This window comes from Ostrinia nubilalis, chromosome 6, assembly GCF_963855985.1.
Source record: "Ostrinia nubilalis chromosome 6, ilOstNubi1.1, whole genome shotgun sequence".
In the NCBI taxonomy this organism is placed as follows: Eukaryota; Metazoa; Arthropoda; class Insecta; order Lepidoptera; family Crambidae; genus Ostrinia; species Ostrinia nubilalis.
In genome coordinates, this window is record NC_087093.1 from 6,833,980 (window position 1) to 6,954,354 (window position 120,375).

General features: G+C 37.7%; 11 protein-coding genes and 1 long non-coding RNA gene across 22 annotated transcripts; 7 read left to right on the forward strand and 5 right to left on the reverse strand.

Moving 5' to 3' along the window:
• Positions 1-8,725: 8,725 nt before the first annotated feature.
• On the forward strand, positions 8,726-21,982 carry LOC135072796 (uncharacterized). Its single transcript, XM_063966832.1, has 14 exons — positions 8,726-9,681; positions 10,903-11,067; positions 15,101-15,276; positions 15,588-17,589; positions 17,746-18,137; positions 18,224-18,433; positions 18,622-18,762; positions 18,925-19,115; positions 19,161-19,280; positions 19,326-19,445; positions 19,491-19,610; positions 19,656-19,768; positions 20,051-20,378; positions 20,512-21,982. Exons 1-14 carry the CDS (start codon positions 8,856-8,858, stop codon positions 20,618-20,620), a joined length of 5,013 nt encoding a protein of 1,670 aa, XP_063822902.1. The 5' UTR covers positions 8,726-8,855; the 3' UTR covers positions 20,621-21,982.
• Positions 21,983-21,990: 8 nt separating this feature from the next.
• Positions 21,991-26,005, reverse strand: LOC135072480 (uncharacterized). Its single transcript, XM_063966405.1, has 3 exons — positions 25,834-26,005; positions 23,096-23,186; positions 21,991-22,825 (listed from the first exon to the last, which is right to left on the reverse strand). Exons 1-3 carry the CDS (start codon positions 25,910-25,912, stop codon positions 21,991-21,993), a joined length of 1,005 nt encoding a protein of 334 aa, XP_063822475.1. The 5' UTR covers positions 25,913-26,005.
• Positions 26,006-30,932: 4,927 nt separating this feature from the next.
• Positions 30,933-35,054, forward strand: LOC135072481 (protein abrupt-like). Of its 4 annotated transcripts, none has more exons than XM_063966406.1 (8): positions 30,933-31,811; positions 32,048-32,110; positions 32,183-32,323; positions 32,414-32,545; positions 32,662-32,795; positions 32,931-33,097; positions 34,350-34,545; positions 34,843-35,054. In XM_063966406.1, the coding sequence occupies exons 1-8, from the start codon at positions 31,728-31,730 to the stop codon at positions 34,973-34,975; spliced, it is 1,050 nt and encodes a 349-aa protein (XP_063822476.1). In that variant the 5' UTR covers positions 30,933-31,727; the 3' UTR covers positions 34,976-35,054. The 4 variants fall into 4 exon arrangements, with proteins under 4 accessions (XP_063822476.1, XP_063822477.1, XP_063822479.1 ...); XM_063966409.1 differs by lacking the exon at positions 30,933-31,811 and adding an exon at positions 31,818-31,944; XM_063966407.1 differs by lacking the exon at positions 32,048-32,110.
• Positions 35,055-38,069: 3,015 nt separating this feature from the next.
• LOC135072483 (RNA polymerase II transcriptional coactivator) lies at positions 38,070-39,152 on the forward strand. The gene is made up of 3 exons (XM_063966410.1): positions 38,070-38,228; positions 38,315-38,395; positions 38,808-39,152. Exons 2-3 carry the CDS (start codon positions 38,333-38,335, stop codon positions 39,063-39,065), a joined length of 321 nt encoding a protein of 106 aa, XP_063822480.1. The 5' UTR covers positions 38,070-38,228; positions 38,315-38,332; the 3' UTR covers positions 39,066-39,152.
• A 171-nt stretch (positions 39,153-39,323) lies between these two features.
• On the reverse strand, positions 39,324-43,819 carry LOC135072484 (uncharacterized). Its single transcript, XR_010257447.1, has 2 exons — positions 43,406-43,819; positions 39,324-42,677 (listed from the first exon to the last, which is right to left on the reverse strand). It is a non-coding gene; the product is annotated as an uncharacterized LOC135072484 (long non-coding RNA).
• An 824-nt stretch (positions 43,820-44,643) lies between these two features.
• On the reverse strand, positions 44,644-57,241 carry LOC135072797 (ethanolaminephosphotransferase 1-like). Its single transcript, XM_063966833.1, has 10 exons — positions 56,986-57,241; positions 56,727-56,795; positions 56,256-56,448; positions 49,704-49,830; positions 48,524-48,653; positions 47,699-47,856; positions 46,033-46,121; positions 45,781-45,784; positions 45,511-45,691; positions 44,644-45,048 (listed from the first exon to the last, which is right to left on the reverse strand). Exons 1-10 carry the CDS (start codon positions 57,034-57,036, stop codon positions 44,710-44,712), a joined length of 1,341 nt encoding a protein of 446 aa, XP_063822903.1. The 5' UTR covers positions 57,037-57,241; the 3' UTR covers positions 44,644-44,709.
• Positions 57,242-67,211: 9,970 nt separating this feature from the next.
• On the forward strand, positions 67,212-83,343 carry LOC135072485 (alpha-aminoadipic semialdehyde synthase, mitochondrial). Its single transcript, XM_063966411.1, has 20 exons — positions 67,212-67,392; positions 71,202-71,348; positions 71,575-71,751; positions 74,043-74,195; positions 74,647-74,793; positions 74,874-74,952; positions 75,292-75,419; positions 75,889-76,040; positions 77,002-77,124; positions 77,493-77,664; positions 78,173-78,243; positions 79,220-79,344; positions 80,029-80,263; positions 80,478-80,614; positions 80,697-80,809; positions 80,889-81,057; positions 81,146-81,240; positions 81,589-81,790; positions 82,224-82,400; positions 82,800-83,343. Exons 1-20 carry the CDS (start codon positions 67,318-67,320, stop codon positions 82,916-82,918), a joined length of 2,796 nt encoding a protein of 931 aa, XP_063822481.1. The 5' UTR covers positions 67,212-67,317; the 3' UTR covers positions 82,919-83,343.
• A 649-nt stretch (positions 83,344-83,992) lies between these two features.
• LOC135072486 (kelch-like protein 10) lies at positions 83,993-97,128 on the forward strand. Of its 6 annotated transcripts, none has more exons than XM_063966415.1 (13): positions 83,993-84,253; positions 87,052-87,215; positions 87,440-87,691; positions 87,819-88,083; positions 88,167-88,331; positions 88,413-88,499; positions 88,581-88,727; positions 88,796-88,988; positions 89,063-89,208; positions 89,372-89,589; positions 93,661-93,847; positions 94,607-94,773; positions 96,817-97,128. In XM_063966415.1, exons 1-12 carry the CDS (start codon positions 84,230-84,232, stop codon positions 94,727-94,729), a joined length of 1,971 nt encoding a protein of 656 aa, XP_063822485.1. In that variant the 5' UTR covers positions 83,993-84,229; the 3' UTR covers positions 94,730-94,773; positions 96,817-97,128. The 6 variants fall into 6 exon arrangements, with proteins under 6 accessions (XP_063822485.1, XP_063822482.1, XP_063822484.1 ...); XM_063966412.1 differs by having other exon boundaries at positions 94,607-94,766; XM_063966414.1 differs by having other exon boundaries at positions 94,607-94,762.
• A 75-nt stretch (positions 97,129-97,203) lies between these two features.
• Positions 97,204-98,900, reverse strand: LOC135072487 (mitochondrial basic amino acids transporter-like). Of its 2 annotated transcripts, none has more exons than XM_063966419.1 (3): positions 98,703-98,900; positions 98,317-98,382; positions 97,204-98,239 (listed from the first exon to the last, which is right to left on the reverse strand). In XM_063966419.1, the coding sequence occupies exons 2-3, from the start codon at positions 98,348-98,350 to the stop codon at positions 97,392-97,394; spliced, it is 882 nt and encodes a 293-aa protein (XP_063822489.1). In that variant the 5' UTR covers positions 98,351-98,382; positions 98,703-98,900; the 3' UTR covers positions 97,204-97,391. The 2 variants fall into 2 exon arrangements, with proteins under 2 accessions (XP_063822489.1, XP_063822490.1); XM_063966420.1 differs by lacking the exon at positions 98,703-98,900 and adding an exon at positions 98,492-98,652.
• Positions 98,901-103,726: 4,826 nt separating this feature from the next.
• On the forward strand, positions 103,727-113,836 carry LOC135072488 (zinc finger protein OZF-like). Of its 2 annotated transcripts, XM_063966421.1 has the most exons (13): positions 103,727-104,838; positions 105,000-105,163; positions 105,264-105,325; positions 105,412-105,502; positions 105,576-105,601; positions 105,690-105,769; positions 105,846-106,029; positions 106,534-106,699; positions 107,219-107,386; positions 107,872-108,002; positions 108,496-108,616; positions 110,809-110,936; positions 113,232-113,836. In XM_063966421.1, the coding sequence occupies exons 1-13, from the start codon at positions 104,584-104,586 to the stop codon at positions 113,792-113,794; spliced, it is 2,139 nt and encodes a 712-aa protein (XP_063822491.1). In that variant the 5' UTR covers positions 103,727-104,583; the 3' UTR covers positions 113,795-113,836. The 2 variants fall into 2 exon arrangements, with proteins under 2 accessions (XP_063822491.1, XP_063822492.1); XM_063966422.1 differs by lacking the exon at positions 103,727-104,838 and having other exon boundaries at positions 105,080-105,163; positions 105,241-105,325.
• Positions 113,837-113,959: 123 nt separating this feature from the next.
• LOC135072489 (protein SCO1 homolog, mitochondrial) lies at positions 113,960-115,888 on the reverse strand. The gene is made up of 5 exons (XM_063966424.1): positions 115,477-115,888; positions 115,045-115,168; positions 114,875-114,956; positions 114,544-114,670; positions 113,960-114,205 (listed from the first exon to the last, which is right to left on the reverse strand). Exons 1-5 carry the CDS (start codon positions 115,747-115,749, stop codon positions 114,056-114,058), a joined length of 756 nt encoding a protein of 251 aa, XP_063822494.1. The 5' UTR covers positions 115,750-115,888; the 3' UTR covers positions 113,960-114,055.
• A 1,890-nt stretch (positions 115,889-117,778) lies between these two features.
• LOC135072798 (pro-resilin-like) lies at positions 117,779-119,290 on the forward strand (the record flags this gene model as incomplete). The annotated part of the gene is made up of 4 exons (XM_063966835.1): positions 117,779-118,119; positions 118,256-118,369; positions 118,733-118,909; positions 119,180-119,290. Coding segments are annotated over exons 1-4 (420 nt in total), but the record flags the coding sequence as incomplete, so codon positions are not given.
• Positions 119,291-120,375: the final 1,085 nt, after the last annotated feature.

Genomic DNA, 120,375 nt, shown 5'->3' on the forward strand with positions numbered 1-120,375 from the left:
CACTGTCTTGCACTGTGTAATCTAGCCACGATCGAATTGAGGTAATGCTTTCGGGCTGCACACTTGCTTGCTGTTCACTAGACACCACGTCGGATGTTGTATTCACAATTCGCGCACTAACTTTTTTACGGAAAAAGTCCCTTTCGCGTAAACAAGCACTCATCTGTCCAAATCACACTGTAGGTATGTACCTAGGTAGACTTCCGCAATAACCATCGATAGAACTAGGTCGCGGTCGTGGCCCTCTGGCAACAACTCCTTGATAAGGCATTCCGTATTTTTACGCAAAAGCCGCCGTCTGCGGCGCTCGCATCTGGGTACCGCCAGCACTGTGCCGGTGATTGAAATTGAAATCCAGAACTTCGTCCTCGAAGCGCACGGAATCTCGTCAAGTCAGGATACGGCTGCGCTCCCTGAAGCGCTGCGCGGCTCCAAACAAGCAAGGTATGAAGGTTTTCGACTCGTCAATGTTTCTCGTCGGCCAGTTAGTGTGCCCGAAACATAATTTCACCTGCGTTTTGTTATTGATCAAGCGCGGCATTGTAATAAACCACACATACACTGCAATACGTTTGGGCGCATTGGACGGACTGGGACGATTATTTATGTTGTTGCGCTCCCGCATGCCGATCGGCGGCTCGGCGCGGGCTGTGGGCGCGGAGCGACTGGCAGCGATATCAATATGGCCGACTCACGCGGCGCGGCACGTGGCAGTGGTCGTTGCCCTCGGCCGGCTACTACGATAGTGCGTACAAACGAATACTCACCGCGCTCAAAGGATGATTTATTTTTTATTTTTTTCGAAACATTCTTTGTCGTTTTACTCGAAAACTAGCCTGAATTTTTTTTTAAAAACACTTGGGTTGTATTTGTATGATTTTATTAGATGCGTTGGTAAAGTATGATCAGTACAAAAAATAACACCTTATATTTATGTAAAAATGATTTCCTGGACTGGACTTGGTATTACATGGATCTCACAACTTTTTACCGTAGAACAACTGAGTAGTGAGACTTGGTTTTTTGGCAAGTATTGTTTTTGATGGGTTTGTATTACAGAACGCATGTGTACCTAATGGGATAACTGTTTAAAAATACGATTAGATAAATTTTGCTCTAAGGATAAAAATTTTAAAGTTACCTCCGATTTTTTAGCAATATACGACCGTGGTTTATAATAATAAATTCTATAAAATCACAATGATATCAGTATTTACCTCTTTGATTTCCTGACTTGTTTAGATTTACAAAAACTAAATATTTATTATTAACTTTTAGATAATAATTTGAATGGCGCTTACGATGTTTAGTTACGAGCTCTTTGATGGACACAGATATTATAGATAACGTTTAAAAAATGGCACGCTCGTTTTCATACATTTCATTCTATTTATTTAACCTATCCATATTTATGTGCGGAAACGTCACAAAATCAGAATAAATTTTAATTTTTCCATCCCGCATCATAAAAACTAAAAAGTCAAAAGTAAAATTTAAATAGTAAATATTTTCAACCGACTTCAAAAAAGGAGGAGGTTCTCAATTCGACCCGTATGTTTTTTTTTTTTTTTTTTTTTTCTATGTTTGTTACGCGATAACTCCGCCAATTATGAACCGATTTGAACAAATCTTTTTTCGGCGTATAGGTAATACCTCAAGGGTGGTCCCATTTAAATTTAATAATAAAAAAACAACCCCCAAGGGTGGAAAATTGGGGATGAACTTTTTTATACGCAATATCTCCGCCGATTATAAACCAATTTGAACGATTATTTTTTTGTTGAATAGGTATTATCAAAAGGGTGGTTTCATGCTAATTTGAAGAAAATATTTCACCCCCAAGGGTGGAAAATTGGGGATGAACTTTTTTATATGCAATATCTCCGCCAATTATGAACCAATTTTTTTTGGTCTCAGTGTACTGCCTACCTTCAGTGGTAACATCAAGGTAATAATTAGTTAACTAAAAAGCAAGAAATAAGTAAATTTTTATAAAAAAAAATAAAACCGACTCCAAAAAACCTACACTAAAACGTAGAAAAATAATTACTAATTACCTACTTATTTATTAGGACGAATTATTAATATTTATGTAGGTATACCATGATTGATACTTTTGGAGTCGGTGCAGGCAAACTTTACATGTTTCATAATCTTGGCACCGACTCCAGAAGTATCAATCATGGTATACCTACATAAATATTAATAATTCGTCCTAATAAATAAGTAGGTAATTAGTAATTATTTTTCTACGTTTTAGTGTAGGTTTTTTGGAGTCGGTTTTATTTTTTTTTATTCATAAACAAGCTTTTGATGCTGTAAAAAGAATAAAATAAAACATGAATTCTTTCAAACCCATCAACTTATTACTTTACTCAATTTAAAGATTAAAAACTTGTCGCGGGATTTACTAGTGTAAAAAATACATTAATTACGTAACTTGATTTTGCTAAAAGTCTGATCTGAGAAAAAATCAAATAGGTAAATTATACATTATTTCTTTATTATTATGTATGATGTACTGTCTTAGGTACGATATAACTACGGATTAAGATCGTTTAGTCGACGCAGCGTTGAAATTGTACAGATAAATGCAGTTTGCGCACTCACTACGCGACGTCAAGCAATAAAAACCTAAAATTCGAACGCCAACTTTTTGCTACAACGCTCTTAAGGTCCTCTTTTATTTGTACTGAAACATCTTCCAATGTTAATATTATACGATTTTAAAATATGGTGCACGTAGCAACTTTTAAATCAAATGATTAAGATATGTGTTTGGAGTTTACATAATTATGTTAATAAAATTAAAAGAGCTAAGTAGGTAAGAAACATTAGGTACGAAGCTATATTTAGTCATAGAAGGCGATTTTGATACGAGCTTTTCTTTTAGGTAGCTGCGTGTAAACACAGATGGTAAGGAAAATTTCATACCAAGAATAGGAAGCACCAAAAGAAAATAGAAAGTACCTAGTGAATACCAACATAGATAACAAAGAGGAAATATGATGTGATACAGGATGCAGCATGATTTACTCTTTGAAAGAAAGTCAGAAGGCGAAAGTTAAGAAAGATACAAAGACTTGAAAAATTCGCGTAACAGATCATATACCTCTTACCTACTTCAAAAATATAAATGATCGGTCTAGGTACATGTCAGTAGAACTGGAAACAAAAGTTACTCAGGTACTCGTAGTAAGTTCTGGTAGAACTGTAGCAAAGCTAAGTTTTTGATATTTTTACCCTGTACTTGACTAGGAAGATTATTTTAGTGGAAAGATTCGAGAAATATCATTAGGTTACCCTTGCCATTTGGATAGGACCGAAAACTGTAGGACCGTGAAATAAATGTCGTTTTTACACGTTTGCGTTTTCAATAAATGAGACGACCGAGGCCCAAAGAAATTCGATTTGGCCTCTTGATAAACGTGACAGGTATGTAAAATTGAATGTGGAGCGTGTCGAGACGCGGAATCTTAACTAAATCTTCGTTGGTACACAATCTAATTATTTAAGGCACTAATATTATTTCACTTTGAGATTTTATTAAAAAAACTGTTGGCTTCTTTCTACTAGAATTGCCTATCTACGTCCTCATCATCGTCATTTCCATGATCATTTTAATAATCGTTTCCCAACTGAAATCATGGAAATGACTCGTAGGGGATCGTACCTTTACTCTTCAATATTAATAGATTGTAGTTACAATACAAATAAGACATAACTAAGTGTAGACACTACGATATACAAGTTTCCAAAGAACAAGACAAGGAAGACTCTTAACAGCCCATAAATATTTAAGTATCTAGTTATTGTATTTGCTTCTTCGTGAATTGAATATTTTACTCGTATATTGATCTAACTGAGGCATAATAGTAACAGTAGGTGAATGAGCGCCTGAGGGATCCCAGAGCCAGCCTCGGTGGTAATTCGCTTCTTTGCAGAGCACCTTCCTTGGGGGGCGATAAAAGAAAACAATTGAAACAATTTCCCTCACAAAAAGCTTTTTCATTCCAGAAGGCGTAAGATATGAAACATGCCCTCACAATTCATATTCGTACTCACACTTACATAAGATATAATGTAACGAAAATTGAGGATTGTGTTCATCATGAAAATCTGCTTTTTAATGAACGTGAAAAAATGACAAAAATAGTTCTGTTTAGGTTAGGACATACAGGTTTTGGCCGACCATTGTGACCATGTATTTTTCAACTCCAAATCCCAAAACAATAAATTGTGCCAAATACCTACTATTTGGCCGCTTTATTAAACGGTCGTGTTTATGTTTTTTTATCCACATCACTAGAAGCGCTGATATTGTTCCGTATTAATGATACATCATGGCAGCAATTATTCTATTTTCAAAAGAAAATATATAGGAAATAAAAATGTCGTTTCAATGTTTTTAACTACTTAAAAGTCACTCGAAAAACGAGCGCAACGTTTATTAGCAACTAGCTGACCCGGCGAACTTTGTTCCGCCTTAATGGCAATAAATAAGCAGACTTTTTTTTTATTTCGAACGGGATAAAAAGTATCCTATGTCCTTCTCCTGGCTCTAAACTACCTCCCTGACAATTTTCAGCTAAATCGGTTCAGCCGTTCTTGAGTTATAAGTGGTGTAACTAACACGACTTTCTTTTATATATATAGACTAGCTGACCCGGCGAACTTTGTTCCGCCTTAATGGCAATAAATAAGCAGACTTTTTTTTATTTCGAACGGGATAAAAAGTATCCTATGTCCTTCTCCTGGCTCTAAACTACCTCCCTGACAATTTTCAGCTAAATCGGTTCAGCCGTTCTTGAGTTATAAGTGGTGTAACTAACACGACTTTCTTTTATATATGTTACGGTTAATGTGATAAATTGAAAATTATTAATAATAACCGGTTATTATGAATAATTACCGACAGCCGCGGTAAAAGTGATAAATTAATCACATTTAACAGTGATTATTTAATAATTCAAGCTTAGTACTAACAAATTTCATAAAAGAGAACAACATCTTGTGTACGTGCTCGTGTACAGCCAAACTTTTGAACGTTTTGATATCATAATAGATTAATATAATTTGGCAAAATGAGTTTGGAGTGTTTCTTGCATAATATTACTTTTCCATGATGCATATAACATAATGTTTTGATTTAAAGTGAAAATTGGTTAAGGTGCGGCGGGGGTGGCCCTTGGGCCACCCCTAAGCCGCCTATTTAGTTTTATACACACATAAATGACCTCATATTAATCACATTTACCAAATCATGCGGTAATTATTCACAATAACCGGCGATTATTCATAATTTTCACATTTATCACTTTGACCGTAACATATATATAGATAGAGAGAGTTCGAAACGTTTTTCACAGGCAGGTAAGCTAAGTAGGTTTATGCAGACAGTTCAAACTGCAAGCCAGCTACTAGGATTTACAAAAGCAATATGTTAAACGTATTTACATAGTTATATTAAGTTGCTTTTTCCTTTATATTTTTACTTAAAACTCCATTTTACGTTATAATAGAATTTATGGAATGTGAATAAGTACCGAGACCGACGACAGTGGCACATGAAGTCTTATACTTATGTATCAGTATAAGCGCCTTAATCTATACTTATAATAAATCTGTAGAGAGGTCAATTCTGTAGGTAACTACCTACATGAAATATATTTTCAAAATAACTAATAGGGGGTGATTAGTGATCGATACTGATGCCAAAAATGCAATCAGTAAAATTTTTGTCTGTCTGTCTGTCTGTCTGTCTATCTGTCTGTCTGTCTGTATGTTCCTTATAGAAACAAAAACTACTCGACGGATTTTAACGAAACTTGGTACAATTATTCTTCATACTCTTGGGCAGGTTATAGGATACTTAAGAATTCCCGCGGGAACGGGAAAATCCTTTTGTATGAAAAATCTAAACCGCTTAAGTTAGACGCTTGAAATTTGGCATGCAGGTACCTTAGTAAACTAAAATCTTAGTCACAACAGGATATTGCAAAATTCTCACGGGAATGGGAGTTAGCGGGAAAAAACATTTGTATGAAAAACTCTAAAACGCGTAAGATAGACGCTTGAAATTTGGCATGCAGGTACCTTAGTAAACTCCAAGCTTAGTTACAACAGGATATTGCAAAATTCATACGGGAACGGGAGTTAGCGGGAAAAAACATTTGTATGAAAAACTCTAAACCGCGTAAAATAGACGCTTGAAATTTGGCATGCAGGTACCTTAGTAAACTCCAAGTTTAGTTACAACAGGATATTGCAAAATTCCCACGGGAACGGGAGTTAGCGGGAAAAAAATTTGTATGAAAAAATCTAAGCCGCGTAAGATAGATGAGGTAAAACGGGATCCACGCGTACGAAGTCGCGGGCGGCCGCTAGTTATACCTAAATGCAATTAACTGTTTCATTTAATTAGTCGGACACTTAAACACTCATGCAATGATCATCATTTGGCTACAATAGATGGTAAGTTGTGGTAATTTTTTATAGAGACTTTTTGTCGGTCGATAAATACTCATAATATGTAGGTATCTGTCGATTCTTCATACAAATTAGAATCGGGCCCAACAAAGTCTGTAGGTAGTCTGCGGGGAGTCCAAGCCAATTTATGACACAATTTCAAGACTATAAGCTGTTAAAATAAAGCTTGGCGACTCTACTCCCAAAAAGTCAAACACTAAAATAATTTTACGTAAGACGTTTATTTTGTACAAAATGATTGCTACGAGGATTACGAAACGTGACGCTCGGGATTTGGCGATTTTCAAGGAAAGTGAAGTGGTAATCTGTCAAAATTTGCTTTTAAAATTATTTGACTAGACAGAGGCATATTTAATATAATTTAAATACCTAGTTAAGTGATTACAATTACTCTACACAAAGAAAATCTTGTTTTCTGTTCTTAAAAATCCACGTGGATTTTTCTTAACATTGTTTTATTTAATAGCTGTATTAACGTTGTTTTATTTAAACTCGTCGGGTAGTTTTAATGTCATCCATCAACCTCAACAGCCTCACAAACTTTCAAGTTTAATTATAGATAGATACCTACTCTCTTACTAGATTTTTAACTTCAATAACTTCAAACTCCATATTTCCATTTTACACACCTTTGATCTCTACAATTGTGAAAATCAGCGGTGGTTAGTAGTAGGTACGTATTAAGGATTTAGATAGGTATTTACTCGAGTAACTATCGTTTACAGCCATACTCTAGCTGATAAGGGCAACCGGGAATTCGCAAATGTACCTACATAGGTATCGATTCCCAAATATTGGTGTTTGACTCCCAAATATTGGTATTATTTTTATAAAGAATACAAATAAACGTTCTGATTCGTTTATTTGATTTTGTTCCTCATATTTTCCGGGAAAAACCAGACAATGGCCAAACTACGCCCGAATGCTACAAGCTATTAATTAGGCAGTTCCCGATTGAATCACTGTAATATGTTACTTAGGTGTTCTGTTTGTGTACGATATCAATGCGTAGAGCTATGGACTATAGGCAGATTCATAATGTTATTTAACGTTAAATTCTTTACAACATAACAAAGTACCATTAGAAAAAAAATGTTTCAATAAATATTTTTAAAATTCATAGCCGAAATCTAATTAAAATACTTTATACCTACCTATATCTACCTTTACATAGGTATTCAAAGAAAATAATGGACTTGATAGACTATCATCAGTGTAATTGGACCGATAAAATGTAACCCTCGTTTTTATTTTCAAAAGTTAACAATACTTACATAATGAGATGTTTTAAAAACAACAATAAGTCCTGCCCTTTGTATTTAAAATTTAACCATAAATAACGAGTTACCAATTTAATTTCGTTTCTGACCCTGATGGTGTCATATTTCGTTATTCATTATCTGAAAACGAAATGGGTTTCACTTGAAATATCTAAATATTTATTGAAGATGCTCTGAGAGAACAATAATAATAGAAAATATCCCCTTTTAATATGCCTGCACACAATAAATAAGATAACTTTAGCCAGAGTGTGAGGCAATAAAAGGCATGTCTATTTCCGGTTGGGACCCTGCACAAAACTTTCCTGTTATTATAGAACGTATTTTATATTAAGTGCCATTTTAGCGTTTGTGATGTTAATTAACTTCGGATTAACTATCTTATGTTTTCAGCTGCTTTACTTCCTTTAAATGAGCAACTCCGTAAGAAACCGCTGAATTTACATCCGTAATTACAGCAAACATTGAGATCTTGAAAAATGATTACCTAGTTTTACCAAATATCTTCAAGAAAGTTAAATAAGCAATTAAGGGTTTCAAAAAGATTAATTGGTATACTTCTACCGGTAATTACCTAGGTTGGTAGAGTTCCGTAAACATCGACAACTATTAGCGACATCTGCCGTTACCTGAAAAAAAAATATAACAAACTGTTCCCACGTAAGAGGTAAGAGCTTTTAGCGGCACCTGTCGACATAACCTGCAAATAAATTTCAGGCTGAGGTTCTCCACTAACTTCTATTCATCCATCCCAGTGGCATCAGCTAATAATGCATAAACAAAACCGTTTAAATTGTATTAATTAAAATCACAATTTCCGACGTTATTGGAAGGGGCCAATCCTCTTAAGTTTTAACTTTAATACTATGTTGGTACTCATCTAAAGATATTGATTAGATGATACTACTGCGCATGCTTGGTCACAGCTAAAGCCGCTCCTGTCTGCCGACTTCTTCAATGGGCTGTGAGTTTGCAAATACTACTAGTCCTGTAGTTTCAGTCTAAATTCAGTTTTATAACGCTACGGGATACGAAGATGTCTTCCAAAAGTCAGTTCTAAAATAATTGATTAAGCCCCATTTAAAAATGGGTAACATTCAAGGTAATGAGAAACAACCTAAAACTGGAAAATCACCTGCAAAAAGTAAACATTTCATAAGGAACCTAAACAGAAAATCACCAGGTAGAGACAGTAAAAAACATGGGAAGAAAAAGGGTGATGCAAAACGCGAGACGATCGATAGGGAGTTTGATAAAACGCCAGATTCCGATAACAATGAAGCGATCGAAACATCCGATAACGATACGGTCGAGTGCGTGTTGTCAACATCGCGGCGGGATGCGGAGGGCGAGTCGGCGAGCGTGCACTCCGAGGTAACGGTGACCAGGTGCGAGTCGCGCGCGGGGCCGCGGTCACCGACCCGCGACCACTCCGCCCCGGCTGCCTCGGAGAACGACTCCCCGTCCGAGTCAGTGTTCACGGACCCGCTCACGCCGCTCGCCGTCGAGCTCAACCAGTGCTACTACTCCGCGGAGAGCGACAGCGCGCTCGACGAGCCTCCGCGCACCCTCACGCCCTCGCTGTCGGCGGCCGCCGCGCGCTCCGGCTCGCAGCTCGACATGCCGCACGACGACGCCGCCTCCTCGCTGTCAACGGATGACATGGAAAAAGAAGAAAAAAGCGACGTATTTGATGACACTAGTGACAGGGGCGATGAAAAGGTTATGGGCGCTATAATTTCGGGGTTTCGCGGCGACCACATAGACCGCAGTGCGCACGAGTGCAGCCATGACTTCCGCGACAACCGGCTGAAGGCTTGTCCAGGGCAAACGTCGTTTACCCTCTCCAAGCACCGCAAGGTGGAGCTGACTCCCGTCGCCTGTGAAGCTTCGCTCAGTATGCTTGATAACGGTTCGTATTATGAATTATTTTCCAACATAATCTTACCAAGTATTCCAAATTTAGCTACTGGTTTACCTACATATCACTGAACCTGATACGACTACGAATTTAATTTCATACCTATCTGAAATATTGGACTAATAGTTACAGAAACTGTTTCAATACTTATTGGAAACTGTACGATAAGTACTTGTTGCTGTTTCTTGTTTGCGTTCGTGGAGTACTCTTCACAATGTTTGAAACCAGTTTGTTGATACTGGCTCTACGGTTCAGCACACTTTGATTAAGGAGTACTCGATTATGAATCTTTGTACACCGCAATAAGAACTGCTATAAACTTCATCACAAACACAATCACCATAACAGTTGCTCTTTTTTGTAACAATTAAGGTCGAAAGAAACTATTTTTATTCACAACAAAAGGTTTCTGGCATACATACATATCGCCTTTACCATGGAAGGCTGACAGGCATTACTTAAACGTTATTTTATTGTACACTTTACACTTAGTAATAACGTTCTTTCTTTCTGTCTAGATTAAATGGTATCCTAGGCTAGCCTTATGACTCTAATATAGGTAAAATAAACATCAATATTTACCGCTACGTTATCTAAATACGGACAACATGTCTTTTCACAAGATACCTACCTATTCAACATCACCTTTGGCCAAATTACTGTTAAATGACGCATGTAGCAAAAACTAACACCAAAGACCTTACTTGTTTTTTTGTAAACTTTGTAAACATTATTTGCTAGATAAACTTTTACAAGCTGTTATATGGAAATTCTTCAATGATCTTAAATAAAATTAAGACACAAATGTAATGAACTTAATGAATATTCATGAATAAAATTAGTAAAAGTTTTCATCTATGTTACAATTCCACATACAGAGTAAAATTAGAATAGATTAAGATAAAGTTTTGTAATTCTCGTAATGTTTCTTAAAACTCAACACCAAATAATTCCATACCGATTTTCAGGATACTTGAGGCACTATCTTACTAATTTACACAAACACAAATCAGATTTTTATCAAGCTCATTTAGCAAAAGGTCGTGGGTTCAATTTCCATCTGAGGTTATCGATTGTTTCAGATTTATTTCTGTTTTTATTACAAGCAGTAGGTATCTACGATTGGTTTTGCAATTTCATAGGACAACAAATCCACGGTAGTGCTCTACTATTTACGCACCTGACATTTACAAAACTTTGTTACAATTACAGAAAAAGACCGAAGGCACTCGAGTGTCAGCGACATGCCCATGGGAGAGTCGAACGTGCTGCGCAAGGTGGCGTCGCTGACTCTGGATAAGCACGCCGAGAACAGGGTGCTGCGCCCCCGGTTCGTGCCGGAGAAGCTCGACTTCCAACTGTACGAGAAGTTTGAAGGTAAACGATACTGGCTTCTTAGGCTTTCTACTAAGAGTGTGTTATGTGTTATGAAACTATGAAATTAACACACTCAAATCCCCTATTTCTGTACGTGGAAAATCTTTTACAAACCATAGGGACTTAGGACTAGGATTTTGAATTTACGCGTGCGTATTAAAAACAAGTCAACACACATCACAAACACTTCCTAAATTAAGAATTAAAGTACCTAAATCAAACCCAGAACCTTTTGTGCTTAGGAAACGCTGTAACATACCGTACCGGATTATCAATTCACGACTTTTGGATAGGTAGACCGTTAGGTTTTTGTCTTGACTAACCAAAGCTAAGTAACCTAACCTAGGATAAACCTTAAGATGTTTTTCATGTCATATCCAGTACTTTTCTATTGTGACTTATGGTTTGCACAACAAATACATACATCCATCAGACATCTTTAACTGGTTAGAGTTTACCTATATTGCTTCAAGGCACTTGCGATAAGATAAGGACGAACACAAATCACATGCAGAGTTATCTCGAGCAAAGTGCAGATTTTATTTCGTCACACTCGTGCACAATATTGTCCGCCACCGCCGAGCCAAGTGATATTATTTACCAATTTCATTAAGCTGATTCAAAGAAAACCTGCATGATTAAATTTAGAATTCGTAAAACCCCCGATTGTGAGCCGAGGGACTACAACACCACTCCTTAAGCATAAAAAGCATTAGGTCAATTAGAATCGTTCAAATAAAGTTTTTCAATTAATAAACACGCTTGCTATTTGCAAAAAATAGCAACTGATCGTACCTACCTGAAAAGTAAAAATGATAAACAACGCACGCTATAAATACATGAATGAACAGCTTGATAAGAAAATGATAAGAATAATTGAATTATCTATTATCAGCAAAGACTGCCCCCTAATTCTTATCTGCATTATTACGAGCCATTAGCGACCTGTATACGTGACTTACTGGTTAGTTTAGTCTATTAATAAAGTGGTGAAGATGCAAATCTCAACCAACCGCGTTAATTTCACCAATTCGTCGGTGGCACACTTCAACTATGTCAAGTTTCTTGGCCAGCATCGCATTGCGGATAAAGGAGTTCAAGATATCGTGACTATACTGGGTCTACATACAGATGAAATTACTATAAACACCGGTTTGGTATCCGCAGCGAGACGGTTTCGTTCCGCTTCAAGGCGAGCGAAAAAATGCGCCTGGGTATTAGTGCCATTGAAGAAACTAAGTTATAGAATTGAAAGAACAACACAGTGGTGTAAAACAGTGATATTAGTAATGAACAGTGAACGTCAAAGGATCAAAGTTGAAAGTGATTTGGCAATAGGCGTTTTAACAATGGAATACGAAGTCACATCTTCATACGTCATCAGTATACGAAATAGTATGTTGCAAAAAGTGATGTCTTACCGAAGTAAGTTTTTTTGTCTATTTTTCACGATAGCTCAAATCTTATCAAATCAGCTGGTACCTAACCTAATCCTAATCATAGTACCTACCTACATAGTGTGTGGCTCTTTTTTTATGTCGCGAAATGCTTTGGTATGGACATTCACTGGCCGATGGGGATGAACAGTGGGCTATGTGCTATTCTCTCCGCTAGAAGGGCGGGGCCTACTCACTAAAACCCAACCATGTCCTCCGGAGCCCAATGAAATGGAGCTGCGAGTTACTGTCCAAGCTAGGACATTCATCCGCTCGCAACTCCATCTCAGTCCTCAGGCTATGGCTTGTACTCGATCGAGTCTCTCCAGCTTCAAGGGTCCTAAACACACACTATTCCTCTGGTTGTTTTTTGTAAGGGGATTTTCTCCTACACACTTACTACTTAAACATGTTAACAGGACTGGCCCGCCATAGCGGGTTACAGTCTGATCTATGCCGCTGTTTTTTTTCGTCAGGAAAATACATGAGTTTTATGTGGGGTTCTCCCTGGTAGGCAGAGCCTACCCACTAAGTAAAAACGACGTTGCCCTCGGTAAGCCATATGAGTCGGGAACGCGGGACATCGCTATCGGCGTTTTGCCTCAAGCATTCATCCGCGTTCCCTACTCAGTATTCGGCTCGCTTAATGCGCAGCCCCAAACCAAGGTAGGCGTCTTTACGCCTTCTCAGCCTCCAGCGCCACCAGACACCCCCGTATCTGATGGCCGAGGTCTATTATGAAGGGGCTCTATGCCCCTGCTGAGTTAAGTCTGCTAATTAGAAAAATATCACGTGCGGCCCTCCAAAAAAATGGGCCGGCAGATGTCCAGACGGCCACGGACATCCTCTATTGAGGAAGAGCACAACCCAACCTTTGTTAGATTGAAATGCTCCGTTTTGATCAAAGAACTCATAAATGCATGTGCTAAAATGTATGGTTTCCATAAAGAACGTAACCTAATAATCTTTATTAAATTCTCATAAATACAGGGTGTTAGGTAAATGGGTATATGAGCCGACACTAGCCCATATTGACATACGCATATAAATAGTATGGTGAAGTCAGAATTTTGATATCATCATTTTATTTTTTTTAATTTTCATACAAAATAAATTTTATAAAATTCGATTTGTATGAAAATTAAAATAATTAAAATCAAGATATCAATTTTCTGACTTCACCATACCATTTATATGCCCATGTTAACATGGGCTAGTGTCGGCTCATATACCCATTTACCTAACATCCTGTATATTAACGTACCTATGTCTATTTTGCAACACGAGGGCCTAGCCAAGCGATCTCGATCTCGGATCGATATCGAATTTGATTCACAATAAAGAAGGTAAACTAGATATTATTGTTAGGATGTTGGAGTTTTTCAGCCTAAAGGTTCTGAGTTTGATTCCCAAGTATGAACTTTGAAACTAGGACTGCAATGGTGGCTACTTACCGGAGTAAGAACTCGCACAATACCGAGTTACAAATATTTCTCGCGGTTGATTTGAATAAAACACTAGATGTTACATTCTTCTTCTTATATGATAATCTAGGGCTGTTGGAGGGAAAATAATCATGACTTAACTTTTAAAATCCCGGTGATGAAAATACCTAGCTAGGTAACTACTTAAAGATTATTTTCTATTCGTTTTACGTAGATACCATTTTTTTTTTAATATTCTAATAATCTACTTATCCCAACTATATATAATATATATATATATCCCAACTAATATTATAAATGCGAAAGTAACTCTGTCTGTCTGTCTGTCTGTTACGCTTTCCCGCTTAAACCTCGCAACCGATTTTGATGAAATTTGGCATAGAGATAGTTTGAGTCCCGGGAAAGAACATAGGATAGTTTTTATCCCGGTTTTTGAAACAGGGACGCGCGCGATAAAGTTTTTCTGTGACAGACAAAAAAAGTTTGGATGTATGGATGTTTGTTACTCTTTCACGCAAAAACTACTGAACGGATTTTGATGAAACTTTGCAGTATTATTGTTTATAACCCAGAATAACATATAGGCCAATGATATTATATAACTTTAATATCATTGATATAGGCTATAGTTTATGACGATCTGTGACAAACGAAATTTCACGCGGGTGAAGCCGCGGGCAAAAGCTAGTTCTAATATAAATCATCATTCAGAGTGAGACAGACACTGAATCAAAAAAAAACCTAACTTCCCGCCAAACAGTGAGTGACAGATACATCCCAAAGTTTAATAACCGTTCAGTAATCAACGTAACCTATAAATAAATTTAAGAGCCTATAATATAATTTACTTAAAGACAAAAAATTAAAGCACCAATAACGCAAACAATTAAATAATCAAATCAATCAAGCTTACAATGGGTAGGTATGTTTTTCGTTTGAGCGAAAAAAACATCTCTCACATGAACTTACATCTCAGTCCTGTCACTGTCACTGTGACAGATAAATAATAAACTTTGACATTTTCTTATAGTGTGTGTAAAAGTTTGTATGGTTTGTATTTTAACTTTGTAGAAAACAATATTTATGAAACTAATAATCCATTTTGCCAGCGACAAATCATTAAAGTAAAATACATCTTTTCTTACCTTTCAGGACAGATGCTTTTAAATTGGTTTCTATCATCGATTTCTGAGAATAATCACTTGAAAAACTTGTTGAACCCACAAGATCTGAAAAACCTTGGAATTCAATATTGTACTCACCTATTAGCAGCTGGAGTTCTGAGGCAGATTTCAGACAAAGATGCACCTACCGAAAACATATTCAAGGTAATATTATTTACTTACTTACCTTCTGCACAATAACTACACAACTGCATAACATAGTAATAATATTCCATAAAGTGATATAATTTAATCGTCAAAAATAATGAAAAGACCTTAAAAAAATAGTAACTCACCAGTAAAAATTCACCCTAACCAACTTTCTGGTTACTAATGTTAGTGACATTTTGAAGTAATCTGGTTTCAACTTAGAATTTAACTTAGGTTTTAACCTTGGATTGCTCAATTTACAGTAAATAAGAAATGGTCTGTGAATTATTTATCTTTATGACTATCAATGTAATGTTTACTTCTAGCCGAATCTGATGTACTACTGGGCACATATGGAGACACCAGCATCCCAGCCCGTGACCCCGGGACGCCTACACATGGCTGCTTGGCCTCCTGACAAAGAGTTACTACCGCAAATAACTCAAGATCAACTTATTGTAACTAATCGTTGCAATGTAGACAATAAATTCTTTAATCAAAATAATAATGAAGAAATAAGTGACATCAATGAAGCAAAAGTAACCATTTCACAGCTAAAACAAAAACTTCAAGAACTGGAATTCCAATTAGAAAAATATAAGATTAATGCTCAAATAGATGCTCTAAACAAAAATTTAGGAAAGAGTTTTGACTCACCTTCTCAAGTGGTAGCTAAGACTAAAGTAGAACTAACGAATAAAGAAGTACAGACATCTTATGAAATTAATAAACTCTCCTACAGGCCTTTGATAATACCTGACCCACATTCAAAGTCAAATGTAAATATTGATAATTCAGTAGTAGTAAGTAGTTGCCTAAAAGATATAGAATTGAAAACTGAAAATAGATCTGATAAAATTGAAAACTATTGTAAGTTAAATAAAAGTAGAGATTATAATGAAGCAATTAGAAAAATGGATGTTCCTAAAAATGCAGAAGATAATGCAAACAGCTCAAGGGATGTAAAGGATGATAATACAATAGCTGTAAATAGGAATATCAATAAATGTGCACATCATCCTAATAATAGTGCAACATGCATAATTTCTTGCTGTTGCTGTTCCTCTGATGCATCATTTCTTAGTGCATTAACTTCAAGTGAGTCAATGAGCAACCAAACAGAATGTGCTTTGGAATCAGATGAACTGGCATTGAAAAATAACACTGATTTGAAAAACACTCCTATCACTGAAATGTTATTTACAAGCATTAAGAAGAATGTTACATCGGAAACTAGTCAACATTCAGCAATTAATACGTCCAGTGCACCATCATCAGAAATAAAAGACGAAAATTCTTATTCTAAATTGGAACAGAACATTCCAGAAGAAGACAGTAGTATTCATCTAGCTAGTCTATCCCCACCGACATCTAGTATTTCTACAAGTGAGACGCCGTCAGTATTAATTTGCCCAAAGCCACCGTCTCCCACTAGTCAACCCTCGACGCAGCCGCCTCCGCCGCTGCCGGGCGCGGCGCCGTCCCCGCCGCCCACGCCAGGGACGAAGGAAGCCACAGCGGCTACTTCAGCGCCGTCATTGTCTGAATTAGTTTTGTCTGAACATGAACAACCACATACACCTGATGTACCAACTGGCACTTCAGCGCCAGAAATGTCTTCTGCCCCACCGCCAATTCCTCCACCACCATCAGCTGAATTATTAATACCTTCATCTCCAGTGGCTGGACTAGGTCCACCCCCACCTCCAATGCCAGATTTGGGGCCACCCCCACCTCCAATGCCAGATATGGGGCCACCTCCACCCCCTATGCCTAATATGGGTCCTCCTCCTCCGCCAATGCCTGAAATGGGGCCACATCCTCCCCCAATGCCAGGAATGGGACCTCCCCCTCCCCCTATGCCTGTAATGGGGCCTCCACCTCCCCCTATGCCGGGTATGGGACCACCTCCTCCCCCTATGCCCGGAATGGGCCCTCCACCTCCTCCAATGCCTGGAATGGGCCCTCCTCCTCCTCCAATGCCTGGAATGGGGCCTCCCCCACCGCCAATGCCTGGAATGGGGCCTCCCCCACCGCCAATGCCTGGAATGGGGCCTCCCCCACCGCCAATGCCTGGAATGGGGCCTCCCCCACCGCCAATGCCTGGAATGGGGCCTCCCCCACCGCCAATGCCTGGAATGGGGCCACCGCCACCTCCTTTGCCTGGAATGCCGGGAGCAAGCCCCCTGCCGCCGCCTATGCCAGGGATGGGCCCCCCACCACCGCCGCCGATATCAGGCCCGCCGCCGCCGCCGGGTCAAATGCCGTACTCAGGACCAGTGCCGTTCCCCGCCCCGCCTGTTGGTGGTTGGAGCATGCAACGATCGAGTAAGTTATGAGCAACGATCAGTGATTCACTCATGAAGGGCGAATCGTGATATATTTATAGATAAATATCAATTCCCTGGAAGAGTTTGTCGCCCTTTCAAGATCATCTGGTAAAGTTAGTTGGCTTTTAAAATATTTTTCTATGTATCATTTTAGCTCTAAGAAAAACACCTGTGAAACCTGCTGCGCCTATGAAGCCGTTATATTGGACACGAATTCTAGCAAATCAAGTAGCGCCTCCCTGCCAGGGCGAATCAGATTCTGTACTTTTAAAGCCTCTGTGGCTTGAAATCGAAGAAACGAACTTAGACAACATCGAAGAGTTTACAGATCTGTTTTCGCGGCAAGTTGTAAAAGCACCGGTTAAGAAGAAAGTTGAAGTTAAAACTAAGATTCAACCAGTGAAGATATTAGATAGTAAAAGGTCCCAAAACGTGGGTATTCTTGCTCAAAGCTTGCACGTCGAGTTTTCGGAAATAGAAAATGCTATATATAATTTTGATACTTCTGTCGTAAGTTTAGAAGCTCTACAGCAAATATATGAGTTGGTAAGTAAAAAATATTTTTCATTTTCTCCTCTTTGTGTATGCTTAAAATTATTGTATTTGTATTCAAACATGTCTGTCTTTTATAGCGTGCTACCGACGAGGAATTGGCTATGATAAAAGAACACTTGAAGAGCAAATCCGATGTGCCACTAGATAGACCAGAGGCATTCTTACACGACTTATCTGGGATCCCCAATTTTGCGGAGAGGATATCATGCTTCATGTTCCAAGCCGATTTCGAGGATGCTGCCAGCACAACAATGCACAAGTTAGACAATTTGAAACACACGTGTGAGGTAAGTTATGTTTCATTTGTCTGCAATTTTCAGCTATTTTCTTGCGCATGAGTGAAAGGCAGTCATTAGTTTTGTATTAGATCGTTATTTCTTACGTTTCGCGTTACTCGCCATTAATTAAACTCATTTATTTACTTGATTTTTAGTAACATTAATAGATATTTTCCTAATCATATTTTTTATTTCAGTTTCTAATGACCAGTGAATCTCTAAAGAAATTATTTGCTATTATATTAACACTCGGTAATTATATGAATGGTGGAAATGGGCAAAGAGGACAAGCTGATGGCTTTGGGTTGGAGATTCTTTCAAAACTGAAAGATGTAAAGGTAACAACACTATTTTTTTTTTCTTTATTTGACGATTCCAAAGCAGCGATACTTTCCAATTTGAATAATTTAAGAAATTTAAATATATTGCAGAGACAATAAACGATGTAGACTCGTATTAATCTCCTAAACTCCTAACGTCTCATCCCGTCTTGTCCCCAGTCGAAGCAATCGAACGTGACTCTGCTGCACTTCATCGTGCGCACTTACATGCGCGCATGCGGCGGCGCCCTGGCGGCCGCGTGCGCGCTGCCCGTGCCCGAGCCCGGCGACGTGGCGCGCGCCGCCGCGCTCGACTTCCAGGACGTCGCCGCCGGCCTGGCCGCGCTCACGCACAACTTGGAAGGTGAGCGGTGACGCGACAAGCGACATGCGGCCTTGTGTGTATGACGCTACAGCACTTCATCGTGCGCGCTGCCCGTGCCCGAGCCCGGCGACGTGGCGCGCGCCGCCGCGCTCGACTTCCAGGACGTCGCCGCCGGCCTGGCCGCGCTCACGCACAACTTGGAAGGTGAGCGGTGACGCGCCAAGCGACATGCGGCCTTGTGTGTATGACGCTACAGCACTTCATCGTGCGCGCTGCCCGTGCCCGAGCCCGGCGACGTGGCGCGCGCCGCCGCGCTCGACTTCCAGGACGTCGCCGCCGGCCTGGCCGCGCTCACGCACAACTTGGAAGGTGAGCGGTGACGCGACAAGCGACATGCGGCCTTGTGTGTATGACGCTACAGCACTTCATCGTGCGCGCTGCCCGTGCCCGAGCCCGGCGACGTGGCGCGCGCCGCCGCGCTCGACTTCCAGGACGTCGCCGCCGGCCTGGCCGCGCTCACGCACAACTTGGAAGGTGAGCGGTGACGCGACAAGCGACATGCGGCCTTGTGTGTATGACGCTACAGCACTTCATCGTGCGCGCTGCCCGTGCCCGAGCCCGGCGACGTGGCGCGCGCCGCCGCGCTCGACTTCCAGGACGTCGCCGCCGGCCTGGCCGCGCTCACGCACAACTTGGAAGGTGAGCGGTGACGCGACAAGCGACATGCGGCCTTGTGTGTATGACGCTACAGCACTTCATCGTGCGCGCTGCCCGTGCCCGAGCCCGGCGACGTGGCGCGCGCCGCCGCGCTCGACTTCCAGGACGTCGCCGCCGGCCTGGCCTACTAATAAGACTACTTACTTACTCATGATGTATCCCCAAATATGAGACAAATCCAATGAGTTAAAATGGCCATAATTAAAACTATGCTAAACCGTTTTAATCATAAATAATGAAACATCTTTTCAATTTTTGTTTCAGCTTGCAAGGAAAAAACCAAGAAAATCCTTGACTCAGGTGCGCATTTAGAGGAGTCTCCTTCGGGCGAAGGACCAAAGAGGCTCGAAGTGTTCAGAGAAAAAATGTCTACTTTCTTAAATGCAGCCGAAGAAAAACTTAAGACTGAATACGAAAACTTAGAAGATTGTCGTAGTAAATTTATAGCAACGATAAAATTTTACCAGTACACCCCAAAATGTGGCAAAGTTGAAGACTGTGAGCCTAAGGAATTCTTCAGTCTGTGGACATCATTTTGCAGTGACTTCAAAGATATTTATAAAAAGGAAGAACAGATTGCTATAAAAGAAAAGTAAGTAATAACAGTTAAATTATAGAACTTATTTACAATTTATAATGCTCAACATTTTCATCATTTTTTGCTACTGGCGACGATCGTCAATATTTTCCACTTGGTTGTCTTGATAACTAGTGGCTTGTTGCAGGTTAAAAGAAGCCAAAAAAATGCAAGAGGAACGAAAATCATTAACCCAGCCGAAAAAAGAAGGAGGCCTAAAAGCACGACTGCAGAAGTTATCAAGTACCAGAAAATAATTATATTCTCTGCCATTGCTTAAGCACAAATAATTCAAACATTTGCCATTTAATTTAAATATTTTTATAATATTTATCGGTAATTATAAGTTATGTTTATTCTCTAGACTGCAATCTAAGATTAAGCGTTACAATTGCCACCACTTTTAATATTGGTACATTGATAGTTTACAAAATACATCTAAACAAAATTGGCACCTGTTTCAAACAGAACCCAACTGAGCTTAAAATTAGATTGAAGTCTAGAGATGATGTGCAGTACATTAATATTAATTAATTTAACTTATAAAGTGCATTTCAGTGATCAACGAAAATTAAATACATTCCATTTAAAAATACTGTATTGTGGTTTATGCATCTTTTGTGAATTAATGTCGATTTCAGTTACAAAAATGCTTTGTTTTTTAAACTTGCATAATGTTAAAAGAATGTAGGCATAAAAGTCAATAAATAGGCATATAATTAAACTTGAACTATTTCGCTTTTCTCATATAATCTGGTTAATAAAATCAATTTTGATATACCCAATTGAACAAATTATGTTATTGTTAGAGTTCAATTTCATTAAGTTGAAAGTATTAACTGAAAAGAATATGTATCAACAAACCTGTTTTTTGTGTATTCAACATTATTTAACCCAATTGAGATTTATTATAAAAACCATAATGCTTAAATTACAATGTATAATGAGCAACACTTTGCTAGAATGTTATAAAATTTTTGGAGAAAAAAATAATATTATAAAAGTTAATGGTGCATGCAGCTTAATGCACACTCGGCCGATAGCAATGTACCATTTACGTCGTTTTTAAAATAAAAAACAATTTCAGCAATCATTAATTTTATGTATTAAAATTAATTATCTTAAATCATTAGTAAATTAGATTTTCCCTGCTCAATCAACTTATGCGTTATTTCAATTACACATTGTATAAAATATATTTTATCTTCATAATGAAACTAAGATTATGCAAATTACTACTGTAGGTAAAGCTAGAACATTGAAGTATATCAATATGAATATGTGTGCAGTTCACATTCAGCTGATGTTTAATATTTGAGTACATATTAACTAATATTCTCAGCTGAACATTTAACAATAATTGGCTTTAACTTCAACAGTTTTTATGGCCAAAGCTAATTTTAAAAAGTATCACCTATAACTAAGACCTAAACAGGCTTGTTTATTATCTTTTATTTAGGGCATATAAAAACAAAAATATTATGAATAATTTATTGTACCTGATCTAACTATGTATAAAATCAACATATGATTTTAGGATATCTTTATCTACACAAATGGTGCTGTACTGTAACATTTATATTGTAAATAACTATGAAATATACTACTGTAATTGTAAATTTTAATTTCATTTATAATCTAAACATTTCTCTTTCCATAGTTTTTGGAATTTTCTTTCAATTTTTCTATTTTTGCTAAGTGATTCTTTTAAATTCAATAAACTGGTTCTTAAAGATTGCCATTGCATAAAACTAAGATGTTTTGTTAATGCCAAGTCACTATCTTCATTCCTGTACTTTTCCTCTGTATTAATAAATTTATCCAGGGATTGATTGCTTGTGACATTGTCTGCACTATGTTTTGATTCCTTTTCATTCATTTTATCTGTTGGCTTATTGACGAAGAATGATTTAAAATATTCTCTTGATATTTTTTCTCCTTGATTAGACTCCTTTTCATTAATTTGCATAGTTTGCTTACTGATCAATGACTTGAAATGCTCTCTGGATATGATTTCACCTTGATCCACTTCTTTTTTTATCATATCAGTTGTAGTTATACTATTTTCTTTTGGAGATATAAAATTAGATACAACTGACATTTTTGCATTTTCTTGTACGCTTTCCACATCATTTATATCATTAACATATTCTAAAATAGTGTCAATAGTTGAGTCATCTTCAGACAAATTCATATTGAGTACATTGCCTTTTTTGTGTGTCCATTCAAACCTGCCACAGTCATCCAAGTTTTTTAAATCAATCCATTTTCTCAAGTCCATTGGAAGTGCGTAATTTGGTGGTAAAAACTGGACACCTTTGAATATCAACTTATTTAGATACGGATATAGTCCTGAGTACCAGGTGCAGCTGTGTTGCAACAAAACTGAACTAATGGACCAAATCCGACTTAATAGAGCATAGGGCATCAGGGACATCCAGTGGCTTTCACCCCTTTTCACTCTGTCCAAATAAAAAACAGATGATTGTTTTGAACACAAACATATTCTCTTCTTTACTTTAGCAAAAGAAATGATCCGAACCAAAACATATTCCAACATTTGTCTTGTGGGCAAATATTTATTTTGATTATCAACAGGTATGACTGCTGCAAAACTTTCAACATCTTTCCATAAATTTACGCCTAAATATATACGTAGGGCTGTATTTAATTTTTTTAAATGCCTATATCCAATATCATTCCGAAACTTTTTATCAAATTTATAGACAAACCTTGAAAGCAAAGCGCTTTCTTGGTGTAAGGGAGACTGATTGGCTAAAACCTTATTGATATTATTACACAAATGTAAAATATCTCGCGCATCTGCAACAAAAAGTAACACAATAACAAAAAAATGTATAACCTACTATGATCCTACTATTATTCTAAATCCGTACCGCGCGGGAATAACTTGACATCTCGACCTGCACTTTTTTTTTTTTATTAGCTTAAACGTTTCCTCTACCTTATACCCTTCTGGTATAAAAAACTCAACTCGAAATACCCAAAAATACTTGAAACATAGCTCTTGTTCATAAGTAAATATCTCTAATTTAGGCAATAAATATTTGACATAACGATATAGCCAATTAATATTATTCGTACAAACATTTATATTTCGATTTATCAATGTATGTCAGAACATGTATTTGTTAATATCTCGACTTATACATTTATGGATTTTCGTTTTTAATTTGACAAAAACAGTTATCAAGTTATGATCCCCTCTGAGTACTAAACATATCCATGATATGTGCAGTTGTCTAGTTATGCACACTGTCAAGAGTTTGGATATTTGGAGTTATCCAGCTATTACATTCGTATAATCATATTTTTATATGTGTCATTAGCAGTTTTTAAAATATAACATTGTCAGGATTTCGAGTGTCTTTAAATATTTTTTACTTAGCAACCCCTGAAAATATATTTTTAATATATTTAAGCGTTAATTATTACTTTTATTACTATTTTCAATAGTTTAAAACTAAATTAACGTTTAAATAGCAAGTTGAAAGTAGAAGGATAAGTTTAGTCAATAGGTAGGTACTATCTACTAATGTTTTTTCATAACAGACTAAGATTTCGTTTGACAACCGAATATAAGTAAAAAATCTATTAATAAACTTTTAGGTCAACTTTAAGTTCCGGATATTTTTTATAGTCTATTGACATCAATGACATTAATTAGGAATAATGATGAGGTAAGTAGGGTCGATACGCCAGATCTCGTCCATTTAGTGAGTTGGTAGATTTGAGGAATAAAAATAATATACAATTTTTCGTAATCATTTTGAACGAAAAATTGTTGTCATTATGCTCCCTTTAGTCTTTATAAGTATAGTATTAAACTTGCTCTAAACCATTAGAAGTTTTAATATCTTTGTAATATTAATAACTAGCTGACCCGGCGAACTTTGTTCCGCCTTAATGGCAATAAATAACGGGATAAAAAGTATCCTATGTCCTTCTCCTGGCTCTAAACTACCTCCCTGACAATTTTCAGCTAAATCAGTTCAGCCGTTCTTGAGTTATAAGTGGAGTAACTAACACGACTTTCTTTTATATAATAAGATATAGAAAAAATGCATTCAAAATCACTAATAATTAATGCAGCATGGAAATAAAAAAATATAGATAAAATCTTACTAATTGGTATTCAAAATATTTAGGTATCACACTTAATAATTATAAACATACATTCATATTTTAGTTTATTTCATTTCATTTTTAAAATTTCAATAGTATGGCTCAATTTGCAATATGGTCTCCTCTCTAGGCACAGTTTGCTTTTAAATATTATTTACAACGTCTGTATTTAAAAAATTGTCGTGATAATGTGGACGCAAATTGGTTATCACAAAGGGTAAGCTACATTTGGAGCGTGTATTAGCGTCCAGGAAAAGGCCTAAGTACTGAAAAAAATCTTTGTGTTCGATAAGTCATATAAATAACGTTTTAAATAATATACAACATGCATTGTTTTGTATATTTTAATATCTTAGACCCAGTTAGACCAGACCGCGATCACTTCTGACGCAAAGTGGAAATTTCATTGTAGTAAATTCGCATCCACCTTATTTTAAGTGTCATTTAATAAAGTACAATCACCGATATCATTATCCGTATTGTATGGTTCATGGTTAAGGCTTAGAGACTGCGGTAAATCCCAAACTAGACCTGAATATATTAAAAACTTACCTTGAAGCAAACGGTAGCATGCTATAAGATTTTTTTAATGTGGGTTTACCTGTCATACATTCAGGGAATCATAGCAATAGCTTACGTTCTAGAGTGATCCATCATTTGGACGTGAACTGGACGGTGGACGCGAAAGGGCGTGTCGACCTTACGCAAAAATATATCCAGTTAATTTTAATTATTTTAAGCCTAATGGTAAGCCTAAAATAATTAAAATTAATTGTGCTTGTTATGAAGCATGGCTTTTGTTCTTTTATTTATCTTTTTTTTTTAATTTTAAGTAAACGTACAATTATCTGATCAAAAGCAATCATAATCTGCGATTATATTTGACTTTTCTAATAAATTTGTTACTATTTCATTGCAAAAGTGATAAAAATATGTTCTATTTTTATGTTTTGTTTTTTTACTTAAACTTCATTCAAAATAATTAACTTAAATCCAATTTTTACACCTTAAATGTTTGTTTTTCTTTGGTGAATAACTTGACAAGTCGTCGGTACACAACTTGACAAGTCTTTTTTTTAATAGATTAAGAAAAGAATTTAATCAAATTCTTACGTCAATCGAAAGATACGCATCAAATTAGCTTATTTCAATCATAAAAATATCAATTATCATTAATTCCGATTTACCAGAGAACTCTAAACTTTAAAATCGCTCCCCTGAAAAGTACGCAAAAATGACATGTCAAGTTATTCCCGCGCGGTACGGAAATAAGATTTATGCATAATGGCATAAATCTTATTTTATCTAACACGAGACTACTTACTGATTTGAACATCAACTTTAAATGTATTGACAGGTGGAGGCAAAATACTTGGATCATTCCAAGGTTTTGAAAAATTCATTTTTACTTTACAACTGAAAATAATTTGTGATTTTTACAGTTCTATTACTTTGCTCTGTGACTTAACCTCTACAAACGTCAGCAAACGTCAGTGAAGAAATAAACAAACAAAAACGTTTTATTTGACGTGAGTGACATTATTGACACCCGACTGAAAAACAAACCACCAAAGATAATAATGGAATGAGTACATAGGAAAAAAAAACATTAATAGAAAACACTAAAAAAGTGGATAACTTATAGTTAGGATGTTTTCATAGCCACTGATAATGTTGTTTTATGTGGTTTTTTTACCGTTACGGTTTTAGAACCGTAAGCCATAATATGGTTAGCACTAATGTCATAAAAAAAAATGACATGCTCAATCCATATAGTTCCAAAATACTGAGCCCCGATTACGGTAATATTTAACGTCTCCAATCCAGACACGCTTCTCGATTCTGCGATACGATTGGTCGTTCAACAGCGTACGTCAGCTGTTTTGACCAATCGTATCGCAGAATCGAGAAGCGTGTCTGGATTGGAGACGTTAAAAATTACCGTAATCGGGGCTCTGAACTGTCCTATGCAGTATCTCTACTTAATCTGTGCCTATGCATGACATTGACAGTGGGGCACCAGGCGCCACCGTCAATATATAAGGTGTTATTTTTTGTACTGATCATACTTTACCAACGCATCTAATAAAATCATACAAATACAACCCAAGTGTTTTTAAAAAAAAATTCAGGCTAGTTTTCGAGTAAAACGACAAAGAATGTTTCGAAAAAAATAAAAAATAAATCATCCTTTGAGCGCGGTGAGTATTCGTTTGTACGCACTATCGTAGTAGCCGGCCGAGGGCAACGACCTGCCACGTGCCGCGCCGCGTGAGTCGGCCATATTGATATCGCTCGCTGCCATGCCAGTCGCTCCGCGCCCACAGCCCGCGCCGAGCCGCCGATCGGCATGCGGGAGCGCAACAACATAAATAATCGTCCCAGTCCGTCCAATGCGCCCAAACGTATTGCAGTGTATGTGTGATTTATTACAATGCCGCGCTTGATCAATAACAAAACGCAGGTGAAATTATGTTTCGGGCACACTAACTGGCCGACGAGAAGCATTGACGAGTCGAAAACCTTCATTGCTTGTTTGGAGCCGCGCAGCGCTTCAGGGAGCGCAGCCGTATCCTGACTTGACGAGATTCCGTGCGCTTCGAGGACGAAGTTCTGGATTTCAATTTCAATCACCGGCACAGTGCTGGCGGTACCCAGATGCGAGCGCCGCAGACGGCGGCTTTTGCGTAAAAATACGGAATGCCTTATCAAGGAGTTGTTGCCAAAGGGCCACGACCGCGACCTAGTTCTATCGATGGTTATTGCGGAAGTCTACCTAGGTACATACCTACAGTGTGATTTGGACAGATGAGTGCTTGTTTACGCGAAAGGGACTTTTTCCGTAAAAAAGTTAGTGCGCGAATTGTGAATACAACATCCGACGTGGTGTCTAGTGAACAGCAAGCAAGTGTGCAGCCCGAAAGCATTACCTCAATTCGATCGTGGCTAGATTAGACAGTGCAAGACAGTGTTTACGTGAACATTCAACAAAGGCTTGACGTTCAAAATGTATTGTGATTAGTGTAATAATAACCTAGGAACTTTAAATAACAACATTCAAAATAGGTAAATGTGTGAATAAGTAAAATCAATGAATCTAAAGTGTGATGGCAAATCATAATTTAGGAATTAAAACCAGGAAAATTGATCAGTGAGTTTTATTTACAACACATAATCATATTCAATATTAGGGTGCATTTCCACTGACGCGAAGCGAAGTAGTGATAGGTATGTACCTACCTATCAATTTTTTATTACGTCTCTAAATAAATTGCGTAGGCATTACGAAACCGTAGATATTGAATTCCAATTTCTATCCTTTTCTAAATTTCTAGTTTAACGCGGATGATTCGCCTCGGTTCGTTGGAAAAGTCCCCCGCTATTACACTAATGAAAATACACTTATTTACCTACTTATGTAGCTAGATTTTGTTTCTCCCAGCGCGTAGTACCTATTAACATGACGTAACATCGTACATACTCACGAGTGATAATTTTTGGTAACGTAGGTTTAGTGTAATCTAACCTTTATGTGTGTGAACGTTGAATGAATGCGCGCGGCCATTGTTCGTACTCGTATGAATGAAATGAGTAAAGAAAGAGAGAGAGGCAGTGAGTGAAGACAGGATGGTTGTAAAAATAATATCTTTTTTTTGTTAGGAAAAGTAAAAACAAAAACTAGCCTGAATTTTTTTTTAAAAACACTTGGGTTGTATTTGTATGATTTTATTAGATGCGTTGGTAAAGTATGATCAGTACAAAAAATAACACCTTATAGATGACCCACGCTGAACTGTCCCACCAAACTCAATGACAGGGGGGCGCTACCATCGTTCAACTATATGGTTTTCAACATGGCAAAAATCGGAACCAGCGCTCCGGTATTGACGGTGGCGCCCCACTGTCAATGTCATCGATAGGACAGTTCAGTATTTTGGAACTATACCAGTGGGTCTAGTCAAAATGCCATCGCAAACCAATGGGAAGTTTTCACTAATGTCAGTCGCCGCGTCACCAGTGATTCGATTCGATCGGAAAATGGCAGCCAAAATGCACATTGAACCACCAACGACGCGGCGATATAAAAGTTCATTCAAAATCGAATAAAAGTTAAAAAATGTCTATGACTGCGATTGTTTTTACTTTTTCTAGCTTTTTTTTTTTAAATTAGTGTCTTCCTTCTTTCTACTCTCTGTTTACGTCTATGCTTCGCTGTCAAACTAGCTGTCAAAACGACATCGCGATACGGATTTGTCAAAACCATAAAGTTAAAGGAATATTAACTTTATGGTCAAAACAGCCTTAGGGTGGGTTGCACCATCTTAGTTTAACTTTGACAAATGTCTAAAATCTGTCAAACTCCATACAAATTACACCGGTTAACGTCATAGTTACGTTTAAAGTTAGGTGGTGCAACTCACCCTATTGGTTTTCGATCGAATCCAAGCTTATCACCGGGGTTTTAGTAATCGCAATGAAAATGGCGGGTGTTGCGATTCGATTCGATTTTGATTGAGTCTTAAATGCATGTTGGCTAAGCCTTTGTATGGAAAATTTCAATCCAGTCTTTCGATTATCGATAGGTAGGGCTTTGCGATTCGATTTTTTGCCGTTTGACTAAGCCTTTTTTGTTATCGACCTCTTTTGCGATTTGTTTCTTTGTTTGCGACTGGTTTGCGATGGGTTTGCGATTTTAAAGTGCGTTTTGACTAGACCCACAGCCCCCCTAGACAAAACGCACTTTTTGATCGAATCGAAAATCGAATCCGTCAAATTCCATACAAAAAAGGGGCTTTTCGACCATTTTTCGACTGGTTTGCGATTATAATTGCACTTTGTCTAGACCCACTGATCGCTGGTTCAGATTTTTGCCATGTTGGAAACCATATGGTTGAACGATGGTAGCGCCCCCCTGTCATTGAGTTTGGTGGGACAGTTCAGCGTGGGTCATCTACACCACTACATTTTTATCACCGAAAAAAAAAATTCTGGGTAATGAGTTATTGATACTGATCCTATTTATGCAAAAAAAAAGTTAAATAAAGCTACTCAAAATTTCATCCCAAAATTGGTAATATTTGGACACACGCGTCGCTAGCACTATTTACGCTCAACGCAAGGCCGCCCGTTACTATGGAGAGAGATGCGACGTTGCCGGCCCGCCCGACGCTTCCTAAAGGCGGCGGTGTACGTTTGTTGTTGTGCGGCCATTATCGGGCGGGTGCCCGGCCCGCGGCCCCGCGCCGCTCTCTCGCTCGCCCGGCCGACGGCCGCGGTCGGTCAGTTGCGCGCGCGCGAGCTCTTGATCGGTCGTGAACTGTCTTGTTAACATTGTATCAATCAAGTCAATAGTGTCGTGCAATTATTACGTTGTCTTACCAATTCACCTCACGTGAATACGTGTTAATGATACGTGCATTATTATTCTTGGCGGGAGAAATTGTGTAGTGCAGTTTTGCGACTGTACCGGGACAGCCACACTTCAGCACGATGCAGGGTGCTTATCAAAGCATTGAATTTTGCCGGTCCTAAGGCCGATCCTAAGCCCGGGTAAGTATGAAGGGAAAGTTGAATTATTTTTATTATTTTACCTAAGCGCCTACTAAAACCACCATCTAAAACTGTTCGCACCACTCAGCTGTTATGGCGGATCTTAAATTCACGAACTACGAACGACGCGCGATCTCAATTGGAGTTACACAGTAGGTATTATTATTAACTAGTGTTAAAAACTCACAGAAATACAACGTGACGTATTACGTAATTACTAAATTACTGTTTTCGTCCTTTGCCCTGCGTTCAATTACAATTCTAATTACCTACTTGAAATGTTGCAATAAAAATAGCCTAAGATAGGTAGCTAAGTAATACATTATTATTATTCTGTGATGATAACACTGAAAGCCGCTGTTTTGGCAGATCTTTGAATTACATATTTCTTTTAAAGTCGTAGTAGCCTCGTAACGACACATTGGTGTGTATTCGTAACGTATTCACAGTAGGTAGGTATTTCATTGTATTATTAACTTACAATTAGTGTTAACAGTCAGAATACCACGTAAAGAAGTACGTAAGTGTAATAAAACACTTATTAGAACTCAAAATTACTTGAAATGTTGCATTATAATGGTCTAAATTAGTAATAATAACACTGGAAGCGTGGTCAAGGCGTGAGCGAGACAGACAGATCAATGTGCGAGCGCGTACGACTACTCTACTGAATGAACGAGCAGCGGAGTGGCCCAGCTGTGACGCGTAAAATAGGGACTAAAGAAAATTTAATAAAAAAATTAACTTTATAAAAATTGAATTTTTTTTTTTTACTTTATAATTTTCACACATTTCTACATAACCTGTTAAAAATTTTCCGGTGATAAAAAAATAGTGGTGTATATTTGTGTGCTCAACAATCATGAAATCATGAAGCTACAGATAAAAATGGAGGCCAGACTCCCAATACCTACTTGAAGCACAAACTAAGTATCAGTATCTCGCTCTCTGTGGGCAGACTTGCTCTTTCTAAATAAACAAAAAATATAAAATTGCTCAAATTCAATGAAACCAATGTAAAATCTTTATTTCTTTACATAGGTATCATTAAAAATGATAAGTGTAGTTACTGGTAAAACGTTTTAGGAAGAAATTACTGTAAAAAATGTGAAAAATGTTTACAATGATCCAATGTCGGAAATCACGAAATAAACACTTACGCGTGGAATCTTATGTCACTTCCAGGACAGCACGTACTACCGCAACCACGCACTACAAAATTTTGCACCAATTCTTGTGATAAAACAATGATTATTTCCTGTAAACAATCTCAAACGAAATTAACTGCTTAATAAACAAAATAGTAAACAACCGCCATGATGGGCCGGATTGGGCCGATGTTGCCACATGGTACCGATTACCCAGGAATTGGGATTGTAATTCCCTGATTCGCCAACATATTAAGCCTAAATGGCCGACAATTTTGTGATTTTTTATTTAACTAGGTAATCTTAGTTTCAAATATTAATTATTTATTTGTTTAACTTCTGATTTGGTTAGTGTATTGGCTATTTCGAAGAATTTACAAGGAGATTTAAATCAGAAGATAGCAATACTACAGTTCACACTAAAAAGAGAGGTAGGGCCGCAGAGAGCGAGATAGATATAAGTAGGTATTTGACTCAAGTTTTGTTCCAAACTCTGCCCTCCATTTTTATCTGTAGCTTCATGTCAACAATGCGCAAGCAATCACCTATGTATTACTTTTCTCTATGGCAATCACATTCACAAGTAATATTGAGGTTATGTTTGGTAATAATGGTTGTTTTTGTTTGTTCTGCAGCAAAAATGTTTGATCGTGTTTCATTGAAATAAATATTGTAAACAAATTTACTGTTAAAGTTACTGCAGTAAAGTTGACTAACAAGAGTTTATTTACGAATTAGTGTGTAAACCAGTATTTTCTTGTACAAATGGTCTATTGATTGAATGATCTTTAATTATCGAAATAAGTTGATTGAATATTATTTGCTACGATGTCTTTGCAGTTTTGCGTATCCTCTGATAGTTTTAAGACCAGTATCTCAAATGGGTTGAGTTGTTTTCAACAAGTAAGTGAGTTTTAATCTACCCAAGGTAAATTGTATAGAGCCTATATTATTAACTCTATTGCAATTTTGCAGCGAGAGGAGTTTGTAGATATGACTTTAGCAGCAGATGGGCATTTTGTTAAAGTTCATCAAGTTGTTGTTTCCCTTGCCAGCCCATATTTAAAAGAACTCATCCTATCAGCGCCATGCCCTCATCCAGTCGTGTTTTTAAATGTAAGTTTTAAATAATAAGATACTGACCTGACTGGCATTACTGATTTAATTGTGGTAGTATTAACAAATATACTTTTTTTTATTTTTCAGAAAATTTCATATCCAATATTATGTTATATTCTGGAGTTCATATATTCAGGGGAAGTTATGGTACATAAAGAAAGTCTACCTGAGCTCATGGAAGCTGGTAAAGAATTGCACATTATAGGCCTTCAAGATATGGTAAATAATCAAATGTCTAGTAATATTACAACAATAAAAGCAACCTAGGTATATAGAAGATGAAGTTTATAAATACTCTCACTATTATTAACTATATAACAACATTACAATTTTAGGAGATATTACAAGATAAATTGGAAACCAATATGGAACAGAACAATGCATCAACATTAGTGGAGAAACTTCAGCAATTCAAATCACAGACTGGACATAAAAGTAACATAAGTATTACAAGTGATAGCATTTCAAAGTATGTATGTTCTCATTTATTATTAAAATGTTACTATTAAAAATGAAACTTTGAATGATAATGGTTTATTTTACACTTACTCACTTATAAATTAATGCAGTTAATTATAATGAAACATTTTTGCATTCATTTTAGCACCAATGAAGTACGTTTTGATGAAAAAATATGTGATCCTTTTGAGGAAGTTGAAAATGACCATCTAAGTGAAGAAAATAACACAAAATATAAACAAACCTCATCAAATCAGGATACTGTCAGCTTAACTCTCGGACCGTCACACAACAACAGTGCAGCTACAAGTAGTACGTTAAAATAAAATATCTATGATAAAATTAATTCATAAACTGTATAAAGCACAAGCTACAGTAGAATCTCGATTATCCGTACTTCCATTATCCAGACATCCAATTATCCGGACTCATTCTTCAGGGCTCTAATTACTGATTTAGGTCCTGGACCCATCAATATGGCACGACGCAGTCTGTGATACGGCTCGACGCCGCCACCGAAACACGGTTCAGACGTCGTCTTGGTTCATAGTTAAAAGAAATGCATTCACCCAATGGTCTAATGATGTAGGTATTTAAGACCATTTCTACAGTAAAAAGTTGATTATTGTTTGATTTTACTTTGAAATCGATTATCCGGATTTTTGATTGTCTGGAATACCCTGGGTTTTAATTGATCCGGATAATCGGGATTCTACTGTATAAAACCATTACATTGCACATTATTGCCAAAAACATTTAAAAAAATATTGGATTATAGATATTCAAACTAGAGATGAAACGGATATCCGGCAACTATCCGGTAGGCCGGATATCCGGCCTAAATTTACTATCCGGCCGGATACCGGATAGTAACTCACTATCCGGCCGGATACCGGATATTAAAAAACTACGACAATTTCCTATTAATAAAATTAAATACATTAATCTTTGAGGTAAATATAAATAAAATGGCTTATAATAATGGCAGCTTTTATTTAAAGTCCAAAAAGTTACAAAAAAGCCATATTAAGACCTTTCAAAAAATTAATTTCTTTTTCTGGACTATTCACTCTAATGACGAATACATAAATAGTAAATATCTGTTAAGTCGAAATATTCCCAAATAAAATAGGCGATCTTGTTTTCACTGATGGCCTGATGTCATGCATGATGCAGTTCAGTCAGATTAGGCAGCAAGTAAACTAATTTAATTTTCGCTATTCAATCACACACTCACGATGGCAACCGAAATCGCTCGAATTAATCTGCCCCCTAGACAAGTGGCAAAATCCGACATTCTATTCGGACTGATTCGATTTTCGAAAAGTGTGACTAGTCTAGTTTACCTACTAATAGACCCAATGATCGCGTTCGAAGCACTTGTGCGGCGTTAAACTCGTCACGACATGCAACGAGACAATGGGCCAACTATCCGGCCGCCGGATATCCGGCTATCCGGCCTAGCAGCTGGCCGGATATCCGGTATCCGGCCAAACAACTATCCGTTTCATCTCTAATTCAAACTGTACTGAAAAACTTTTTTAGTGTTGTTTTTTACTTACAGATTTTGATTGTAAAACTGTGCAATACACATTATCGAATCAAGGTTCCCTGCAGCTGATCTTAAATAGATTCATATATTATTTGCGGTATTGCCGTAAAAAATCGGATCGACCCATGCGTACATGGAGATGTGTTGACTACATGAGGAACAAGTGCCCGGCTTTGGTTACAACTAGAGATGACATTGTAGTCCAAAGGTATAAAATATGTAACTATTTCTAATTCTGTTTTTTTTTTTTTTTTTTTATGTGATAGGAGGCAAACGAAGCATTCTGTCATGCTGAAGCAGTATTTAAATGGCACAAATAATTGAAAACTACTGGCATACTTATTGCATAACTGAGTTGGTTGGTGTTTCAGCAAATCCCGCGTGTTTTAACGCAAGTAGACTCACTATGCCGAAAATTGACTGACACGAAGCGCGAGCACGCACGCACAGCGAAAATAACTAAAGTGCATTTTTACACTATAATAATGAACAATATTAATTTCAGGGTCTCAGCTCACAAACATGGGTTCCACGATAAGCAGATAATGAAGAAAGTTAAGTTAGGCACCATATTTACGGCCATTAGAGATGCTGAAAAAAAAGGGTTGGAGCAGAAAAATAAAACTGATGATCACTGATAAGATAACCCAAAACAATGATTTTTAGAATTTTTATTTGTTTGTCTTAGAAACGCCGAAAAATAAATCATAACATAAATTTGGATTGTTTTAATCTTCGATGCACTTTTCATACATTTGTAATTTTGCCTACATAATGAACGAATCAAATCATTATTCTGATATGAGCAAATCAATCCAATAAAGATCGACCAAATCAATCTAACACTTTATAACCCCCATTATTAACTATCTAGTTGGGTTTTCATAAGGCTAACAGATGAGATTGGTAGAAAATACCTCCCGGCATTAAGATCACCAACGTTGTAAATTCTAAACAATTCAATATGTAGGGTTCTTTTTCAGGGGGGATGGATTTTTGTAGGAAATAATTTTTAAATCGGTACAATACTTTTGGAGCCTATTCATCAATCAAATCATTCGCGCTTTACATAAATAATAGCCCACGAGCATAGCTGGGCATTAACTCGTTAATCCGTTAATCGTTAATTAACGAAGTTAACATTTCTATTAACGGATTAACTTTTAAGTTAACTTTAAAAAATGTTAACGGACTCGTTAACTTCCGTTAAATTATCCTAAGTCCGTTAATCGTTAATCCAGTACCTACTATTTACCAAAAAGATACAGCAGGCACGCTGAAAAACGCGTTCTGACAAGTACGTTCGGGCTTCCAGAACTTCCAGAACCCAAAACAACAGTTTTTGTAACCAGATCACTAACGACACTTGTTAGTATGTGTGGGACAACTCTTGCAAATGAATTTAAGGCCAGTTTTCCTTAACCGATTGAGCTGAAATTTGGTATACTTGTTACGGTCAAAGTGATAAATGTGAAAATTATGAATAATCGCCGGTTATTATGAATAATTACCGCATGATTTGGTAAATGTGATTAATATGAGGTCATTTATGTGTGTATAAAACTAAATAGGCGGCTTAGGGGTGGCCCAAGGGCCACCCCCGCCGCACCTTAACCTATTTTTTACTTTAAATCAAAACATTATGTTATAGGCATCATGGAAAAATAATATTATGCAAGAAACATTCCAAACTCATTATGCCAAATTATATTAATATATGATATCAAAACGTTCAAAAGTTTGGCTGTACACGACCACGTACACAAGATGTTGTTCTCTTTTATGAAATTTGTTAGTACTAAGGTTGAATTATTAAATAATCACTGTTAAATGTGATTAATTTATCACTTTTACCGCGACTGTCGGTAATTATTCATAATAACCGGTTATTATTAATAATTTTCAATTTATCACATTAACCGTAACATACTTATGTAAGTACGATGACGGTGCAAAGTTTAGGTACCATTGAGCTGGTCTGATGATGGAGTCATGAGGGCCACCTCATAGGAACTCCTAAATGAAACGGCGGCATCGCATCGAATTTGGGTTCGTTGGATTTGTCTTTTCGAGCACCTTAGTACTAGATGATGTCCAGGGTCCTGATGATGGATTCAGGAGGTGGCCATAGGAATTCCAAAACGAAACGGTGGAAACTTATCGAATTTGGGTTTGCTGGATTTGTCTTTTCGAGCACTTTGGTGCTAAATTGCATTGTAATTTAACCAAGTCTCTGATATTGAGATGCTACTAAAAAGTGTAAAATAAAATTATAATAATTAAAAATATTTAAAAAAAAAACCGGTCAAGTGCGTGTCGGACTCACGCACAAAGGGTTCCGTACCATTGATTTATGAAATTAAAATTATTATTTTTTTAATTTAAAAGTTATTTGTATGAAAGATTACACGGTAATAAGCGGTTTACGATTTACGAGGTATTAAAAAAAACCGGCCAAGTGCGTGTCGGACTCACGCACAAAGGGTTCCGTACCATTGATTTATGAATTTTTTATTTTTTTTTATTTAAGTTATTTAATTTTGTATGAAAGATTACGCGGTAATAAGCGGTTTACGATTTACGAGGTATTAAAAAAAACTACTTACTAGATCTCGTTCAAAACAATTTTCGTTGGTAGTTTTTATAGTAATGTACATCATATGTTTTTTTAGATTTTTCATTTTCTTATTTTAGAAGTTAGAGGGGGGGGGGGCAACTTTTTTCCACTTTGGAAGCGTCTGTCACGCAAACTATTCGGTTTAGAAAAAAAGTATTTTAGAAACCTCGATATCATTTTTGAAGACCTATCCATAGATACCCCACACGTATGTGTTTGACGAAAAAAAAATTTTTGAGTTTCAGTTTAAGTATGGGGAGCCCCCAATATTTATTATTATTTTTTTATTTTTGCATCAAAATATTCTGCGGTTCACAGAATACATCTACCTACCGAGTTTCAACAGTATAGCTCTTATAGTTTCGGAAAAAAATGGCTGTGACATACGGACGGACAGACAGACATGACGAATTTATAAGGGTTCCGTTTTTTGCCATTTGGCTACGGAACCCTAACAAGCTTTTATACTGAAATGCAGTTGTACTAAAACGAAAAAAAAAATTGTACTTATGCAAGGTTCAAATAATTTCGAAAGCTTGTAGCGCAAACATAAAAGAGGAATAAATTCCATGCGCGATACAAGCATTCGAAATTATTTGAACATATTATTTTTTTCGTTTTATTATCATGTGTTAACGGATTAACGATTAACGTTAACTTGCGTTAACTCTTGCGAAATGTAACGTTTTAACGTTTAACGAAGTTAATTTTTTTATTAACGGTTTAACGATTAACGAAGTTAACTATTTGATTAACGGTGCCCAGCTACAGCTATGCCCACGAGTATTATTTAATCTTTGGTACCTATCCATGATGTAAATAGGTGTGCCTTTACCTTTATTCACGTTCTATTTTGAGTTGACAGTTCTTTTTGTGAAAATCGTGTCTGCTATCTCTTTCATGTTACGAGCTGCGTTCTGCCGATAATTAGCATTGTTAAAATTTGCTAGCAAACCGCCGAAAACTTTACGTTTTAGGCTAGGACACGTTTCTTAAACTTCAAAAGTAAGTGTCGTTACGTTATTTCCCATACATTTTTTGGACAGTGACAGCACTTACCGCTAAAAGACGCCTCTCTAATCTGTGAAGGACGCCATTTTACTTGCTAGAGCTAGCTGGCGTTATTTTCCGCCAAACACCCCCAATGAGAACGTTGCCTGCTGCCACACGTCATTTTCAAGCAAGATAATGATAATAAAATTGTGTTGAATTTTGATAACTGTTATCTGTTTGTTTGATAAATTAAAATTTAATTGGTTAGGTGCAAAAAACAGGTTTGTAAACTCACTTCCTTTAAGCAGGTTTGTAATCTTAGTGCCATCTACCATAAAATAGGTAACTACAATTTAATAAATTTTAGGTTACAAAACCGGGAACGATGCCGAAACATAAGAAAAAGGAAGAAAGTTCCAGCAGCGATAGTGATGAAGGTCCTATAGATGTAAGTAAGAGTAAAAACGATTTTATTTAAGGCCTTGAAATCGTAATAATAAAGCCTCGACACACATTATGCATGGGTAAATAGTGGTAGATTCACAAAATCATCCTATTTCTCTAAGAAATTTTCCTGCAATTTATGTGCCAACTTACTTTTTAAAATGTATCAACTAAATTAATTTTGATTCAAAAATATTTTTTGAATCCCACAACAAAAGCGCTTAATAATCTTATTAGAAAACATACAATATAAACATTAGCCATCTTGAAGCAACAAACTACCTACTTTAAATTTTTCAAGGTAATTAGTTTCCCCCAAGGCATTAAATTCATAAATTCCAATCAGTTCCTCTACAAAACTTATAAACTCGTCACATTTCCTTTACTGTTATTGATATCAAATTATATTTTTTCAGAGAAACCCACCTCCTGAGAAAAAAGCCAAAATGGGGTCAAGAACTGATGACAAAGAGCCAACCTGGGTATTGCAAGGCAAAAAATTAGTAAAAGTTCGGGAATTCAAGGGAAAAGTGTATGTAGATGTAAGAGAATTCTATGAAAAAAATGGCGACTTGTTACCAGGAAAGAAAGGAATAAGTTTAACTCCAGAACAATGGCGTAAACTATTATCACTTGGTGATGAAATAAATGAGACCATCAGCACTTTATGCTAAGCATGAAAATGAATGTTATTGATATTTTAAGTAATTATTATCTGTGTTGATACTAAATATTCCTTAAATAAACTTTATAAGCATGAAGTTTTGTATTACTTATTTACTTTGTTTTTTAAATATGAAGAATCTATTTTGAACTCTAGTTTTGAAGTCGGTCTTATTTATTATTTGAGATTGCCCCAAAAACTAAATAAAGTTATCGAAATATAAGCATAATAAATTGGTAATGGCATTAGGTTATTAAATAAAACAACATTTCTGGCTAGGATTTGTGTAATTATATGAAGTAAAACAGGAAACGTTTAATACAATACACATTGGGGCACCTAAGACCCTAATCATTGACTTTCCTACCAAAGAGGGCGTAAACATTGATAGGTATTTCCTGCAGAAATTTAGCTCAGTCTCTTGTCCATTTTATATTTTAACAATATTCAGACACTCTTCAACTATCAATTTATTAAAAAGGCTTTGTACCGGCTCATATAAAAATAGGCTCGATTCTTTTTAAAGGGCAATTGTCTTGTCAGTGTCTGCGTGCGCGCCGCATACGTATTGGCGCGCTCCCATACAAACCGCGCCCGCCCGGTGCGTTTCTATGAAGATAACCTACTCATTTGTATTTACTCTGGTAAAGTCGACATATCAACTCGGAAAGGGATCAACCACAGATATGGATTAGAGGCATCAACACTTGTATCGCCTTTTACGAGCTGTCATCGCCTTCCGCGCCAGTGCGGGACTTGTGTCACCCCCTGATGCTTGGCACCCGGGGCGGACCGCCCCCACCGCCCCCCTTACGCCGCTACTGTTCCGTGCGCTGTCAATTGCGAGGCGAGGCGTTTACGTTACGGTGCGGATAAGTGTGCGTTGAAGTATGGAGTTTCATACAAAGAATACTGACCGCCTCGAGTTGATACAGTTACGATCCCTTTCCGGGTTGATAAATGTGCTACGCCCTTAAGCGGATTCAGATTTGTAGGTGGCTGGCGCACACCATCCGTCGTCGCCATCCAACCATACCCATACAAAAACATCCGCTGCCTGAAAGAACCGGCGCACTTGGCATGCTTTTAATTCGGTTATTGAATTAGCATGATTATGTGGATGCCATTTTAAAATCAAGCCCACTGTAGAACTAGGGTTGCCATTCGTAACATATTGATGAACCTTAAGACCTTTTGTTATTTTTAATTGCTTAGTTGTACTGGGCAGACAGGTAACCCTATGTAGAACTCCTCAAAAGTGACAATGATTTTAACTACATTATTTTTTTAACAGATATTAAATAATTATCACAATACATTCATGTTGTGTGTATGTAAAAGTTTAACAAAAAATGTATTTCTTATTACATCCTTCTATGCATAGTATTCTACTATAGATTAACCGCCGTGAGCGCAACTCGTTACTAATGAGTCTATAATGCTATGGTGATGGTGATGATGGCGTTAGCTGTCGCGCTAGCAGCGGTCAAGCTTAAATTTAAATGCTCCATTTTATAAGTCTTCATTTTTCTTTTAAAATGCAAAAATGTTACCTACATCTTTAGACAGGATGACTTTTAAATCGTTGGCATCCTTTTAAACTAAGACTCTACTCATGGTTCATAGTACATTCCCTGAATATGAGACAAATTCAATGATTTATAATTTCAAAAATTAAAACATTACACTGTGGCATCTTATTTCGATGTATTAGGTGTTAATATTACTTAATATGCAACAAAAATGTGCTGTTAACTTTACAATCGTTTTAAACTCTTTATAAGATCACACTAATACAAATAAATAGTAAAATTAAGACAAAAAACTCATTGGATTTGTGTCAATTGTGTCATATTCAGGAAATGTACTATTTACCATGAGTGGAGTAGAGTAGTTTAAAAGGATGCCAATGATTTAAAAGTCCCCCTGTATTACAGTACAGACAACAGTTATAGTATTATATCAGTTTTTCTTGTGGTGGCTGGCACATGAAGTTTCAATTACGCTTATTTTTGAAGAAATAAAAGTAAGTACACATAAATTCTATTTTTTTTACAGAAATGTCAAATCGGGAATTTAGTTCCGTAACTTTTGAAGATTTAAATATTCTTTACTTCACTCTATCCGCCACCTAAGAGAAAAACTGACTTTAGGTAGCTTAGTACAAAGGTGATCTACCAATAACGAGGCCTGTTTCACGACGGGGAAATGCGGCAATTCAACTAAAAATTACGATAGTTCTTTAACTTCGATAGACTATGACAGATTTAGGCCAAGTTAATTTTTGTAGTGATAGTGGAAAGAAATACCAGGTATTTGTACAAATATTTCATATTCTTCACATTGCTTAATGTTTTGTATTTAGTTTGGAGTCAATAGGAAAATGTGTGCGGAAACATCCCTGCTTTGAAATAAGGACGCTGCGAAGATAAGCGTGTTTTCATTTTAGCATGATTTGTACGTGACACCTATTTGTTTTCAAACCAATTTTGTAACATATTCGAGTTGTAATTTTGGAAGGTGAAACAGGCCCATAACCGTTACTAAGGTAAATCACAAACAACAAATATTTCAAAATATTACTGGTCACTTAATTATTTAAAATTATATTACTATCAAATCAGACAAAAGAGTTATTCCAAAATATACAGTATACAATATTGATGAGAAATATACAAATAGTAAATAACTGTCATAGTATGTTAGATCAAAAGTGTATAAAATATCAACAATCTACCAAAATACAGATTTTGAATAGAAATTGACTAAAATTGTTTGTCATAATATTATAACATTACATTTGGTTTCAGATATTTAATATCAATTACTTATGGCAAAAATGGCAATAATATTAAAAAACATGACTAGTTTTACTAGTAACACCAGTTTTATAAAATAGGAAATAATCTTATTATTCTAACCACTGGAAATTTTAGAGTTGTAGATATGGTATAGTATATCACGCATAATTTGGGTATTAGCCTGCTAAAGGGCAACTACTACCAATTTACAAGATTTAAAATTCATTTAACTAAATTAAAAATAAATAATAACAAATCAGTTGTGTAAATAAACATACATAAATGTATAAAATCCACAAAACTCGTTAGATACGGCAGTTTTTGATTTATATTAAACCTACTCCTATTTAGTTACAAAATAATATTTGGAAGAAGTATTACCTAACCGAACCTTATTAAACATTAAAATTAAATGAGCAAATATAATTGTAGATCTGTAATCTTTAAGAATATATTGAATACATTCAGCTACGTCGAGGTCCACTCGAATGTTAGCAGCGTTTTTGACTAATTAATTAGCTTATACAGCTGCCAATAAAAAATATTGATTAACTCTATCGCACACATACCCTTAAAATATATTATGAATGAGATTCATACCCTCACCGCCAAAACCACGTTAACAATAAATTACCTAAATTAAAATAAATCTGAGGTATATGTGGCTACGGAAGTAGGGATAAAATGGAGAAAGTCAATACACAGTACAAGTTATAAGAATAAGAGAGTTCTAAATAACATCATACAATCTACGATACTTATGTTACCTTTGGCTTTATATGGAAACACTGTATGTTGAAATGATCGCACATCTCTTGTACCTGCAAAAAAATAAAAACAATTTTTAACAACTATGTATTGAAATTTTTATGCACAATTTTTTGTTTGACGGCAGCGCAAGCTAACACTGGATCATTTTATACAGCTGTCACGTAGTGCTATTTAACAACAAAAATGTTCATTCTGATATGCTGAATACGTATAAAGGACGTAGCACACTAATCAATCCGGAAAGGGATCGTAACCGTATAAACTCGAGGCGGTCAGTATTCTTTGTATGAAACTCCATACCGTACTGTAACGCATACTTATCCGCACCGTAACGTAAACCGCCTCGCCTCGCGTTAGACAGTGCGCGAAAGGCGATGACAGCTCGCGAAAGGCGAGATCAAGTCTGCTCAGTGTTGATCCCTTTCCGAGTTGATAAGTCTGCTACGAGCTTAAATCTCAGGAGTTTTAATAGGTAAAACTATACATAGATTGCTTAGGTATCCAATAAAGTCTCCCGCGCACTAGGTGCAGCCAATCCGGAATATGAACGAACACTCTTGGCTGCCTAGTGCGCGGGCTCCCATACACTGTTATACGTTCGACTGGCTGCCGCAGCCAGGCTGCCTAGTGGGCGGGGTCGCTAAAGCTTCAACCAAACCAACGTGTGCAGAATGCAGATCGCCATTGCCGACGCGATCAAAGACCAATGACAGAACGGGTGACCAATGACAGCTCGCTCATGGGCGACACCTGACGCACAGCACCGGCCCGTACTCACCACGCGGGAGCCGTAGTACACGTGCGCGGCGGAGCAGCCCGCGCACAGCGCCGCCAGCAGCAGCAGCTCGCTCATGGGCGACACCTGACGCACAGCACCGGCCCGTACTCACCACGCGGGAGCCGTAGTACACGTGCGCGGCGGAGCAGCCCGCGCACAGCGCCGCCAGCAGCAGCAGCTCGCTCATGGGCGACACCTGACGCACAGCACCGGCCCGTACTCACCACGCGGGAGCCGTAGTACACGTGCGCGGCGGAGCAGCCCGCGCACAGCGCCGCCAGCAGCAGCAGCTCGCTCATGGGCGACACCTGACGCACAGCACCGGCCCGTACTCACCACGCGGGAGCCGTAGTACACGTGCGCGGCGGAGCAGCCCGCGCACAGCGCCGCCAGCAGCAGCAGCTCGCTCATGGGCGACACCTGACGCACAGAACCGGCCCGTACTCACCACGCGGGAGCCGTAGTACACGTGCGCGGCGGAGCAGCCCGCGCACAGCGCCGCCAGCAGCAGCAGCTCGCTCATGGGCGACACCTGACGCACAGCACCGGCCCGTACTCACCACGCGGGAGCCGTAGTACACGTGCGCGGCGGAGCAGCCCGCGCACAGCGCCGCCAGCAGCAGCAGCTCGCTCATGGGCGACACCTGCACGCACAGCACCGGCCCGTACTCACCACGCGGGAGCCGTAGTACACGTGCGCGGCGGAGCAGCCCGCGCACAGCGCCGCCAGCAGCAGCAGCTCGCTCATGGGCGACACCTGACGCACAGCACCGGCCCGTACTCACCACGCGGGAGCCGTAGTACACGTGCGCGGCGGAGCAGCCCGCGCACAGCGCCGCCAGCAGCAGCAGCTCGCTCATGGGCGACACCTGACGCACAGCACCGGCCCGTACTCACCACGCGGGAGCCGTAGTACACGTGCGCGGCGGAGCAGCCCGCGCACAGCGCCGCCAGCAGCAGCAGCTCGCTCATGGGCGACACCTGACGCACAGCACCGGCCCGTACTCACCACGCGGGAGCCGTAGTACACGTGCGCGGCGGAGCAGCCCGCGCACAGCGCCGCCAGCAGCAGCAGCTCGCTCATGGGCGACACCTGACGCACAGCACCGGCCCGTACTCACCACGCGGGAGCCGTAGTACACGTGCGCGGCGGAGCAGCCCGCGCACAGCGCCGCCAGCAGCAGCAGCTCGCTCATGGGCGACACCTGACGCACAGAACCGGCCCGTACTCACCACGCGGGAGCCGTAGTACACGTGCGCGGCGGAGCAGCCCGCGCACAGCGCCGCCAGCAGCAGCAGCTCGCTCATGGGCGACACCTGACGCACAGCACCGGCCCGTACTCACCACGCGGGAGCCGTAGTACACGTGCGCGGCGGAGCAGCCCGCGCACAGCGCCGCCAGCAGCAGCAGCTCGCTCATGGGCGACACCTGACGCACAGCACCGGCCCGTACTCACCACGCGGGAGCCGTAGTACACGTGCGCGGCGGAGCAGCCCGCGCACAGCGCCGCCAGCAGCAGCAGCTCGCTCATGGGCGACACCTGCACGCACAGCACCAGCGCCAGCACCAGTGCGTACGGGACCAGCAGCCCGTTGAACAGCTCGCATCGCGTGTCGCTCATCTGGGACACGATCAGACGGCACTGCAAACAGAAGGGTGACGAATTTTGAAATCTACACTGGACGCTGACAAAACGAAGCAGTCCGAATTCCTAAAAATCGCCTCTCATCAATAACATACATAGATCTTAAGGCAGAGTTTTCGAGCAGCTAGAGTCATAAATCATCTATAAGTGAGATATCATAAGATTTAGAATAGTCTAAACCAGTGTTCCGCAATCGGTGTACCGTGGTCATTAGATGGTGTGCCTCGGAAAAATATGTTTTTCTTATAAACTTATTTTTAGTAAGTAAGGGTAAGACTAATGAAATTACTTCTTAAAGAATTATTTTTTATGTGTTTACCACCAAAAAATTTCCTTTTACCTTGTACCTTGAACACAAAAAAAATTGGTCTAAACAAAACCCACTCTTTTACAATGGGAATAATTTAAATCTATAACAGAAAACATCAATAAAACAAACGCTGCCATAGCATTACTTACGTTGATATTCGAGAATATAGTTCCGGTGAGCAGATAGAACAGCCTGGGGCCTCGGTTGATGATGTCGGTGGGCGAGTACAGCGCCCACGCGCTGCTGAGCGCGAAGAACAGCAGCACCGGCACCAGCGGACGCACTGCCTCCGAGAACGGACGCATCTTGCCCGTGCCGTCGCGGTACGACCTGATGCAGACGGGTCATTGTACAGGCACACTGTAGTATAAATGTATAACTAAACGAAGAAATAAACAAAGACATTAGTGGGCGAGTACGGTGCTGCTGAGCGCGAAGAAGAGCAGCACCGGGGCTTATTCCACTATTCCCCGTTAGCGCCAATTGGAGCTTATAATGGGGAATAATGAACTGAAAAGTTCATTAATCCCCGTTATATTAGGATTTTATTTTTGACGTAATGGGGATTAATAAACTTTTTAGTTCATTATTCCCCATTATAAGCTCCATTGGCGTTAATGGGGAATAGTGAACAAAAAGTTCACTAATCCCCGTTGACGGGGATTGTCAACGGGGAATAGTGGAATAACCCAGCACCGGCACCAGCGGCCGCACCGCCTCCGAGAACGGACGCATCTTGCCCGTGCCGTCGCGGTACGACCTGATGCAGACGTATTATAAATAATACAATTTTTATTGCACAAATCAGACTTGGATCGGAATCTTGGAGTGTCCCTGCGTGATCGAATCAGAAATGAAGAGATCCGCAGGAAAACCAAACTGACCCACATAGCCCGCAGAATTGCTAAAATGAAGTGGCAGTGGGCGGGGCACATAGCTCGTAAGGCTGATGGCCGTTGGGGTAGAAAACTTCTAGAGTAACGATCACAAGTCGGAAGACGTATTGTGGGCAGGTCCTGGGTGGACAGACGATCTGGTGAAGGTCGCGGGAAGATCCTGAATACGGGCAACGCAGGACCGGTCGTTATGGAAATCCTTGTCCTTTGTCCAACAGTGGACGTCATTTGGCTGAAACGAATGAAATCAGACTCGGATACTCGGAAGGTCGAATCGATAGGGGTGCGACGAAGTGTCCATGATAAAAAAATATTTTGTTGTATGTTCTTTCGTAGTGTGTTCGTTTTTGAACAGTATGTTTAAATGATGATATAGGTAGGCAAGCAGTTATTTAAAAAAAAAAATACATACTCTCACTTTACTTTGGTCGGTACGTAGCTAACAAACTTAAATGTTTAAATCCCGTTACAGGACATTTTAACAAATATTCATGAACGTATTGTTGTATTGTAATATGCAAAAAGGTTAATGCATAAAAACCTCAACAAGTACAAACTCCAGTAATTTTTTGCATAGATACTAATGGTGTGATGTTGAAAAAATGATTAGATAAACACAGGAGTGACCGTTATCACCTTTCATAGAGTATTATGAGTTACTTATCTGAGAACTTTGATTGTCTCTTATCTGATCTGATGAAACAGGTACCTAGTACCTGACTCTTTTTTGCGAGTAACTTGCAGCACCTTTTATTTTCTTCTGATAATTTCGATACAGGTCAAATGACTATTAAACTTTCACCTTTACTGGTGAGACAAGGACTTAGTGGTTTAATTGGCGGATAAACTGTAGATCCTAGATGGCCAAGAGTTGCAGCAGTAGAAACAAGAAGTGGGAATCTATACTTCTATACTAATATTATACATGCGAAAGTTGTCTGTCTTGCTTCCACGCCTAAACCACTGCTAAATAATCTTTAAGGAGCTGTAGCTCACTCATGGGAGACACGCGCCAGTACAGCACTAGCACTAGTGCGGCTCCGTAGGGGGTAGCAGTGAACACAATCACTTAAAGAGCTGTCAACCCTGCTGGCTGGCCAGAAGATGGAGGAATGGGAACGAGAAAAAGGACTATTTTCGTGACTATAACTTGCAAATGTCTCACAATAAGCCGTAAATGCTGACTAGCTGGAAGTTTATATAGATTTCTGAAAAGATTAATTTCGTTGTAACTCCAATGACAGTTTAACTTTCCCCTTCACTGGTTGGGTTTTCATTGGCGGTCAAGCCACGGTAATATTATCTATAGTCAAGCTGTAGATACTGGCTACACAGGAGTTGCAGTGGTGGGAACGAGAGGAGGGAATAGTCCCGTTTTTGGCTTAAAGTTGAAGCATTAGGAACGTCTTGAACCAGAAAAAGTAATATTCAAGTGACCTACTTGTAAATATTCCACAGGATGACGGTCTGGCTGGTGATCATGGCGGAGAAGTAAAGCACGAACTCGAACACGATCCCAGGGCTGAGTCCTCCCGGCAGCGACACGTGCCACGCCTTAGGCCCAATGACAGATGTCGTTAGCAGCAGGCAGCACGACCCCTGAGAATAAAAAGAATGACGTTTCATATTAGGGTAGTGGACACCCTTCTTCTTTTGTTCTTTTTTTGGCCAGATCTCGGTTATTATAGGGGGAACCCTAGTCAATAGACAAACTTTTTATGAGCTATCGAAACGCGATTTTGATATAGATTTTGTAAGGCAATGGGAGCTATGATGTCATCAGGTTCGCGAACTCAATTATAACTATACAGCTAATTCAAAACTAACGTATTTAGGAGTGTGATTTTTTAAAGAAGTTTGTATTGAATCGATTTCAAATTCAAATTGTTTATTTGCCTACTAAGTGTACATTAAAGGTTTGAAGTACCCAAATGAGCGAGCCATGCATGATGCAGAATTACGTTTTCCTAATATGATATTATATGATGGTATGGCGTGATTAATGATAAAGTCAAACTTCAGTCAAACGCCTGCCAATCCAACACAGCCCAATGGGATTATAGTGCTCCGTATACGTATCTTTGTCGTTTTGGAAGATAATAGTTCTGTATCTATACGAGATCTAGTACAATTTATCGTTATTTGTTGCGTCACAAATTATCATCAATTTGTGAACCCACTGCCATACCGTAACTCTGGAAACATCCGTAATTCCCAACGTCATCAAGTCAAAGAGTAATTAAATGATAGCTGTAATTGTACTTACAATCATGGTGAAGTCATATCCCCAAGGCAGGAACATCACCCCAGTGTTGTATTTCTCCCAGTGCGTGAGATAAAAGTTTATAAATATGTTCCATATCACAAAGAAAAACCGGAGTGGGCTTAACTCATCTCTGTAACATAACGATAAAAACTTTCTTTATTACAAACAAATAACAGGAAGGAAAACCAAATAACAAATAGGTAACAAATCAGTGGCGCCATAAAAAACCAGCTGTGATTACTGATTATATCAAAAATCCCATGCCAAAAATTATAATTCTTTTTCCTCAAGCTATACACGTGTTTTAGATTAAAACATCAAAAAATCTTACAAGATGCTTGAAAGCCTAGTTAAGATTAACGTAAGTACCTAGTTTATTTTAAAGCCAAATTTCATAGCATTTATTCTCGGTTCAGTTGGTAAATAGTTGGATTATCTAACTTGAAGCTTCTGGGGTTGATTCTAGTGGGACACAATAAGGCCCATAACATATTAAATTGGATTCAATTTAGATTTAATCAATGATATTTTAATATAAATCATAATAAGAGCGAATCAAGGTTACAATATCCGCTATTTCAAAATAGGCTAGTTGCCTAAAAAAATTTTTTTAGTCCGTAATGTTTAATATCAAAAAATATTGGACACATATAATTTTATTTGTCAATCTAACAAATAATTACATAGTTATGGTGCGTTGAAGTTGCGCACGACGTCACAACGTGCGGCATTTTTAAGCAAGCGTTGACGTCACGGGCCTCTTCTTATGAACTTTGGGGCGCTTTATCTCTTTAAATTTTCATTAGTTTGAAAAAGTGAAAAATACGTGTAGAGTATTTTTTGATAAGTTAACTGACGGACTAATTAAAACTCTTGCTTTTTGACCCAGGCAACATCCCCATTAAGAGCATTAGTGATTTGTTTCCATTTTAATTCTGGTTTATTCCAAAAAGAAATATGATTCCTTGTTTCAGAGTTTATTTGGATTTAATCAAGCCAAGGCAAATGCGTAAATTATAAGCTCTTAAAGTCTGATAATGGAGTTGTAGGTACTTAAAGATAATTATTTTGTTTGTACTTTTTTATACAACCTGAATGCTTTTAGCATTATACTGCTAAATGAGAAGTTGTTAGTACAACAGACTATGAACTGTATGTGAATTGATTCAGCAATGTTTACCTTCCAAATATGCTGTACAAACAAGTGGGTATGAGCACGGACGAGTACGAGTCGAGGCCGTGGTCAAAGAGCTCGCCCAGCGGCCCGCTAGTGCCTGTCCTGCGGGCTTGCTTGCCGTCGATGCCGTCTAGAAAACACATTCAGTTATGATGATTCCATTTGAATTTGTTTAAATACACGCACGTACAAAATCGTTCGTTTCAGCCAAATGACGTCCACTGCTGGACAAAGGCCTCCCCCAAGGTTTTCCACAATGAACGGTCCTGCGCTGCCCGCATCCAGGCTCTTCCCGCGACCTTTACCAGATCGTCGGTCCACTTAGTAGGAGGCCTGCCCACGCTACGTCTTCCAGCCCGTGGTCGCCACTCAAGAACTTTCCTGCCCCAACGGCCATCGTCTCTACGAGCTATGTGCCCCGCTCACTGCCACTTGATTTTAGCAATTCTGCGAGCTATGTCGGTTACTTTGGTTCTCCTGCGGATCTCCTCATTTATGATTCGATCACGCAGGGAAACTCCGAGCATAGCCCGCTCCATCGCCCTTTGCGTGACCTTGAGCCTTCTTATGAGGCCCATAGTAAGCGAACACGTACAAAATAGGTAATATTAAATAACTTATTTTTACAGACAATAGTTCGAGACACAGTAGCCAAAAAGTTCGCAACACGTCTTTGTTATATTGGAATAAGGTTGTGTTGTCAACTTTTTGGCCACTTTAGGTGTCACGAACTATTTGACGCTGACTGTACAAGGTGTTACATTTACATACAAGCAAGTTACGTATTACAGGCAAGTTCAAGGTTTAGTATGACGGTTTACTACATCACTCAGTTTGGGTATTTTACTACTTAATAAAAATTCAATTAGTAACTAGCATGCATTTGGATATAGCTATTTCTACGACTCCACCATTTTTTCTATCGACTCGGACGAACGAACAATTAGTCTATCCTTCGCTTGGCCCAAATGTTTGGATATTTCGAAGCTTTTGGCATTTAATAAGCGTGCAATCTCTACATAAAAAAAAATCTTTATAAATAATAACTTTGCACAGGAAGAGCGTCTCTCGCTCCAAACGATAGCTGACGGTGGAAAATTACTCATAACAATCTATAAATTTATTATTATCTAACCTTTGTTATCAGTTGAACTCAATATCCTTTGTACCGAAAAAAATATTTTTAGAAATTATAACTATAATATTATATTGCATAATACGTCTACTATAGCTGCAATATAGGTACGTTAGTTTATTTTAAAATAAATAATTAAGAAAGATAACATTATAAGGCGATAGAGATCACGTCGCCACCCATAAGTGCAATCACGTGGCACAATCTTAAAACTTAATGCCGATTCATTTATGAATAAGTTTATAATTGTACAGCTATTTTAATAACCAAACAATATCTAAATAGGATACGATTTCGTAACGCCTTGGTATTATCAAAGTAAGACGTTAACATTAGATAACAAAGGGCAGTTATTTGAACAATCTGAGTAACAGAACAGACTCCGGCTCAATTACATCTATATTATTTGTTTGTATATTGGATTGTAATTATGTATCATGATTACATACTAGCGACACTCGTAACTGCATACTCGTTGTACCAGTTGTACACAAAAACATAACTCTGTCTCCTATACAAGTGAAAAAAATATTGTTATTATATTTAAAAATAACTTGTTTTAATGTTGTTTAATATTTTACGAAGATGTTACGATTGCGCACATCCTGTATGTCAGCAGTTCAACATACTTAGGTACTCGTGAACCATTAAACCGATTTTGATGTGGTAAATGGATTGAGAATTTAGACCCAAGAAAAACAGGTAAGATAGTTTTTATCCCAGATTTTTAACAGAAACGGGCGCGGTAATCTTTCTGTGACAGATCGAAATCTACACGGGCAAAGCTGCGGGCATTAGCTAGTTAATCAAAATAATAATACGACTACTTACGCAGAATTATAAAGCAACATTCGACGATAAGATGACCTATCTTATTTATGATAATAATATTAAAAATAGCGGTAGTACGCGACGTACTGAGTTTGGTTTTAACAACAGCACAATAAAATTTACATAATTTCGAAGGCACGTTAAGTTGTTCCGTCGATTGAACTATTGTCAGACGCCTGTTAAGGCTAAGGGCGGTCATTAAGTAATTCTTACATGCCATGACCTTAGTTCTTATAACCGACACACACGATAGAAGACGGATCGTGTTAAAAGTTACTTAACTGCGGTCTCATACAACACAACAATACAACGAAAATTAAAACTAATAGGTAAAAGAAAGACGGATTATTTAGTCACAAAATACTTACAAAGTATTTTGTGGCTTTGTGTAATGTATAATAATCAATTATTTAGCATTTCAGTACCTAAACCTAAATAACTGTGTTTTTCTTTCGAAGATGCCTTGTTTAGGAAATGGGGTGGAGATAGAGGTCAACCTTGCACAGTTTTTCTCTTGATCTTAGAGTTCCACTAAAAACCATTGTCTGGTGCACTGCATAATATTAAGAATAAATACTATTAAAACAAAAGATAGTCATAAAAAATCCCCCTTTTACCCTCTGAGTAGGTATGTTAGGGCCAACAGTTATTTACTAAGTTAGAATTAAATGATAAAATGAACTTCTAAGTGACCTTTGTGCTAGGTATAATTATAATTAATAGCTATTAGTCACTATTTTTATCTTAGGAGCTCCCTGCCTTTTTTAAAACTATTTTATTCAAATAAAAAACCGGCCAAGTGCGAGTCGGACTCGCGCACCGAGGGTTCCGTACAAACCTGCAAGGTTTACAAAGTTCGTTCATTACGACAATCGAGTCATAACTATGGTATTTTTATTGCAAAATGAAATTCATAACATTACAATGGGGAAAGTAACTACTTAAAAGGAGAATGCCCAAAAGTGGTATCGCTCGAAATCTAATTGTACATTGAGGGTACCACACCGTAAATTCCTTTCTTCATTTGTAATGATTTGCGAAAGTAGTAAGAAATTGTAAAACCTCCGGAATAAAATCCGATTTTAATAAAAAGTATTGTAACAATGAGCTGCAATCAGCAACACCTATCACCGAGCAACGACACTACGTAGTTCGCACGGTTGTCAATAGATGGCGCTGTTCGTAGTTAGCTCGCGGTATCATTTGATTTTTTCCTGTCCTTAAGTAGTCAGGGCTAACCACAAATCCCTTTCCCCTTGCAAAATGGTATAAATAACATTGGTATGCACGCAAGATTATTTTGTGTTTATATCTGATCCTTATCAAATAACGCTAGCTTTGGCGTAGCTAGGGTTTTTTTTTAGGCAGGGTAACTATCTACAAATATAAAACAAGTATTCTTAGGTAAAACCTGTAGCTATGCCAATGGACACCATTCATTTCACTTTTAAGTGTTTTAAAAACCAAAATTACGTCAAAGTCCGGAGTTTTATAAAAAAAAAATATGCGGTATGATTATTTTTTATTTATTTATTTTTCCTATATTTGCATTATAGGTAGGTACCTACCTCAGCGTTTTGAATTTTTGCGTTGATTTAGAATTTCTCACAGTTTAGAGGCAATTAGATTTAAGAAGTGTTTGATATGAATTTCAACTTTAATATCTCTACGCGTTCATGTGAAAAAGGGTAGGTACTGTAGGTAGTAAGTTTATAATTATTAAAAAAATATTTTATGTCATGTAAGCAAAAATAATATTTTAAATTTTATATAACTTCAAATTTATCATTTTCGCAATTTTTCCTTTATCTGTACTATATAACGTTGCTTCGTGCCGAATTTCAAGATTCTGAGTTCACAGGAAGTACCTTGTAGGTTTTGATTCCCTAGCGTGTGACGGAAATTCGTCTAAGGTGTCGGTATAAACTGCTGTATCTTTTGATCGCGTTAACTTAGAAGTTTGATTTTTTTACTTCTTAACCCTTAATTTGGCAGACTCATTATTTATCAAAAAATAAAAATACATCGTCGGATTTATGTTCTTAGGGTTATTTATAGGTCAGAAAAAAATATATAAAAAATCGGAACTTCACCAAATAGAAAAAAAACAATGTTCATCCCGATGAACACTGCCAAATACATGGAGAATTTTAACTGTTCATTGGGGTGAACATTGCCAATTTAGGGTAGCGGCATTAAATTAAAACAGTTATTCATATAAAAAGTAAAATTTATATTATCAAATGCTTTTTGGTGCACAAAATAGTAAGAAATTAACTATTACCATACAATTTTGTGTGATCGTTGAGGTAAAACAATGTTCAATGGTTTTAAAGAAAAAAACATAATTTTTTGTTCATGTAACTTAAAAGTGGACAAGTCGCACTAAATAATAAAAAAACAGCTCCCACATTTATAAAATATATTCTTCAGGGTTTAAATAAAAAAGTAAAAATGATTTTAATCAAAAATATTCTTTGGAACTACAAACTTTGAATCTACAAACAACCGCTAAATTAAAATATGTAATTATTTTGCATGAAAATTTAGAAAACAATTATGTCCACTTTTACCAGTAACAAAATATTATTCTGATATTACATTTCATGCAATATACAGTATTAAGCTGCCAACATCCCAAACAAAATAAAAAATTACTCTAAATAAAAAAATTAGTCCACTGAAATAAAATTAAGCAAAAATAAACGTTTCATAGCTTATTTGACAACGTTCACTGGGATGAACAATCAAAGATTATTAGTAATTTGGCAATGTTCACTGGGATGAACACTCGACTTTGACCTGGTATAACATGGCTTATTTATTAAATGAGCATTATAAATCAATCAAGTTATTAAGCATGAACACTATGCAATACGTTAAAACCACTGTCATTACTCAATTATAATAAAACACATGTAAAGCTTGAATAAACACCTTGACACTAAAGCCTGGTCTTCGCTATGGCCGGCATTTTGGCTAAAATTAACACTTTCAGACTGTGACTAGCACATAAAAATATTTTTCTACCAAAACTTAAGTATATTTTCTAGTGAAAAAATAAATTTACCAGAAATTAAGACGTATGCACTCGGCATATTATTTTTTTCAATTGAATGTTCATCCCAGTGAACAAAATCAAATGAAGGGTTAAAGGGACAATAGATCTAGGTATTTGGTATAAATTTCAATTTGATACCTTTATTCGTTCGTGAGAAATAAGGTAGTAAGTTTCATTTTATTAAAATATTTTTATTATATTATATAACTAAAAAAATGTAATTTTCGCAATTTTTCCTATATTTGCATTATATGACAATGCTTTATGCCAAATTTCAAGATTCTGAGTTTACGGGAAGTATCCTGTTGGTTTTGATTCCTTTGCGAGTGTCGAAAATTTGTTGAAAATATCGACATAATCGGCTGTATCTTTTGATTGGCTTGGCTTAGAAGTTTGATATTTTCACAGCTTAAAGGGACAATAGACCTGAGTATTTCATGTGAATTTCAGCTTGATACGTTCACGCGTTCTTGAGATAAAGGGTCTTGACAGAAGGACGGACGGACAACAAAGTGATCCTATAAGGGTTCCGTTTTTTCCTTTTGAGGTACGGAACCCTAAAAAGGAAAATGTACATACAATTTATATGTAGTTAAGATACATGCATGAAGATCAATAACAGCTGTGCACATGTAAGATACTTAATTGGATAATGAGTAAACCTTGAGTAGCATTAGTTAGCTTCATAATCTGCCAACATAATCTAATTCTAAGCAATATAGTAAACAAAGTAAGTTGCATCTTTGTGTTCACTTATGCCCAGTTTATTTTTAGCTATTTGGTTAAATAGTAGAAATAAACACGAGTTGTAAACAGTTACAGATTTAACTACCAACACAATTAATACTGTTATGTGTATTATCTATTAAAAAAGGGAGACTGAAGTTGATAATATTAAACTACACTCAACATCAAATAAACCGCACCTTCCGCGACGCGAACTTTAAAGATTTTCTTCTGACACAATCGTGGTACCCCAACAATATTGGTGTTATTTGAAAGCCCAATAAATATCCTTAAAGAAAAATACATTTCATTTCTAAATAAATGATTAACATATACCATAAATGTGACTTGAAAATAGACCTCACTTTGGGCTCACCTCTGGGATCAATTAGACAAACTTTTATGGTTATAAAACCAAATAAAGATCTCACGTGTCCTCTTTAACAGATGGATAGCGATTAATCCCAACTTAACAGTTTTATAGTCATAAAAAATGGCTATAGCGTAACTACCTATTTTTTGAAGAAGTGACTCTGGATCCTTGTAAAGACACATTTTTGGGGTAAAAACCTTTCCTTTAATGAAATGAAGTTTAGAACTAGGCTTTCAAATGGTACCTACCAATGTTGGTGGGAAGTGGGGATGCATACGTTTGATAAGTGTCGCAGGAGGTGCGATTTATTTGATGCCGAGTGTATAATAGAGAAAATATTTTAGTTTTTAGGTAATTATTGTACTCCAAATTTTTTATCTGATTAAATCTTATTGGTATAATTATCTAGTAAGTATAAAATAATCTTACCTAGAGTATATGCCACGAATAAGTTCACAGCGGACACAGCCCACACCCACGAAGGAATGTGATCGTTAGTGACATTCTCTTCAGTAAGGGCGTGAAACCCATAGTCGTAGTACGAGAATAGGAGGAAGTTAAAAACGGTCAGTAGGAACCCAGCAAATGTTAGCAGGTTTGGTGCCACCCACACCGGACAAAACTGCAATTTGGTAATAAAATACATTATACTTTTTCTAAGTTCTATTGGACTTTCACAAAATACCTATATGTTGCTGAAGTTTACCTAAACCACACAAGCATAAACTATCATAAAACTACTGGTAGAATTAATTTAGTAGCTTGCAGGTAAACTATGGTTAGGGGAAATCCAAGGTTACAGATAACTGACTGATCTAAGTAATCCAACAGTGTTTTTTATTTTTTTATCACTTCAAATTTTACTAAAATCAATAAGTAACTCATATTTCCATGACTCACCTGAACACACCAATTCCAAAATGGGTGCATAACATAGTTACTGAGCACACTAGTATCGATGGAATTGTACTGAAACACAAAGGGCGGTGTAAAGTTTTATGGGTTACATGGTGTAATAGTTTTTTTTACGGCAGTACATTATTTTTCAAGTTACATATTCTTGAATAGAGGTAAAATCAGTGCTCTGCTGTGGCATTCCGAAAGTCTAATATTTAACGTTACATACAGACAAATTATTAATGAATCTAGCATTAAATACCTTGTATTTTTCGAACCCGGCCAATTTATCCGGTGTCAGGAAACGACCCATCACGACCGATGTAAGTGCACTTCTTTGTAAATTACAATGCTTTAACTTAATAGCAACATGCCGTTTCAATTAAAACAGTTGATAGTATTTTTATGTGATTTGTAATGAGAAATTAATTTCCAAAAGCGAATTTTAGCTTGCGAAAGCGTTTACTAACAACACATGACTGCCTCCCACAAGCAAAAATCGACTGACTGACATTTTTTCTGGTGCTGTCAGTTGTCAGACTGTGTGACAGACAGCTTGACGTTAATGACAGATACATAAGACATTTTTTTTTTTTTTTTTTTTATGGCTCGCGCGGCTTGCGCATTTGCCAATATCAAGTTTTTTTTTTTTTTTTTACCCCCCCATAAAACGAGGAAACGTGAAATTAGGAACACAAGGAACGGAAATCGGAATTTGGAAAAAGGATAGATCAGGAAAGTATTACATATTAAATTATATAAAAATACAAAGATATTTACATAAACTTAAGTTTAGGTTATAAATATTATACAGTTTTTTTTTATGTACAATGGTTAATTGTACATAAAAAACAATCAAACTTTTAAGTTATTTACATTGATAAAATCACAGATGAATTTATGAATATTTACATCATTAAGACTAAGTAATGCTAATATGCTGGTAGGGAAAGGAATTTTATAGGAAATAAGATTGTTTATAAAGGAATCACGGTTGATAAGAGGACATGAAAAGAAAATATGGTTCAGATCACCTTCGTCCAACCCACACTCGCATAGTGAACTATTTAAAATATGAAGTCTGGCCAGATGCACCGGAGTGCAGACATGACCTAACCTCATTCGGATTAACATAGAGGTAACATTTTTACCAAACTTAGATTTAAAAAACCAAGGTTTGCGCGGAATTTGAGGCTGAATAAGTGAATACAATTTACCTTTAGACAGACTCGACCATTGCCATAAACTTGTCCATGTATCATATAGGTAAGCTTTTGGTAAATTTAACAAATCGTGACTATAGTTTTTATATGGAAACATGTCACCACAGTTTATAGCTTCATTAGCAACGCGATCTGCAGTTTCATTTCCTAAAATTCCGCGATGACCCGGAACCCAAGCAAATTGAATTGAATATCCCTTCAGTGAACATTCAAAGGCAATCTTTCTTGTATCAAAAATAATAGGATATGGTGTTTTATGATGGAATGGAAATTTTTCCAATGCCTGAAGGGCACTTAACGAATCTGTGAAAATAATGGCTCTTTTCAATTTCATTACACGAATATATTCTACTGCCTTAAACAAGCCAAAACATTCTCCTGTGAATACCGAAGACTCAGGAGGAAGCTTCACTTTTTGTACAATTTTAGATTGCGAGTGAAATACACCCACGCCTACACAGCCAGAATTGGAATGTTTAGAAGCGTCTGAAAAAATATGGTGATACTCATTAAATTGTGTATCAGCAACAAACCTAAAATTATCCTTAATGTAAGGGTCTAACTTGTCAAAAAGGTTGTAATGAATTACCGGGGAAAAGGTTAAGATTTCATAAGAATTGGAGAACAGAGGAAGAAGATTAGAACAATGAGTAGGAGAAGTGAGGGACAAGAACTTTTGGTAACTAATTAATATACAGGGCAAAGACTTATGGGACCAATAACTATCGGAGGATACCTCTTGGAGAGCCTGGAGATTGGATATAAGAGGATGGTTATTTAACTGAATAACTCTAAAAATAAATCTGTCAGATAGATACTGTCTTCTTAGATGGAGAGGGGGCTCGCAGGTTTCAACCTGAAGAGCATTTATCGGGCTAGACCTCATCGCGCCCGTAATAATTCTTAAAGCTTTATTTTGAATTAAATCCAGCTTTTTAAAAGCTGAAACATTTGCAGGTTCCAATAGAAATGTGCCATAATCTAATATACTCCTAATTAATGCATTATATATCAATTTCATAGAAAAAGGATGAGCTCCCCACCAGACGCCTGAAAGGCATCTTAGCATATTAAGAAGTTTCTCACACTTGTTGGAAACAAAGTTACAATGAGGAACTCCGGTAAGTTTTGAATCAAGGATTACACCCAGAAACTTGTAGAAGTATTTTTATATTATTGCCTAAAGATGAAGCTAGATCATACGTGTATATATTATATAGAAGGGGGCTTAACACAGACCCTTGAGGTAATCCTCTCCACACTGAGCGCTTTGTTTCTGAGTCGGCGACCGGAAGTATTAAACATCGCTGAGATAAAATCTTTAAAATAAAATTACATAGCAAATGGGGCACTTTTAACGCATTTAACTTAGTTTTTAAAACTGATAAAAGAACATTATCGTATGCAGAATTTATGTCTAGGAACACCGCTATGGGAGACTCATTTAACGTAAGGGAATACCGAATATCAGATACGAATATACTAATACTGTCTAATGTGGATTTCCCTTTTCTGAAACCATATTGGCTATTGGCTAACAGGCTGTTACTTTCAATATACCATTCTAGGCGATTTTTAATCAGACGTTCTGATAATTTAAGTAGCACCGACGATAACGATATTGGACGGTATGAAGAAATGTCGGAAGAAGGTTTGCCTGGTTTCAGAATCGGTAATACAATCTGTGATTTCCAAGATGGAGGAATGTCACCTGTCAACAATATGTCATTGATGATGGATAAATAATAACAAAGGATGCTATTGGAAATGTTGGATAAAAATGCATATGAAATGCCATCAGCTCCAGGAGCAGAGTCTTTGGCGTTAGCAATAGCGCCTTTGAGCTCCGTTATAGTAAAGGGAGAATTTAGACCAATCAATTCTTGCGTGGAATATGGAAAAAGGCTTATGTTTTCTGGTACCCAGGGTGGGGCTAACTTATCAAGAAACTCGTCCGCTAGAGATACAGGAACTGTGCTGAAAGAAGAGTCTGTCATAGCTGATCTAAATCTTTTAATATTGCGCCACACTAAGGTCGGAGGAGTGTTTGGTGAAATAGAATCACAAAACTTCCTCCATCCATCGAACTTCTTCATTTTAAAAAGTTTTCGCGTATCAGCTGTAATTTCTAAGAGTATATTATAATTATCTTCATTCATATTATTTTTATAGTTTATTTCGGCCTCTTTACGATTTTTTATAGCTATAGTGCAGTCTCTATCCCACCAAGGGGGGGATGGTATTTTTGTAGGGGAAGTCTTTTTAGGAAAAATTTCATTAGCGGCATCTACTAAAATACTAGCCAAAGCAGCAGCACAAGAACTAAGGTTATTTGAATCGAAAACTGGAAGTAATGATGCTCTTCTTTCAACACTACTCCTGTACTGGTTCCACTGAGTATCTGATTTACTAGGGATGGAGTATCTGAGCCGAGAACAGTGGCCAGAGTTTGTTGACCTTATGGATGGAAAAGAGATAATGATCGGAAAATGGTCGCTGCCAAAAGTTGACTGTAATGTTTCCCAGGATAGTGTAGAAGCCAGGCTAGGGGTGCAAATTGATAGGTCAACAACACTATTGTTTTGACCTGGTTGAGAACGACGGGTGGGTGCTCCTGTGTTTAAAATACAAAGATTATGTGCATCAAACATTTCAATAAAATCTTCACCAAAACTATTAGTTAGCGAGCTACCCCAAGATTGGTGGTGGGAATTAAAATCTCCTAATACTAGAAAAGGTCTAGGGAGAAGGGAGAATAACCGGTTAATTACTTCAGAAATATCTACAGATGGATGAGGAATGTACAATGAAACTATACAGATATTATACACACTTATGGCTACAATTGACATATTTACAGAATGGGAAGGTAGTGAGATAATAGAAAATGGCACTGTGCTTTTAACTAAGAGTGCAGTACCACCATACCCATCAGGTCTGTCATCTCTGACAGAGGTATATCCATGCACTTTAAAATGTTGCATGGGTTTGAGCCATGTCTCTGCTAAAGCAAAGACAAATGGCTTATATTTGTTTAACAAGTATATAATTTCACATTTTTTACTAACTATGCTGCGACAGTTCCACTTTAGCAGCTTAGCTTGCATCGCCATCTTGAATGACTCTCATACACTTATCAATTATATAGGCAGCGTGGGACGGTGAACTTGAATTTGACTTAGAAACAATATTAATAAGAGCAAGTATTAATTCAGGTAGAGATACTGGTGATTCTTTATTATGAAATTCGGTATTAATAGCACAACCATTAGATGGGGAAGGAATTAAGTTTTCCCTAATGATAGCCTCATGTGCTGTACGGTCATAGCTTTTGCCTAATGTGGGAGTGGAACGAGGAGTTTTGTATACAGTTTTTTTGTAAGATGAAACAAGATTAGGAGACTTATCCTGTACTATTTGGGAATTCGATTTTGCTGTAACTATGTCTGCATAAGACTTGGATACTGGTGGATGAATTTTTGAGGCTTCTGCATATGACATGGAGTTATTAGCCATAGAAGTTTTTATGTTTTTTTGCCTTAGAAATTCAGGGCAGGATTTACTTGTGGCATAGTGGACCGCACGGCGTGCCAACCGCACGGCGTGCCACAGGGATCCATATTGGGCCCCCTAATCTTTAACTTATATGTTTCAGATATACCTCGCAATGGATACCGCGGGCAACTTCTCTCGCAGTATGCCGACGACCTGTGCATCCTAAATGCTGCCCACAAACCAGACGACGCTACCATCCGCGCTGAATGGATGGCCACCGAAGTCGTGGATTACTACCACCGGTGGGGACTCAAATGCAACGTCGCAAAGACGGAATGCGTGATGTTCACACACAAGAGACCGGCGAGCGATGCGCCCAACAGTCGTGGCTACCGCAATTATGTCAAACTAAAAGACGAAAAAATTGTCTACAAGAATCACACCAAGTACCTGGGTGTGATCTTCGATAAACAACTCTCCATGAACCTACATACCAAACTGAACGTTGATAAAGCTAAGAAGGTGAGAGCTTGTCTCTACGGCATCATCGGCTACCGGGCAAATGTGTCGCTAGAAACCAAACTCAAGGTGATTAACGCCTGCCTGCTGCCTGTCCTGGACTACGGGGTAGTGCCGCTGCTACCGTTGTTCAGTCGAACCAACCTACTCACGCTCGAGCGCCAACACCGAATGGCTCTTAAGGCAGCTGCCCAATTCAGTCGTAGACTGGAGACTGAAACCCTCTACGACATGCTTCAACAAGACCCGTGGCATATACGAATTCACGACCTGAACAAGGACCTCATAGACACCGTGAAACGCCTCGACATCCCGGATCTTCGAGACCCTGGCGAGCGCTACACTCGACACAACAAATACAACCCCCTCCTCTACGCAGATAGAATTGGCACGGTTGAATTTGTGAACAAGCGCGAGCGCAGCAAACCACTTGACAAGCGAAAGGCTCCCACCCGCCCAGGCCTACTAGGGTCCTGCATTCACACCACCACGCCTGACACGTAAATGCTCACTTACGGAATGTGCGAACACATTGTCCTCATTGCCCCTGATAGGGGAACTAAAACTGCGCAATCTGCGAGAAAAATATCACAGAAACAGTTCCACCAACCAAATGATCCCTCTCCCAAGGACCGGTACTCGGATATGAACTATACCCCTAGTGTAATTACTTGCAAACTGTAATAATTTATAAGTAGCTTGTAAGTACACACTCATGAACATGTACCATTAATTAGACGAATAAAAATAATTCTATTCTATTCTATTCTATTCCATCAAAAGTTAATACAATGGATTGAGATGGTTTCCAAATAGGAGCACCGTCCACAAAGACTTTGTAATTCAGCCGCCTAACTTTTATAATTTTACCACAATCATCTGGTACTGTAATGTTTTCAATTATTTCCTCCGGTGACCAATCCGCTGGTATACCTCTCACAAGGCCCATCCTTGTAACGTTAAAGGAGGGAATGAAGGCTTTGTAGTTTTTGATCACTAAACTATTGTGAGTTAAAAACAGGTTCGCATGGTTGAAGTTCGAGAATGAAATCGAAATTTTGTTTCGGCCAATTTGCTTTACACTACCATTAACGATACATTGAAAGGAATTCTGTTTCAGGAATTTCCCAAATGAGAGTGCGTGCATTGACGGACCTTCATTTGGGCTAGTTTCGATCTTCTGAACGTGGACTACGTAGGGCGCACTGTCTGATTCATTATACAGATTACGAGCAATTGGAGTAGGGTTGGACGGAGGCAAGTCAGAGATACCAGTTGCAGGTGCAATGACCTTTTGCTGTGGCTGTGGAACATCCTGGTGATCCATATCAGTAGATTCTTCTGTCATATTTTTAGCAAGAAGTCTACGTTCAATTTTAGCCTGATGTTTACGACTTTTCTTATTACGGCTACGCTTGCGAGGGCAAGCTGTTGAACCCGATGTGGAATTATCGGACTCCCAACCTTGTTTAGATGTAACCGTAACGAAATGACCCGCCGGCGGAACATTACTAGTATCATCAAGGGAAATTTCATCTGGCGGCAGAGAGCCGCCCGGATCGGGCGGGTCGTTCATTGCGGCTCCAAGTAATTGAATAAATAGACTCACCGGTAGTACAGCAAGATTTAAACACTATCTACATAAAATATATACACAAAACAATAAATTTACAAGAACACTATACAATACTGATCTATTTATATGCTAAAACAAATTTACAAAACTTTTGAACCAAAAAAGACGCCCGTCGCGTTCAACGTTTCCCGCGCTTTTTTACATAAGACATTGTCCGAAATACACTGTGAGCATGAAGCTACAGATAAAAATGGAGGCCACACTCCGAATACCTACTTGAAGCACAAACTAAGTATCACTATCTCGCTCTCTGTGGGCAGACTCGCTCTTTCTAAATAAACAAAAAATATAAAATTGCTTAAATTCAATGAAACCAATGTAAAATCTGGGGGCACGGCAGTGCCCCCACCAAGTCGAGCAAAAAAGCGGCACGGCCGTACCATCCTTTTCTCGAAGCAATTCAGGGCTCCGATTACGGTAATTTTTAACGTCAACAATCCAGACACGCTTCTCGATTCTGCGATACGATTGGTCGTTCAACAGCGTACGTCAGCTGTTTTGACCAATCGTATCGCAGAATCAGAAACGCGTCTGGATTGTAGACGTTATAAAAGTTACCGTAATCGGGGCTCAGGCCATTTTCGACCGCCTGTAACTTCGTTGTGGATAAAACTAGAAGGCTGAATTTTCATTAGCTATGCAGGCATTGTAAAGACACGGTATATTTAAAATTTCATTCAATTTGAACCAGTAGTTTAAGAATTATAACGGGTCAAAGTTACTTAATTTTGTCACTCACTGACTGACTCACTGACTCACCGATCATCAAAACTCTTAGGCACTTCTAGCAGACCTAGAAGCTTCAAATTTGGAATATAAGTAGTGTTTGGTGTATGAATCAAGGAAAAACTAAAATATTTGGGGGCACGGTAGTGCAACCGCCAAGTCGAGTAAAATTTTTCAATTTCGGTCCAGTTTTCTAGATACATAACTGCTGTCTACAAAATACAAAAAGAAATGAGATCCCATCAAAAACAATACTTGTCAAAAAAACCAAGTCTCGCAACTCAGTTGTTCTACGGTAAAAAGTTGTGAGATCCATGTAATACCAAGTCCAGGCCAGGAAATCTTTAACGTTTTACATAAATATATTGACTTGGCCATCGCATGAAAACACGTGTAAATTAAATTATTTAGTGCGATGGCCAAGTCAATAATTTATGTAAAACGTTAAAGATTTCCTGGCCTGGACTTGGTATTACATGGATCTCACAACTTTTTACCGTAGAACAACTGAGTTGCGAGACTTGTTTTTTTTGACAAGTATTGTTTTTGATGGGATCTTTATTTCTTGACATAGGTATCATTAAAAATGATAAGTGTAATTACTGGTAAAACGTTTTAGGAAGAAATTACTGTAAAAAATGTGAAAAATGTTTACAATGATCCAATGTCGGAAATCACGAAATAAACACTTACGCGTGGAATCTTATGTCACTTCCAGGACACCACGTACTACCGCAACCACGCACTACAAAATTTTGCACCAATTCTTGTGATAAAACAATGATTATTTCCTGTAAACAATCTCAAACGAAATTAACTGCTTAATAAACAAAATAGTAAACAACCGCCATGATGGGCCGGATTGGGCCGATGTTGCCACATGGTACCGATTACCCAGGAATTGGGATTGTAATTCCCTGATTCGCCAACACATTAAGCCCAAATGGCCGACAATTTTGTGATTTTTTATTTAACTAGGTAATCTTAGTTTCAAATATTAATTATATATTTGTTTAACTTCTGATTTGGTTAGTGAATTGGCTATTTCGAAGAATTTACAAGGAGATTTAAATCAGAAGATAGCAATACTACAGTTCACACTAAAAAGAGAGGTAGGGCCGCAGAGAGCGAGATAGATATAAGTAGGTATTTGACTCAAGTTTTTGTTCCAACTCTGCCCTCCATTTTTATCTTCAGCTTCATGACTGTGAGCACTGCTGCCACTGAGCAAGTAATGGCTTAGTGCTCTCACTGTTGAAAAATTCGTTCCATTATTGAACTGCCACCACTAACGCAGTACCCTAGCTACATATAAAATATGTCACGCAATAAATTGCTGCCATACATACAGTACTTTGACGATGAGATAAAAAAACATAACAGAGTGCTTGGAGATTTAAAAATTCCCAGTAACACGACATTCAAATAATATTTTATCTTGTTGAACAGAGACTTTGTCCATGATATTAATTTCATTTCAAAACAGTAAGTACGAAAAAAGGTTCGAAAAATAGGTATGACAGTACCTATAATGGACTGACGTCACACTTTACAGTCACAGTGTATTTCGGAACGGAAAATTTTGCGCGGGAATATCAATCCGAGGGAGGGCAAACTTAGGACTGTTGACGTGCGCCACTTTTGCGTTCATTGTTTTTCTATGGCTCTAGCACGCTCTAGGCTTGAAAGCTATAATACTATTCCCTCAAAATTCACTCTAATTACCGCGAAAAACGAATTCTGAAAATTGAGAAACAAAACCCATCCTCTTTTCGCTTCCCGTACAAAAATTACAATTCTGTCATGCCAGCCCATTGTAAATACTTAAGTCTGCCGTAAGTTTCCCAAAATTAAGTTATATTTTATCTAAGATAAGATCTAAATAGATAAGACAGTAAAGTATATGCAAGCTTAAAATTTCTACAAATAATGTGCTGATCTGTTACTTTGCTATTAATAAAAGGTAGGAGAAGTTAATACCTATCTACACTGTATTATCCTCGATAAAGATTTTTCAAGGGGACGCAATACTTGACACATTAGACTGCAAATACTACTTACCTAGGTTAGGTACCTACTCTAATTAGTAAGATCTTAACAAATATTATTTTCTGTGTAATTTCTGATGCGACACGACATGCCTAAACGAACAGGCAATTTAGGTTTAAACTTTTTTTTCTTGTAAGAACTTATAATTACAATAACTAATTCACTTAAAATGAGATTTTCTAAAAATAACAAATAATTACATGTTATTATTAGAGCGCAGCGCAGCTGTTTATAACGAGAAACCACGTACTTACATAACTTCGTTAGCGCGTGATCGGATTTTAGGTATTACCTGTCCTCTCAGTATACGGTTGTTCTCTATTCTGAGCCTGTCCTATACCTATTTTAAGTTGACTAAATTAAAACAGCAGCAGGCAGCTAGATGATAGAAAAGGATTTCTGAATTCAAAAATAGCGGGTTAAGCTTCTGCAGTCTGCATTTACTTACTTTACAAGAATATCATAAGAAGGCAAAAAAATAATTTTCATTAGTCTTGTGATGGAACATAAAATGTATTGATTAAAAAGTAATACATACATAATTATTTTTGCTGAAAATGGGACTTTGAAAAAGGTTTCCTTGATCAATTTTATTTAACCGATCAACCGAGACGCATACTTACTGGTAGGTACGCATAGTGTTCGCTAGTGCTACCACTCTTTGATAACTACTTACGTCCATAATATGGTTCCTAATTAACTAATTTTCATGTTATTGTCATTAATAAATCATGACGCAGTTGTTTTATCAACAAATGAGTTACTTGAGCATAATATCACTATCATTGAATTGATAAACGTCATGTTGATTTTGTTTTCTCAAAGAAGCTTCGTTTGGGCATGAAGCTACAGCACCAGATTACGAGAGAACTTCGCGCGAGGCGCATGGTCCGAGTGCTTATCAATTTTTGTATAATTAGTCTCACAGTTTAAATAATTCATTAAAATGTTACTAAAATCGTCGACTCTTCGACCGAAGAGTCAATTCGTGAAGCAAATAGTTTATTATTCATCAGCAAAGGTAAGCCGGCTCGGTTTTTATTGATTAAGAGTTAATTATATATTTTGAACATAGGAACTTGTACATATTTTAATAACCTACACCTTTTTTAACAAAATTAATTCAATAAGATTATAATATTCTACAAGTTATGTACAGAGAGAACTAGGAAACCTACTTTACAAAAACTAAACTTTTATTGAGTCGTCTTTTATACTCAGTCCTTACTGAATTTAAATAGTTAATTGTCAAAGCTTTGAACGAAAAAGTAAACAAGTAACTAAAACCTCAGTATAATATTATATTTGATTTATTTGCTGAGTTAAAACTTACTTTACGTACTTCAGATCAGAAAGCATAACTTTCTGTCGATGTCGTTGCCGCACACGTTACGTAAGTAGTAGGTACAATGACGGCAAGAGTGAAGCACCTGGGAAAGGTATAATTAACCATACCACTTTATTAATCTAAATCTACAAAATAAGCTTTTATAAATAGAAAATTCAGGTAGGTACAGCTTAGTTTTCGTTGTCGATCTCCTGAAACTCCTGAATCTGTTTAGTATAGCAGGTTTCAGGTGCGACCTTGCGCTTTACATCAGTTAAGTATAACGATATTGCTAACACAGTCAAGTTAATAAAAGTCTGCCAAGTCAAGTTTGATAATTAATATTCTGATTCATCTAAGTCGTATGAAATATTTATTATTCTTACTTATTACGTATTTATTTATCAATCGACAAAAAGGGGTGTTGCGATAAAAATCGGACGAAGATTCTTAATCAAAGAAAATTAATTGTTATCAACGTAACTTGTTTTTCATTAAAGTTTGTATTTTATTGAAATGCGAAAACATTTCAACCGACCTTGCCATTTACAGGAAGTTAATGTTTGCCAAAGCAACAATAAACTTTATCATTTTGCCGCCGCTAATCCGATAGCTGTTACGATGGAAATTGGTCGGTAACAGTTGCCGATTTGTTGTGATATCAATGTTTATTATTATGTTACCTTAACCATTGACATCAATTTAATGATAGAGCGTGTCGAACAAATGAACATTAGTTTATGCTGATGCCTGATGGAACTAGGTAACTTTCAGCACTTTGATTCAGAACAATCGTCTTTACATGTTTGTTTTGATGTTATAGATACACCTAGGTATTTATGATGATAAAACGGACTGGGAATTTGAATTTGTAGAAATTGGTATCCGTAACTCAAAATACCACTAGTTACATACATACCTACCTACGTACTAGCAAGTCATTACCTGATATTTGTCAGATTTTTAAAATATTAGAAGGCAAATAAGCTACTTAGGGCGCGTTTAAATAATGATTTTCAATTTCATTTTTCTATAGTGCTCGTATAGCCTGACCAGGAACATAAAAACCCTGGCATAGAGGCGCGTCAATTGCATTTGATAGTGCAACACTGAGTACAGTCGTTCGTTCGTTCGTTCGTTCGTTTCAGCCAAATGACGTCCACTGCTGGACAAAGGCCTCCTCCAAGGTTTTCCACAATGCACGGTCCTGCGCTGCCCGCATCCAGGCTCTTCCCGCGACCTTTACGAGATCGTCGGTCCACCTGTCGTACCTGTGTTAAATTAATAAGCTAACTTTATGTATCAGGATTCAGGATTACGGGCTAATTTGATATTTTCATAAATTAACGAAAAAATATTATTATAGGTAACCTGGTTTAAATAAATTAAATAAAACCATCAATCGAGCTAGTAGGATTTATTTTATTATTCATCAATAATCAAATTCAGAACTTGAATATTCAACTGCAATGTCTGCTCATGAACGCTTCAAACTCGGTACTTTTTCCCAATTCCATAAAATTCAACACTTACAAAGTGACAAAAAACTTTAAAATAGGTAGTTGAAACAAACCACAGCTAATTTTCATAGTGGACTGTACTATACGATAAACATGTCAGTCAATTTGACAACCTTTGTTGGAAACATTATTCAATGAAAATATGGTCCGAACCCTTGGTATTTCTCTTCGACAAATACTTTAACACATTGTGAACCACTTTTCTTTCACGACTATAAAAAGATTTTAGCAATTTCATTCACATAATCAATTGCGCACATTTAAAATAAAGTTTGTTTACACTTTGACAGCAATAGACTGACATGCAAGGTGACATGACAATGAAGTTTTCAGTTACTGTTGCCATTAAAAGAAATTAGTACCATTAGTTTTCCGCAACATGGCGAGGGTTTTTATGTTCCTGCCCCCCTAGACAAAACGCACTTTTTGATCGAATCGAAAATCGAATCCGTCAAAACTCCATACAAAAAAGGGGCTTTTCGACCACTTTTCGACTGGTTTGCGATTATAATTTGCACTTTGTCTAGACCCACTGGTCGGGCTATACTGTGAAAACCAAATTAACTTGTCGTTGGATAACATAACCTTCGAAAACCTGTTTATAGCCCGACCAGGAACATAAAAACCCTCGCCATATTGCGGAAAACTAATGGTACTAATTTTTTTTAATGGCAACAGTAACTGAAAACTTCATTGACATGTCACCTTGCATGTCAGTCTATTGCTGTCAAAGTGTAAACAAACTTTATTTTAAATGTGCGCAATTGATTATGTGAATGAAATTGCTAAAATCTTTTTATAGTCGTGAAAGAAAAGTGGTTCACAATGTGTTAAAGTATTTGTCGAAGAGAAATACCAAGGGTTCGGACCATATTTTCATTGAATAATGTTTCCAACAAAGGTTGTCAAATTGACTGACATGTTTATCGTATAGTACAGTCCACTATGAAAATTAGCTGTGGTTTGTTTCAACTACCTATTTTAAAGTTTTTTGTCACTTTGTAAGTGTTGAATTTTATGGAATTGGGAAAAAGTACCGAGTTTGAAGCGTTCATGAGCAGACATTGCAGTTGAATATTCAAGTTCTGAATTTGATTATTGATTAAAAATAAAATAAATCCTACTAGCTCGATTGATGGTTTCATTTAATTTATTTAAACCTTATAATCTTTTTTCCTTAATTTATGAAAATATCAAATGAGTCCGTAATCCTGAATCCTGATACATAAAATTATAGCCTATTAATTTAACACAGGTACGACTGTACTCAGTGTTGCACTATCAAATGCAATTGGCGCGCCTCTATGCCAGGGTTTTTATGTTCCTGGTCAGGCTATAAAAACCAATTTCTTGGAAAACTTAATTTTCCCGAAAAAAAAAAAGCTAATAGGTACTTGCGGTATATTTTTTCGAAAAACCATATCCATTCGAAAACATAACTTTTCAAAAGCCTAACTTTTGGAGTACTAAATTCGAAAACCCATCCTTTTGAAGAATATCGAAAACTAAACTTTTCGCAAAATTAAACGTTCATTAACTTGAACGTATGTAATCATCATCATCATCATCATAATCATCGAATACCTACCTATTTTCCCGAACTTTCTTTTCATGAACGTAATTTTTGGAAAACCATGTAAACCATTTTGGAAATTGTAATAACTTTGTATGTAATGTTGTTGGTATACCGTAATAAATAAAATAAAAAATAAAAACCAAATTCTTAGAAAACTTTATTTAGAAAATTTTCGAAAACCTATACGTTCAAAAACCTAACGTTTCTTGAAAATAATTTTCGACTAACCCTAACTTTTGATGCCTTTGAAACCTAATTTTGAAAATCCCGGGAAACTAATGGCATCATCTCAGCCACTCTACCACACACTGCCACCCATTATGTGCCCATTATTATAAAATACAAAAAAAAGATAAAATAAAAAGTGAGACACTTTTTACTTAACTAATTTTTGATGTTTTTTGCAGTCTCAACGAGTGATAGCTATACGAAGAGAAGATCAGTCAGTATGGGAACGAAGAGCCCCATTTTCACCTTCAAATGTAAACAAATTCGTGCGGCAAGGAGTCAAAGTTATAGTGCAGCCTTCAAATCGACGCGCCTATCCTATGCAGGTAAACGGTAAAACATTGCTTTCCCGAATAACCGAGGTCCTAACTTTGTGTTAGCTCTCGAATTTTTGAATCGGTACAAGAATTACTTTCATAAGATTAAGAGCAAAACTGCTTAAGTTGCTTACTGCCGAGACACGCCGCGTTCCAACGTGTTTTATAGTAGGACATAATGTTATTGATTGATTTTGGGAAAATACTCTGTTCTTCATTATTTGTGTGCTTTCAGTCGTACATAAACGCGGGCGCAGATGTACAGGAGGACATCAGCGAGGCGAGTGTGATCTTCGGCGTGAAGCAGACCCCCATCGATTTGCTCATACCCAACAAGACCTACTGCTTCTTCTCCCACACCATAAAGGCTCAAGAGGCCAACATGCCCATGTTGGATGCCATCCTTGCTAAGGTATTATAGCTTTCCTATACAGTGTGAGTCACGTTAAAGTGTACATATGAAAATAGATGAAACTAGACCTATTTTTATCGACAAAAAATAGGTCAAAAAATTTTTGAGATTTATTTTTTATTTTTTATAGATTTTTTTTTCTTCCAATTACTTATTGTAAAGAAAACGTAATAACTTTTAAACTAAGCGGTATATCCTGATAAAATATAAACAGTAATAATGCTAAGTAACAGGCAATACTAAAAAATTACATAAAGTATACAAAAAATGCCAACAAATAATAAAAAATGACACTTTTTGAAAAAAATCTGCTTTTAAATTCGTGTTTTTTTGGTTATTTGATAAATTTCTCCAAAAAATGCCCCTATAACCGGTAGTTTTTATTACTTTTTATTATTCTCTATCGTATTACCTTCGTAAAACAAAAAATCGCATGTCTCTATCCCTATCACAACGTTTGCAATGATCGTTTGAACTAAGCCTCTCCGGGCACGCCATTCAAAGCTTCGTTAACAACGAAACTGATAATTTTTATAAAAAAAAATAAAACCGACTCCAAAAAACATACCTACACTAAAAAGTAGAAAAATAATTATTAATTAATCATCTTATTTATTAGGACGAATTAATATTTATGTATACCATGATTGATACTTTTGGAGTCGGTGCAGGCAAACTTCACACGTTTCATAATCTTGGCACCGACTCCAAAAGTATCAATCATGGTATACATAAATATTAATTCGTCCTAATAAATAAGATGATTAATTAATAATTATTTTTCTACTTTTTAGTGTAGGTATGTTTTTTGGAGTCGGTTTTATTTTTTTTTATAAAAATTACCTTATTTTTTGCTTTTTAGTTTAGAAGGTAGGCAGTACATTGAGACTATATTCATCATGTCAAGTGTAAAATAATAATCTCTACAAAATACAGGTTACAATATCGGCAACCTAAAAAGACCTTAAACCGTCAGCCCACCTTAAAAACATGAAAGAATACAACAGTTGGTCTATTTGTACCTATAATATTTAAAGAATTATCCCCCAACTCCTAAGCGTTAAGGAGTTGTACGTACCATGACCAGTTCATCATGATGAGATGATGACTATCTGATGCAAACACTTGAATAACTTTAGAAACTATACTTATCTATAAAATTAAAAGAATTATCATCCAACTCCTAAGCATTAAGGAGTTTTACCTTCTATCATCAGCTCATCAATATGAGATGATGATTTCCAGGAGCAAATACTTGAATCACTTAAGAAAAAGTTTGAAAAACGATATACGTGCCTATAAAATTTGAGGGTTGCCCTCGATTTCCCTAGGATCCCATCATCAGATCCTGACTTGGTGACAATGGGACCACCTCAGAAGTGTACCCTATCTAACAAAAAAAGAATTTTGAAAATCGGTCCACAATTGACGGAGTAATCGGTGAACATACATAGAAAAAAAAAAACATACATACAGTCGAACATTATTATAACCTCCTCCTTTTTTGAGTCGGTTAAAAATGGCTCTAGATTTGTAATTTTGATAAAGACAAGTTAGATTTCAAATAAAAACAAAGATTTCGAAGTAAAATAAGCATTTTAGTTAAAATTAAAATTGTCTCTACCTGTAGCGGAGAATAATGTTGTGGCAGGCCTTTGTTCAAACGATCATAGCAAATGTTGTGATAGGGATAGAGACATGCGATTTTTGGTTTTACAAAGATAATACAATAGAGAATAATACAAAGTAATAAAAACCACCTGTTATAGGGGCATTTTTTGGAGAAATTTATCAAATAACAAAAAAAACACGAATTTAAAAGCAGATTTTTTTCAAAAAGTGTCATTTTTTATTATTTTTTGGCATTTTTTGTGTATTTTATGTATTTTTTTAGTATTGCCTGTTTAATAACATTATTACTGTTTTTATTTTATCAGGATATACCGCTTAGTTAAAAGTTATTACGTTTTCTTTACAATAAGTAATTGGAAGAAAAAAATTCTATAAAAAATTAAAAAAAAATCTCAAAAAACTTTTGACCTCTTTTTTGTCGATAAAAATAGGTCTAGTTTCATATATTTTCATATGTACACTTTAACGTGACTCACACTGTATAATATATGAAATTCTCTACTTAAATATTTTGATGTTAGCGGCTGCGTTTTCATACACATGGGTAAGGGGCCGCCTTGTTTGCTAGAAACAAATGTGCGACGGGGCTCAGATCAGCATTTTTTATTTTAGAGACCTTCTTCATTAGTATGTATTTAACATCTTTAGAATATTTTCAGAACATTCGTCTAGTCGACTACGAAAAGTTGATGGACAACGAAGGAAACCGCGTGGTAGCGTTTGGCAAGTATGCTGGTGTGGCCGGCATGATCAATATCCTCCATGGTCTTGGGTTGAGGCTGCTGGCACTTGGACATCACACACCTTTTATGGTAAGCATTCACGATACTGGTGAAGGTCGTGGCAAGTATAGATCGTTTCTATAAGTTAGATAAACGATCTATTCCTCGATGCGGGCATTATGAAATTCCTTGGGGGCATTGTCTAGCAGTGGACGTCATTTTGGCTGAAGCGATATTATCACGTAACGTAGATTACTTATGTTTAAATTTCGTAACTGTGCAAGCATTTAAAATGGTAGATAACAGTAAACAGTAAAGTCGATTATAGAATCCATTGATGTAGAGTTTCAAAGAGCCTAGCTTTATTAGCATTTTTATTCGTCATGGTTACTCTAGATTTAATGAAGCCTTTGAATGGCTACCTAGCTAGAGGCTTTGTTCAGCGGGGGCCATAGTCGGTAGGTTCCCATAGGTAGGTTGGTATGTGTTTCAAAACAAGAATATTGGGTCAGTAGCTACAAGTGTGTTTTGTTTTATGCAGCACATAGGGCCAGCTCACAACTACCGCAACTCTAGCATGGCGCGACAAGCCATTCGCGACGCCGGCTACGAAGTAGCTCTTGGAATGATGCCCAAATCTCTTGGACCTCTCACTTTTGTCTTCACTGGATCTGGGAATGTTTCACAGGTGAGCATATCAATAAATTATCACTATGCACTAGCTGTGTATTTGTTCCTCTCTTTATTTTTGTTTTATTTTAATTTTAGGGAAGTCAAGAAATTTTCCAAGAACTACCCTACGAATATGTACCTCCGGAAATGTTGAGAAAAGTAGCAGAACATGGAAGTAAGTTGAACCTATGCATGGTCACACATGCTGCGATGCGAATATTATTTAAAGGCCTCGAATTGAGCTGATTAGATTCGGTATTCTGTAGAGGATGAGTAGAGTAAATCGGATTCCAAATTGGTAATTTAATTTCCGTTTACAATCGACAACAGGCATGCCCGTAATCGCTAATACATACAAATTAAATGTAAACAATAAATTAGTCAATTCGTAACCAGTTCTCTAAAACAATCAAAACTTCGAAAACGGGAGAGATCGGGTATGTTATCAGAACAGGAAAGGAGTTATCAACAAAGCATTGTTTATCAATTCATTAACATTGTTAATGTTGTGAAGGTCCAAACAAAATTTACGGCTGCGAAGTGCGTCGGCGAGACCACTTGGTGCGGAAGAATGGGGGCGGCTACGACCACCAGGAGTATGAGGAACACCCAGAAAGATACATCTCTATATTCGCGCAGAAGGTAAGTTCTACGTCTTGTGTACCTTGGTACATTGCAGTATTTTCCATATTGTTCTCAGGAGTGCACATTTAAATTTCTAGGAAGTTAAAGTCATGACTGTCTTTAGGTGACATGGTAACTAACTATCTACTTTCCGTAAGATTAAAGCCTAATTTAGACTTTTATTATGATTTCTAATGTTATACGTAGTACTTATTAATTATTATTCTGTGGTTATACTCGTACTCGTAGGTAAATTAGTTTTATTGGGTAGTAGGCACCTACTGATGTTTTGATCATGCCGCAAACAGAAGTAAGCAGGTAGCATACGTCATTCAATAGGTATTTACGTGGACGGCTTAATATTAAAATGAAAGATTAACTATCAATTTTTCTATCAATATCATCGCGAGTCCGACACACCCTTCCGAATAAATATCTAATCGAAAATTTATCGGTCAACATTTTGACAAATAACTTTATCCTTCAGATTGCGCCGTTTACTTCGGTGCTGGTGAACTGTATCTACTGGGCGGTGGACAGCCCGAAGCTGCTGACGATCCCTGATGCGAAGCACCTGCTGGTACCCTCACACACGCCATGGCTGCCGAAGAGCATTGGCGCGCCGGCACTGCCCCATAGGTATCTATCCGAAACGTCGATGGCGAAGTTATGGTGGATCATAAAGAGCTATTGGAACATCCTTACGGGAGGATTTGGTGATGGTGGTGGTAAGAGTTTCGGCGCGCCGGCTCTACCCCATAGGTAACACCGGTCAACAAAAAAAATTTTTTTTTTGCGCTTGGATTTTACTTATTATATTCTGATTATATGTATAAGCAAATGTATATAAAAAAAAAGTGCGATTACAAATCGAAAATATTTGCTTTTTAAAAAGTTATAGCGATTTGAATTTTCCATCTACATAGAAGAATGTCTCTAAAGATGCACGTCACATTCTCATTGGGATATATTTATAAATAATTATGAGGCCTTATTCGCAAGAACAAGGGGGTTAGATTTTTATGAAAAAAATCTTCTATGGAACATGACAGGAAATTAGAACTTTTCATTTTTAATAAATATTTGGACTTTATTTTAATTTTTCTCTTGTGAGAATGAATCTTAAATGGATGTTTGTTATGTTTTAATAATTAGAAAGAATGAAAGAAAGAAAGAAAAAAATATATTTGGCAATAAATTAAATCATCTCTATGTTCATGTTTCATACATTCATTGATATGAATTTTTCTATTTTTTACACATAAAAGCAAATTCAGAACAATTTTTTGTTGTTATTCTTGTTTCTAGGTTATAAAGCAATAAAAATAAGCTATGCATAACCCGTGCGCAAAAATACTGTAGACAGTTGTAATCCACGAACTGTCTTCGGATGGATGTTGAAGTGTTTGTACCTGGCAGACTATGATATCATTTTGAAAAATACTAACTGGAATAATATAAGACACATAAGTTCGTCTACCACCTCGGACTTGCATAGCCGAAAAGTTACAGTGCGCTGTGAAAACTTTTTGTTAGTTGCTTATTTTCAAACTTTTCAAACATTGCAACTGGACTTGAATTAATGAAAATCATCTTGCAGAATGCTGGCAATCTGCGACATCTCGGCAGACCCCGGTGGCTCCATCGAGTTCATGAATGAGTGCACCACCATTGACACCCCATTCTGTCTCTATGACGCTGACAGGAACAAGGACACAAAAAGGTATGATGGCCCGAAAATATGAACGCAATGTTAGGTTCTGCACCGATAAGTGTAAATATTTCAGAAGTGTTGCAGAGTTACTTAACTGCATCTTGACTAACTTGAATTAAAAGGTCCTAGATGGGGCAGAGGGCGTCCACAACAGTCCTCCATCGCGTTTGGTCTTGATCTTCGCATTTGATCTATCTCGCTCATCTACTCGTATTTATCGATAAAACAGACATTTATTGAAATTAATTATTGGGGAAAACCTTCGGGGTCTCATAATTAGCGATTTCCCGCTCTCTATTTCTTCGTGAAACATTTTCAACATTTCTTCACTCATTCATCACATCGATAACTTTTTTTAAAACGTCTGTCTCTCTCAGTTTCAAGGGTCCAGGAGTCTTAGTATGCTCTATCGACAACATGCCGACGCAATTGCCTCGTGAGTCCACGGATTTCTTCGGAGACCTGTTGTTCCCGTACGCAGAGGATATCATGAAGTCGGACGCCACCAAGCCTTTGGAAAAGCACGACTTTTCACCTGTTGTGCAAGGGGTAAGAAAAATAGAGACTAATAGTTAATTAAGAATATTAAATTTTATATTCTAGCTCATAATGTTATATGGTTGGTTTTGCGCGTGTAAATTATAATGATGACAATTATTTAGCTTTTTTTAGTTCAGAAGGTCAATACCTTTAAAAGCAACATAATAATGAAGTACCTATCAAACTATACCTAATTCAAAGCGAGTTCCCAGCAGAGATATCAAATTGTATAATGCGTATGAAGACACTGTTTAATATTTTGAATAATCGTGAAATCGCTTTTCACGTTAATAAATTACAAATGGGTATTTGAATTTAATCCATCTTCAATTTAGATAAATATGTGTGATCAAGTTTTTATCAGTAAATACCTAATAAGACAAATAGGCGGGTTTTATCTAAGATACCAAATTATTATTCACATACCAAACAACGAAAATGTGCGTAGTAATTAATATAATATTAATAGTATTTTTATAGATAAAGGAAAATAAAATCGAATAATTTGCATTTTCAGGCTATTATAACGAGCAACGGCAAATTGACTCCACCCTTCGAGTACATCAATGATCTACGAATGACCAACACGTAAGTTACTTTGCTACTTTTTACTAAAACTGCTATTTAAACAGAATTTGATGAACTTGGCTAAATATAGAGATAGTTTAAGACTCAGGGAAATCATAGGATATTATCCCGGTTTTTATAGGGGAACACGCGCGACATGACTAATTTCACGCAGGTGAATCCGCGGGCAAAAGCTAGTAAACTAATAATTTAATAATTAAGATTGGAAATTTTAGCAAGTTAAGTAATTTATTATCGGTCGGTACAGAAATCGGCGAGGGCGTCTGATAACATTATACTATTACTTGACCTACCTACGCGCTATCTTTGGTGACATCGTATTATTTGCACATTTTGAGTATCTGTAGTTATTTACTTATTTACCTTACTAAACACACGATTGGAAGACAGTTTAGGAAATTACGACTTTGTAAGTTGGTAGTTACATAGTTAGTTCATTCAAAGGATGTCTGCGAGGTACGTGGTCTTTTAATTTCCAGATTTATTAATATTTTAAATTGCCTGACAACAACAAAAACCTAATAATTACTAGTTGTGTGTCGGCCGTTTGGTGTAGTGGTTCGAAACGGACAACTACGCCGGAAGTAGCGGGTTCGATTCCCGCACAGTACAAACATTTGTGTGCATGAACATATTTGTTTGTATTGGACTGGGTGTTTTCTATGTATAATAAGTATATATTTACAAAAAAAAAGTATTTAAGTATGTTTATATCCGTTGTCTAGTACCCATAGTACAAGCTTTGCTTAATTTGGGACTAGAAGCGCAGTGTAAAATGTCCAAGAATATTTATTATTTATTTATTATTATTTAGTTACTTAATCACTACATAAAAAATCTTTCTTTCTTTCAAATACCTTACGGACGAATAATTTTCAGTCAAGTTATCTGAGAATCTATGGTTGCAGAGTTGACACTGCCTCTTCTCGTCACACTTCTACGACTGACTTGTCTTATTGCTTCATTTTGGTTCCAGTCGTTCCCGCCATAAGGTGGAGGGCAGCGAGCAGCAGGCGACCGTGGTGATCCTGGGCAGCGGACTGGTCTCCGCCCCTGTGGTCGAGTACCTGTCGCGGGACAAAAATATCGCTGTCACAATAGGTAAGTACATGTACTCCAAGTTATAATTAATTAGTCAAATTCTTGCAGAGTAGGTAGGAGTAAACGGTTACAATACAATGGGTAAACGGTAATGGGTATAGGAGTAGGACTCAAAGAGAGTGGTACCATAATTAGCCTGAGACGGAGCTGTGGACGAATCTCTAAGACAATAACTCGCGGCTCCGTTTCATTGGGTGGACACTGTCAGATTTAGTGGAAATTCTCGCCCTTAGGCCTGGTTCAGACACTGCGATAATCGCGCGGTTTTTGGCAGTTCTCGTACATTTGCATCAAACCCGTCTCCGCACGGTTATCGCCTCAGTGCCTCCCCAGACACCGCGTGTTTATCGCACGTGTCTGAACCAGGCCTTATTGTGAGTAGAGTGGAGTAGTAGAGTCACCATAACATCAAGTTTAAATAGTATTCAATTAGTTGATCAGACGTAGGTATAGTTCTTGCAAATCACGAAGCTTTACTTGTGTGTGTACGTAACGTAGTACATGCAGATGATGATAGTGTAATGCTGGTAATGTCTAACAAAACCATAAAGATAATAAGTAGACGAATATTAACTTTCTGATCAAAACTTAATTGAAAAACGAACAGTAGTGAGCCACCACACATGTAAAGCTCACTAGCCTTCGAAAATTCCAGCAACTTCACATACTTAAAACTTTTCCCAGCATCCCAAGTGAAGGAAGAAGCCGATGCACTAGCAGAGCGTTACGGCGTGCGCTCCGAATACTTAGAAGCCAACGACGCGGACGCCCTGAAGTCGTTCGCGTCACGTGCTCGTCTCGTGGTGTCCCTGCTGCCTTACGACCTGCACGGAGCGGTGGCCAAGGCCTGCATTAGTGCTGGTGCCCACATGGTGACGGCGTCTTATGTCCGCCCTGAGGTCCAGGAGCTACACGAATCGTAAGTGTATTGTGGTTTTTTAAGCTATCTGCGTTTAAACTAAATATAAGCTGTGTGTTATCCAAATAAAAAAAAAATGTGGCTACATTCCCAAAAAATGCTCAATCCAAATCAATACCCAATTTTTGAAACAACAAGAGCACTAGCCTGACACTGACTACGATTTTAACTGATGTGTATTTTGGTTTACTACACCTTCTAATTATTGTTACAGTGCCAAAAACGCTAACATAACCTTACTAAACGAAGTTGGATTGGACCCGGGTATTGATCATCTACTGGCCCTGGAATGCATTCATGACATTCAAAACCACGGTGGAAGAATTGACTCCTTCGTCTCATACTGTGGAGGTAATTATTCCACATACCAAGATAACTTACGCAGCTTAACGTGTCTCAAAATCAAAACAATACTTTAATACGTGACTTTTAGGTCTTCCGGCGCCTGAGTTCAGCGACAATGCTCTGAGGTATAAATTCTCATGGAATCCTAGGGGTGTTCTTCTAAATACAATCTCTGAAGCCAAGTACCTCAGTAAAGGACAGGTAAATAAACATTTTTCAAATAAAAATATTTAAACTCAGTTCTTTAGAACAGGAATTACAGATTATTCTATTTGTCTAGATTGTTGAAGTTTTAAGCGGCGGTGAGCTGATGTCAGTAGCGCGTGACCTGGACTTCCTGCCAGGATTAGCGTTTGAAGGCTTCCCCAACAGAGATAGCACAATATACTCTAAGCTTTATGGTGTTGAAGATGCACATACTATGTTCAGAGGCACTCTTAGGTATAAAGGTAAGAAGATTACGATTGTGACCGAAACTGATTGGGATGCACGATTATTTCCCTTATAACTAACTATTAATATGGTATTAATTTACAGGATTCGCTGAGACAATGAAAGCATTGCAATTATTTGGATTGATCGATCCTAATCCTCACCCTTCTCTACATCCCGAAGGACCTAAAATAACATGGGTAAGTTGACTTTAACCCTTTAAGTAACATAGGTAAAGCAAAAACTAGTTTCTGGCCTCAAGCGCACTAAGCAGGTAGATATATGAACACTCTTGGCTGCATATACCGTCATATGTTTAACTGGCTGCCTGGCGGTCGCAATCTCTGGGTTTCCCATCCCATACAATCTTTCAATTCCTTAAATCTTGTAGACAAAATAACTAATTCCAGGTTCCATTTACACGACTTCTTATAAAGAAAGTCGTAAATCAATTGAGTCCTATTTTTTCTCTGTACCAAAATTCGTCGAAATTAGTTTTGAGATATAAAAATAGACGAGGCTACTCTCACATATAAATCTTTACGTAGCGTCAGTTCGCCTGCGAGCTACTCGGCCTGATGGACTCATCCATCTTCTACGAGAACCTGCGCAGCCGGCTGGCGGAGCGCATCGGAGCTGCCGGCGCGCACGCGCTGGAGTCTCTAGGCCTGTTAGACGACGAGCGCGTGCTCAAGTGCAACACGCCGCTCGACACCGTCAGCCACTACCTCAGCAAGCGGCTGCAGCTCGGTCAGTACAGTCATGTTCACACGGCAGTCCTGCTGGGCTGAGGACTCATCATCTTCTATGAGAACCCGCTATTCACATATAAAAACACTAACTATTGTTATGGTTAAATAAGCTGAAAGCAAAGTCACACATGGGACAGTCACGACCACGAACAATCGTTGCACCACGTTGGGCGCCAATTTAGGACCAAGTTTTTGTAAGCTTTTATTTGGCTTTATTACGATGATACTTTTAAAATAACCTTTCCTTATTTCTTCTGGCTTCGCAATTCACCACACAATTTTTTTATGCAAAAGTCCTTGTTTGAAAAAATCTCTTTTAGCGACTATTCGCTAGAAGTAGAGAGAGCTGAAGAAATATTATTTTTAAAGCTCTTAAACTGTAGAAAAGGTTATGGATGGCTTTGAAGTGACATTTATATCCCTTTCTCTAGACAAAGACGAGACAGACTTTGTGGTCCTCCGCCACGAGGTGGGCGTGACGTGGAGCGACGGCAAGAAGGAGCGGCGGGAGGTGACCATGACGGTGCGCGGCGACCCCGCCTCGCACACCGCTATGGCCAGGACGGTCGGACTGCCGACCGCTATCGCTGCCAAGATGGTGCTAGATGGTAAGTGGACTTGTCGTGGTGGGGTTTTGGGCACGATTTTTGAAGTTAACTGGCTGCAGTGTTAGATTCTATAGAGGTAGGTAAAGTAAGCGATAAGTAGTGTACTTATAGTGGTACTTTCGGAACGTTTTTTAAATTAATATAACATGTACCAATTGTTTCTCATCTAAACTAGAGATAGAACTGAAACTGACTGGAAATGGCCAAGTCTTGGTTCTTACTTACTCACCCACAACATGTGTCATTTTTCTGTACAAAATTTTCAGTATCAAATAAGGATTTCTTTCTTTTCAAGCAGACTTCTTAATCTGCAAGAATAATTAATATTTTGTTTTTCTTTCGAATAATAACAACTTGAATTTTAGTAATTTCAAGTCAAAAAATATTTTCCGTGTGCAGGAGAGATCCAGGAGCGAGGCGTGGTGTTGCCATTCGCGCCCGTCGTTTACAAGTCGCTGCTGTCGAGGCTGCGCGCCGACGGAATTACAGCTAGAGAGACTTCTACACCACTCAACTAACTTTCCTGAAATTAACTTTAACTGTCTAGTAGCATTAAAGCATGAAGAAAAAACATAATTTCAGCCCACATTTTGCATTTGTTGAATAATATTAACGTTGATCTAGAGATTTTCTACTAACTACATAACATGAGGTGTTTTACTCATGTATACAATTTGTTATCTTGTTTTAAAATTTTTACTGACATGAAAAGTCGACAAATAAACTTGGTACTAAAATAATTAAGTAGGTTTCAGAGACTGAAATTCTTTACTTTTGTATTTAGTTTTGTAAATATGTATGTTTGATTTTATTGCGTAATATTCATAAGCACTAGTGTAGTAGGTAGGTACCTACTTCTCGTATTAGAGTTAAGTATTTATACATGTATGAATGATATAATTTTGCTATTTTTAACTTAATAAAATGCAATCTTAAGTAAGTATTTTGTATTTTTATTGTACTATTTTTCCTAGCCTCGGTGGATGAATGAACTTGTGAGAGGTTTCTTCAGAAATAATTAAAGATGCTCGATTTTCATCTGAAACCATGTTTTAATAAACATTTTAATTTGGAAGTGGTGCCGAACGCAAAAGTAAATGATGTAATATTTGACTAAGGTAGGCACACCATTTTACATTCCAAAATTAAAACGTACTTAAATACTTAATGTACGATTAAATGGTTTCGTTATTTCTATCTACCATACCTAAAGTATCATAGTCAGCCTAGGTCATAATGATCACAATCAATTAACAATGAATTAATTATTTTTAAAGTCCAGACTCCAGAATCCCCTATACATTTTTTAAATTAAAACCTTTTTAATAGAGCGTTTTTGAGCTTAGTGCGGCCGTCATCCACTGAAAAAGTAAACAAATGTTTTGATTCAGCGAGGCAAACGCTGAAAATGAAAATATAGTTCCAAAATACTGGACTGTCCTGTCGATGACATTGACAGTGGGGCGCCACCGTCAATACCGGATCGCTAGTTCAGATTTTTGCCATGTTGGAAACCATATAGTTGAACGATGGTAGCGCCCCCCTGTCATTGAGTTTGGCGGGACAGTTCAGCGTGGGTCATCTATACTGCTATACAGTAATGTCATCTGGAAAAAAAAGGTTTGACATGCTTGTCATTCTTATATCATTTTTTTGCTAACCTAAAATGTTTTATCAAATGACTTGATTTTGCTGTTTTGAGTTATTTTTTACGGTTATTTTTATAAATTTATTGAGCTAAATCTCGATTGTGTCGTGACACGTTCATCTTGCACTTAAGAATTTTAACGCGTGACAATTTATAATGATGACTTTGCGTTAAGTCTAAAATGGAAAACGACCCGAATAACACTGTAAGTACCTACCTTCGACTGCATACGACCAGCTTGCAGTATGAGCGATATCCAGATTGCACCGCTTACGGGATCAGCCTGACCCTTCCGACAATAACAAACCACAGATAATACCTACACAGCAATGAATGTAGACCAGAGGAAGATTTCGTGTAAGCTTCTCTACTAATTTGTAGAATCAACGTAAACTTAGTTAAAATTAATGAGTATTGTTATCTAAGGTCACATATTGATTCGATTTCTCGATTATTCAATACTTGTGTAACTTACTAATGTGGATTAATAACGATTGTATTACTATTAGAGTTCGTCATACTTAATTAACGAGATAATATTTTTCGGATCATTTATGTATGGACATTGTTTATCTTGTTAGAGGAGGATAGCCCGGATATCTAATCTTCTGTATGTAGTAAAGACAACAGCATATCAGGCTAAATACTATAGCACCTTGTACAGTTTGTAATAAGTACCTACTATTTTCCACTAAAAATACAGTATAAAGTGCCGACGACTCTACCTACCTACTGTTTTGTTTAAAGGTGAATATCAATACACAAACAATACAATAAACTCAAATAAGACTTTATTACTTTACTTTAAAAAAGCGGTCAACATTAATGTGATTTTTAGCATCATACGACACTTTAATTCAATACACCATCAAGGTAGACATTGCATTGCATTTTTTGGACAAGGAAAAAAGATGTTGATTTCAACTGTGGATATACCTAACATTTTTATAGCCTTTTCTTTTTAAGTAAATCTTTTAAAAATTACTTTCCAAAAATGTTAATGTAAGTCATTAGTTACCTGAAGTAGGTCTTAGTCTCTATAAGACCTTGATTTTAGCAGGTGAAATAAATATAGAAAGGTTAAGGTGACCGTGAGACCTTAGGCAAATCGTTTTTTTTTTTTTTAAAGTTTAGAAAGGTCTTTTTGGATTTGTTGATAATTTTGTAGAGGCTCTAAAGTAAGTAACTCTATTAATTATGAAGTTCCTAGTTATTTAAATGTACTAAAACTACTTACCTACCAACATCCTGTTCGCTTTTAACCGCATAAAGTATGACCTATGAGTTCAGTCAGACTTCGTACATGGCGTGTAAGCGTGCACTAGTCTCTTACATCACGTGACCATGCACGTTTATGTAAAAAAAATACATAAAGAGTCACGTCGTGATCCGTACCCTGAGAACTCTAATAGATATTATGTAATCGTACCGTTCAATTACTTCCCTCTGCCTGGTTCATAGGTTTGTTATTAATAGGCACTTACAACTAGAGATGAGACGTATTTACTAGAACAGATCCACACACTAGGTATTTTACAGTACTAGGCGGCACCTATTCCATTTTTTAAAATACTTGATCCACCTAGTATTTTATAAATTACACGATTTCCGACCCTACCTTGAAAGTAATAGAGGTTATTATTGCGTAATCCGTAGTCGTGTATTACGCGCACCTAGTATTTCTCGCTAAGCTTATGTGCGAACGTAGAGATTCACTCCGTCTCTGTCGAAGCAAATGCACACAAACGTAGTCAAACCATATTCATGTAAATAAGAAAAAAGTATGTAAATATTTTTATGAAATTGATATCTTTTAAATACGCCAACTTTTATGTTGACAGTCCAAAGCCTGTTGAAGTATGAAGGGAGGAATTATATTATTATTCAATTTCAAATTGCATTATTCATACTACGGTTGTATCTTTTCAAAGAAAATTGTATTTTAAAGTCATATTACTTGGATTAGTCCGCACTAGTCGCGTCAAGTATGCTAAATTACTACGTACTAGGTGGAACAGGTATTTGGATCGAGTATTAATAAATACTTGGAATAGGTGCACCTAGTATCAAATTTACCTAGTATAACCCATCTCTACTTACAACTATGTATTGGATAATTGGCATAAGTATTAATATAATTTTAGCTAAACTTCGAATGCATGCTATAGATAGACAGCAATGTTATTCTGAATAATTTATCAATGGTCCAATGACAAATTCATGGCAAGCTTGTGTATGCGTAGACGACGGTGCCGCGGTGCATGTTGGTGGCCATACAGGCGCTGCATCGGCTCACGAGTGTAGTCCCAGTGGCACGAATAGTTTAACTTCGCATTGCTCTTTCCTGGCAAGCTTTGATACAGCAGGCATTACACCGCCGCACCGGCTCCATGAGTGTTCCTTAATTCCCAATGGGACGTACTGCTGGCTTAGTTCGCGTTGCTCTTTCCTGGCAAGCTTGTGTATGATGCAGCAAGCATTGCACCGGCTCCACGAGTGTAGTCCCAAATTCCCAATGGGACGTACTGACTTACATTGCGTTGCTCTTTCTTGGCATGCTTATTATGCAGCAGGACTTGCACCGGCTCCACGAGTGTAGTCCCAAATTCCCAATGGGACGTTTTGGCTTACTTCGCTTTGCTCTTTCTTGGCAAGCTTGTGTCCACAGACGGCGGGTCGCGAGACTGGACGGTACATGTCGGTGGCGGCCACGCAGGCGCTGCACCGGCGCCACGAGTAGTCCTAGTGGACCGTATAACTAGGTTTAGTTACTTCATATTACTCTTTCCTGGCAACGGGACTATTCCCACCTCTCGTTCCCACCGCTGCAACTCCTGTGTAGCCAGGATCTACAGCTTGACCGCCAATAAAAACCCAACCAATGAAGGTCAAGTTTGTCCCTGGGGAAAGTTAAACTGTCATTGGACCCGCAACAAAATTAATCAGAAGAACATAGGAGGAGTTCGAAGTTAAGGTTGTTTCCTGGCAAGCTTGTGTTCGCAGACGGCGGGTCGCGAGACTGGGCGGTGCATGTCGGTGGCGGCCATGCAGGCGCTGCACCGGCTGCGCGAGTGCCGGCTGCTGTGCGACGCCATCGTGCGCGCGGACGACGGCGCCGCCTTCCCCGTGCACCGCGCCATACTCTCTGCCTGCAGCCCATATTTCCTGTTAGTAAACGATTTTTAAACCTTAAATCTAAAATATTAAGGTCCTTGTTAACGAGCAGGTGCATTTTACAACACAGTCTGCATCGTGGTAACACAGTAACTTTTACAGTAATTATACTTGACAATTGACTTGAATTTCGTAGTTCTTAGTACTTTTTGATGATAAATTGGCATAAAGAAGTAAATTACAAATGCACTTATTTAGAATTTTATTGTGTTTTTAGGGCACTATTTACAACAACTCTTCATTCTCGTGAGCAAAGTGACGTGCTGATATCGGGAGTGCGCTCTGAAATATTGCTGCTCCTGATCGAGTACGCGTACTTGCGGCGCATCGATGTATCAGACACCAACGTGCACGAGCTGCTGATGACCGCCGACTACCTGGCCTTCCTGGGAGTCCTACAGCTGTGCTGCGACCACCTCCGAACCTCGCTCAGCCCGAAGAACTGCCTTGGCATCATGATGTTCGCCAGGTATCTCTCATTTTTACCGTCATTAAACCAAACAAACGTTTTTCAAACGTGCACGTATCCATAAAATCACTAAGGTGGAGTCTTGACAAAGAAGAAGGATGTGTAAAAGAATACATTTCTTTTACAGGCGTGTGTTTTGTTACAAACTTGAAGCTGATGCTCGACGGTACTTGTTGCGCTACTTCGTCACAGTTGCAACTCAAAGTGATGAATTTCTACACTTACCTCTAGATGAGCTTAATTCCATTATACTTGAAGACGAGCTCAATGTGAAAAGTGAGGAAGTGGTCTGGGAAGCCGTGCTCCGCTGGGTTAATTACGACCCCGATCTCCGTTGGCAGCACACCGTCAAACTTATGGGCAGCATACGGCTTGGATTACTCGATACACAAGTTAGACCCTAATCTTTATTTACTTTTTTAAATGTATGCTATAATAGGAACTCTACAAAATATAATATTCTTTCTTCTAACAGTTCTTTCTGGAAAACGTCAAAGATCATCCATATGTAACTGGCAATGAGGGCTCACGTCCGATCATTATTGAGACCCTTAAGTTCTTGTATGACCTTGAGATGATCGCGCAAAGAGACGGCGAAGTGGCCACGCCAGAGATTGCTCGACCAAGAGTCCCTCATGAGGTATCACTTGTTTTATTTCAGTTAGCTAACTAGCAATAGTTTAAAAGAATTGAGAACATTTCCTCAAGATTTCTTCTATAGGTCCTGTTCGCTATCGGAGGTTGGAGTGGAGGTTCTCCTACCGCTTTTATTGAAACCTACGACACAAGAGCTGATCGCTGGATAAAGGTATGCAATGTAAATACTTTCTTACTAACTTATTCTGTAAAATTCTGGAGAACCTATGTCAAATTCATTTTAAATTGCAAGGTTGAAGAAGTGGACCCAGCTGGACCTAGAGCATACCATGGCACGGCAGTCCTTGGGTACTGCATTTATGTGATCGGTGGCTTTGATGGAATGGATTACTTCAATTCATGTAGATGCTTTGACGCTGTTACTAAGACTTGGCGAGAGGTGAGTAATGTCATTTTAAGTAAAACAAATAGAGTCCATTTTGTTTTTTTAATTATGTGTTTGTCTAGGTAGCTCCAATGAATGCACGGCGGTGTTATGTATCAGTGGCTGTATTGGGTGAAACGATATACGCGATGGGTGGATATGATGGGCACCATCGTCAAAATACGGCTGAGCGATTTAACCACCGAACGAATCAGTGGTCACTGGTTGCACCCATGAATGCGCAACGGTCAGATGCAAGCGCAGCAGCTCTCGATAGTATGTTTTAATGAATTTATTTAACTCTGTAATATTGTTAGCTGACAAATAACAAAAAAATATTTCTGACACAGATAAAATCTACATCACGGGGGGCTTCAATGGACAAGAATGCATGAACAGCGTCGAAGTGTATGATCCAGACACGAATCAATGGACCAACTTAGCACCGATGCGCTCCCGTCGATCCGGTGTTTCTTGTATTGCATACCACAACAAGGTATTTAGGTAGATTCATTGATTAATGATTATAATATGTAGATTTTGTTTATATACCTTAGATGTGCGCTTCGTTATCTTCAAAAATCCAAAGATCGGATTGCCTTTTCTTACAAATAAATAGTTTAGATTCTAAGCTGGCGATGTGTTTTCAATTTCAACAGATTTACGTGATAGGTGGTTTTAATGGTATTTCAAGAATGTGCAGTGGCGAAGTGTATGATCCGGCTACAAATACCTGGTCCCCCGTACCTGACATGTACAACCCTCGCAGTAATTTCGCTATAGAAGTTATAGATGACATGATATTTGCCATTGGCGGCTTCAACGGCGTCACTACGATTTATCATGTGGAGTGCTATGATGAAAAAACTAATGAGTGGTGAGTTGCTCACTTTTATACATGTACTAGCTGTGCCCGCGACTTCGTACCCGTGAAACGTGAAAATATACTTACGAGCAAAAGTATGGTATCACCCCGTTGTGTTTGGTTCCAAGCCATCTTAAGAACTGAATGACTATGTATGTATGTATCTATCTATAGTATCAATTTAAAGTATAAAATATTACCTTTAAAATGGTACCATTTTTATTTATCTTCTATTAGTGATTTAGTTCTTACGATCGCTCAGAACAAGTAGTGATTCCATACTTTTGCTCGCGAGTGTAGTTTGTATAGCCTGACCAGGAACATAAAAACCCTGGCCTAGAGGCGCGTCAATTGCATTTGATAGTGCAACACTGAGTACAGTCGTACCTGTGTTAAATTAATAGGCTAACTTTATGTATCAGGATTCAGGATTACGGGCTAATTTGATATTTTCATGAATTAACGAAAAAATATTATTATAGGTAACCTGGTTTAAATAAATTAAATGAAAACATCAATCGAGCTAGTAGGATTTATTTTATTATTCATCAATAATCAAATTCAGAACTTGAATATTCAACTGCAATGTTTGCTCATGAACGCTTCAAACTCGGTACTTCTTTCCCAATTCCATAAAATTCAACACTTAGAAAGTGACAAAAAATTTTAAAATAGGTAGTTGAAACAAACCACAACTAATTTTCATAGTGGACTGTACTATGCGATAAACATGTCAGTCAATTTGACAACCTTTGTCGGAAACATTATTCAATGAAAATATTGTCCGAACCCTTAGTATTTCTCTTCGACAAATACTTTAACACATTGTAAACCATTTTTCTTTCACGACTATAAAAAGATTTTAGCAATTTAATTCACAAAATCAATTGCGCACATTTAAAATAAAGTTTGTTTACACTTTGACAGCAATAGACTGACATGCAAGGTGACATGACAATGAAGTTTTCAGTTACTGTTGCCATTAAAAGAAATTAGTACCATTAGTTTTCCGCAACATGGCGAGGGTTTTTATGTTCCTGGTCAGGCTATATTTCCCGTTTTTACAACATTTTTATTTACTGCTCCGCTTCTATTGGCTGTAGAATGACGTTATGTAGTCTACAGCATTCATCGATAAATGAGTTATCCAGCATAAAAAGATTTTTTCAAATCGGACCAGTACTAGTTACTTAGTTCCTAAGATTAGCATGTTCAAGCAAACAAAGAAGCTCTTCAGCTTTATTATTAAATAATGAAGATAAAGATAAACATTTCTTACCACGTTGGATCAAAAATACAATAACAATGAATGCGTAAGAGGGTATTTCTCATCGCCACGGTTCTCATCGTCACCTTCGTGGCGAATTTTATTTCTAACTTATTTCAACTTTTTGTATACAAAAATTGTAGCGCTTGATGTGAAGATTGTATTCTCAGTAAATCAGTCAAATAGTGAGTCTCGTTTGGGAGCTTTAACGTTTTGAATTTTTTGATGCCACGAAAGTGATTCTGTACTTCACAGCAATAATTTTTTCAAACTTTATTACTGTAAATGACTCTTAAGTGTTTACAAAACATATATTTTGTCTTATTTTCATAGATAAATAGCAATAACATAATATAAATAGGTACCTACTTAAATACAAGATAAAATTTTACCGATTACGTCGCCTACTAAGTTACAAGATTCTACGCAATTGGTTTTAAGGGTGACACTGGTGGCATTCTGAAATGCTAAAGAAGCAAAAAACTGATTATCAGTCCCTCAACAATTTTTTTTTTATTAAGGCCAGAGGGCCTCGTATTTTTGTTGTACAACTTTTAACTCAAACTTCAGATTAAATTTATCTTACAAACAGATACACAGTCACATATACAGACATACATTCAGTCATACAGACAGATAAAAAAATACCCTTATTTATTTATTGATGTACCTACTGATATCTACTTACCACGTATAATTTATTAGTTATTAAATTATTGTAAAAACATAAACACCAGTCACTAAATTTTAAAATAAACCAAAGCAAGAAATCACTTTCGTGGCCTAAAATCACCTTCGTGTATAAAACATCACGAAGGTGATGCCACGAAGGTGACGAAAATTTTAGTTTTTTATGAATTATCCTTAAATTTGAATTTAACGGTTCAAGTCGAATACTACACAAATAAGTCTAACATGTTAAGTTTTCAATGGCAAAGTTTCAATTAAATTGATTAAATTTTAGAGGTAGAAAATATTGTTCAAGCAAGCGACGGTATGTCTATGGATAATCACAAAAAGTTACGTATTTTTTTCGCGGAGCGACGATCGACCTATCTCACCTCCCCAATGGTCGAAGCGCGACTGACGTTAACCGAATATAACGCTGTGATTGGTTGCTGATGTTCGGTTTAACGACAATCTTGTATTATTACTCAAAATTTTAGGTACCTAAAATCGTGTGACCAACGTATTTCGCTTTCTCAATTCAAAATAATTATAAGAAGAAATTTTTTTGACTATTGTGTGGAAAGTATATTTAATTACGATGATTTTAGTATATGCTACACACAAATTGAATGAAAATTGTGAATGCAGTAACCAAATGTTTCATTGCAACCGAATGTGTGACACGATGAGAACGCGAAAAATCACCCCGTTTTTTATCGTTTCATGTGATTTTTTCATATTATTTTTGCTTCTATTACGATAAAATTTATTTTATATGTAGCTAAATAGATATTTTATCATCTGATTTCAAAGTTATTGTTCTAAGTTATACCGTTTATGAACTATTATTGTGTGACCATCAAATTTGAGTGTAAATGAGAAGTACCCAAGAATGACCAAGCAAAATATTTATTATAGCCTGACCAGGAACATAAAAACCCTCGCCATGTTGCGGAAAACTAATGGTACTAATTTCTTTTAATGGCAACAGTAACTGAAAACTTCATTGTCATGTCACCTTGCATGTCAGTCTATTGCTGTCAAAGTGTAAACAAACTTTATTTTAAATGTGCGCAATTGATTTTGTGAATTAAATTGCTAAAATCTTTTTATAGTCGTGAAAGAAAAGTGGTTTACAATGTGTTAAAGTATTTGTCGAAGAGAAATACTAAGGGTTCGGACAATATTTTCATTGAATAATGTTTCCGACAAAGGTTGTCAAATTGACTGACATGTTTATCGCATAGTACAGTCCACTATGAAAATTTGCTGTGGTTTGTTTCAACTACCTTCTAAGTGTTGAATTTTATGGAATTGGGAAAGAAGTACCGAGTTTGAAGCGTTTATGAGCAAACATTGCAGTTGAATGTTCAAGTTCTGAATTTGATTATTGATGAATAATAAAATAAATCCTACTAGCTCGATTGATGGTTTCATTTAATTTATTTAAACCAGGTTACCTATAATAATTTTTTTTCGTTAATTTATGAAAATATCAAATTAGCCCGTAATCCTGAATCCTGATACATAAAGTTAGCCTATTAATTTAACATAGGTACGACTGTACTCAGTGTTGCACTATCAAATGCAATTGACGCGCCTCTATGCCAGGGTTTTTATGTTCCTGGTCAGGCTATATTTAACTTAAAATGCAAAAATATCAACGCACTAACTTACCCAAAGTTAGCAGATAATACTTAATGACTTATCACGAACACATTCTTATCAATAAACGCTCCCACAACAGCATTAAAACTTAATTGGCTACTGATAACCAGACGTCAACTGCCACCTCTTATTTACACCACTAATAAGCTTGCACGTTACATCACTTGACATTATGACTCATTTCATGCAATATTTTGGAGCCGAATATTTAAAAGTTACTGTCAACGAACGCTTACAACTGATACAGTTATTTCAATATTCAATAGCTATCGGCTATGTTACAAAAGAGATCACACATAATTTGCCGCACCATAATAACATGATTTCTTTACTCCCTCTAGCTTTTGGTTTATTAGAATTGATCCTAATAATCGATTATCCTACTCAATATCTCTAGCATACTAATTTAAGTTTCTAATCTAACATCTTTTCTACGAATATGCTAATGAGGTTAAATTTACGTACGATTGGTCGGAAAGGTACGAAGCGACAGACATGAATATCTACCGGTCGGCGCTGTCGGCGTGCGTCATCATGGGCCTGCCGAACGTTTACGACTACATCCACAAGCACCGCGAGCGGCTCATGGAGGAGAAGCGGCAAAAGATCCTGTTGTCAGAGACCGCCCGCCACGGGCAGCATCGAACTGCGCTGCCTGACGTTAGTGTACGCCTCCCCTTCTTTTAAACTTGGTATAAACAGTAGATAGTTCCACTGGATGACGAAGCATTTAGGGCTCAATCAAAGTGGAGGAGGATCACAGTAACACGCAGATGCCGAGACCCAAGCGCCCGCGGCGCGCCCTCTAGTGCCGACGATCCCATAACAGGAACAATGTAAAGAAAAAATATTAATGACATCCTACAAGATCACATCAAACTCATATTTTGGTTGAATCTAGATATTACCAGTAAAAACTTAGAACGAAACCAATGTGGCCCAATTTAATAAACAGATCTACTTCACTCAGTCTAATTACTACTAGATTTTTCTGAATTTTTATCAGTTTTTAGATAACCTCAAATTAGTACCGAAGACCTAAATTCGATCGTATCTATAAAAATATAGTAATAATGAATAGCAAAAAATGATTCGCCTTACTCTTCCTTATACTCGGGCTTCTAAGTTTTTGCTAGTAGTAAGTACCTAGTTACTTTACATGAAGGCCCGGCTCATTGGCAGACTTACACGTATAATCCTCTATCTACAATTCGATAGATAGGTATCATTATTTTGAGTGCCTTTTTAATATCTGCAAGATTCGCTCCCGAATTTACTGCCATACCTTATACCCAGCCTCATTTAGTAGGTACATACTTAGGTAAATCCGCCAACTGCCACAGAAAAAAAATTGGCGCTGAATTCGCCGCCTTTAAATTCTGCCGCTCTATGAAATCCACTATTGCGATGGTTATTTTTCTGCAGGTGCACCTGATGGAAGACAACGACGACATGCTGGAGCAGCTGGGGCTGGTGGAGAACCAGGCCGCCAACAACATCCCCGTGCCGCCGCCGCCGCCGCCGCCCCAGCCCATGGAGCAGGACTGACGTGCTCCTCCGTAGTCCGTACACAGATCCCTCGTTGGTAAACAGTATAAATAAACCTCTCTAACCTCTTAGGCCGTGTCTGCACTACGGCTAAACCGCCGCGGTTTTTAACCGCGTGATTTTATAACCAAGTAAAACTAATGCAAGCGTCCGCACGGCGGCTTTTTTCCGCGTATACGTTTCCGGCGGTCTCGCGGTTAGGCGCTTTACCGCTTGCGGGATAAAACCCTAGTGCGGACTCGGCGTTAATGTCGTTTACTACGTTCAAACGGTAATAGCCAATAGGGATGTTTCCCGGGTAAAAAATTAAGGTGTAATTAGTCCCGTCAAAAATACTCAACACGTTTTTTCACTTTATCAAAGTAATGATAATTGAGAGATAAAGCGCGCAAAACTTCAAAAGAAGAGTGCACTGTGTGACGTCATGCGGAACTTCAACGTACCATAACTTCGTAATGACTTGTTTTATTTGACAAATAAAAATATACGTGTCTAATATTTTTTGATAATATTTGTCGGACTACAGCCGCCTTCACATTAGGGCATAAGAAGCGACAGCAGCGCGACAGTAGACGGCTTTTTTTTTTTTTTATGTGATAGGAGGCAAACGAGCAGACGGATCACCTGATGGTAAGTGATTACCGTCGCCCATAGACACCCGCAGACCCAGGGGCGTTACAGGTGCGTTGCCGGCCTTTAAGGTAAAGATACGCTCTCCTCTTGAAAGCTTGCAGGTCGTATCCGTCCGGAAACACCGCAGACGACAGTCCATTCCACAGTTTGGTTGTACGGGGCAGAAAGTTTCTAGAGAAACGTACTGTTGTGGACTGCCAACCATCTAAGTGATGGGGGTGGAAGTGCTGTCGGGTAGATCGGTGGCGAAAAGTGGCGGCAGGAATAAGTCCGGATAATTCTTCGGAGCACTCCCCGTGATACATGCGATAGAAGATGCACAGTGAGGATACATCTCTACGCAGCGCCAAGGGGTCAAGCCGATCCGAAATGTCCTGGCAGTCAACGATTCGAGCTTCTCTCCGTTCAATGCGGTCCAGAGGGAGAAGCTGGTACTGGGGCGCACCTGCCCAAAGATGAGAACAGTATTCCATATGAGGCCGAACCTGCGCCTTGTAAAGTTGCAGACGATGGGCTGGAGTGAAATACCGTCTCGATCTATTGAGCACACCAAGCTTCTTCGAGGCTAATTTAGCCTTACCCTCTAAATGACCACGGAACTGGACTTCGCCCGATATGTCGACACCAAGGATTCCGATATTGGCTGAGGCAGTTAGGGGAGTGCTCTCGAAACAGCGGGATACGACAAACGGCAACTTTTTGGCGGTGAAGTCTAAAGTCGGCTAAAGTCGTCTAAACGTAAAAGCGCTCTAAGTTTTTTTTTCAGGAAACTAGCTTATTCGCAATAACAACGCCTAGGCGTTTAATTAAATACGTTACAATAATATGACCTTGTAGCAAACGTAGCGTATTATTATGTTCTACGTCCGTAGCACGTAGCATGTAGCATACTACGAATTCGTAGCAGCAGGTGAGTCGTAGCGTACTTAGTGTAGCAAAATTTAGTTTTGCGGTTTCTCTTGATTCTTTCAGTTTCTGTTATTCAATAAAATATACCAATGTTATACAGGCAAGCAAGAGGGCATAGATAATTTATCTCCTTACTGACTGTCTAAACAAAAACATTATACTTAGATAGGACGTCGATGTGCCTACAAGTTTCTAGAATAATCTCAAATCATAAAATATTGACTTGTTATATTAAAACAATGACGTCATGTCATCTGCGTGGTCGTTATGTTTTTTCCCCAGTCGAAGTTCATACCGATAGTATAATTGTTCCAATATGTTAAGATAAAATAAAAGCATGAGCAAGCTAAAATCTACTTAAAACTTATTGAAACCAATTAATACTGGATAGCGCCACGCGTTTCTTCTAAGTGCTGGGTAAGAATGTAATAAGAAACGTGCGCTTTCATCATTCTGGGAAATTTTTATCTAAAGTAAAATAAATAAATTTTATCCTTCTCATGAATCTCTGATAGGTTTACTAACTCTTCCTTTGTTGTTTGCAGGCGTCCTTCCGAATCTCTCCAGTTTACGATGGTTTGCATTTAATTTGAGTAACTACTTATCTCATTATAATCAGTAAGATGAAAGAAAAAAGCCCTTAGGAACCCGTAGAGTGAAGTTAATATTATGTAAAATTATAACGTAACCGTTCTTTATTTTTAAAATATTTACAATTATTATTGTAGCAGTTTTGGCATATTTATATGTTGTGATATTTTCATAGTGTGAATAATTCCTGTATTTTTGGAATGGATATTTTTGAAAATTGTATGAAATTTTTCTGACAAGTATTATAATGCCTTAATAAGAATCTCTACTGTTGTTTAATTTTGTGTGACTGCCTACTTATACCTGTCTGCAGACGAGGAGCTATAATACAAAACAACCTCTTGTGAAACAGATTCATCTATTATTGTATGACAATAATATCATAAGTTATCACTGCTAAAAATTCAAATTATGATTACTTAAGTAAAGAAACAATTTGATTGTTTACTTTAATAATATAAAAACAATTGCTAATAAGTAATTACCGCCTAATTACTGAGTACCGTATTTAGCAAAACGCTATAAGTTCTTAAATATCATAGTATCGCTCAACATGATCATTGTACATAGCATCGCTAATGCCCGTTGCCCGGACGAGGGGGGTGACCGACGCCTGCGCGGCGTAGTGTTGCCAGGCGCGCTCCGTCCACGCCACGGCCGTGAAGCATGCGCCGTTGCTGATGAACGCGCGCAGCGTCACCGCTCCCAGCCCCCGGCTCATGCACTTCCATCCATCGGCTCGCACTGACTTCACAAAACAGTCCCACGCCCCGGCATAACGCCCCACCACGTCACCCTGTAGCCTCGACTTCACCACGTCAATCGGGTACAGCAAAATCCACGACAGCATGCCGGCCACGCCCCCCGCCGTAAACACTCGCGCCACTGACTGGTCACCTCGAGTCATGACTTCGTAGGATGTAAAGTATATTGCGAAGGCTGGACTGTCACGAGCTATAGTTATACCCAAACCTCGGAAGAGAGCTCGGATACCTCCAGTCCGTATAATGTGTCGGGCTCCAGACCACGCTCCGGTGGGCATGCCCTCTCCTGGCTGGGCGAGTTGTTGTCGGGTCTTGACGAGCTCAATCGGCGCGCAAGCAAAGCTTTGTAGTGCTCCCGCTGCACTGCCAGCGATCGCGTGTGCTGACAGTGAGTTAGAATTTGGTAATGATCTTCTTGTATTTCCATAGGCTCCGAACACGATTGCATTCACCACTGCTATTCCACCTAAAGGCGCTCCAACGCCTCGGTACGCAGTTGCTAAAGTCCCTCCTTTTAAGAGAGCCTTTGTACATTCTATTGCACTTCCTCGTCCCGACTGTACATGTACTTTTAAAGTATCAAGGGGATGTCCGGCTATTATACCGGCACAACCTGAAAATTCAAACATCGTTAAAAATCAAACAGATTCAAAGTTAAACCTATAAAGCAGTCGTTAAAGGGTAACTTGCCTCCAATGCATCCTGCTACGAAGTCCAATGCCATAATGATTGTGGTGATTTTTCACTAGGACACGTCTGAAAGAAAAAACGTTTCGGATTTTTCAATCTTAATTTTTTTCAGATAAATACAGTTTTATAAACGCTCTTCAATTGTGGAAAATCTCAAAAAGGGAAAAACACTCACATAGAATATTAGGGGATCATTAGATTACAGTGTTGTTTAGAAATTACTCTTTGCAGCCAAAGCTGCTTTCAAGAACGTCCATCTCGCACAGAAAATTTTACACCACTATCTCGTTCCCTATCTTAATAGCGTACATTATTTATAAACGTTTCGGAAGACCGCCGCCTCCGTTGACCTTCGATAAGTGCGATGCTTAGTTCACGATGCTCACCTTTTCGTAGTTCAAATCAGGTAGTCGTAGTGGGAATTGACGTTGTCTCCAGTGGTGATGCCAATAAACATAGTGGTGGACACTGAGAGCGTGTGGCGGGTTGTCGTGCGACGTACCAGCCCTGAGGGTGAAGAGTTTCTGTGCGCAGGAGCAGCGCTGCCGCGCCCGTCGCGTCGCCCGCCCGCGCCGCGTTCACCGACCTTATCTCATACTTGGGTCATCCTTATCACAGAGGGCAAAATACGTCTTATACAAAATAATAGCATGATAAAAACATGTGCTCTGTCTATTCATCTCATTATTTGACTGAGTATGATTTATGTATCCAGCAATTTAACTAAGCCTATTTAGCGAAGTACTTACAATAACTGTTTGAGTCTGTTTGTAAGTATCGTTTGCGGTAAACGCACCATATCTTAACATGATGATGACGCGCGTGGTTTCGATACTGCGCTCAAGTAGGTAGCGCACAGCATTTGGACCAATGTTTTGGTAGAAGCTCGAATAACTATTATAAAAATAAAAAAGAATAACAATACGTAGGTATGATGTCGTAGTTTCAATATTATTTATGGTTCTGATAGGAACACGATGCAGACATTCCATCGTAAATATTTTTCTCAATAACAATCAATTGATAGCTGGTGACCTGCAGGCGTCCTCGCATGTCCTTTGTATTTTCTTCCCCTTTAGAGCGATTACGCACGCACTGCACTCTCGGTCCAAAGTAGCAGAACTTTGTTGTACCCACGTAATATTTTGGATTTCGACTGGAAAGCATTTTACCAAAAATATTCTCCACCGTCAGTAGGAATAGTTATGAAACAGGACCATTTGTTTACTCCTGCAAGATACCAGTCACTTGCGCTAAAATGCAGCAGAATGGCATTTAAGTTTTAGTCGTAGAAATTGCCTCATCAAGCCGTTTGATTCGTAAACTGTGAGGATGTCGGGTCACAGCCGTTAGGTAATCAAGACCATTGCAGTACCCCGAGCACGAATCACTCTTGTTATCGTATATTATTATAGTAATTGATTGATAAAGAAACCCCCGGGATTGTGGGGTTACCTACCGATTCGAATATTGAAAGATCGCAATCGCACGCACCCCTCCCGTATCATGACATAGACCGCAGATTTGCCATGCAGTGCGCCAGTGAGTACTAATCTGCGCGACTTGTGTCACCCCTGATGCTTGGCACCCGGGGCGGACCGCCCCCACCGCCCCCCCCCCCCCTTACGCCGCTACTGTATACAGGATGTTAGGTAAATGGGTATCCCATCAAAAACAATACTTGTCAAAAAAACCAAGTCTCGCAACTCAGTTGTTCTACGGTAAAAAGTTGTGAGATCCATGTAATACCAAGTGCCAGAAAATCTTTAACGTTTTACATAAATATATTGACTTGGCCATCGCACTAAATAATTTAATTTACACGTGTTTTCATGCGATGGCCAAGTCAATATATTTATGTAAAACGTTAAAGATTTCCTGGCCTGGACTTGGTATTACATGGATCTCACAACTTTTTACCGTAGAACAACTGAGTTGCGAGACTTGGTTTTTTTGACAAGTATTGTTTTTGATGGGATCTCATTTCTTTTTGTATTTTGTAGACAGCAGTTATGTATCTAGAAAACTGGACCGAAATTGAAAAATTTTACTCGACTTGGCGGTTGCACTACCGTGCCCCCAAATATTTTAGTTTTTCCTTGATTCATACACCAAACACTACTTATATTCCAAATTTGAAGCTTCTAGGTCTGCTAGAAGTGCCTTAGAATTTTGATGATCGGTGAGTCAGTCAGTCAGTGAGTCAGTGAGTGACAAAATTAAGTAACTTTGACCCGTTATAATTCTTAAACTAATGGTTCAAATTGAATGAAATTTTAAATATACCGTGTCTTTACAATGCCTGCATAGCTAATGAAAATTCAGCCTTCTAGTTTTATCCACAACGAAGTTACAGGCGGTCGAAAATGGCCTGAATTGCTTCGAGAAAAGGATGGTACGCACTGGATCGAGCCCATACAAAGCGTTGGACATCGCTTCCTTACTCAGTGTTTTTAAAATAAAATGAGATTGCGTCAACGTAGTAACTTCAAATTTTTACAGTGTAAGGTTGACAAGTTTATCTTTCTAATGTGATAGATTTTACTTATTAGATGGCAATTAATAAAAGTGAAAAAAATTCTTAAAATATAGTGATGAAAAACTTGTATTTATTGTTCAATTAAAAGCAAATACTCACTCATTTTGGTCTGTTTCCATATTTAAAGAGTAACATAGTCTAACAATACTCTAAATTTATTCTCATTAAGTGTTAAAATTATTAAAGAAATATTTTTGTAAACGCCTGATTTTTCATTGCACACAATCACTTTGTTCGATTTTGTCGAGCTTGATTTCATATTCTGTTAACTGTTAGATACATAATCTAACAATACTCTAAATTTATTCTCATTAAGTGTTAAAATTATGAAAGAAATGTTTTTGCAAACGCCTGATTTTTCATTGCACACAATCACTTTGTTCGATTTTGTCGAGCTTGATTTTATATTCTGTTAGCTGTTAGATACATACTAATGCAATTTTATAGGGACTTAGCGGACTACAAAACTGACTCCAATCAACAGATTGCCTAAGCCAATCTAGCTAAAAACTGGTTCTCATTATAATGACACTACTTCTTCTTGCGACAAACAGTGTCAATGAAATTATTGTTTTTTTTTTATAGTTATCTGATAAATAAAATGTGTAACTCAGTACCTACCTAACACAATCATAAATTAAGAAAAAAATACATACAAAATGTATGTATGGTATGTACTAAATTCAACGACAATCTTTTGAGATGATGACAATATGATTTTTTTACTATATCTGTTTTATAGTATTTCTTTATGTTCATAAAGTATTAACTACGTTAGTACTTACCTCTGTTTATCTGAAGAGAGTGTATGCGAAAACAGCTCTAGTATCCTAACTAAAGAACTAGCGCGATCTTTCATCGTGGTTTTTAATAATGCATACAAATCTCTACTTGACTTGAGGTTTTTCATTTTAATGAGTATTTTTACTGAATAGCACACGATAAACAACTCATAAACCAAAATAAACATCTTTGGTTTACCTGACATTATTTTAGTGTAACGAATTTTACCTAAGTTAATTTTGCTATGCGGAAAAATGAGGCGCTTTTATTTAGTTTTTTGTGATTTTCTCGAAAATAGGGATGAATAAGGGTCTAAAAACTGACTAATAATATCGCCCACGTTGTCATCTATCATCTCTCATTCATGGTTTGTTAAAGATCGCCCAAGATGTCAACTAAAACACGCAGTTTTCATTTAAAAAAATACCTTTTAAAAATACGTCAAAATAGCCAAGCTAGAAGTTTTTTAGGCACTCATTTTAACACACAGATTAAGATAAAGGTATAAGCTAATACATTAATAAGTAATAACATAAAACCAGTGAACGAAATTGGATAAATTGACAATACAAACAGAAGTCAGAAAATCCATGATTTTGACTTTGTTCACTTTACGGTCGCACCACATAACTATGATAGTAGATCATGACTTGATATTAGTGATATTTGATAGAATGAAGTCTCATCTTTCAATTTATATGCAAATCAATCTTGTTTTAAGTAGTTGCATTTAAAGCACCATGTCCAACACCTTGTATGGGCTCGATCCACCGTGGGCCGTGCCGCTTTTTTGCTCGACTTGGTGGGGGCACTGCCGTGCCCCCAGATATGAGCCGACACTAGCCCATGTTAACATGGGCATATAAATGGTATAGTGAAGTCAGAAAATTGATATCTTCATTTTAATTATTTTAATTTTCATACAAATCGGATTTTATAAAAAAAACTTTTGTATGAAAATTAAAAAAAATTAAATGATGATATCAATTTTCTGACTTCACCATACCATTTATATGCCCATGTGAACATGGGCTAGTGTCGGCTCATGTACCCATTTACCTAACACCCTGTATAGGTGCTACTGAAGCTCAGTACGTTGATCAACGTGATAAATTACTTAGAGCAGAGTATTATTTACTTAATACTCAAAGGATACATTGCATTGTTACTACATAATAATTATTTTCGGGGCGCGTCACACCGTGTACCATTTTAAATAATAATTATAGGTAATATTTAAGGGCCACGGTGTCATTGAAATATTTCAGAAAGTACACAAATCGCTTTTTCAAACTTATTATTCTAGGCAGGATGTGGGGGAGGGAAAATATCATGTCGACTGTCGTATTTATTAACTACATTTTTAAGGACGTGAAGGTGAACCACCTTGAATTGGAGTCGCCTACAATCCTAGACGACTTTTGATGAAACGAAACCACGAAACCTGATGAAACAAAAGAGTTTACAAAAGATAATAGCTGCATAGCTCAGATTCCTTTGTCAAATCCTAATGGTGAATTAAAAATAATAACTATCAAACCGACAGGACGGTAAAATAGCTAGCATGACGCTTGTCGATATGACTTTGTCAAACCGATAGAACGGTAAAATAGCTAACTTGACGTTTTCGAAGTGATAAATAAAAACATTTGTGCCCATGGATTCTTGGTGGAACTAATCCTGTGACCAATAAACATTCATCTCAGTTACGGTTTGGCCAATGGGAAGCATCCGTAATGACATTTAGTATTAGTTTTGAAAATAATGTAGGCACCAAAGTCGTAGTACTAAGTTGTCTCGCTTTTCGACAATGTTTGCAGGGTGTGGAAACTTCCATACTACGATCATCCAAGTGAAACTTGCTTCCAAACAGCGACTTCAGTCGATAAATTCCAATACTTTTTAACTACCCTAAAACGCTCTAGATGGCGCTGCTCCTGTTTCCTTCATATTTTCATTTTTTTCTTAATTAAAATATATTTGAGAATATTGTTAATCACAATGTGAAAACTTTTTTTAAAATGAAATTAATTTGTTTTAATTAAAAACTGAACGGTGACATTTTTTGTTATAATTTACATAATAGAGTAGTAGAAATTACTATTTAACATATGGCAACTTTGTTTTTCCTCCAAAATGGCCGGTGTTGTTTTTGTTAGGTTGAATGCATTCTTGTTTTCTTAGCCATCGTTTATGAGTTCTGTGGCCCTATTAAAGTATTGAAGAGTCGAGTCAAATTCAAGTTCATTCCTTCGTACCTGCTGCTGTTCTGGTTCATCGGAGTTTTGTTCGTTCCTTCGTGAATCGCGAAGAAACTTTCTGTTATGTTCACAAGTGATCTGAGTTTTCTCAAAGTGCAAATGCTTTTTTAGTGTTGTTGAAAACTTTGCGAAAAGACGCTTTTGGTGTATAATATTATGTGTGTTCATAAATAAAGTAAAATTATTAAATTGAAAAGTTTTTGTTTATTTGCATTTCCATGTGCAATGTAGAATTTTTCCAAATCCATTGTTTTGAAAATAATACAATACGTACACCATAAAGATAAATATTTTCAAAATAATGGATTTGAAAAAATTCTACATTGTACATCAAAAAAACAATAATTCTTTGAAGGTTATGAGGGCCTATGTGTGCGTGAACTGTGTGTATGTGTGCGTGGACTTTATGTATGTATGTGTGCGTGGACTATGTATGTATGTGAGCGTTACGTACGTAGGTTAAGTACAGGGAATTTAACACCAGGCTGTCAATTAGTAGGTTCAAAAATTTGACAGAGAGGGTTCTCTATTTCCTATGTATTACTTTTCTCTATGAATGTTTGTTTAAATTTTAATTGATCGTGTTAATTAATTTTAACTATTTAATTGCCAGTAGGTATTATAGATTTAAAGCCAAGTGTGTGAGCATTACTTTTGTTATTACACTAATGGAATACTAGAGAAATGGATCCTGATATTTCTAATGCATCGAAAGAAAAAGTTATGGGTGACAACAATTCACCATACAACTGCGGACCTGAACAGATAGAAATACCTTTCCATATATTTCAAGACTTAAGCTCAAAAAGTCTGAAATTCCAGAGTTTGTGCAGGATTTGCTTAAAGTCTTTAGGGAACGATGATATGATTCCATTGCATTCTACTTATTATGAAACGGAAACTCTTGTAGATATAATTAAGTTATTTACTTCAATACAGGTATGTTAATATATTTTTAAGACATAGTAACTTTTTCATCATCAAAGACACTTAAAGTCTTCTCTTCAGCAATATATTTCTAAGAAAGTGTGCAATAAATTAAAATGAAACCAGTTATGATTGCTTCAAACGTGCTAAATAAAAGTTGTTTTTTGTTTCAGATAAATTTAAATGATGTTTTGCCTTTAAATATATGTATCACATGCCAGGCAGATGTTATTCACTGCTACAAGTTTAAAATCAAATTTGAAAAATCTGAGTATATTTTACAAACTTTATTGAAAGAGCAGTTTATGTTAACACAAGATGCTGACAATATCAACAGGTATAAAATAATTATTTATAGGCTATTTCTATTATTTAATGAACTATTATAAACTTAATCAACTAATTGTCTGAAAGTGCATACTGTCCTAAATTTTCAGTGACACTTGTGTGAATAACTCAACAATTTGTAAAGATGAAGTCAAGGAAGAAACTATCGAAGGTAATATGCAACTTCATATTTATATCTTTTAATTATTTCATTTCTCCTTTCATTTCTTTATTTATTAAACTTAAAATAAATTGCAGATATGGATGAACAATACTTGGAGGATAATGTAAATTTTTCTAGTGATGATGAAGCACTTTGCATAGTCCAAAATACTGGTAACAAAGTAAAGTAAGTTAATTAATTGCCTGTTCTTTTTGACTGTGTTCAGAATTGATTTTGTTTAAAAACATTGATTTTTCAGAGACGAGTTAGAAATCACTATCACAGGTAATAAATATCTCAAAATTTTTAAGCAAATATTTGGGTAACTGGATGATGAATTTTATTGATTAATTTGTTGTATTTTTTTTAACAGATTCAAAATCCCTACTCAAGAAAGTAATGTCACATAAAGAGTCTCCGGATAAGCAAAAGTCTTGCAGCTTCTGTCATAAGGTAATTAACTGACTATTTTAATAACTTCATTACAATTAATATTCTATTTACCAGAATATTACTATATCAATTTTAGAAATTCAGCAAAATCAAGAATCTTAGGGACCACATAAGGAGGAAGCATAGCTCCGATGAGCATTCACACCCATGCACCAAGTGTAAAGAAATATTTAGCTCGGAGCATGACTTGAAGGTGCATTCAGCAGTACACAGCACTGGTCCACCTTGGAGTTGTAATACATGTGACAAAGTATTTAAAGGTAAGATTTTTTATAGTTAAATGTTTTGTTTAGAAAAATCTGAAATATTAAAAGAAATAGATATTATTATTATTTTTCAAACTTATTCACTTTTGAAATTGTAGAATGCAAACTTTCATTCTCTATAACTAATTTCGCACGACTGCCGAATGTTCTTGGACGCACGGCCATCTGAACTAAGCCATAGCCTTAGGCTTGGTTTAGCCACGCGCGATCTCATAGTTTCTGATTCTCATGGGCGCGGCACTCAGGCGGTAACTGTACGAGAACTGCCCAGCAAACGTGCTTATCGCTGTTTTTGAAACAGAGGCGTTACGGCTCGCGCGCACATGTAACTTGTCACCGTAACAAGTATCTTTTCAATCTTACACTTTTATAAAGAGATAGCCAGAACGTGCTACTTATTCTTATCTATGGAAGAACATACTGTCACGGTGACAAAAGTCACCCGTGCGCGGTGGACGCAAAGCGTACGCCAATGATAATGAACTTTATTGATGTCAGCCAAGCCGAAGCTGCGGCGGCACCTTCAGCGGCACATGCAGGCCAAGCGATTCGCGTGCGCGTGCGGCAAGGCCTTCAGCGAACTGTACGCGCTGCGGAGACACGCGCGCGTGCACACCGGCCAGGCGCCCGACAAGAAGCACGCCTGCCCCGTCTGCGACAAGAGGTAGGTGCTTTATGCCCGTTTTCACCATCAATCCTTAATTTTTAAGTGACCCCTATGGAATCAAAATTCCTGTTATGTGTTACCATAGGGGTCACTTAAAAATTAGTGATTGATGGTGAAAACCACCTGAACGATGCAGACCATCCAACTGAACGATGTCATAATTGATGGTCCTAAAATATTTTTCTGTGGGTGTTTTTAATATCGTGCGGATTACCCCGTATGCGCGACACCCGCAATCGCAAATCCTTTTCATAAATTGCTGTACCAGTCTTTAGGGAAATTGCGTTTTTACAGTAAAGTATCTCTACAGTAAAGTAAAAACGCAATTTCACTAAAAACTGGTGTCATTTCCCCAAAGTGCAGTTGCAGTTCCACACAATGTGGTGCTGTGACAATACTGCTTTTTACGTATTTCTATAAAATGGCTTCTAGACGCGTCATCAGAAGCTAACTGCTGCGTATAGTCGTCTTTGAACTTATGCCTTCATTATAGCGTGTTATTATTATTGTGCACAGATACAGCGAAAGCAGCGCACTAGCGCAGCACGTGGCCGGGCACCGCGGCGAGCGGCCGTGCGTGTGCGCCGTGTGCGGCAAAGCCTTCGCCTCCGCGCGGCTCCTGCGCTCACATCGCCGAGTGCACTCGGACGCCAAGCCACACGCCTGCCGCTACTGCCCCAAGCGGTAAGTACTGCTGCCGATACTGTACCGAGCGGTCTTTAGTTCTCAAGGCCGCTTTCACATTAAGGTGTGAGAAGCGCGACAGCAGCGCGGCAGCGGCAATTTTATAATGTGAGGCAAGCATCCGCTGTCATATAGTATAAAATTATCGGCAGCGCGTCTGTTGCGCGTGTCGCTACTCGCTACGCCGCCGCAAGCAGTACCTCAGGCGTGATCCTGAGGAGCGATTCCTTCTCCTGCCGTGTGACCCTAAGCAGTTGGCAGTCATGCGGCGTGCTTATTGTGGTCTATACACATGCTATTGTACAGCATATTAATCAAATGATTACGGGCCATCAATTCACATTGCAATATTTTCTGAATTGCACACTTCCATTTTCCTTTTCCTTCACCACGGTATTGCGAATTATTTTCTCAGCAAGCCAATATGATTGATTATACTCGAATCATAGTTTCTAAAGTGTGGTCATGGTCATGGCATGGTCTAGGTTCCGGCACGAGTCGACGCGCAACACGCATCACCGCACGCACACGGGAGAAAAACCGTACATCTGCGCCGCCTGCGGGAAGGCCTTCATACAGAACTCCAACCTCACGCTGCATATGAGGACGCACACCGGTACGTTCTTATTTCTAAAGCCCGGTCCGTGAGCACGTAGAATTTTGTCCAATGGCCTCTAGCTACCCATCCTTATCGCTCGCGCGTAATTATATTGCTGTCGCGACTGTGTGACTGGCACCCGCAGTGAGTGTGCGAGCGCGACAGCAACATAATTACGCGCTAGCGATAAGGATGGGTAGCTTGAGGTCATTGGACAAAATTCTACGTGCTCACGGACCAGACTTATAGTTTAAATCGCACAATAAACAATGATAGCAAAGATTGCCGCACCAAATAAACCAGAGGAGCGCGGTGCGGATATTTCACACGTTATTATAAATCTTGGAACATGGGTTAACAACATTGTTTTTGATGTAACATAATATGTCTACTTTCCCTCAAGCTGAATATGAACCGTAAGAATTGTATTTACTTTCCGCATCGCTTTTGCCTTTGAGCTGTGTGACACTGGAACGAATTTACTTATAATAATGTTTTTATTTTTCGACAGGTGAAAAACCTTATTCATGCAGCAAATGTGAGCAGAAGTTCACGTCAAGGTCTTCTCTAAAGGCCCATCTACGAAGGCACACGGGCGAAAAACCTTACAGCTGTGACGTTTGTGGCAAAAAGTAAGAAATCGGATTTGTCTAAATATAGAAATTCAACCATTCACATTTAAGCTTTTACTTATAAATGGGTAGTATTTAAACGAGTGACTGTAAATTTATGTTGTAAGTGTCAAAAATAATTAATGTGGGCTAAAGAATTACTAAGTGAGCGACTGAGTGCGAGTGACGAAAAATCAAAAGAACAGCAACATACAAAAAAAAAATTGAGTTCCTTAAAATACAAAATGAGAAGCTTCATAATATTTGAGCGACCTAATATTTGATTGAGTCTCAACGTTAGGTCCTGCATTTTTTTCAATATTTGGCAAATGTTTTTTTTATACTGAGCGGTATTTTTAACTTTAATGAAGTGTTTCGAATGCAAAAACTACTTTGAAAAATACTATTATGAGCAGCGTATTATGAGCCCACATTTAAATAAAAAATGATCTTGTAAAATAAATATTTGACGAAACACTATTCTAGTAGCGAAAAAAATAAATCATTAAGGGTAGGTAATCAAATGAAACAATGTACCTATTACCTGTTTATTGATAAACAAGCATTACTCAGGCTCTAAATGTGAAAACATGTTAATGGTTATAAGTTTTCTAAAATGTTAGTCTACATAGTTTCTACACTGTATTGTTTTCCTTGTAAAATAAAAATAAAATAAAATAGGTAAAATAAAAATTACGAAAAATGAAATAAGTTTGTATTTTCTTAAATCGGATCAACAAAAAAAAAACAAAATAAAATAAGTCGCTTCTGTCAACCCAAAAAAAAGTAATCTTATTAAGAAGGTTCATTGATTGGTACCTATGAGGATTGAGGAGCTCTACCTACTCATCGTCACTGTATGATAAGTGCTGGCTTGGACTTAGCGGGCCGGCCTCGTTTTCTTTTTTGTCCAATAGGTATCAGTTTTGCTTCCAGTGGCGGTGTTGTTAGTTTGAGCCGAATTGCTAGACCCAAAACTTGTTTGCATACATATGTTGTTAAAAATTCGGGACAGTCGCCCCGCCCGCATTCGAATTCGCGCGCTGTAACAATCTGCAGTTTTCATTAATAAAGCGTATCAAAATAAAAAAACATGAGACCTCAAATATAATATCAGTAACCAATAATCATTAATAAAGCAGCTCACAAAACTTTGCCTTTTTTGTAGTTCGTTCAGTAAAACCTCAATTAGAAAAATCTAATGTATCTTCATATTAAAGTTGCCCTCTCTGTATTTCTAGTCGCTCACTTAGTAATTTAGTCGCCCGGATAGTATTTTTATGTCTGAAATGTAATAATCAAAACCCACATTTTGTAAGCTCGTTCTGGATTTTATTATTGATCAATATTCGTCGTTAGTTTGGTTAATTTTTCGCTTACTCAAATTCATACCGCTCAAGGTATTAAAACAGTAGGCCATCATCAGTCGCAAAGTTTTTTTTTAGTCGCTCGTTTTATAATTCCCCCTTATAAATTTTAAAACACCTCAATTTTTTTTATTTAATGAGATCTAGCTTTTTTTTAACTAGGGAAAACGTGTTATAACAGTTAAAACACGTTTTCCACGTGATGTGTGTTTCCAAGTCACGGTGATTTGGGTAGCTCTAGTGATGCTCTACCTCTGGGCTTCGGCTTGACACTACATTATGGGACACCCTGTATAATACATCTGTCGCATGATCACTCAGGTCTTTGCACATTATGCTATGTCAAGCATAAATAAGAGCTAAAAGGGTCAACATGGTCGAGTCTATAAAAATCCTATTATGCTTCCCAAAGGCTTATTCCACTATTCCCCGTTAGCGCCAATTGGAGCTTATAATGGGGAATAATGAACTGAAAAGTTCATTAATCCCCGTTATATTAGGATTTTATTTTTGACGTAATGGGGATTAATAAACTTTTTAGTTCATTATTCCCCATTATAAGCTCCATTGGCGTTAATGGGGAATAGTGAACAAAAAGTTCACTAATCCCTATTTACGGGGATTGTCAACGGGGATTAGTGAACTTTTTTTCCACTATTCCCCGTTAACGCCAATTGGAACTTATAATGGGGAATAATGAACTAAAAAGTTCATTAATCCCCATTACGTTCAAAATATAAACCTAATATAAAGGGGATTAATGAAGTTTTTAGTTGACGGGGATTGTCAACGGGGAATAGTGGAATAAGCCGCTTCCAAATAAAGAGTATCATTTGTTCGTGTCAGGTTCGCGCGCATGGACCTGAGCGCGCACAAGCGGCTGCACGCGGGCGCGCGGCCGCACGCCTGCAGCGCCTGCCCCAAGGCCTTCGTCAACGCCGCGCGCCTACGATCGCACTGCCGCATGCACACCGGTAATACGAACAATTACTTGCAAGGCTAATCAATTCATAATTCATATTCTTTATTAGTATGTAGGCCCTTTTGTAGGTATGTAGGTCCGTGACTTCCACTCGGCATGGCATGGGGCCCACTGAAAACCAGCGTCGTGGCCTTCCCCACCGTGGGCCACGGCTAGGGCATGCAATTCGGATATCCGGATATCCATATTATTCGGATATTCGCCACATTTATTATTCGAATAGCATCTATGTAATTATTCGGTCTTTTCGAACAATACGAATACGCCTTTCCTATTAAAAAATTGTAAAAATATCTGACCGCAAACTTATTAATAAAACTTAAAACTATTAAAACTGCAGGCAAGAAGTTAGCGGTAAGGTTAGATGAATGGACAAGTGCGCGCAATCACAGATATCCCTTCAAGTGCCAACCAATATTCGCGAAAAAGGTTAAAGTGCCAGGCATATGGTTTCCAATGGTGCTAGTGTTATGGTGTAGTTATCTCCCGTGGTACTGAGATTTTTTGTTTGTAGTAAATCAGCAGGAGTCCAGTGACTCAGTTGCCCTCAGTGGGCATCCGGTTTCTCAACTGTCCTAAAATCTACTAAGGATACTCCTGCCTGACACTAGCTCTTTGCAGTCTGCTGAATAGGAAGCCTTCAATGGTCATGAGTTGTTGGACTGATGAGTTTGGATGATTTGAAAGTTTATCCTTGTAGCGGAGTGTGTGGCTCTTTATTTCCTCACTGACTGTGGGCAATGGCAAGTCCAGATAGATGAGCCTATTGCTGATATACCACGGCATTTGGTAAATTAAACGTACGGCTTTTGTCTAAAAGTGCTCGATTATGTCGAGATTGGAGTTGGCAGCTGTTCCCCACAGCTGTATCCCGTAGATCCAGATAGGTTTAAGGATAGTTTTGTAGACCATCATTTTACTACCGGTGTTCAGCTGTGACTGGACTCCGACAAGCCACATCATGTTTTTTAGTTTGGCATCTAGTTGCTTCCTCTTTGTCCATATTATATGCTTTCTCCAGGTTAGCCTGCGGTCCAAGTGCAAGCCCTGATACCTAACGTCCTCAGCGGCTCAGCCTGAGGTATTTGGATACCATTAAGTTTAACCGGTGGGCAGGAGTTTCTTCTGAGAGTGAAGGTTACATGAATATGCACAGATTTGAGTGAGAGTGAGGCCGTCACTGGATCGTCATGTGTTGCCATTGTTACATGAACACAAAGGTTCCTGTGAATGTATTTGCAGTTGTTGGCAGGTCTGCGGTAAACAATAGGTATAGCACGGGCCCCAAGACACTACCCTGGGGTATACCGGACGTCATGTTGCATAGGGCAGAACCAGAGTCTCCAGATCTGACTTCAAAGCATAATATGTCTTTCAAATACGACCTAAGTATTTCGTAGAACGGACATGGGAGGTTCTGTTTAAGTTTGTACAAGAGCCCTTTATGCCAGACCTTGTCGAAGGCTTGACTTATGTCCAAGAACGCAGCTGAGTAGTATCGTTTCTTTTCTAGTTCTTCAGAGACGATGTTTATGGTTCTGTGGACCTGTTCAGTTGTGGAGTGTCTTTCCCGGAAACCAAATTGATGTTCAGGTATCAGATCACCGATGTGGGGCTTCATTCGTTTGAACAGTATTTTTTCGAATACCTTCGATAGCAGCCTTTATTTTTAAGTAGTTATTGAAGTTAGATGATAGTATTAACCAAATTGATCCTTATTAAAATGATTATAGACAAAAAAGTGTTTCTTTTAATTTACATTATATTGAAAATAGCAGTATTCGAAAAATTCGTTTTATTCGAAGTATTCGAATACCATAAATTTTAGTATTCGAAATATTCGAATACCAATATCGAACGAATAATGCATGCCCTAGCCACGGCATATGCTGAGTGGATTCCCATTGCGATGGGCATCGCTGTTACGACAGGATAGCATCTGCTCAGTTCACTTTTTATTTCCTTGTAATATTTATGTGCTATTTCTGTATTTTTTTCTTTGTACGTTCTCTGTCCCTGATGATCTCTCTGTAAGTGATGTTCATCGTAATAAATGTTTCTTTCTTTTCAGGGAGCTTTTACCCGTCCCAAATATAGCCCTACCACGACTTCAGTAGGCCTAGGATGCGCGCCGCTATAAGCGGTTCTCACGACACAGTTTAGATTTTGCCCATACATTTTGACGTCGATAAGTCTATCACGGCGCGCATCCTTTTTTTTTTCTTTTTTTTTATACCTAACCCGGCTGGACAATACGTTGAAATAATTATTTTATTTTTTCTTTCAGGTGAAAAACCATTCGAGTGTGCGACCTGCGGTAAAACATTTGCGGCCAAATCTCACTTAGCGCAGCACGTGAAGAAACATCAGTCGACGAAGAAACAAGACAAAAAGGACATCGTCATAGTCCAGCAAGTCGCTTACAACGGCCAAATGTTCGTCAGCAACATTATCACTGACGGCAAACAGAATGAACAGACAGAAGAGGCTTCAGTCATAGCTGAAACTAAATGTGAAGAGCCAAATAACGATATTACATTAGAATTAGCTCAAGACATGCCATTAGAAGTCACAGGTGAATTGGTTGTTCAAGATGATTGTGATGTTAAGGAGATTTTAGTTGTGGACAATAGTCATAATGAAACTAGTTACCAAAGCGGAAATGTATGTTTGAATACTGGAGAGATCGGGGAAATAAATTATTCCAACAGTGACGTCAACTTGGTGACAGTCAATGAGGGCACCACAGTAAAGTTATATCAACTGGATCAGAGTCTAGTCCAAATACATAGTTCTGGTGGTCAGGTCACTATCAGCAAAATTACTAGTAAAATGACTGCTAACTTTTAACTATCTACTTATATTGACTGTATTACACTATTTATTAACCAACTGTGTTGATTTATTATTTAATAACTATTTAAAATTAATTTAATTCCATAGCAAAACCGAAGAGAATAGAACAATTTGGGGACTAAGGAGTCCTGTACTATAAAAGAAATATAACAAAAAACATAAAAAGCAACATCTTTTTATTCTACTTATGTCACAAAAATAACTACTTTGGAATTATAATATAGCTATAATAAACAATAATTTAAGACATTTATCTCAAAACCATGACGGCTTTTTCCCTGCAGCATATTTCTGTATGTTCACTAGCATTGAATTGTGAATTTCTGAAGCATTTCTATTCTGACCATAGTAGTCAACAAATTCTCCATCGGGATTGACCAGATAAATGATGATTGTGTGATCCACCTAAAAACAGAGGTTTTTTTATAAATCATTATGTATTAGAAGTTGATAAGATTAAATAATTTGTAGAGATAACAGCACATCAAGCTAACTAAAGACAGTTTTTTATAGTTGTAATAAGCCTGGGCACAGACGAATGTAATTTTTATAAAGAATCGGCTGATCGATACCAAATTGGTGTAATGTGTGCACTTTCATACATCTCCATACTTATCAGCTTAACTTAACAGCTCGATCCAACTATCGACCAACTAAAAGTCGGTGGTCTGCGCCTAGGCTAAGCGTCATTTTCAACAAAAATATAGTCTCATATGTGTGTAGTTATACTATTGACCACTTACAATGTAATCATTGTCAACATCCTGTGGTCCTGCACTGAAGTAGACCCGGTAGGACTTACAGGCCTTTGCCACCTGATCTTGAGTTCCAGTCAGCCCTAGCAATCTTGGTGAGAACTCCTTGCAGTACCTGATAAATGACAAATAAGAAATAAAATAATGCATCATTAATAATTACAGTTGTTGTATAAATTATAAATGTTTTAATCTCAAGTTTTTGATGATGGAGAGATGAATAACAACACAATCTTCATTTCCATAGTAAGAGTGTGAGTAAGCCTGAGTTAATGTTTCCATATTGTACCCTTGTCAAGAAATATGTTTACAAACTTACTTTCCAACAAGTTCTGGAGTGTCTCTATGAGGGTCCACTGATATGAAAATAGGTTGAAGCGGTGGTGCTGTTGGGGTATTATCTGAAACATTATACATTAAATAGTTGATCACAATTCAAATAATAAGTTTAACACATGCACCAATGATTATATTACAAAATACAGTTACCATGCATATTTACAACTTCAGCTAGCTTTTCTAGTTCATCAGGGCAAATGTCCGGACAATGTGTAAATCCAAAATATATCAGCAACCACTTTCCTAAGAAGTCAGTACTTTTCACAAGTTTGCCCTGAAGAAGAAAAAGATCACATTAGGCCTATTTTGTTGAAGGAATACTTTTGAAATATTTATCTAAGTAGAATATTTCTTATTTTACAATAATGCAGACTCGCATTTGCATGCATCTGTCATGCAGTTGATCCTACTTTGATTTTAATTTGAATGTACGTTCTTTTAGAGTGATTGATAGAAATACTAAATTAATTGGAATGTTTTATCAAGTGCACCTAACCAATTCACATACCCATGCAAGAATTTCAATTTTACCAAATGAAATAGTGAATATGTTTTATACAAAAAAGATATAATTTATCTTACTTCAGAATCCACCAATTCAAATTCTCCTCCTATCTTAGCTTTTCCTAGCTGTTTCTTTCTCTCACGATCTATAGCTTCCTGTTTCTCTTTTCGGATGTACAGCATGAATCCTGTGAGGCCGCCGGCGACCACTGCGGTCACTCCCATGGACTTCCATGTTATCGGGATGAACTGCTTCTTCGGTCTCTTCGGAGGCATGGCACACTGTCTTACACCCGATGTAGATAACGCACGACACAGCGCAGTGGCCCTATTCCTCAAAATGGAGTTCATCGTTATTTCAATAAATAGTAAGGTTTACACGAATGTTATTTATCAATTCACCGGTTTATCAGAATTATTCACAATCGGCACACATTTCTTTTTGAAACATGTAGACAATCACGAATCACCTGGTCGAGCAGCAAAGGAGATCTGTCAATGTCAATGTCAAATTGACAATTATAGTCTTTTGGATCAAAGGCGTTGCTTATTATAAAATTTTGATTATTTTTCTTAAGAAAAATATTATTATATAAAATTATCCTTATTATATTATTTCGAGTATAAGTAAAATAATGGTAGAAACAAAGATTTTCTTTATTATGAACGAAAGCATTTTACAAATCGGAAATAACAAATTTTTTGAAATCGGTTAATATGACTTCCTCGGCTAAAGCCACCGCGTATGTATGCTAAATCACGCTAAATCACGGTTGAGTTCTTGATAAAACTTTAAACACTATTACTAATCTACACATAAAATTTAAATTTAGGAATTTACTTACCATTTATCCAGGCTTCAAAACATTTGAAAAGGACACGACGCGAAGAAACTACAATCTGGAAGTCCAGACGCGAAAGCAAAAACTTTCTTTACAACTTTAAAGCCATAATAGTCCAGTCAATAAAGCATTATAGATGGAAATCCGTGGAACACAATTTCTGACTTCGGGACTTTATTTAGACTAGTTAGGAGGTGAACATAGCAAAAGTCCCCGCCCTTAGCCCTTGAGCCGGCGGAGAGAGGGGGGTTTAAAGGTACCACTTTTCGGTTTTTCGCTTAATCCTCGGAAACTATGCGTCCTAGTGACATGACTACTATGAACCAAAAAAAGCTTTTTCAATTTGCTATAGGTGAGATAGTCAAGTTTTTCTATATTTTGTATAGTTTTCGCGGCATCTGCTCTAGAAGGTCTGTAATATTGGAAATTTTATTTTTGTCTTACATATTCCCATCAGGAGAAAATCTACTAAATCAACATTGAGCAAACATTCTAGACATGCGGGAGCATGTTACGCCTAGTGCGAGGGAGGGGACTGCACCGTGCGTATATTTAGACGAACCAATTGGAGCCACTTTTGACTCCTCATCACTCAAAAACTACTGTGCATTAACACTTCAAATTTGGCTCATGTGTTGAGACTTGCAAGATAAACATCAGCTTCAAATTTCATAAATATACCTCAAACGGTTCTTTAGATATTGACGTCCAAAAATCTACATATCTGACCTATAGACTAAATTCTAACAACTTCCAGATCACCTTGAAGGTTCAAATTTGGCATCCAGATAGGTAAATGTGTAAATACAAAGGAACAAATAAAAAACCAGTAAATTTTAACATTTCACAGGTGATAGATAGATTTAAGTGTTCTAAATGTCGATTTTTGAACGTCAATACCTAAATAACCGTTTGAGGTATATTTATGAAATTTGAAGCTGATGTTTATCTTGCAAGTCTCAACACATGAGCCAAATTTGAAGTGTTAATGCACAGTAGTTTTTGAGTGATGAGGAGTCAAAAGTGGCTCCAATTGGGTCGTCTAAATATACGCACGGTGCAGTCCCCTCCCTGGAACTAGGCTTAACATGCTCCCGCATGTCCAAAATATTTGCTTAATGTTGATTTAGTCGATTTTCTCCTGATGGGAACATGTAAGACAAAAATAAAATTTCCAACATTACAGACTTTCTAGAGCAGATGCCGTGAAAACTATAAAAGATATAGAAAAACTTGACTGTCTCACCTGTAGCAAATTGAATAAGCTTTTTTTGGTTCATAGTAGTCATGTCACTAGGACGCATAGTTTCCGAGGATTAAGCGAAAAACCGAAAAGTAGTACCTTTAAACCCCCCTCTCCCCGCCGGCTCAAGGGCTAAGGGCGGGGACTTTTGCTATGTTCACCTCCTAACTAGTCTAAATAAAGTCCCGAGGTCAGAAATTGTGTTCCACGGATTTCTATCTACACCGTCTTTAAAGCATTCATTGACTGGACTATAAGGGCATTGATTTATAATAATAAATAGCAATATTATTCTTCATATTTTAACCAAGCCTATGGAATTTTCAATAACATAGGTGCAGACAGATTCAACTTTAAAATTCGAAAAGCAGATGCTCTTGCAAACATCCAACTTAATTACAGTTTCAAACAAAAGAAACTACAAAGTATTGCATTGCTACTATTATTTTTATTTCGTCATTGTTGTCGTGCATCCAGTAATGGGAAACATCGAGGGGCGGCGCGCGAAGCCGCAACCGCGACCTGCGGCGGCGCGCGCTTAAAAGCGCCGACCTAGCGTAGGCCGACCCAAATCCTTTGTGGCTCCTGAACCTGACAGACTCTTGCTTCTTCCCAAAAATGTGGACCAGTCTTTGCGTAAGTAGACTTATAAATAAATGCATGGGATAAGTAGGACTTTCAATTTTTTATCACGTTTTAAAAGGAAGCAATCTGAAAAAAATTGTGAACTTAAAAATAAAACTAACAGTTTGTACATAAATTGACTTTTCAGTTAGCTCTCATGGCGTGGACACTGTGGCCCAGCGCTGCAGCACAGGAGTACCTACCCCCAAAGATTGGTGGTGGCGGCGGCGGCGGCGGCAAGAAACCAGCACCTGAGCCTACAGTAAGTTTTCTATTACGTATGAATCTGGTGAAGGTTGTAGAAGTCCTTGTGGGAGGCCTTTAGCCAACAGTAGACGTCTTTTGCTTGAAACGAAGGAAAGATGTTACTTAGTTTCGACAAATTCTGGTTTGGACGAACTTCGAGCAATGATCTGTTTCTCAGGATTAACATTAGACAACACGTAATTGACTACCTTAAGTGTTCGAATATAATATAAGTAGGTACTTATCGCAAATTGCGTCGACGATCATCTAGCAGCCATCTGTGATCTGGAATTTAATAGATTAGGTACTTACGGGTAATATTAATAGTTCTCCATACAGAGCACAGCGTTTAGTAATTTATGGCACACATTTTGTGCAGCTCCCCGCGAACTACGACTTCTCGTACGACGTGCAAGACAACGCCGTGAGCCTGGACTTCGGGCACAACGAGAAGCGCAAGGACGACCGCGCCACCGGCTCCTACCACGTGCTGTTGCCCGACGGCCGCACGCAGCTCGTCGAGTACGAGGCCGGGCCCGACGGGTACAAGCCACAAGTAAGTTCCAATCATCTACGAATGCTCACCCTTGAAGTTATCATGCTTCGCGCGCGCACTGATTTACTTATTTTCCGTACAGTACAAATACTTATTCGCCTAATAATTCAGACTAAGTAAGGCACTTGATTGGAAAATGATAAAAATGCTTAAATGCTTGGAAATCTTGAACCAATTTCGTTATTTTTTTTTTGCTGTAAATTAATTATGTTCAGTAGGTCCTTGAGCAGTCGTGACAGTTTTTAATCGGTATTTATTAAACCTCATTAGATAATGTACATGGGTACTGCAACATACCCGGCGCCCAACGCAGGCGGCGGCGACAAGTTTGACGGCTACCATTACAACGCGGCATCGAACCGGCAGAGCGTGCGCCAGGCGGCGCCGCGCGGCTCCGGCCGGCAACCAACCGCGGCGCCACCCGCGCCCGCGCCGCCCGTCTACGCCGCCTCCAGCAATGCCACGCAATGACACCTATACCTGGTTAGACCATGATCCAAGTCCTTTTCACGAAAGACAAGGTTATTCCCACCTGAAATTATTAAGTAGCCAGGATCTAAGTTTAGCTTGACCGCCAATAAAACCTAGCTATTGACGCCATTGAGACAGGGGAAAGGCAAACTGACATTGTACCTGCAACGAAGTACAATAATGGGCGACGAATTAGATGCTCATTCCCTTCTATGATCTGAGCCCCATACACAAGTGGCACTTTATGATAGCTCCAAAAATTAATCCCTTCACAAAACAAAAAAAAAAACGCTAGAGCGAAGGCCCGTCGCGTTTTGCCAGTCTAGGGGGGCAGGACTTCCTTGTACAAATAGAAATTGAGAGGGAATTAACATTAGGACTTTTTCGTGAAAAGGACTCTTCCGACCGGAAAATTTGTCCCATAAATGGATACTGAAACTGCCAATAGAAATCCTGAAAATTACATTTTGACGATTGTTTAAATAATTTTTATGTAAGTAGACGATCGTCAAAAAATTTAGGTGTTTATTTTTCAATTTATTTCGTTTTGTTTTGTTTTTGCTTTTTCATTTATTTTTAACCAATTTATGCCACCTTAATCAAGCGATAAATTAATGGATTAATTGCATTAATAAAACATCAAAATGTAAAAAAAGACTGCCATAATTACATCAAAAGGAGTTAAAATATGCTTATTGTGATATAAATAAAAAGATGACGTGATATATTAATATTGTATCTTTTATTTAGAACTTTAATTACACTAAATGAGAGTCATCTATTTAATGCATACAATGCAATGCATCACATCATTCATACGTGCAACTTGAAGATTTTATGAGTAGTTAAAATTACTAAGTTACCTGTGTTCACAAAACATGCTGTGATGTCAAGCAATAGAGTTGATACACTGACTGCACTGGTATACAGGATGTAAGGGACAGGATAGCAAAAGTAATAGTGAACTAAGCAGATTAGTCTAAGCTGATCACTCA

Coding starts and splice junctions, on each gene's coding strand:
- LOC135072485 (XM_063966411.1), top strand. CDS start 67,318: ATGTTACTAAAATCGTCGACTCTTCGACCGAAGAGTCAATTCGTGAAG. Junction 74,196..74,646: donor GACATCACACACCTTTTATG/GTAAGCATTCAC, acceptor TGTTTTATGCAG/CACATAGGGCCAGCTCACAA. Junction 74,794..74,873: donor GATCTGGGAATGTTTCACAG/GTGAGCATATCA, acceptor TTTTAATTTTAG/GGAAGTCAAGAAATTTTCCA.
- LOC135072797 (XM_063966833.1), bottom strand. CDS start 57,036: ATGGGTCGTTTCCTGACACCGGATAAATTGGCCGGGTTCGAAAAATAC. Junction 56,796..56,985: donor CCGGGTTCGAAAAATACAAG/GTATTTAATGCT, acceptor TTTGTGTTTCAG/TACAATTCCATCGATACTAG. Junction 46,122..47,698: donor ATCCTGTGGAATATTTACAA/GTAGGTCACTTG, acceptor CGTCTGCATCAG/GTCGTACCGCGACGGCACGG.
- LOC135072796 (XM_063966832.1), top strand. CDS start 8,856: ATGGGTAACATTCAAGGTAATGAGAAACAACCTAAAACTGGAAAATCA. Junction 18,763..18,924: donor CAAAACTGAAAGATGTAAAG/GTAACAACACTA, acceptor TCTTGTCCCCAG/TCGAAGCAATCGAACGTGAC. Junction 19,281..19,325: donor CACAACTTGGAAGGTGAGCG/GTGACGCGCCAA, acceptor ATGACGCTACAG/CACTTCATCGTGCGCGCTGC.
- LOC135072481 (XM_063966406.1), top strand. CDS start 31,728: ATGTCAACAATGCGCAAGCAATCACCTATGTATTACTTTTCTCTATGG. Junction 32,111..32,182: donor GGTTGAGTTGTTTTCAACAA/GTAAGTGAGTTT, acceptor GCAATTTTGCAG/CGAGAGGAGTTTGTAGATAT. Junction 33,098..34,349: donor CAACAGTGCAGCTACAAGTA/GTACGTTAAAAT, acceptor TTTTACTTACAG/ATTTTGATTGTAAAACTGTG.
- LOC135072483 (XM_063966410.1), top strand. CDS start 38,333: ATGCCGAAACATAAGAAAAAGGAAGAAAGTTCCAGCAGCGATAGTGAT. Junction 38,396..38,807: donor GTGATGAAGGTCCTATAGAT/GTAAGTAAGAGT, acceptor ATATTTTTTCAG/AGAAACCCACCTCCTGAGAA.
- LOC135072486 (XM_063966415.1), top strand. CDS start 84,230: ATGGAAAACGACCCGAATAACACT. Junction 88,989..89,062: donor AAGCGCAGCAGCTCTCGATA/GTATGTTTTAAT, acceptor TTTCTGACACAG/ATAAAATCTACATCACGGGG. Junction 89,590..93,660: donor GATGAAAAAACTAATGAGTG/GTGAGTTGCTCA, acceptor TTGGTCGGAAAG/GTACGAAGCGACAGACATGA.
- LOC135072488 (XM_063966421.1), top strand. CDS start 104,584: ATGGATCCTGATATTTCTAATGCATCGAAAGAAAAAGTTATGGGTGAC. Junction 107,387..107,871: donor TGCCGCTACTGCCCCAAGCG/GTAAGTACTGCT, acceptor GGCATGGTCTAG/GTTCCGGCACGAGTCGACGC. Junction 108,003..108,495: donor GCATATGAGGACGCACACCG/GTACGTTCTTAT, acceptor ATTTTTCGACAG/GTGAAAAACCTTATTCATGC.
- LOC135072480 (XM_063966405.1), bottom strand. CDS start 25,912: ATGAATTTTTCAAAACCTTGGAATGATCCAAGTATTTTGCCTCCACCT. Junction 23,187..25,833: donor TAAAGTTGATGTTCAAATCA/GTAAGTAGTCTC, acceptor TTTTTGTTGCAG/ATGCGCGAGATATTTTACAT. Junction 22,826..23,095: donor GAAAGCGCTTTGCTTTCAAG/GTTTGTCTATAA, acceptor TTATTTGGACAG/AGTGAAAAGGGGTGAAAGCC.
- LOC135072489 (XM_063966424.1), bottom strand. CDS start 115,749: ATGAACTCCATTTTGAGGAATAGGGCCACTGCGCTGTGTCGTGCGTTA. Junction 115,169..115,476: donor TTGAATTGGTGGATTCTGAA/GTAAGATAAATT, acceptor TTTCTTCTTCAG/GGCAAACTTGTGAAAAGTAC. Junction 114,957..115,044: donor TGAAGTTGTAAATATGCATG/GTAACTGTATTT, acceptor ATAATGTTTCAG/ATAATACCCCAACAGCACCA.
- LOC135072487 (XM_063966419.1), bottom strand. CDS start 98,350: ATGGCATTGGACTTCGTAGCAGGATGCATTGGAG. Junction 98,240..98,316: donor CGTAGCAGGATGCATTGGAG/GCAAGTTACCCT, acceptor TTGAATTTTCAG/GTTGTGCCGGTATAATAGCC.